General features: G+C 40.2%; 2 protein-coding genes across 5 annotated transcripts; one reads left to right on the forward strand and one right to left on the reverse strand.

Moving 5' to 3' along the window:
• Nucleotides 1-40,472: 40,472 nt before the first annotated feature.
• LOC146375805 (leucine-rich repeat transmembrane neuronal protein 4) lies at nucleotides 40,473-97,245 on the reverse strand. Of its 4 annotated transcripts, none has more exons than XR_014801795.1 (4): nucleotides 96,556-97,245; nucleotides 94,517-96,057; nucleotides 71,544-71,771; nucleotides 45,428-45,518 (listed from the first exon to the last, which is right to left on the reverse strand). XR_014801795.1 is itself a non-coding variant. In XM_084945656.1 (3 exons), the coding sequence occupies exons 1-3, from the start codon at nucleotides 96,605-96,607 to the stop codon at nucleotides 45,300-45,302; spliced, it is 1,812 nt and encodes a 603-aa protein (XP_084801782.1). In that variant the 5' UTR covers nucleotides 96,608-97,245; the 3' UTR covers nucleotides 40,473-45,299. The 4 variants fall into 4 exon arrangements, 2 of the variants coding, with proteins under 2 accessions (XP_084801782.1, XP_084801784.1); XR_014801796.1 differs by having other exon boundaries at nucleotides 94,468-96,057; XM_084945656.1 differs by lacking the exon at nucleotides 71,544-71,771 and having other exon boundaries at nucleotides 40,473-45,518.
• Nucleotides 97,246-105,202: 7,957 nt separating this feature from the next.
• On the forward strand, nucleotides 105,203-108,811 carry lrrtm4l2 (leucine rich repeat transmembrane neuronal 4 like 2). The gene is made up of 2 exons (XM_084947251.1): nucleotides 105,203-105,530; nucleotides 106,040-108,811. The coding sequence occupies exons 1-2, from the start codon at nucleotides 105,527-105,529 to the stop codon at nucleotides 107,641-107,643; spliced, it is 1,608 nt and encodes a 535-aa protein (XP_084803377.1). The 5' UTR covers nucleotides 105,203-105,526; the 3' UTR covers nucleotides 107,644-108,811.
• Nucleotides 108,812-127,092: the final 18,281 nt, after the last annotated feature.

Genomic DNA, 127,092 nt, shown 5'->3' on the forward strand with positions numbered 1-127,092 from the left:
CGGAGCACATTCAGCGTTGTTATAGAGTTCCTCAAATCTTTATGGCATGCTGACTATATTTAAAAGCCTTACATAACAGCAAGTGATTAAAATGTAGCAATACTAGACAGAGATTCAATTGGGGTGGAATCAACATGGCGTGGCTTTATTAACAAAAAATCCTGGAACTCAGACAGATTACATTACAGTTTTTCATTAGAATCTGGTTTATGTCACTAAACTGGTATGCAAATGTAATTTATAGAAGAATCTTGATGATCAGATAACTGTTCGTTTCATTTCATTGTATAAACCCTTATCAGAAGGGTGGGATGCTGGTGATTGCAGCTGTGTTTCTTCAGTCTTGCTGTGAGAGTGGTATTAAGGTTTCACAGTAAACAATCTTCCCAGAATGTCAAACTATACCACCAAAATCTTTATTTAACCTCATGAAAGAAAGCCATTAATCGACAGCCCGCCGTCAGTATTATAGACAAGCTCGGCAGCATGCAAAGCTAATCTGATGAAAAACTTGATATTAGCTCGCAAATACTATCAGACAAAAGATCTCTTTAATGTTACATGCAGCTATGCTCTGAGCCGTTCGTTGCCTTTATGTAGAAATTCTATGGCAGAAGCTATACTGAGAAGCTTTGAGTATAAAGTTAGTTTTATGCTATCTCTCGTGGCTGAAAAACATCATTTAAATCACAAGAATACAGAGCAGGATGTTACTTTGGCTGTCATTTTTTCCCCCTCTTCATTAATGCAAGTCATTTCTGATGACATGTCATCTATGACAGAGCCACTGCACTGTATTCCATTTTCACCTTCCTCCATTTTCCTCAGGATGCTAAAAAGAAAGTCACTAAGACTGCCGTGCCCCACGGGCAATCTGGTGCTAGCTTTGAACATGGCCTTAATTAACATATTGAACTGCTCTGTTTTCAAAAGGTCATATCGTGTCTGCTCTTCACCATTCAAGGATTTTGCATAACATATTCTCACATGAAGTTGCTCGTTGTCTCTGTTTTTTTTTTTTGTTTTTTTTTTTAATGATGGCATGCTGTGGCTTTTCCTCCTTGTAAGAACCTGTGTAACCTCGAGCCTTAGCAGGCTTTCATGCCATAACACCTTTAAATTGCTTTGCTATCAAAACAAGCCGCTGCTTTTGTGCAATTGGTAAGCGTGTGGAATAGATTAGCAAGCTAAACTTATTGTGCCTTGTGTGAGAAATGACAGACCTCTGTGTACACTGACCCTGACTCAGCTTCCTGCTGCTTACTCAGTGTCTCTAAATGGATTAAGTTGTCAGTTGGACAGCCCATCTGAGATTTTTAATATCCAGCCTGAGGTATATCAAGCAACCGTCTGCCAAATGGCATCAGAGGGATTTACTTCGATTTTATTGCAAGTTTTTCTCTCTCCCTTTTCTCATCTAAGACGTGGTCATGCCCTCTATGATTTCTTGAGGGTGTTTGACTTGTACATTAATAACACACTGAGGAGACTGAATAAAAATATATTCCACGAACACTCAGTGAATATTAGGTTTTATCACTTCTACTTATAGCATATGGGAAGCTCAGAAATTAAAACCATTGGTGTATCTATTACTTTCTTTCCTCATTTTTACACCTTTGCAGATTTCCTTTAGATTGTGTCATTTCCACACAAAAAAAATCTGATATGAATGAAAGAAAAAATATGGGAGAAACTTGATGGTTTAATGGATCTGGGAAGAGACACAAAACTTACCTGAATCTTACTGACCTACAGTGAGAGGGCACTCGGCTCACTGGACCGTAAGTGACACCCAGCTCTCCATGTATGCAATAACCACCTATTTCAGCCTCTTTGCAGGGATTTACTTTCTTTGAATGGACCTTGAGCGCTTCCTTGACTTCCTTTGTCCGTGGTACTAAAGTACTGTCCATAGTGCTGAAATATAGGCTTGAAAGGCAGAGTGAAGTCTGCAGCAGTGCATTTGGTCCTGTTTCATCACATCAGGTATCCACAGGGAGAGACATGTCAGTTGTTTGTGTGTGTTTGTGGATTTCCTTCTCCGGAAAATGTGTTTGGTTTTCTGAGCCTGTTTTGTTTGTCCTCGTTTGTGTATCTATGTGTGTTTGTGTGTGTGTGTGTGTGTGTGTGAGTGGGTGCTTTCATACCATGAAAATATCTTGTAACAGTTGCCACTGTTCGTGACTGAGCTATAAACTTAGATGGCTGACTGAAATCTACTGAAAGTTCAGACATTTTTAAGCAGGAAAAAAAAACTAATTGCTTTGCATTGACCAGTTAGTTGTGACTTGATTTTTTTTTCAGACCTTTCAAATCAAGATTAAACATCCACACATCGTTAAACCCTATTTGATCAGGACAGCGGGGTTCTGAGTATTGGCTTTTGAAGCATAAATATATAAACCTATTTACAGCTGGGATGCTCTCATTTTTACAGGGATTCTGTTGTGGTTTACTTAGAAGACTCAGTTGGATGAGCTGGAGAAAAGTTCAAAAAACGATTTCAGTGAAGATCTGCATGATTACACAACAGGTAAGTATTTGCAGTTAGTTCATGTATTCAGTTTAGGAAATGTTAAATTCAAAAATTCCAATAAAGTGAAGTCAAGATTTCTTCAAATCCACCTTCCTGTATGTTTGAATGCGACTTCCACAGGCTTGAGCACAAGTGAGCTTTCTTTAGCAAGCAGACACACTGAGAGGGAATTTGCATCAAATGAGGACAGAGGAGGTAAGTAGGCAGGTAAGGTTAGCAGACGTGCTGCAAACCATTTATGAGCTAAGAGGCTTGTGCAATACTACTGCACTGTGTAGTTCAACAGTCTAGCAATGAGTGGAGAGGAGAGCGAGGTTTAAATACTGCAGGTGAATGACAAATGAGACACAGGTGCGGCAGCAGGCATCCTGGACAGCTACGCCCACTTCTGGGAGCGCAGTCAACCACACTCATGATAGAGAGGGGAAAATAGAGCAAGTAGAGGAGAGAAACAGAGATAGTGGATTCACACTGGAAAGGACACGGGGGACTATGACAGATGCCTGATGACATGATGTCATTTTGTTTGTCACTGGTGTTCACTAAGTCTTTATAAATTCTATCAGTTTCTCACAGTTACCTTGAAAGAACAAAAAAGTGATTTTTGGCTCCTCCTTTATTCACATGGGGTTGCCACAGCAGGTAGCTCTGCATGTCTGATTTGGCAGATTTTTACACAGGGTGACACCCCAAAGGGATTTGTGTCTCCTCCTAGCATTGAACTGGGGATGTTTCACTTGTTAGGCAAACGTGTAAACCACAGCATATGCAATTTGGCACCGATTATACTGGAAAAATGACAGTTGATGAGGTTTTTCCTGTTTTCAACGCAATACTAGAAACTCTGATTGACAAAAATATAACACAAGGAATATGAACTGCAAATACTGTCTTTTCACATAGCATAAAATATACTAATTAAAGTTCTGTAAGTGCAAAACAAAAATAAATGAAAAGGAAATCTCACCCAGAGACACACTCCGGGGCCTGATCAACCCTGGCAGGGCCTCCTTGGTTGAGGGTGTCTAGTGATAATGGCCGAAACACCCGATGAATCCAAGGTCAACTACTGACGATGTGTCCCAAATTTTAATATGATAATCTAGATCAGATCTCTAATCCCTAAACCTGACCAGGGAAGGAAAAAAATGGCGCATTAGCTTGGGGAAAAGACCGAAAGTCTGGGCTGCCTTTCCTCATTACAGCCATCCCTCAAGACTTTCTAAATTTGAAGCAATGGTCTAAGGAGCTTGGAAAGAAAAGCGTCTGGACTTCTTTAAGTAGCTCAAAGACCAGGCTCCTACGATGACCTGGATGACTGAGAACCTTCACAGACATTTGAAGCAATGCATTATCAGGGATTGTAACATCTAGTTCTTTTACTGAATCACGTAGTTAGTTTATAACAAAGGTAGAACAGACACAACAAAGGTAAACAAGACCAAGAGGGTATTAATGATAAACATGAGCATATTATGGTAAATCATAATACATTAGGTAGGGTAAATAAATAGACATTTAAAATAGCCTTTTAACGACTTTCTATAAATTTACAGCCTGTATCATTTGTTTTACTTTCTTTCACCATTTACCATTTAACAAGTTACAAAGAAAAAAGAAAAAGTTTATCAAGGACGAGTTAAAAAGTGTGGTAGCTGGTTGATATGTAGTATGTAGAAACGAGAGAGTTATCCCTACCCATTAAAAATAATCAAAACCACAGTTTAAACCAGTTTGAGTTGAAATTCATGACTTGTCACAGTTGCCTACTATATACACGTGTGTGTGTGTGTGTGTGTGTTTTCTGAAGGTTACCAAGTAACTGGATTTAGATAAATGGACTAATGACCAGAGTGGGGACTGGGTAGGTGGGTAAAGACTGGGCATACTGGTGTAGTGTGGGGAAAAGAATAATTAAAAAGAATGAGCAGATGTTAGGCGAGATATACATTGGTGTGAAAAAGTGTTTGTGTACTACGGTACTGTTACTAGGTTACATCAAGGGTAGAAGACATCAATTTATATTCAGGGCTTCATTCATGCTGATTAGATTCACTCATATAAGTCTACATACAGTGGTGTGAAGAAGTGTTTGCCCCTTCCTGATTTTTTTTATTCTTTTGTATGTTTGTCACACTTAAATGTTTCAGATCATTAAACAAATTTTAAATATTAGACAAAGATAACACAAGTAAACAAAAATTCCGTTTCTAAATAAAGGTGTTTATTATTAAGGGGAAAAAAGTTGTAGCATAAATTAACTGTGTTGTATCACATCTTTGGAAAGCTGAGTTCAATTTCGCCCAGGCCTGATTACTGCCAAACACGTTCATCTGTGAGTGAATCTAATCAGCATCACCTTATAAATAAATCGACGTCTTCTACCCTTGATGTAACATAGTAACAGTCCCTAGATGTATTCAGTCAAGCACAGTGCGTCACTGTAAACTTTGCCACACTACTGCAAACTAAAGAAAACTAGAATTTGTTTTCAAGACTTGTCACTAAAATATAATCCAGCAATATATCATGAAGAGATCCAATATCTGATTTTAAAACTTTAAAATAAATGAGGATGTTGCACATGAAAGTTAAATTTCCTGTCTATAAAATTTCACTTGCTGAGCGCTCCTTGCCTCTAAAAATAACCTTTCTCCTTAATCTCCTGTCCTCTCTTTCTTACATTTTCCACCATTTATCTGTGTCACACATTAAAAATTTTTTCCTGGTAAATATAACGACTGTACATTTAGCTGACATACACATTTTGTGACAAATTGTACACATTTCCGGACATTTGTTAAATTCTTATTTAAATTGCATTTGAAATTTACATCTGCACCATGAACACATCACAGGTGTGAGGAAAAAAAGTATGTAATGATGGCGTAAGCAGGCTGCGGGGTGTCTTATTTTCTTATTTTTGAACAAGTATCTCAGTGTGGAGATACTGGAAGCAATACCAGGCTCAGCACAGGAAAAATTAACTCATTCAGCAGTAATATGCCTTAACGTGCTTATCAAATTTAATTACACATGAACTGAAAGTGCCAGATCACTGCTCCAGGAGGATTCTGGCCCTCTTTAATCCCCGATGATAACACATTTTTATCATAGCGCAAAGCCAAATATTTTCCAGGGACTTTCTTTCATAAAGTTCATAAAGTACGAAGATGTTGAGTTTTGATTGTTCTTAGCTTCTAATGATGGTTAAAGACCAAGGCAAGACCTTTTTCATATTTATCTGCTCTTTCAAAGGATAAAAGCCTACAAAACAGCCTATTTCTACATTTCAAGTATTCGTAGAAGTTTCTGGAAATGAGTCATGAGACAAAGTGCGGGAAAATCATTGGAAGCATAACTGCTATTTGGAGTAGTCTACTTTGTTTTAATTCACTGTGAATCTTTCTTCCATGAAATACCTCAAGGACACCTTTATCCAGCTCCCACCCACAGATCTGCTCTCTCCCTGTCTCACAATACTCAAGGTAATTTATATAATACATTGCAAAACCATTTATCATTTTTAAGAGGAGACAGGAACAAGGCAGTAACAACAAAGGGCTACAAGATGCTTCGTGGTAATAAAAGAACTTTGAGTCAGATTAGTATCTCCTGTCTTGCAATTTTAAAAGCAGTAGGAGAAGTAAACACGAGGCATTCTTATATGCAACCATAGCAGCTCAGGCACTGATGCTAATCTCTTTCAGGAATGTGAAAGTCAAGCGATTCGAGCTTTGTCAAGATTCTCACAGCTGGACTTCAGCTCAGTCTTTATTTTGATTTGAAATGACAGAATGACACTCATAGCATTCATGTACTTTGCTTTACATTTAAAATTGAAGCTTTTCTTCCTAAACAAGCATTTAACCAGATAAACACTGTACTCCACTGAAGCATCTAAAAAAACAGAAACAGGCAAATAAAAAACAGCCTACATTAGTAAATCATAAGAAACATATACAAAATGATGATCTTGAGTGGGCTTTTAATACAGTTAACTACAAAGCGACTTGTATTATTTGCAAGATACCTTTAATAAAATGCTCTAAAAAAAGAGCAACACCACATCTTGTTCAATTCATGGTTCAATTCAATTCACAAGGGGGCCTCTCTAACCAGTTCATCACCGTTATGTTATAAAAATATGATAAAAATTGCAAAATGTTTAATGGAAAAAAATTCTTCTTCTTTCTTTTTCACTCCCAAAAGGATAAAGCCTCATTATTTCAAAGTGTCTTTCCTTGTTTCCATTAGGTTTACTTAAACAGGATTGTGTTCACCCAATACACGGGAGCAAGTGGAGTCAGGTTGGGCCCCTTTAGGGAGATCAGGCCTCTTCTACTGTCACTGCAAACCTTGCCCATTTCCACTGCTGCTTTTTGAAGTCTGTCAACCCTCTGGGGCTACCCACTGGTCTGGGCCCCCAAGCAATTGCCTGGTGGCAAGTGGCACCTCTGGGTACAACACATCTTTGATAAAAAGTTTTTCTGTCAATAAGAAAACCATAAAAGGTAAGGCAGGGTTATATAAAGGGTAATAAAAAACATAAAAAGCTGTTTATCTATCTGTGTGTTTGTCTGTATGTGTGACTGGCAAGACAGTAGTTTATGTAAGGTCAGGCTGTCAGAAGAAAAATAAATAAACAAAAACACTGAGTAATGCTCTATGAAATTTCATAAGGATGATCTCCTTGCTGGTGAAAAAAACCATGATGGAAAAACTGTAGCTATCAACAATGTTTATCTCATCTTTATACACATTTTCACACATTACTGCCATCCTAGACTAACACTGTCTGATTTTGTAAGAATGCAGATGTCCACGCAGCTGAATCAAACATTAAATGATCTTCAAACTCTTCAAACTGCCAGCTTCCGAATGCAAGTTTTTGCTATGCTCAGCAGCACCCATGTATGAATAGCGTAGGTAATTTTTCAGTGAATTCACAGCGCGCGAACGGGCATTATTTGCGCTGCCACCTGCACACTCTACCCAGGCGGCACACTAAACCAAACAGATTATTTCCAGCGGTGAAAAGTGTCGTGTGCTACAGATAAAAACTTTGGAATATTTCCCAGCTTGAGTCTTCCGACATCATCGTGTTCATCTGTGAAATGACTTATGTCAAGATAACATACTGTCTCACCTGTCCAGTCTCCAGGATGACCCGCTGGATTTCATTAAGGATTGTCCAACAACCGTGAAAGTGTCAACGAATAATTGATGTCATGGGATGGGGGTTACTGAAGCCATATATCATCTGATCTCAACCAACTTCCCTTTTTATTACAGTGCATAATGGGCTGTTAAGCAGCAGCACACGAATTAAGACTGTCTGCAGAAATGCTTACTGTATTTGTAATCGATGTTCTTAAATACACTTAAAGATTAGGAGTCATTTTTAAATGGCATATTACCACACTTTTTATGAATTAAGAAGTAGATACATTGTCCTTTTAGATAATCACTATGGTTCAGTTTTTTCCTACATCAGTTTTTTCTGCGACTCCTTAGGTAAATTGCCTACTCAGTCACAACATATATGTAAAGCAGCTGTTTATACTTCGAAATGCCATCCACGGTTGCAGTCCTCTGGTGCAAGGTCTTTTTCTGCTGTGCCAGCATCCCTGAGACTGCCATTAAATGGAGCTGAGCTGCTGGAAATTATCTCCTCCTTCTGCTGATGAACTAATTGTACTCTTATTCTGTAATAACACCATTAAAATGTAATACACTTGGGATCATTACTTCACATTTGATATAGTTGGCTGTTGCAGGACAATGGAACAAAACAAGTGCTTCAGTTACAACAGTGTTTACGCTGCAGATGAAATCCACTTCTGAATTTAGGAAAACTGCCAGTGCTACGAGGGACTATAAAGGGAGCTGCGTTTTTCTTCCTTCATTGTTAAAAATTGTTCTCCATGGGCGCTCTAAATAATGAGATTAAATAAATGGAGAAAACTCAAGCATTTCAGTGTAGACCTGCAGATAAGCATTAGTCTGGGGTTCCTGCAGGGAAAAAAAGGCACACCCAGAAGTGAATGATACAGCGCTGTCATCTCAGGCTTTGATGAAAGATCTTTAATTTTCTTGTCTTCTAATGGGAATTCTCAGTGTCAGTGAAGCCCTCTTTTTAATTCCTGTTTTTTGATTCAACATTTCATCTGTTCAGGCCCAGAATAATGAAATGTTTCCCTTTTTATCTTAATTCAAATTTGCACTTATCGATTTAGCTTGTTCTGTATATATAACTGGCTATTTTGGCTAGCAGAGCCTATCATTGCACACCTACTCATCTCTCCAAGGACTTACGCTTATACAGCTAGAGACATGTAAATGTGTTAACGTGGCTAACTGGTAGCTATTCTGTAAAAGTTGAAAAATAAAAGAGGAACTCAGCAAAGTAACTGAGCAAACTTTATTTTCTTTCCAAAGCTGGCCAGATACCCTGCCATCAAGGGCATTCACTGACTTCCAAGGTCTTTGAACAAAGCTCAGCAAGACAAGACTACAGGGATTGTAGTTGTTATACAGTCCCGGAATTTTTATAGTGTCACTTTACCGACAATAGCAACGGGGAAGGGTCCTTGTCAACCCTAATGAATTCAGAAGTGAAAAGACTTTGGTTTTGACTTTACATAATTAGGCGAGATGCAATAACGCACCAACCTTGGAGCAGTGCACCTGGATAACAAGTGATCAAACAACCCGAGCCCTCCATCCTCACTTAAAGGGCCTCAGCTGCGACAGCTCGCCGTTGAAACAGGCAGCTACCTTAAAGCTCAAACTAATTAACTCTTTCAGACATTGTTATGTACTCCCTCTCTGACACTTTGCAAGAGTGTGCGTGCTGATTAATGCCGTGCATCAACGTGGATCTATTTTGTGAGATTGGAACCCCGTTCACATACGTAATGTTACTGTGAGGTGAGGTTTTCTAACATTTTGGATTTAAAGTGGATAGAATTACAGATTTTTAACAGAGCTCAGCTATCCTGAGCATTCAGCAATTTATTCATTATCAGTTTTTCAATACTTTTTTAGTTGTCTAAATCTTTATATATTTGTTTCAACTATTTATCTAGGGATTCTATTAATTTGACTATTTCACTAATTTATCCATTATCTTTGCTAGGATTTTTTTGTTTTGTTTTTTTACTAAATCATCTAGAGCCAAATATTTGTTCTTTAAAGCTTAGTGTTTCAACATTAGCACATTTTATTTTTGGGGTGGGGGATACTCGTCTGTATTTTGTAAGGTTTAGCGCTGTGTGGCCCCTTAGATTAACAGATGTGCTGGTACAAACAGTTATGTTAAAAATAAAGTTTCTACAAGACTCTCACATCATTGTGGAGGAATTTTGGCCCACTCTTCTTTACTTTTACGATGTTACTTAACTAGATTGAGATTTGCTGACATTTGTTTATGAACAACATTGCACGATGGACTCTGCAGGCCTGTCACATGACTGGCTGACAGACAAATCACATTTCATATTTGACTCAAATATCTTTTGCATGCAGAGCAGTTCATGGTCAACCCAGTGACTGCAAGGTGCTCAGGTCCCAAGTTGTCACCCCTCCATCACCGTGCTTGACAGTTGGTATGAGGTGTTTTTGTTGATATGCTTCTGACAAATAATGTGCACAGACTGTCCGAGAAGTCTGTGTTACAGTTTTGTTGAGCAAAGTTCTAGTATTTTCTTAGTCAGTTTCTTGATGCTAAGTAGTTGTCACAATCCTGGGTCATTTGACCCACCCAGCATTTTAAATTTTAATATATTTTGATGTTTATGGTTTATGTTGAAGTTCATTAGGTGATCTAAGTTCATTTTTATTATGCCTAGGTTGCCGTTATAGTTCATTGTTTGTTAGATTCCCTTCTGTCTTCAACCCCTGTGTTTAAGTCTCTCTCACCCTTCATGTGTTTCAAGTCTGCATGTCCTGTGTTGTCAAGCTTGTGGTGTTTCTGCATCTCATTATGTGTCCTGTTTTATTTTGAAAAGGTCTGGTGTCCAATGTTCATCCCAGTCAGCTGTTTCCCCATGTGTTTCCACTTGCCCTGATCACCTCCTGTGTCCATTTAGTCTGTGTGTTTTCATTCATTCCTCATCCGATCATCTGCTGTCCTGCCATGTCATGTTCTCAGGTGTTCGTGCCAACTTGTCACGTTTAATGTTTTTCATGCCAGATCTTTATGTTCGTGTTCAGAGTTTCTTATGTTTATCCTTAGTTCACCCAGTTTAGATTAGTTTTGCCTTTGCCCCTTGTTTGGCATGTTTAAAACCAGCCTTTAATAAACTGCTCGCTTTCAGTTAATATGAAGTTTGCTTCCACGCTTTGTTTGTCTGCACTTGGGTCCACCTCCTCACTCCACACAGTCTGCTTCAGCCAGACTGTGACAGTAGCAGGTTTCTGCGTCTGTGCATTTCAGCCAGAAAGGTTACAAATGCAGCTTGGTAAGCAGCTGGTAGTTTAGAAGGCTACCTTTAAGTTTAAATCTGGTCGCTTCTGGCTACTGAAAATCAAGATGGCAACAGCCAAAGAGGTAAAGTCACAAACCAATGGGTGATAGTGCTGTGGCAGCATACATGTTTTATGTACCGTCTGGTGAGTTTTAAAATTTTTCTAGTTAGATTAGAAGAACTTGCTCAGTATAGGTTAGATTTAAGTGATGCATAGCCTCTAAATCTGAAAATGCAGACATGCCAGTGGGGTTCTTAACTCCACTGATGACAAAAGGAAGTCAGATTGTGCAGAAGAAAATAACTCCACAGCTCATTTGATTTATGACTGAATAAATAGTTTCCTAAAGAGTTTATGGTGTGCTCGTTTCATACATATCAAATACTGTGTTGTGTTCATTTGGTAAAATTTGCTTCTATTTAGAATAAAATCAAGAATAAAAGAAGGGTTTTTTTTGTTTTTTTTAAACTGTGACTGGCAACATATAGCCACTACAGTATGAGTGTGCAGTGTCCATCTGTTTCTCAGTCAGTTCCAGCCTCACACTATACATCACATCTGGTTTCAATAAACTAAGACGGCAACAGACAAACTGTCGAAGCTTTAGAACAGGACTTCACAACCCACTGAGTGATGTTTCATGTACAGTCTGTGGATTTTGGCCTCAAGGGTATTTGTTCTGGAGCAAAATACCCCTTTTCAATAATTAGTGCTTCAAACAAAGTTAAGTGCTCTGCTCAGAGCTGTCTGTCGCTTGTGTATGTTCAAGTAATGTTGCAGCAAATCCCGAGGCTACTTGGAGTAATTGCAGCTCAAAATGTATAAATTTGCATGATTAATTTTAAAGAACATCTTTCTCTGAATTACTTTCTGCATACAATAAATAGAACGTTGCAAAGTTTAAAGGGACAAAACATAAAGACCCTTCTGATTCAAATATAATTTGGGTGCAATTTATTTAGAGGCCCTTATCAGTTAAATTATGCTGTTTTCTGTTTAGGGAATCCAGGTGCAATCACTGAAGGGGGTGGAAGTGAATCTGTTTCCTAATTTATTTATGTAAACTTGGCCTCCCTCCAGTTGCAGCAGATGATTTCATTTGTCTGAGCAGAGTGCCTGATATAATAGGATTACAATCTGGCTGTTGGAAAATTGTCTGTGGACCTCTATGTTTCTGAAGTTTTAAGCAAGTCTATTAGCCCATGATGGCATCCTCCTGTTTTTTTTTTTGTTTTTTTTTTATTTATTCATCAGCTTTATCTGGCATTAAAGAACACAATAAATCATGCAAGTTAAGCTATTAGTATGAGTCACGGGCGAGTGTAAGGTCAGGGATGATCCTGATCAGCGCCTGCTGTTTGGAGCCGGCCAGTTGGCATAGGTCAGAAAAAAGCAGCTGACTGCTGTGTCAGGAAATTAGACTAATGAAGCTAATAAAACTGAAAACAGTACATTTGCAGGACCATAAGCCCAAGTGGCGACCTTAAAAACTTTTCTTATTATACACAGCCTCATTCACATTCTGCACAGTCAACTGACAATCAATATCAATATCAAATAGTAAATACTGGATGTGTAAGAAAGTAAAGACTACTTTCAGAATTTTTTCCTTTTTAAATCAGTTGAACTCTAGTGTAACTGATGCCTGCAAGCACAAAACATGCTGGATCTTTAGCATAAATAAAAACAGAGAGTTATGAAGGAGATATTAATTCTTTCTCTGAAGCTAAGAAGGGTCAGGCTTGGTTAGTACTTGCACTGGAGACCATCTGGGAATACCAAGTGTTCCAAGTGTATGCCCCATCTTGATTTAAAGACCTCATAGTATCATATCACCCCAATAGACCACTTCAGTCTCAGACCACTGGCTTACCTGCGGTAGGTAGGTTACTTAAAAGTAGATGAGGGGACAGAGCCTTCAGCTTTCAGGCCCTCTCCTGTGGAACCAGCCTTCAGTTTGGATTCAGGAGTCAGACGCCATCTCTAATATTAAGATTAGGCTTAAAACTTTCCTTTTTGATCAAGCTTATAGTCAGGTCTTCTTCAGATCAGGTTGTTCTGCTGTAAGTTTCTTCCTGTAATAAGGGAGTTTTTCCTTCCCCTTGTCACTGAGCGCCTGACTGTCGTCTGATTGTTGGTGTTTTTGTTTGTATTACTCTAGGGTCTTTATCTTACAATATAAAGTGCCTTCAGGCGACTGTTGTGATTTTTATGTCTTATAAATAAAACTGAATTGAACTGCTGCTTTTAAAAGGAATGCAAGGAGTGGCAATTGTTTGTTTAATTTTTAAAGCCTTTCACTTGCTGATAATTTAGGGCAATGTTTCCTCCTTCACGTTCTCTACCTCGATGTACAATATTAGCACCATTTCTTCTTGTTACTGTTCACCATTACCAGCGAAGCCAACTTGAAATTAGGTTCAGCAGAGAAAGCCTAATCAGAGGCACGAACTCGGGTCTCTGAGGCCTATTCAGATGAAGTGTTCTCTGGGGATATTTGGCAGCTCCAGGAGGTGAGATTAAGTGAACACCAGAGACACACCTACACAAGACATCACACACTACAGAATTACTATAAGCCTCGGTCGCTAAATATATTATGTTCAAATGCATTCAACTGTTTCAGACACTGGATTTTAGTATATTGTGCATAGTGTATTGCTGCCAGGATAAAAAGCAGAGTGTGGCATATTCTAATTTTATACAGCCCTCACTCCCCCTAACTCTGTAAGATTTATGTGGAACATTTGATTTATTTATTTATTTTGTACTGTATTTATTTAGTATTGTACTGCTCTGACTGCATCACTGGGGTAAGACTGATGTTTAATGTGCTATGACTTATAATAACAATTGCATTTTATTCTTAAAGATTAACTTGCTTTTTGCTGTTTGTCAAGAAATTCTTGTCTGGATGCTTATTCATCTTGATTTCATTTTCAAGCATTAAAGAAAGAAAGAAAAGAAAGTAAGCAATTCTAAATAGAGTGTTTCAGCTATTCTGCCTCCAGTGCACACAGCAAAGCAGAATGCCAAAGAATCCTTGAACAAATACTCAAGTCAAAGAGTATCTGGAAGGATCTGGCATATACCTTTATGTTAAAATTAAGTACTCCTGTCGTCATGTGTCACACTGCACAAGCTGTGCATGACTGAGTGCCCAGAGTTCCAGAAGAGACAGGGATCTGCATTTTATTCCCCAGGCTACCGTATCTGAAACACAAGCTCAAATGCTCGAGCAGGGTAAGACCCGAGGAACAACAAAGGTGAAAACATCCTGCGGGCACGAGATATGACACGATAGATAGAACGCAAACAGAAATGAGGTGCAAACAGAGAAAACCAGCTTGTAAGCGCTCGTCTTTAAATAGACTAGAGGGCTTGTTTTCTATTTTCTGTTTTGATGCCATTTGAACAAACAACCAATCACGAAGGTTTGTGCTGCTTCATCGCAAGCACAGAGACAGATCCTGGATGACACGGCAAATCAATCCACCGGCAATTAGCGCCAGTGACGCAAAGAAGCTGCAATTTGTTCTTGGACTTTGGACCTGAACACCTACACACAGGCTAAGCGTGGCTCCTCTCCCTCGCGTGGTGTTTCTAAGAGCCCACTGAGAGCTCCCAAGCACTACTTCATCTAGGAGGATGTCAAACATAATGTTGACAGTTAATGTGGTCATTTGGTGCATGGCTGGCAGTGATGGCTTTTCAATTAATACAGCCCAAATGGCAAAAATGCTCAATTAGCTTTAATGCATTCTGCTTTCTGATGAATGCCGTGCAAGCCGATGAGACGGAAATAATTCATCAGCCGCATTTTACCTTTAATGACTTAAAGTTGCAATGTTCAGCAGTGCTGGAAGAACTTTAAAAAAAAGAGAGGGAGAGAATTATGAGTCAACCTAACCTTGGACGCAATATTGACTGCTTTCTGAACCACTTATTGCCCCTCTCTGGGCAACACCAAGCTAGATTGAACAACATGTGGGCAAAGGCGGTTAAATGAAAAGTGGGACTCAAGCTGCTCACACACACACAAACTTCTAATACCCACACAGACAAGAGGAACAGATGTAAACATACTGGTAAATATCAAACACTGACAGCCTTCAGAAGCCATGTGAGACTGCGAGCACCCAGAGTGTTGACTACAATTGGATGGCACATGTTGCTCGTGCTGTATGGAGTTGCTGCTATTCTTCGGTCTTTCATCATATCGGCGTTTAATGTGTGTGGCAAGCGCCACAAAGATTTTCGTTTGAGAATGTCACAGGCCCAGTTGTTTCGCTGTTGTGAACAGACTGACATGTTTTCCCTCTCTGAATATGAAATCCTCGGCCTTGGCCAAAACGCAGCAGCCAGGCAAGTGCGGTCCCTATAAGGCTCGAGCTGGGTAATCCTCAAACTGCTTTTGAGACCAGTCTGCACGTCTGCCAATCTTGAGTGGAGTTCGGCAGTGCTAACAGGATTGCTTTGGAAACACGATATTTATTTTAGCCCTCAAAAGCAGGACAGCTACACTTCATGTACTCCTGCTTCAGGGTGATGTATTGCAGATGCCGAGTTGACTCCCTTCTCTCCACCCCTCTCTAACATGTCTACCGAGTTCTTCTCGGAAGCAGAAATAATTCAATCAAATCAGAGAAACTATCCTTCAGCGTTAGTTCCAGATGTTTGTCTGGATTCACACTGACAGTTTGTGTGTATGCGTGAATGCCTAGATGTGTGGATTTTGTGCGCCAGTCCATGAGACTTATCTGCCAGTGCAGTTGAGCAAAGGCAAACAGCAGGTGTGAGATTATGGTTTGCTCTTATTTTGAGGTGAGCAGATGTGGCGCTATTAAAGCCTTACCAGATACAAAAGCTGCTCTTTTGTATCTTTCATATCATCCAGCATACATCGGACTCCTTCATGAAACCAGGCACCATGGGTGAGGGCTTTGGATAGTCTAACATGTAAGATGATATTTAAGGAATTTTTTTATAAAGCATCTTAAAGCATATCTAAAGGAAAGAGCAATGTCTAATTTAAACAACAGTCCATTAGCAAATGTGCTTAAAAGCATTAAGTCACTGGTAGACAGCACATAGATGTGCAAGACTGAATAAACTTGAATCCTCCATTTTTTCTTTTTAAAGCTAATGCAGTGCTTTCAGTGCCTTCAAAGTAAGTACAAAAGTTGTTTAGGTGCAGTACTAACACTGACAGTTTTTATTAGATTTTCTGATGTCTAAAAGGGAGAGAACTATCCACTGGGAATTTTGTATTATGAATTTACTTACTTTGGGTTTTTTCCCCCTGTACAGCAAGCTTTTATATAGCATCACAATAAAACTCAAGGTTTAAAATGTGAAGTGATATATAAAGCACTCTGCAAAGATCTCCAGTTGCACCCTGCTAGGAATTAATTGCAGAGATTTATTGAAACATGTGCAAATATACATGTAATTACAGTATTGGAGGTGAAAACAGAGTGTACACAGTTTTACAGAGCTTGCAAGTCAATATTTGGTATGACCACCTTTATTCTTCAGGACAGCCTGAACTCTCTTAGGCAGGAGTTCTTGTCATTTCTTTGAGTAGTCTTGAGGAGCAGTTCTCCAGGTTTTTTCGAGGACATTTCAAAGCTCTTCTTTGGATGTTGGCTGCCTTTTGTTCTGTTCTCTGTCAAGATGATCCCACACTGCCGATTCTTGATTGATAGTGTTTCACTGTGTATTTTTCTGTATAGGTATGCTTTTACAGCAATGACGGTGTTTTGGGGATCACTGTCATGATGAAAAATCTAGTTCATAATTCCACCAATGTTGACAAGATCCCCAACACCGTTCGCTGAAATGCACTCCCAAACCATGACAGAGCCTCTACCTACCAGAGCCTGTTTTACATATTTATTTCAATTCAAATTAGATGGCGCCAAATCAGATTTTCCTCAAGATGCTTTATATTGTTAGGTAAGGACCATGCTAAATTACAAACAAGACCCCTACAATCAGTCGCCTCATTATGAGTAAGCCACAGTGGGAAAGAAAAACTTTTACAAATCTGTTAACAACTTTTAGCAGGCAAAAAAACTCTCTGCTTTCTTTGTGCAGTATCTCTAAAATTAGAAATATCCTGTCTCAGAGTGACGCTGAAAAACTAGTTCATGCATTTATTACTTCTAGGCTGTAATTCATTAATATCAGGATGTCCTAAAAACTCCCTGAACAACCTTCAGTTAATTCAAAATGCTGCAGCAAGAGTGCTGACAGGGACTAGAAAGAGAGAGCAGATTTTTCCTATATTGGCTTCCCTTCATTGGCTTCCTGTTAAATCCAGAATTGAATTCAAAATCCTGCTTTTCACCCAGAAGATCTTGAATAATCAGGCCCCATCTTATCTTAATGACCTTATAGTACCGTATCACCCCATTAGAGCACTTCGCTCTCGTACTTACTTGTTGTTTGTAGAACATTTAAAAGTAGAATGGGAGGGAGAGTGCTTCAGTTTTCAGGCCCCTCTTCTATGGAACCAGCTTCCAGTTTGGATTTGGAAGACAGACACTATCTCTGCTTTTAAGATTAGGCTTAAAACTTTCTTTTCTGCTAAAGCAGAAAAGAAAGTCACCTTTCTCACTCAATATGTGTTAATAGACCTCTCTGTACTGAATCATATTGTTTTTAATCTTTTATTCTGTCTTCCTTCTCTCACACCAACTGGTCGCAGCAGATGGCCGCCCCTCCCTGAGCCTGGTTCTGCCAGAGGGTTTCTTCCTGTTAAGGAGTTTTTCCTTCCCACTGTTGCCCAAGTGCTTGCTCATAGGGGGTCATATGATTTGGGGTTTTTCTCTGTATGTATTATTGTAGGGTCAACCTTAGAATATAAAATGCCATGAGGCGACTATTGTTGGGATTTGGGGCTGTTTAAATAAAACTGAATTGAATTGAACTGTTTTACCTATCCATCCATCCATGCACCTGATAGATATATTGATAGATTATAGATTAGATTATTATAGATTAGCTAATGTGCGTTTAATTGTTTGTCCACTTGTCATCTAGTCGAAATCTGCATTTAAAAATTGTAAATTGTAATTAAATCTTAATTATGAGATATTGTGCCAGACTTATTAAAAAGCTTCTCATTAATATGATATAGTATCTCAAAATAGAGTCTAATTTTTAATTATGAGGCTGTAAGTCATTATTATAAGATGCACACATAATTGTTGGAAGACAGAGAACTATAATTTTGAGATTTAGTGTATGCTTAATGTTATTTATGTTGTTAACTGTGCAATAGTAACACTGATGAGACGCCAGGTCAGAATTATAAGAATCCAGTTATTATGACATATACTTCATTTTTTTAAATGGCGCCTACAGGCTTCCACATACGGCAAATATAGGTCCAATATTCACTTTGTCACTTTAGTCCTTAAGTCAGTGTGCGGCTCTTAGGTAGAAAATTCTCAATATGTTTCACCACCTGTTTCCTAACTTTGCCCATTAGGTCACATGTTAAAGTGTTTTGCAGAGCTGAGTGGGACTGCAGAGTCTTTATTCTCCTATGAGTAAAGGAAACATTTCACTTTATTTCTTTCTCTAAAAATTTCTAATCCATATACATGCCTAACCTTTTATAAAACAAATGATAAAAAAGAATGCGTCTTGATGATTAAAAATTTAACTGAGTCATTATTTTTCACTTTCTGTTGTTAGAGATGCTGCTAATGTGACCATACCTTTGCAGCCGTAAGCTGCAGAAAAGGCTCATTGGTGCTCCGAGACTGATATTCTCTGTGCCGCACAGGCAACGAGCAGCTCGCAGAGGTCTGTGCTCAATGTTCTGGTCATTAGTTCAAGACCATTGACTTGATAATCTCACCTGGGAAGGACAGGTAATGATTCCTATCGGTGCAATTATAGCTACCCCCACAAACAGCTATTCGTTGCTGTCATGTACATAACGGTTCAGTATCTCTGACCTCAGGAAGTAAGTGGTGATGCCCGACATCAGGCACAGACCTTTGTTAGGACTAAAAACAAACTGGCCACATAACATTGAATCATGTCATTTAAACTGATTGATTCAAACATGTATTTAAACAGCACTTATAGACACATCGTGTCCTGCTCTGTTTACTGTTTCTCATAACTGGGCTTACTGATCTTTTTAAATGTTACAACTTCTGTATTTCTGATTTCTGAACATTATAATAGGTCGGTTTGTGATGTTACAAAATCCATAAATGTAATTATGTTTTTATTCATTAGTGTAAATTCCCCTCTGTTCAGTGTCAAAGTATCTCATCATGACAACAAGAGTCTCATTTATATCCCATTGGCCACCTTATTAGGTACACCTGTTCAGCTGCTCATTAGTCCTAATATCTAATCAGCCAATCACATGGAAGCAACTCTGCCCATTTAGGCATTGAAGACAACCTGCTGAGGTTCAAACTGAGCATCAGAATGGGGAAGGAAGGTGATTTCAGTGACTCTGAATGTGGCATGGTTAATGGTGCCAGATGGGCTAGTCTGAGTATTTTAGAAACTGCTGGTGTACTTTCACAGAGGGACGTAAACAGACACGTACAGGCCCGCAGTACCAGAACTGAAAGTGCATTTTTGATGGTTTTTAAATGTTAGGAAATGTTTAACATGTAGATTTGACTAGAAGAGCAACATATCAAAGTGAATTTATATTTTGTTCTTCTGATTTTTTTTCAAAGCCCATTTTTTCTATTGATTTATGTAAATGGGCACAATTTTCACATTTCGTGTATCCCACATGGACAAAAATGGCTACAAACAGGTGTTAAAGTTGGCATGATCCAGCACTTTCAGTTATTGAGCAATTAAATCTGAATGTTTCTTGTCAAATGAGTACGATTTTTGTGTGTTGCAGCTTTCATGCCGTCACTGACATATCACAGCCCACTTACACCTTCAGCACATCCTTTTCTCCCTTCTCCTCTTTGTGATGTGTTCATGGTGCAGATCTAAATAAAGCTGCAGTCATAGTACTTAAGCATCTAGCTAGCACTACAGAAGAAGAGGGAGAGGTTTTTTTTTCCACACAGTAGTTTATATTTAAGGTAGTGATGCTGATTAGATTCAGTCACCTTTTAGACTTTTAGACACCTGCTTAGATCTTGTTGAATTCATCTTGCTAAATCCAGAAATAGCAGTGTATATTGAAGTAGCATCACAGGTCAGCTGATCACAGCCTGTACACAAAGAAAAATCTACTGGAGCTCAAAACGCAAGTTATTATATTACTTATCATTGTTTCCCCCAAACTGCACGAGACCTACTCCTTAAATATATTTACAATTATTTAAGCCAGAAATTTCTAAATTGGATTAATCCCCCCATAACTCCTGTTTCCACTGATTCAGTGCAATTGTGTAATTATGTGTAATTTAGCATATCTCGGCATTTTCTCCCTGTTTCCCCTCAGCCACACTTACACTGAGACCATTTCTGATGAAGCTTTGGCAAACAGTAAATGGGCTAACTTAGGGTTCAGAGTCTCCCAGGTCCTGTGTCAGGTCTTTGCTGGGTTTTTTCCCTCCTATTTCTTAAGAACATGATTTTCAGATAGTGTTCACCTGTTGTACATAATTTTTAGGCCTGTCACTTCTTCTTTTGCCATCCACTTCTCCACCTGTCAGACTATTTTTCTATCCATGTTTTTGATGACCAGCTGCTAGAATCAACGTACCTAAAGATACAGTTTAAAATTGGTTCGTTGCTAAGTTGTCTGTTATGTGTAGGCACAATATCGGTTCATGCTTTGAGTCAGGTACTGTGCCTTTTTTATGCTTGAGGTAAGATTCAATTTAAAGTGGCTTAACAAAGAAAAAACATTCCTCGGAAAAAGCAGCCGATTTCCAGAATTATTTTTTAAAGACCATTTAGAAAAAAATACTGAAAAGTCTGGCTCGTTGAAGCAAAAAAACAAAACAAAGAAATTAGGGTTCGCTCAAGTCTTTTGAACAGTGTGGTACGTGTGAACACGCATAACAAAACTTACTGCTACCCTGCAAGTTACTTCACTTCTGAGCTTACCATACTTTTACTTTTTTTTGTTTGTTTTCCTGCCTAAAATACAATTACAAAGACATCCAGGATAGTACTGTGACATTTCACAGGTAAGTGCTGGTGTTTTTCTCAACCCACTGAAAGGTCACGTCTAGTGATAAAGGAAATCAGCACAGTGTAAGGCAATATTCTGGGATGAAATGCATCAAAACAAACAGAAAAAAAGAAGAGGAGAAAAAGCAATCTGTTTTGGAGACTTCTGGGAGAAAAAAAATTACATTTCTATGTGTGGCAGTTTAACGACTGGTTGATTTACACTTAAACACATCTCCAAAACCCATTATAGTCCTAAAAATGCCTCGGTATCACATTAACACACAAACAAATATTTAATTTTGTTGAAGAATTCTCCTGGATACAACAAATGATACTGAACTTAACCTGTGACTTAAAATGTAACTTCCCTACCCTGCTAGACAAGGTGGCACACGCTTTCCCAACACGACTCAACCTTTAGAGTTTCAAAAATTGACTCTTGCTCACTTCAGTGCCCTACATTTCTCACCTTTCAAATGGAATGTTTCGGATTTGATTGATTTCCAACTTGATCTATCTTTGCACCTGCACTCAACCACCTCCATCAACTTGGCAGAAATGCAACTAGAGAGCTATTGATTTTTGTACCCCTGAAATCACTTAGAAGAGGATACTCACTTTGCTCTCACTGTACCAAAATAATTTTATCTCTCCAAAATGGTTTCCTATATTCGCAATTTCACCAACCCATTTAATTCAAGGGAACATTACTGCGAGAGGAAATTGAACATGGGCTTGCTGCGGCCAATTCAATGAAACCGTAAGATATAGAGGCTGCATTTACACTGTGTGAAGGTACTGTGCAACCCACTGAGATCAGTGACACATTTGAAGTATAGTTGGTATTACAGGTTTCACCAAGCATTCATAAAACAACTAAGTTTTAAGTGAGAACACTCCACAATTATGTAAAAACACTAGCTCGAACCAAATACATCAGCTAAGACTTAGAAGTGTATTTTTGAAGGAAAGCAGTCGAATAATCAACATATTTGCTCTTTAATAGCCACTTTTGCAGCGACTTAAAAGGAAAAAAAAAAGCCCTGCTCCTCCATGACACTCCATGAGTGTCATCCACAGCTCTGCTCTTTGTGTCAATGTCACCTTTCGTGTCACAGCTTCATGGAAAGCTGCCCGATGATGAGCTGCCAGGTATTAAGCATTTTTAATCTCACTTAATCTCCCCCGAGTTTCATCCAACCTTCCACTTTCAAGGAGTTAAAACTTTATGATTTGTGATTCACGTTTACGATTCCCCACTTTCCTTCCTTCTCTGTTCCCTCCTTGTCCCTAAGGTTACATCAAGTGTGCATTTTCCTTTATTTTATTTATGTCTGTTGTGGCGTAGAAGTGCATGACCTTATCTAAAGCATTCTCATTTACTGAAATTTGCATCTCGTGCATCACGTCATCAACGTGGATTAGCAGTAATTTAGATTGAGAATAATCCCATCTTGAAGAAAAACGCAATAATCTGTTTTTTCATTACTGGCTGTTTTCTGTGATGCACTGTGGCCAAATTTGTCACCCTAAGGCTTGAACGCAGAACTGTAGTCACAGTAGCCAAACGCATAAACTGCACAGTCCAAACGGATTTAATTTTACAGAGCTACGTTTAGTCTACACTAGGCTGATCCTGTTATCCCCTGCAGTAAAACAGAGCTGTGTATTCAAGGCCATGTGCAAAACACATGAAACATAAACACACTCAGCCCGACTGGGAAAACATAGGGCCCTTTAACCAGCTGAAGAGGGTGGCCTATGAAGCCTGTAAATCAAATCATTTGTTCATTTTCAGTCCAAATGGGCTGTAATTAAGTAAATGGATTCTAAAAGAAATGAAACTGTTCAGCAAACACAGACCGGAGCAGAGAGCGTGGCCTATTTTCTGCACAGCAATGCTGATTCTTCCTTTACTCTGCATCCGTCTTTCTCTTTATTCTGCTTTCCTTACTTCCAACCCCTATAACGTACACCCAGGGAGAGGCCACACAAGCCTGCGTGGCACCAGTTGGAGATTAATGTATATTGCCCATAGGTCAACTGAGTCTCGGATGCAATTGAGAAAGTGGATATGATGCTGGCAGGGAGGCACAGCTTGAAGCCGTTCTTTAGATGAGTGAAAAATGTCACAGAAAAGGTGACTTATTGCACACAGGTTATGACAGAAACATAGTGGAGATGGGTTTGCATGGTATCTGAATATAGGCTCCAAGTAATTCAAATTTCATTTTATTTTTACATTTGATGCTTGAGAAAATGGATAAAGGAACCGCGGGAAGCACAAATGCATTTTCTTTCATATTTTTCAAATTAACTAAAGCATTTCCAATAAACAAACATAACCAAAATAGATTTCCATGTCTTGTTTGTGCCGCATAAAGTAGAGGGAAATTGGTCCAGTGTTCCTCTGCTCTGAAGTAAGGCAAGCTATTTGAATTCCTGCTGTGCATAATTATGATGGATGTGCATAGGTCTGGTTGGCGGTGGAGGCGGAGGCAGTGAATCTGTGCGTGTTTGAGGAGTAGTAGTTGTCCTTGTATCCTGGTAGCTGATGAGCTGTTACTCAGGGTAGACCGACAAGCGCAGAGAATGTGTGGGTGATCTCTGGAGCTGACAGGTGTGAGAGGTTCTGTGGTGTGTAGGAACATTTTAATAGATGATACAATGTAACAGGACTTGAGAAGGACTGACAGCCTTGATTTTCTTCCTCTGATAGCAAAGAATGCAGGTTTCCATTGTTTAAAAAGAGTTCATTTCATATTTCAAATAAGAAAATATGTAGTGTTACCCAGTATACGTTTTTTTTTTAAGTGTATGCTTGTGAGAGGAACACATTGGTTTAACAGCCACCTGAGCAAACATAGCATTTCACAGTTACTGGGTTTGTTATGGACACACATTGGTAATCCTTGAGATTTTCTGACATCTTTGATGCTGATTCGTGCAGTGTTTATGAACTGCACATCCACAGATCCTTTCTTCTTCAGGCACTACAAAAGGCTCATGCTGACAATACATATACATGCACACATAATTTTGATTTAATTCTGTGTTATTTTTAATTGATCGCAAGTCTAACCCAAAACCCAGGAACAAGCTGTTTTCAAAACCAAATCTGAACCATGTGCTGAGTCTAAACAGGTTTTGAATAATTGAGAAGCCGCAACTTTAAATTTATAAACTGTCCAGCGTAGAAAACAAACAGAATTATTAGCCCACCTCATAAAAAAAGGTTTCTCAAGTGCTGCTAAAAAGAGCAAGGAATTGTTAACACAGCTTTCCCAAAAATCCTAGCTTTGTTTTGGATGCTTACATTATTTTACTTGCACAGAAAAATACATTTTTGTATAAAAAACGTTAACACAGCAAATTATTAGCACCCTTAATGCTGTGTTTTCTTTTTGCTGGACACTCTCTGAAGGTCTTCAGGCATGGATCTAGTTCTTCAGTTCACCCCACATATTTTCAATGAAAGTCTTCAATGGAAGCTTTGTGGAGGCCAGTCAGTAATGTTATAATGTAATGACAACACGATGAACCAGACTCAGTGTTGCTGCTGGCTGGTTTTTCTTTCGGTCTCCACATATCTTTTTTTCTTCATGGTTCCTTCCTCCTTGACAAGATTCCCAGTTTCTGATACACTGAAGCATCATCACATCTCTGCATAATACTCCCACCACCATGTTTCACAGTGGGGACTGTGTTCTTTGGGTTGTACGCCTCTCCCAGTCTTTCTCCAAACACAAGCAGCACCTGTGTGGCCAGCTTGTCCTTAGCATACTTCAGTCTGACTTGTAGGCGTCTCTTCTGCAGAAGTGGTGTTTTTCTTGGTCTGCACCCTTGCAGTCCATTCCTGTGCAGAATTCTAGTGATCGTCTTCTTTGAGACTACAATTCCCTGCTTTGCTAAGTGAATCACCAGAGTCTTGGCAAGTTGCTCTGGGTCTTTAGACACATCTCTAACTAATTTTCTTCACAGAAATGCTTGAAATGCTTCCTACCTCTGCCACACTTGTTCTGTTCTGTGTGGCTCTCTTTCTTGATGATACTTCTCCCTCCCATCATGACACTTGGACATGCTGGGATAACTTTGTTACTTTGTTTGTTATCACAGTCCATTTCTTGCTTTGTGAGCATCAACAATTCTTCTTCAGTCTAAACAATTCAATCAGTCTAAACTGATTTCTTTTGTTTTGGGCATGATGCTTTCTCAAGTGACAGTTCAAACCTTTGCTGAAGCGTTTATATGGTGTGTAAATTGGACGGTAACCCTCAGTTTAACTTGATTATACAAGCTTTGAGCATTATAAAGTTAAAGTGCATCCTTGCACAGCACTGGTTTGTGTTATGTCTCAATAAAAAGTCTGTTTTTTAGGGGGCTGATAATACTGATCCTGGTAAAAAAATAATAATAATAAAAATAATCATTATAATTCTGTTATTGTATGAATAGAAATAATATATCCAAACTAGTATATTTGGAAATGCTATGTTGAATGCTATGTCCCTTGCTCTGTTAACAAATCATTTCACACGGGGCTAAAAATGTTGCCCTAATCTGTAAATAAGTAAAAAGTGCCAGAATTTGGGACATTGTCCCAAAATTTAAATAAATGGAAGCAATAAAGGAGCTTCACAAAGTAGCTGGAAACAAGAAATCTTATTTGTAGTTATTCACTATAAAGTCCAGTGTTCAAATGCCCAACTTTAGAGCAGATATAAACATGTTTACTGCCTTATATCAGGGAGACCTGATCCGTTTAAACTGCATCACAGCTTAAAGTTATGACTTATTAAGGGAGTGGCCACTTTGAGTGTCAGGCCGGTGCTGATGAAGGTGGCTGTAGCTGCCAGCTGTCTGTTACCTGTCACCTCAGCTAATTTGAGTCACTAACTTGGAACTCAGACACACAAGATTACTTGCTATGTGGTAATTGTATCCATCCAGGCCGTCCAAGAAGTCTATACTTTTTTTATTTTAGTGAAATTCTATAAAATAGTTCTAATATGTAGACACTAATTAGCAGGTTCTGTAGTGAGAGTAGGGAGCAGGTGGAGTGAGCCTGGAGAGGTGGAGGTTTGCTCAGGAGAGAAGAGGAATGAGGTCAGTAGAAGCCAGACAGAATACAAGTGTGTGAATGAGAAGGGGGCAGGCATAACTGTGATGCTGCAAGTAGTAAGGGTTATGAAAGTGGATGAGTTTAAATACCTGGGGTCAACCATCCAAATCAACAGACAGTGCACAAGAGAGGTGAAAAAGAGAGTGCAGGTAAGGTGGAGACTAGTGTAGGGCAGCAGCAAGAGTGAAAGGGATTCTTTACATAGTAAAGATAGTGGAGGGATAGTGCATGTATTGGGCAAAGGATGCTGAAGATGGAAGACTACAGAGAAGACTGATTGAATGTAGTGAGGGAGAGTAGGAGTAGTTGGTTTGACAGAGGAGAAAGCTGGAGATTAGTTAGATAGTGGCAGATAATCCACTGTGGCGACCCCTAAAGGGAGCAGTTGAAACAAGAAGAAGAGACACTAATTAGCAGGTATGTGTCATCTATGAATACATCTTGCTCACCAAGTTAGCCGATTGTTGTGTATTTTGGGTTATAACAGGACCCGTAGCGGTCATGCCGAGATGCATTATGGGAAAGAAGCTTTAGGCTGTCGCTCGGGCTAGCTCCATGTAAAAGTTATGCCGTTATAATAAATACCTCAAGTTACGTCGTGATCCGAGTATCATTGTTATACTAGTAACCCGGAGTGAAGATATAACAAAAGTGGCGACGAGGACGTCTGGACCGACGCTGCAGTCCGCTTGGAGTTTTACACTTTTTTTTTCCTGCTGATGCCTCGTGCTGACTTTGTGTTAGACGGCGCCGGAGGGAGGACGACACACCCGGTGTGCGAAGGTTGATGCCGTTTTTTTTTTTTCTCAGCGAAACGGGGAGGAATGTACAGCGGACAGGACGACGAAGGCAGACTCCGTAAGTGACGTTAACCAAAACATAAACGGGTAAAAGAGACGTTACGAAAAGGAACAGTTGTGAGGGGAAGAGTGCCATTCAACCAGGAGCCGAGTAACGGCTGGAGTTACTGGCCCTATCGGTCCCTTCGACGAAAGCACGGAGCAATGGAGCTCATATACGGAGCGTTTTGGATATTTCGTTGCGGCTAACGACATACAGGATGCTAAACTGGTGCCCATTTTTTTGAGTGTGATAGGCCCAAAGACTTTTACCCTGCTAAGGAGCCTGCTACAGCCAGCAAAGCCAGGCAATAAAAGTTTCACAGAGATCGTGGACACACTGACCAAACACTTCTCGCCCAAGCCCCTCGTGATCGCTGAACGGTTCAGGTTTCACAAGCGAAACCAAGAAGAGGTTGAGTCTGTCACAATGTTCGTTGCATCGTTACGCAAATTAGCTGAACACTGTGAGTTTAAAGATGTTTTAAATGACACATTAAGAGACAGACTCGTGTGTGGTTTGAGAAATGAAGCTGCACAGAAGAAATTGCTCACGGAAAGTGACTTGACTCTTGAGAAGGCAATTACTATCAGTGTGACCATGGAAATGGCATCAAAAGAAGCCCATGCGCTACATGCTACAGACAGAGTACACAACCTAGACAATGGTAAAGCAAATGCACAGGGACCATGCTTCCGCTGTGGCAAGTTAGGACACCTTGCTAGTGATTGCTGGTGCAAGGAAATGGATTGCAACAACTGTGGAAAAAAAGGTCATGTAGCACGGGCATGCAGGAACAAAAGGTGCAAGGATAAGGACTCAAAGCCTGGAAATAAAAGATTCACTGCAAGATTCAAAAAAGAAAGACATGTTCACACAGTTAAGCTTCATGAGGATAGAGCAAATGACTCCTCAGATGAAGAAGTGTTGTCTGCAATAAATACTGTGTGAATACTGAAGGTGGATGAAACCTCAGACGGCTTTTGGGTCAAGCCCAAACTGGAGGGACATGTTGTAAAAATGCAGATTGACACTGGGTCAAAAGCATCACTAGTGTCATATCATGTCTATAGGACATGTCTGAAGCACCTTCCACTCAAACCCTCCGACACAGTATTTAAAGGATATACTGGACATCGAGTGCCTATGAAAGGAATGGCAGAGGTGACTGTTCAATACAATGGCCAAACTGCTAAGCTGCCTGTATATGTTACGCAGAAGAACTGCCCTGCTATAATGGGACGTGTGTGGCTCAAAACAATCAGACTCAACTGGCAAGGAGTGAGAAAGCTGTCGCATGGTTCCTCTCAGCTACAGGCCATACTGGGAAAACACCAGGAGGTTTTTCGTGAGGAACTGGGCAGCATGAAAAAAATTACAGTGAAGCTGCATCTCAAGCCTGACTCCAAGCCAGTCTTTATGAAGGCTAGACCTGTGCCGTACGCCATTCGGCCCAAGGTGGAGTCTAATTTAGACGCATTGGTCAAGAATGGTGTTCTGGAGCCGGTTACGACCAGTGAGTGGGTCACGCCCATCGTTCCAGTTCCTAAAAAGGACGGCGGAATCCAGATCTGCGGAGACTTCAAGGTATCCGTGAATCCTGTATTAACAGCAGAGCAGTATCCCCTTCCGCTGATTGATGACTTATTTGCTGGTCTGAGTGGAGGACAAAAGTTCAGCAAAATAGATCTCAACCAAGCTTACCTGCAAATGCATGTTGAAGAGCAGTCACGTGACATGTTGACTATTAACACACATAAGGGACTTTTCAGATTTTGCAGGTTGCCTTTTGGCATCACATCAGCTCCAGCATTGTTTCAACGAGCGATTGATCAAATCCTGAGCGGATTACCTGGTGTGCAATGCTATCTGGATGATATCCTGTGTACAGGAGCAGATGATGAAGAGCATCTGCGCAACTTGGATGCGACCCTTCAGAGGCTGAAGGAATACGGATTGAGAGTCCGTAAGGAGAAATGTGACTTTTTCCAGTCATCTGTGGAATATCTAGGGCACGTGATTGATGCAAATGGACTTCACACTGCACCTTCGAAGATCACAGCAATCGTGGATGCACCCCCACCACGAAATGTCAGTCAGTTAAAGTCTTTCTTAGGGCTGTTGAACTACTACGGACGGTTCATACCCAACTTGGCATCACTCCTGAAACCACTGCACAACCTGCTACGCAAGGAAGAAGCATGGGAGTGGACAGCAAGCTGCCAAGAGGCCTTTCAAAAGGCAAAGGATTCACTGACTGCATCTGAGGTGCTAACCCACTTCAATCCCAAGTTCCCAATTCAGCTTGCTTGTGATGCTTCTCCCTATGGGGTGGGGGCAGTGATTTCCCACATTCTCCCAAATGGCGAAGAAAGGCCAATTGCATTCGCATCAAGGACATTAAACACGGCAGAATCCAACTATGCTCAGCTGGAACGAGAGGCGCTGAGCATTGTATTCGGTGTTCGGAAATTCCACCAGTACCTGTACGGTAGGAAGTTTACACTGTTTACTGACCATAGGCCTCTCACAACCATCCTGGGACCCTATACAGGGATTCCATCTCTTGCTGCTTCACGTCTCCAGAGGTGGGCGTTGATATTGTCAGGACATTCTTATGACATCAAGTATCGCAAAACGGAGTCTCATTGCAATGCAGATGGGTTGTCCAGGTTACCCCTTCCTGTTAAAAAACCCGTCTCTGACACAGTTGAGATCCTCTACTTCAGGGAGGTACAGACAGCACCTGTTTCGGCTGTGCAGGTGAAAAAGGCGTCCAGAAATGACCCTGTGTTGGCAGCAGTGCTGGACTGGATCATTAAGGGTCTGCCTGCAAGTAAGGGTGTAGACCTGAAGGCTTTCCTGGGAAAGCGGGCGGAGCTTTCTGTTCAGGCGGGATGTTTGCTGTGGGGGAGGAGAGTCATCATTCCCATGTCATTGCGACCAAAACTGTTGAAGCAACTGCATGCAGGACATAGTGGAATAGTGAGAATGAAGGAAATAGCGAGAAGCTATTTTTGGTGGCCAAATATGGACAAACAGATTGAGGAGATTGCTAAGAACTGCTCTTCGTGTCAGATGGTCCGGAACAACCCACCACTTGCTCCTCTCCATCCCTGGGAGTTCCCACAGGAGCCATGGCATCGGGTACACATTGACTTTGCAGGTCCATACGAGGACAAAATGTTTCTTGTAGCTGTTGATGCACACAGTAAATGGCCTGAAGTGACCATCATGAAATCAGCCACCACTGAAAAGACCATAGAAGCTCTAGGAGAAATGTTCAGTAGGTTTGGATCTCCTACTCAGATAGTCTCTGACAATGGACCTCAACTGGTTTCACAGGAAATGGAGGCTTTCCTACAGGCTAATGGAGTGCAGCACATTACGTCAGCTCCATACAGTCCTGCAACGAATGGTCTTGCAGAAAGGTTTGTTCAGACAATGAAACATGCACTGAAAACATCACAAGGCCAAGGAACACTGCATCAGAGACTGCACAAGTTTCTGCTTAACTACCGGAATAGTCCACATGCTGCCACAAGGACATCTCCTGCCAACGCAATGTTCAAAAGAGATCTGCGCACTACCTTTGATCTTTTGAAACCCTCAACTGTGAAGGACACTGTACAAAAACAACAAGAGAAACAAATCATGTACAGGGGTCAAAAGGTCAAGGACAGAGTCTTCAGCACCGGCGAGTCAGTGCAGGCCAGGAACTACCGAGGAGTACACAAGTGGGTTCCTGCAACTGTCATTGCTCAAACTGGTCCAGTTTCATATACAGTTCAGGTGGCCGGTGGAGTGTGGAGAAGACACGTGGATCAGCTACTCCGGTCCGCACCAGTGTCTGCAGAAGGGTCTTGCGGAGATCTTGGAAATGCACTCATCGACTCGTCAGCCCCTTCACACACACAAGTAGAGAACTCCACCACATCAGGAACAGTGGTTCCACCTGTAAATGAGACTGTAAGAGAGACTGAGACATCTTCGGTGTCAGGAACAAAGGCTCCACAAGAGAGCACACAGACTGACGTTACCACAGACCGCCGATACCCCAACAGAGAACGGCGGCCTCCTGTTCGTCTGAGTTATTAGATGGCACCTGACCCAAATGAATGGGGCAGAATAATCCCCATGGGTCATGGGGGAGGTTGAGGTAGTCCACCCTCACTCCCCAAGATAGCAATTAAAAGAGTTGGTGTTGTAACCTTACAGTTAATAAGAGGTGAAATGTTTGTGAGGCTATTACTGTCATGTGCCAGTGAAGACTGAAGTTTGTGAGTAGATCACCTGTTTATTTCGTAGTACATCCTTTGTAACAGGGGAGGAGATGTTGTGTATTTTGGGTTATAACAGGACCCGTAGCGGTCATGCCGAGATGCATTATGGGAAAGAAGCTTTAGGCTGTCGCTCGGGCTAGCTCCATGTAAAAGTTATGCCGTTATAATAAATACCTCAAGTTACGTCGTGATCCGAGTATCATTGTTATACTAGTAACCCGGAGTGAAGATATAACACCGATAACTTTGCAATCCACCCCCTCCTCCTAGATGATCCCTTCTGGCACCAAGTAAACACCATGGCGACGGCCAAAATGCCAGACTCGAAGTTACTTCACCCACTTTTGTTAAGGAAATAATTATAAAGCACAGTGAATAAAAATCCTATAAATTTATGCTGGCTTTCTAAAGTTCGTTTGACATCTATCAATGCATGCAATGCACCATTTTCTGTTCATGTGAAATGAGCACGTTGATATTTTTTGTAAGCCAGCTACATAAACAGTCGACTAGCCGCAGTGTGGTAGCTGTGCTGTGTACACTGTACACAAAAACCATACACTATAGAACTAGGACACACTGACAGCATCCATATTTTCTGCATTTTACACACAGCAGCACAGAAACCTGTCAAGTAAAACGAACATGTTCTCTCCCTCCTTCTCACTAGAGAAGACCAACATATGGCTCCACCATAATTCTTCTCACCACATTGTTATAAAGCACTTTTTTTTTCAATTAAATGATACAGTCGCTTTATTAAAAAATAGATCATTAAATTTGCTCTTGTTAACTAAATCAATATCTTGCAATTAAAAAGTCAAATTAAAAGTGTTAGCTGATGCATTGACATCCTCTGTAATTTAACAGCTGTTACAGAAATACAAACACTGTTTCATGTCCTGCTTTAAAAAAATTGTTCCCAAGTAAAAGTGTGTATTGTTAGTAAAATGTACTAATTGTACAATAATCTGCATGTGTGGTGGATATACTACAATATGTATTAAGTAGTTTTTCTCTACCAGTGCATACTGGTGCTATAATAGTGCAAGTGAATAGTGGAGTGCACAAATGCAACATTTCCCTCTGTGTTGTAGTGAAATAGAAAAAAAGAACCTTACACTTTACTTACACATACACTGATTGCAACACCCAAAAAGAATTAGACAATATCAATAATAATGATCATCTCATTATGACATGTACCACCTGCCTAAAGATTGATGCACACTGACGCCCCCTCATGTCCCTCCCCTGTGGCAACAATACTCTCCCAAGGCAGTTGCCTCCGCTGGCAGGACAATATGGCCCACTATACTGCAAAAAAATAAAAATAAATAAAAACAACTGCTCAGTAGCAGACACCCCAGGACAGCTGCAGATTTCTTCTGGTAGCATCAGGAGAACTTGTGTTATATGAAACGATTACTTACAGAAAACAGACGACGTGTAAGATTTAATAGGCTGTCTTTGTGAAAATGTGAAATTTTCCCAGACATTTGTCAGATAATTTACATCTTCTGTTTGTGTGTGTGAGTGTCTGAGAGAGAGAGAGAGAGAGAGAGAGAGACAAAGAATCTCCTATATAGTCTACAGTAAGCACATGTGACAGGAATGACGGTTAAAAAGAACCATTCTCATGACACTTCCTGTCCCTTTATCATTTTTTTATCTCTTTCAACTGACAAGAAACTCTTTAAGCCCTCTATGTACGGTCATGCAGAATCAAAAGTGTCTGGGCTACTGTGTCGTGGAGGGGGGTGGGGCAGCTAGTGTGTATGTGTGAGGGATCTTTCTTGGCTGCTCTTGATGCAATTTATCATTTTGTGGCACCGATGCACCAGTCAACAGTCTCCAGCTCCCCTGTAATATGGGGGATATTTGTGGCTGCTCCGAGGCAAACAATTTAATAAATCAGTTCATTGCAGTACACACAATGCCCCTGGGCTTTACAAGCAAACAACATGCTCCGGCATCTAAAGATGGATGAGAAAACAACGTTTAAACAGTCTCTCTTTAAGGAGAGCTAATTTCTACTCAGCGATGCAACATTCGTGTTCTCGGGACGGCGCTGAAGACAAACCAATAGCTGGAACGGCCGGACTTAACAGCAATTAAAAGAATAATCTCCAGCCGCGCTGGCTCGTTGGCAGTTCTTTTTTATATATCCAGGCGGTTTTAGATTAATTGTGCAGCTCTCTTCAACATAATAAACAGGAGATAAGCTGTAGATTAATTTAATAAGTAAATGTAATAAGAACAGGAGAATGGCAGGCAACGGCCTCATATCCTGAAATAAATAAATGCTTTACACTGGAATTCTGGCTACAAATAAAGCGTGTCTCTTATTCGTTCGAGTCTAATGACACATTTATAAATGGATAATAGTACTGAGTAGCAGCTTCGGTTACTCTTTGTACTCCAAAAACAATATTGTAAATGTGTTGCATTTAATTTGCTCTATACATCTGCAACTTCTCTCTTCCAAAAGCTTTTATTCTGAACTGTGTTACAGAGCCAGTTAGATAATGTCAGCATGTGGCAATAAAGCCATATTAAAGTAGAAGGAAGTTCATATTCAATTGTTAAAAATTCATCATTCATTTCTAAATGAGTTGGAAAATGTGTTGTTAGCTTGTTGAATACACAAAGACATGGTTCTAGTTTCAAAGGGACAAAAGCTTAAATACAGAACAGCTTAAAACAATGCTGATCGCAGACACTTTCTGATGGATTTCCCTCCTGTCAGGTGGAAGAGATAAGTCATGAGTGAAATCCTGCCTGGTTACAAAGGCCTTCCAGTGCCAAATCTCATATGACCTAAAATTGTCAATACAGCTTTTACAGCAACAGATATTCCCTTTTACTTCTTCTTCTTCTTCCCTCCCTTAATTGTGATTAAATGCACAAATTTTCGATTGAACGTGATCAGAAGAGAACCTTCCATAACCGTTCTTGAAGTTCCTGATTAGATCTGCCATGATAGATTCCCAGTCATGTGGAAAAATGGGAGGAAAACACCGGATTTTCCACAAGTCATGAATTGCCTTCTGCCAGTGAGATGTAAATCAGTGTAGCAAGCTAAAATTGATGGAGCTTCCTCTGGTTTTATTCCCGGCTCCTCGAGATCACCCTGAATGCCCCGGCCCCTATGTATAGTCACTTAAAGATGGATTACAGGCAAAAAGGAGAGGTGTGAAACAAAGAAATTGTACATCAAAGCTATCAATCACACAGGTCCTGTGCCGCTTTCTTTCTTTTTTTTGGCTCCCAGTTTGTTACATAAACTGTAATTATGGATGCGGCTGAATACGAGGCCTGTATCTGTTTTGATCCCCATTGACAGTGCTTATGTTGAGTTAATTGAGCTCATATCCCAGGATACATGATGAGAGGCTGTAACATTAGCCATTTCCTGCATGCAGCTCATTGGGATGCAAGGCTAGTGCTGGCAGAGTAAACTGCGCCTTGGCAGAGATGCTGAGCAGTGGTGGTGGTGGTGCTGCTGCTGCAGGGACATGACAGCTACAGTCTTCCCAGCCATAAATCCCACCGTCCCCCACAGGGCACCCAGCTACACCTGTGTATTAAGTTGAAAGACAGGCTGAATTCAATCTGGCCCTTTTTGTGCCATGTCAGTGGGGCGAACTTGGTCAGGTGTAAGATTTTTGCACTGTTTCATCAACAGGCCATTATTTATTCTGGGTGTTTTTCAGATGCTTGGGAGATGGGGTGGGGTGGGGGATCTGGGAGTCAGCCAGTCTCCACAGAGTGTGAACCCAATTATGCCACTTCCTTCTCTTGTCTCACTCAAAAATCAAAGCTGTTTGCTCAAAGCTACATCCTAAGCCCTTTCTAACTATGTCCATCATGGAAGTAATCAGACCATATCCTGAAAGCGGTAAAAACTCTATTTTTTTTCCTAAATAAAGAAGACGGTCACTGATAGTCTTATGGAGTGTACTTAATTGCTCAGGTTACCTGATTATGTCAACCAGTTGCTGCTGTGCGCGAGGACAGGAGGTAAACAGCTTCATTCAGCGGCTTGCTCCTCTCATTCTGCTCCTGAGCTCAGTGTGATATGACTTTGATTGTCTACTTGCAATTTACCCAGCAACTGCCAGCTCTCTGTCTTCGCCACATCTCATACAGACCTTTTCTTAGATCTCAGTGGATTGCCTAGCAACCTTTTTCCTCTGTACAAATACCAATCTGTGCACCAAGCAGAGCATGGTGACCAGTGTAATTATTATGCAAGGGAGACTAATCAGAAATGCAACATATTAAGACACAATATGGTCACAAAGATGCACCATTAAAGCTCTAAATAATTAATACAAAATGCTTCATAATGGTTTCTTTCCATTTACTGTAGCTAAACGAATGCCTCCAACTTCCATCCAGTACTCTTGGGAATTCCTTCCACTAAACTGACGTCTTCCTTCATGAACGTTTTGTTCCCTTACACGAACTGTTCAGTCAGGTTCACTCTGCTCCCTGCAAAGATTAGTTTGGTAGCCTGCTGGTCTCTCTGTGCCTGACTGCGTGACACGGCAGTTGGACTGGGAGCTGAGACGTGCCACCGACAAGGAGTGAATGGGAATTAGTGAATGAGAGAGTGAAGGAGACAGTGAGCCTGGCCACTGCCTGGTTGTGGCAGATTGAGCGGTCCATACTCTGGTCACAAACCACCATTTCACTAACAGGAATATTATACGTTGACAGAATCATTTCATTTTCTGGTGACACAATCTGCCACACTTAAAGATATTGTAGCCATTTACAAAAATGTAGATTGAGAACAAAGAAGCTGCCTCACAGAAGTAGTTCAAGGTTAAGATTACAAGCAAAACTAACTTGGTTTATGTTTGATTTGTGCGGTCAAGTTGGATTTTCAAGTACTTCTACAAGCCACTTCATCAGTCCTTCCAGTAGGTAAAAGGCAGCAGCATGCAATGACATTAACCTGCTAAGGCAGGCTGTGTTCCCACATTATTTAGTACTTCTCTAGCAAAATGAGGCAGGCTTGTAGCACGCTGCCAATTCGTTAAAAGCCCTGATCAGCAAAAAGGGTAAGTGCAAGTTTAGGAATAAGAGTATAACTTTGTCCCAGTAGTCACTTGCCTGTATTGAACCGGTAATTTTGAGCGAGTGTAGATTTCACTAGTATGCAGAATGTAGAGAAAAAGCTGGCCTAATTGTCTTTCATCTGAACTACAGCTAAATGTGAAACTAGATTACACACATTTATGAACTTGATGGAGATTTCTCACATTCACATACTGCCAGTATAATCCTAAGGAGAGCATGTGTCTGGTAAAGTGAGTGGCAGTCAGCCTTTAATACAAAGCACACAGCACAATACCAGCTTAACTATGGGTCTATTTACCATAATTGATTCGTATTTTCACTGCTGAATGTGGCATTGAGGGAGACCTGAAACTAGTCTGAAACTATTTAAATAGGAGCAATTGACTATGTATTATCCTGGCTTTCAGTGACTAGAACAGCTGTGGCTACAGCTTGAGATTTTTAAATTTAATTTCATTGTTTACTGACATTTTTTAAGGAAGTTGTGCATTTCAATCACCAGTGTCACCAAATGCGCTTCCACTCAGGCGTCCTCCTGCATTAACCCCGTCTTTAGTGCATCAGTGTGTCTTTTTCCCACTTGGGCTTCGGCTGAAGCCCTGTTCTGTGCAGGAAATCTGTTGAATCAAGGAAAAGCCTATGTTGCATATTGGATTTAGATATTAAAGCCTCGACCAATAATGCCGACATCCTCAAGTGAATTGCGTAGCATTATTTCGAGTGATGAAAATGCATTTTTTATTAGGATTTGGTCTCTTCTCTCTGCATAACAAGGCCAGAGTGGGTAAGGGACAATGCAGAAAAGATTTGAGTGGGTGGAGGATTTAGGCTGGGGAGAACAGGAGGAAGGAGTTGTAGTTTCATCAAAAGTAGCAGAGGGTTGAAAGACACTGTGAAAAATTACTGCTGCTCACACAATATCTGTTTTATTATCATAGCCAATAGTTGTGCACATTACAAGCATACTAGATGGACAAAAATATTGGGTCGCATCTCTTAATCTTTAAATTCAGGAATTTTCTGGACCATTCTACAGATGTATAAAATCAAGTATGTATCCCCACGGTCTGTCTTTACAAACATTTTTGGAAAAATAACTCATTCTAAAGAGTTCACTGAATTTGACTGTGCTGCTTTCATAGGATGCTGCCATTGCAACAAGTAATTGGACTGTGCAAAGTGGAAGCATTTAGGAACCCAGCAAATCAGCCACTGAAGTATCAAGCCCTGTTATATCTCCAACGCTCTACTGTTTGAAACCTCCTCTGACATTAACATTGTACACCGGGAGCTTCATGGCATGGGTTTAAATGCATGTACAGGTACCTACATTGTGTAGGTAGCCCAATACCTTTGTCCATACAGTGTAGGTTTATTAGAAGTTCTGTTAAGTGTGGTTCGTACCATGGCCACTCACCAAGAAAATATCATATGTTATGTGCATATAAATTAAAATATGTTAATTTGCACATCTCATTTTGGTATAGTTTTCCTATTTATACATAATAATAGTATTTGTACATTACATTTAGCTAACAGAAGTGCTGGATCAGGAGTTTTACTATTTTGATACATACATACATCACTTTCATATTCCCATAAGCTGCCTCTGTCTTCATCTTTCTCTCACTTTTACATTTTGCAGTCTGGGCAGCTTTAGCTGCATTATATTGTGGTTTTCCTCTGATGTCCTTGCATTGATCCTCCACACTCAGGCCACCAGCCTATCACTAAATTCTATTTTGTCTGTTTTTTCCTATTCATTCAAAGACGATTCATATTTAAAATGACATCTGCAGTGTTCTCACTCATAAGCTATTTATCCCATCTTCTGGCTCTTGTTGTTTATACGCATAACCTGATACCTCCAAGCTCTTTAGCTGAGGCTCAGCTGTTGCTGTTTTCAACTCCCGTTTAACACTGGTGCATTCACTGAGAACAACAAACAAATACTTAGGTCGCAGGTGTCCAATTGAACTGTCCAGATGCTAAAAGCTAATAAAAACTTTGCATCCAATTTGATTCCAGAGTCATGACTTAGCAAGACTTAAACTAAAACAAATATGCTGTACTAGTTTAACACCTTATATTTGTGCAGTGGATAAAATGAGTTCAGGAGTAGCTAAGGTAAAAGGCAGCTACCTTTACAAGGCATAATTATGTCCAACTCAAAGATTTTTAATTAGTATTTAGGCAACTTAAACAAACAATGTGACAAACAATGCTGCTAGTTCTTGGAAGCATTAGTGGCTATGCCTTTTGACCATAAAATGTATCAGGAACGTAGTCAATTGCCTTGTGATTTGGCATTTTGTTAAAAAAAAATACCAGTGTCATATTGGGCTTCTGAAATGGTAAAGGTAACCTCAAACTGTGAGCGTAGCAGCAATGTAACTCCCCGGGGAAATCAAGAGCTTTCACAGCTGCATTGCCCGCCAGCAGTTGCAACACAATTCTTAAATGACGGGGCAACGTGCAAGCGGCTGAAGACAGACAGAAACTTCAGTTTGACCCCAAATCCTTCAACATATCCTAAACTGGTGGGTGAGACGAAGCCCTTTTGGAGGAGAAATACACCTGGAGAACAGCCACAAACACACATGTATACCTTTTGACTGTGCAACTTTGAGATGATCTGTGCATCTGTTACAGTTTGAAAAGGTAAATTTTTCTCTAATCTGTTGTGCTGCAGCAACCACTTGGAATCCACGAGAAGAATTTAGGTTAGAATATGCCAAAAGCAAAAACATCTGGCCCAATTTTATTTGATTTCAGAACATCTGAGTAAACAAGTCGACAGAGCTATTTGGGGCGATTTTAAAAACCAGTATAAAAAATAGATTGAATGAAGAAGCTATCGTAACTTTTTACACTCTCTCTACCCTTTACTTTAGTGTGTTTTTATGAGAATTGTAAATGTGGAAATCTCCCTCGATGCCATCCTGATACCCCGGAAATATGATCGCTGGATGAAATCAATGGAACAGGATGAGGGATGAAGGGATTTTAAGCCCATATACTATAAAGTGTTGCATTGTCTACCTCACTCTGACAGCTCAGAATGGGTGAGAAGATAGCTTGTGCCTGCTTTTCAAGAAAGTGCCAACAGATTGTCAGATGGACGCACGTGTTGTCCAATCCGATAAAAGTAAGTAACAAAAACAAAAATGTTATGATCGCCTTGGCACTTTTCATTTCCGAGAAATTAAGCCAGTCAGCATCTGCAAGGAGCGCGAGGTTGTTGTTCCTGTACAGTGAAAGCATCGGCATTGTCCTTTTAAAAAAGAATGATTTTATCTAGTGGCCTTCTGGCTTCGGTGTGCATGCACAAAATTGGGAACAGTTGAGTGTTTCTGTTTTCAGCCTATTTCAGTCAATACTTTATTATAAGTTTAATCATTTCAAGGTTTCAGATGACAACATTTCTATATTAGAAAAAGATTTTTGTTTTGGTTCTTTTTCCACATGCCTTAATCTTCTTGTGACCTGTAAAAATCATCTATCAACCCTCCTAGTTCTAAACACTCCAAACTTTAAAATATTGTGTATTGCTCTTTTCCCTTTCTGTGAGTCACACAGTTGATTTAAGATGTGATGTGTGTGATAATTATCTTCCTAGTTTGCGGGTAAAGTCGTAGAGACAGAGCTGCTCCAGAGGTGTTTGTCAGTGGTGGTTGAAGTATGATGAGTCATCAGCCTGTTAGTGTAAATCCATGCAAACGCTTAGGTCTGATGCTATTGTGTTGCATCTACTGCTCCTCAATGTCCTGATTCTCTCAACGCTCTTCTGAACACTTGAAGCGAGTGCAGTATATGCAGTCTATCAGCGTCATTAAACTGTTCCGTGTGCACGGCTACAGAGCAATAAATCCTCAAGCAGCATGAATCTGTCGTGTGTCAGAGCGTGTTGTCATAAGCAGATATATCTTCTGCACTGCCTGTTTTATTTTTCTTTCTTTCTTTCTGTCTTTAAACAGAGGAACACCAGGCAGAGCATGATCAAAATGTCTGTTATTGAGGAACTGTTGAAAATCGGACATACACATGTGCCGCTGTACACAATCAATGCGTCATTCATTTGTTCTTCATGATGCCAGATGACTTGTTTTATACAATCAGCGTTAAAATATTCAGAGTACAGCTAATGCATGACTGGAGATGGATACAGTATTGATAATGACAGAATATTGTACATCCCTGGACATTTCTATTCAAACACATAGAAAACAAAATGTATAATAAATATAATTTTCTCAGTACAATTTAATCTGTGATGTCACATGTTCAAAAACATTTTTTTTAAATCAATATTGCAAAAAGCCTCTCAACAATTGACCGTTTGCTAAGCCCTATCCCCATCCATTACTGTTGCATTAGAGTTTAGGGGCTAATCTACTGTTAAATCATCGCTGTTATTTTTCAATCACTGGGTTCTTAATTTCACATGGATGCACACAAGATGCCCCTGCAAGCAATGGCTTGGCCAGCTAAAATAAACAGATCTTCATAGCTGCTGCTAGCTAACTACTTTAGTAAAAATTTAATAGCTATATATTATTTTGATGAGTTTCTTAAAAGATAATTTAGATGCAGTTCAAACATAGTCAACATTATACTTTAAACTTAAGAATTTTTCTTTAACTCAAATAAAGGAAACCAAAATTTACATATACACTATGTGGACAAATGCACAGAGCTACCTTGTACACATAAACGTGAACAGCCATATCACGAAGCTCCTGGTACACAGCTTTTATGCTGATGTTAATGTCAGAGGAGGGTTGTAACTCTGGAGTAAGCATAGTGTTGGAGACCTTTACACAGTATGCAGCTCAGCACTTGGCAACCCCACTTTGTAACTCTGCAATAACACCACTTGTGAAATCTGTAGGAGGGAAAGAATTTCACACAAGTGACTTTTTGGTGGCTCCAGCGAAACTTGAAGCACTATGGAACAACTTTATTAGCTGACCAACGTGTTTCAGCTTGTGGCCTTTGTCAGGGTCATTACAAAATACAGTTTGTGTTTAAATAAATAAAGAAATCCAAGTGAACCAATCACACATAAACAAGCTGACCAACCAGCATTTAAGGGGGTGGTACTGGCTGACTCTGGACTGAAAATCACCCCACATATCCAAAAGTAGTTCATTCTCAAAGGTCCTAACTAGATCTCTCTTTTTCCTGATGAAGTTAATTTTATCACCTCTTTGACTGGGCTTCATGGCGTCAATGCCAATAAAAAATAAAGCTCACCATGAAGCATTCTGGATATTTTGTTTAAAGAGTTTATTTCCTACAGGTATGAATGCAGGTCTATTAATGAGTTTCTGCGAGTTACACTATTTTGCTTTATGTTCTTAATTAGATTTTCAAAGACCTTTAAAAAAAAAACATCCATCCATCCATCCATCCATTCGCTTCCCCTTATCCTTTCCAGGGTCGCGGGGGTGGGGGTGGGGTGGGGCCTATCCCAGCTGTCATAGGGCGAGAGGCGGGGTACACCCTGGACAGGTCGCCAGTCTGTCGCAGGGCTAACACACAAGGACAGACAACCATTCGCACTCACATTCACTCCAGCATTTACACCTATGAGCAATTTAGATTTTTCAATTAACCTATCCCCACTGAAAAACCAAAAAACCAAAAACCTTTTATTGTAATGATAATTGCTGTTAACTAGTTCAAATTTTTTATTATGGAGTTAATAAATTTTTTTAAATCATTTTTTGAAAGTTGAACCAGAGCCAACCAGTCAGCCAGTACAACACGTTCTTGTTCCCAAAGTGTAACATATTACGCTATGTGACAAATCATCGGTATGTTACCCGTTTGGTCACCCAACACATTCCTATGTTATGCGTTAGGAAACAGGAGGAAACATGAGAATCGTTTGGACTCAATCTACACATGTACATTTATTTTACTTTCTCATCATGAATCGCTTTGGAAAACACTATCTAACACGGGGCGATCGTGGCTCAAGAGTTGGGAGTTCGCCTTGTAATCGGCCCCGGCTCGGACAGTCTCGGTCGTTGTGTCCTTGGGCAAGACACATATCGCGCCATTGGCCAGAAGGGCCGATGGCAGAAGACTGACCGCTTCTGTCAGTCTGCCCCAGGGCAGCTGTGGCTACTATAGCTTGCCTCCACCAGCTTGCCTCCAGTGTGTGTGAATGGGTGGATGTGTAAAGCGCTTTGGGGTCTCTAGGCGGGACTAATAAAAGCGCTATACAAATACAGGTCATTTACCATATTTACCATTTAACACAATTATGGTTATGGTTAGGATTAAGGTTAGGTTTAGGGCTGGAATACACGGCTGGAAGCTTCATTCTATGGGATTTCATCCGCAATCCGCCGCGTATCATAGGGACGTGACAAATCGTCAGTATGTTATGTGTCGGTAATAAGAATACCTTGGCTAGTACCACCCCCTTAAATGCTGATTGGTCAGCTTGTTTCTGTGTGATTGGTTAACTTGGATTTCTTTATTTATTTAAACACAAACTGTTTGGTATTTTGTAATGACCCTGATGAAGGCCACAAGCCGAAACGCGTTGGTCAGCTAATAAAGTTGTTCCATAGTGCTTCAAGTGTCGCTGGAGTCTTCACGCCACCAGATCTTTGTCCTTCTCAATGCACCTTGGAAGCAGGTGAAGTTGTGCCAGAAATATTTGGACACTGACTTTTTGCAATGGCAGCACCCAATTACAGCTCCATGCTTGAGATCAGTGAGGATTTAAAAAAAAATCTATTGTTTCACAAATGATTTGCACCTAGCTATGATTTGCATAGCTAGGCGCTTGATTTTATACACCTGTATAAAATTCTGGAAACACCTGAATTAATAAATTGAAGCATGTCTCCCCAAAACCTTTGTCCATATACTGTTATAATATTATATTAAGCGCCCCCTCCTGTGTTTATTTAACTCTTTAGTCTTACTTCTTTTGCCTGTTGGCATAGCTAGCTATTTACGTAGATTTAATTAAATCAATCAGACGTGTAGCAGGACTGAGCTCCTAATATTACTCTACAATATGCTGAATCAGTATTCAGGACCAACTTCTGGGGACTTGTGTAGTGAGCTTGCCTAGTTGTGGGACGCTAAACCCCAAACAGTTTAGTTAACAAATTTTCATTGGCCTCAAAGGTAAAACTGTGTTACTATTACAACTGTATCATAACTGCTTATTGCCGTAAGCTGGGCAAGCTATCATTCACATCATATACTTAATAATCTCCTTAAATGGTGAGTGTTGATTTTGCTGGTTAGCAGTTGAAAATGTGCAGAAAACCAAAGCTCAGCAGGTCTGCTGCACATAGTTATTGTAGATAAACTATTATTTGACAATTGTTGTTTACTGGACAGGTTTAGCTAACGGTCAATTCCCAGCAGAAAAACAAATGTATACTTTTATGTCACAATAACCTTTTACCAATTTCATCGTAAACTGTGTCTATGTTAAGAACATAGAACTGCTGCGTTGAACAATATTCGGGATATTAATTGGGTGATCTGTACACGTTTTCCTTCCCTGAAAGTAATATAGCCTAGAAGTGTATGAGTTCAGCGAGTCGAGCTTACTGTATCACATCAGATACCACACAGTCACAGAAGAAGAAAAGCAAGAGAAGTTACCATCAGGGTCTTGATCAATAAGGCAAAAACCAAACACACATCATTATCAGACAGTCCTGCCTGTGCTGTGCACTGTGCTCTGCAGTTTAAACCACCTACACAGCTGGCAAAGTACAGCAGACAGTTGTTTGGGTTGATACCGCTGAACTTGATGAATGACACTGTTTCCGGTCATTTAGCACAGTTTATGTGCCATATATTATATTGTAGCATTTTGTAAAAAGCACACGTGTAGATATGCAAGTGTACAATCAGATAATTGGCTGAATAACACATTATAAAAACCAAAAACCATTAGCCACATAAGTGATTTAAATGAAGGATGAAAAGTAAACATCTGAACGTCCCAGTGCACCTAGCTCTGTACTTGGTGTTTATTTTTCCTCTGTTTATTTCTCAAATGAATAAGAACGTGATCAACATCACAAATCATTAAGCAATTCAAAAGTCACCATGTAAACTATACTGACTGCCAGCAAGATGTGTGGGCTGTACATTTTATAAAACAATTACTGTCCGCTATTTTCGGACTTGTTTCTCTTGTCTTGGGTAATTTCATTGGAGAGGCTCATTTCTCGAAATGAAAAAAGCTACAGGGACTTGAGCTTGAGAGAGACCTCTGGCTGACAGCATGATCAGAAAAAAGAAAAAAACAAAACAAAACAGTAGAAACCCTTTCAGCTTGGTCGAGCTTTCGTTTGTTCAGCTACTCAGTTGCTTATCATGCTGTTTCCCCCTGCTCTGTTTACAACGTTTTGCATTTTGATTACTTTACCTGCACAGCAGAGGGGTGTCCACGTTATGAGAAGTCAAGGAAATATGTTTAATAAGATTAACAAATCATGAAATTATTATCTTTAATACTCCTCAAGAGGCAAAGCAGAATGCAGAAAGTCATGCTGAAGTTCAGCCTCCTTTGCTAATTGAGGACATTAAGGGTCAGGTAGGTCAGAAGCTCACTAATCAAAACTGCTGCTCCCCTTTATTTCCACTGAGAAATATTTTCATTTTCATTACCCTGGTTCCAGGATGCTCTGCAGTAAATTAATTGTCTCCTTTGCTTCTTTACCAGTCCCAGCTTCCTCCCACACAGCCTTTCATTTCATATGAGCAGTTCTGTGATTATGTGCAGCTGACGTACAGTAGTTTGGAGACAGAGCCTCGTGGTGTGCACAGCTCAGTGGTGGTGGGAGTGGGTCTGGGGGCAAGGCAGCACAGGCTTTGAGGGGAGGGCAGCCATTAGGCTGGGTTGGTACAATGCTGGCCCTGGACCTCCCTGCGCCTGAGTGGAGGGCTCCATGCCCACATTGAGGTGCAGCGACAGGTGGGTATGGCAGTAATCCAGAACCGACTGCTCACACCTGTACAATGTCAGAGCACTCAGCTGCCGCGGTACCTAGACAGAAACAGAAAGTAGAGGGGAAGAAGAAGCACACGTAAGGGTAAGGCTTTTAAAACAGCAAGAAAAAAAATCCTTAGAATATTTGGAATTGGCTTAATTTACTTCATGGTGCCATGGCACAGCTCTGTCATTAATGCAGCCTTGGCCGGTAATACAGCATGCGCCCCAAGACCTGAAATCTGTGGCGCTCAAACACCCACTTTCAGGAGTGATTTATATGCAAGATGAAAGCCTTAAGCAAGAGTGCACACATATTTTCTGCCCTCTTTTAAATGGAGTCAAGGCTCCATTTAGAAGAGAGTGCTTATTACATTACAAGCACTTTGCTGATTCAAAGACCCCTCTTCGTTTTACGTGCTACCGCGGTCTGAATTCTGTCAATTAAACGAGATAAAGCTGCATCACAGCCTGTGCAATATTGATATTAATATCCTAATGTATATTCATATATATATATATATATATACACACACACACAGTGGGGAGGAATAATTATTTGATCCCCTGCTGAATTTGTAATTGTAAAAACGATCAAAAGAAATAATTTTTATGGTACTTTTATTTTAACGATCACGTCAATGAGTGAAATAAGTATTTGATTCCCAACAATCCAACCAAAACTCTCTGACAGATTGGCCCATATGACACTTCAATTACAATCAATCAATAAATTACAGATACTCTTGATCTCAAGTCATTATATTTACATCATTTATATACAGCATGGCTGTACACAGCGTCACCAACAGCTCCACCATTATGGGTAAAACCAAAGAGCTGTCAAGGATTATAGATTATAGACCTGCACAACACCATCAGCAAGAAGTTTCTTAAGAAGGTGACAACTGTTTGGTGCTATTATAATTCAGTATGTATTTATAATAATCAATAATTATTTCCCCCACTGTATGTGATTGTACAGTCTACAGAAACATTCACATAACAACAGAAAGAACACGTGCAGAACAACTTTTCAGCTTTAATACTTCCTCTAAACCTAGAGTCATGTAAACATACATAACACCATTTTTTTTTTCATTTACTTTCACAATATCCTCAGGAATAAAATCCCATTATCAATCATTACAATGTAATCTTTCCTCATGTGTAGGATAAAGAATGGAGAATATATTCAAAGTGCTTGTGAGAAAAATCCCAATTCGCTGTAATCTTAGTTGTGGGCAGTACATCTATTGTAAAATATGCTGTCTTGGATTATTTTATTGGATCACAAAAGGATTTGCTGAAAGCTGATTTGATGCAGAAATGGCTTTCAGATAGGTTCCTCTTTATCTCGTTGGGTCAAGATTCATAGTGCCGTCACCATTCAGACCCTTAAATTTCAAATAACGGCTTTCTAAAGGTTATGTTTTCCTTTTCGGAAACGATACGACTCGGTTTGTTCTCCACTCTAATGGGAAGATTAGTTGAAAACACTCCATTGTCTAATTCAACAGCTGAACTTTGCACACTACATGGAGGACTCGATAAAAAATTCATGAACAACAATGCTCTGAATGCAAAATGAGGTAAATGCGGGGGAACCGGATCTGTGAGTTCTCGGTACAGACTGCCAAAGGGGAAAGGCTACACCGTGAACTTGTTTCTCCAATTATTACAATAGTAAAAGTCAAACACATAAGCAGTGAAGTGGATATAAATTTTTCCTGGTTTGCTGGTCAAACCAATAGCCCTTTCCTTCTTTGCAGAAGTAATTGGCAGAGCACCCACAACCTTTGCCTCTACAACACTTTCTTGCCTCCTGTGTTTAACTTCACCAGTTAATTCCACATGAAATCCAAAGGTACCATAAAACAAACTGAGCTGCAGTTGCAGAGACTATAAAAGGCTTTCTTGGCCATTGCGCCTATCCACCAGGGACCTGTACAGATCTGTAATTACAAAATAAATACACCTTTAGAAAGGAATAGTGCTATAATCATATAGGTCTCATCATTGTTAACAGCATCAGTAGTTCAGACATCACAAAAAGACCTGAAAGAGAAATGGTAAATGGGCACCATTTACACAGTGCTTCTTCAGTCTTTCTCACTACGCGGTGCTTTACACTACAAGCCACACTCAGCCATTTCCACGCACATTCATGCACTGCTCTCTCACAGACACCTATGAGACTCTGAGGGCTGCTGAGTATCTTGCCCAATGACACTTCGACATACACACTGAGGACCTCGGGATCTTTCGATTAGCGGAGGGCCCGCTCTATCTCCTTCGAGATGCCACAGCCACCCCAAAAGCTTCTTATGACCTCTAAAACAGTATGGGGCTTGTGAAGGATTTGTGACATTCAATGGGAAATGCAAATAGTTAAAAGAAAAATGCAAACCTAAGCATTGAGAAAGACTCCTCTTTTGTCATACAGATAGAATTATTTATTCACTGTCTACAGTCTAATTTTTGGTATGTGTTTGCAAGTCAATCTTTATACAGAGTTTTAAAGTTGCATCTTTGTGGGCTGGATATAAAATGTACTGATTATTCAAATGGTGCCAAAGTCAGATTCATTTTTCTGCTTGACCAGAGGGTGCAGCATGGTACAGCAAGTGTGGAGATGCCTCAGTGAAAACCATAGACATAGGTAATTATATGCCACCCAACACATAGGCATATTACAATAAACACATACATTACAACAAACCCACAACAATTTCAAAACAACCACGCTGCATTTGAACCTTTCCCCTGTTATTTATTGCCACCTCCTCAAACACTTTAATCATTTGCAGCCTTTTCCAGCACTTCACTCACACTGTCACCTACTATAGCTTATATAAAGAGCACTCACTAAGTTTCTATTCGTGGGATGAAATGCCAAGAAATCCGGCTATGATTTCCATTTCACGGGCTCCATTTTTTTCTATTAAAGCCCTCCACAGTATTTTTTCAATGACCATCAGGAATAGCTACAGCTTTTGTCTTGCAAAAAGTAGAAATAAAGCCACACATTAACATGCTATACAGTTCATCTATGAATCCTTATAGTGGGTGTTCTACAGACACTGCACAGTTAAGCTCAGCAGAACCGTTTGTAACTGTTAAACACTCATCATTGAGAATAGTTTTCACTGAAACAGTGAGTGAAGTAGTGAGATGTGACACGTCAAGTAGTGGAGGCTTGGATTTTGCACTTACAGTATGAATCACCCTAATGATTTTTACTGAATATCTTTCACTCTACCCTATATTTTGGCACTCTCTCATATGAACTCTTCAACAAGACTAAGCGGCTGCACGAGCCCATAAAGCGCCATGTGTTAAAACAATGCAAAACATTAGGGCATATATTCTCTCAGGCAGCGGTGAAGCAAGAGAAATTCAATGCAGGATGTCCACTTTGAATAAAATCTGTGACACTGAAAGCTTATCACTAACCATTGTTAGTGATCAAAGTGAAAAATATCTAATCATTTGTGCTCATGGTTGTGAGCTAAAATGAAAAAATGCTACACTAATGCTACAAACCTGCTCGGCATATATGTATTTGATTACCCTCTCTGGGCTTTTGCAGGATTAAAACTCACTGTTTATCTGTTTAGTTTATCATGTTAGTTAACATGTATTAATTGGCAGTAAACACAGAGGTTATTGGAGTACTATTACATGTATCTGGCCATAAAGCAACGAAAACTGGTAATCTGACCTAATGGTGCAATTAAAGTTTAGAGCGGTCAACAAAGATTTTCCAATCTGTATTTTGGGAAAATTAATGTCTATACCACATATCATGACAAACTATCCAGTATCGTACAGACTGTTCAAAACCAGAAAGAAATCAGGAAATGCTCCTGAGATATTTCAGTCTGAACAAAACAGGTGAAATGACTAACCATGCTGTGAGCCACGCAAACAGCTGTCCTCTAACTCAAAGGTCACTATCTGTGTACAATGTACTGGCGTCTAAATGGGCAGTTTGGCTTTAACTTGTCGTTATGAAATAAATGTTGACTGCAGAGTGAATGGCTACAGCGTAATGCAATCTGGGTTTTAACAGGCTACAGAAGGCTTCAGTCACACAAGCCTGGAGACCATTTGGCAACTGCTTCAGAAACCACCATTTGCTAGGAAAATGTTAGTTTTCCCTGACTGTGAGTGGTTGTTGGAGGCTACTGGCAGGCACTGTGAAATCAGCTGTTAAAGCCACAGTGGTGCAGTGAAACCTTCATCAGCTGGTGAAATATGTATTCCCCAACTGATTGGCAAGCGGTTGCATTAAGTTGCTTACTGTAGTCCCAAAGAGTTATACCATGCAACACTAAAAGAAAAAAAGCCTGTCTGCAAATACTTACCTGCTTACAAAACTATAGTGAAACTGAAAAGCCTGTTGGTTTCAGCAGTAAGAGTTTTACTTTGGAAGAAAATATTTTCCTTTTTTGATTTTTGTTGCACTTTTAAGTTTTACTACTGCTCCATGGTTAATTAGCAAATGCTTGCAGTCAAGACAAAGTCATGCAAACTATGGGTGACTGTGGCAATCATGGTTCCAGGGGGACGTCAACCAGGCTCTAGGCTGGTGTAACTGAGGCCTAAACAGAATTTTCACTGAGGAATTGTCTCTGCTGCTTGGTAAAAAGTCTCCCAGAAACAAGAAGGTTTAATTGCTCTTCTGCCTAAGCAGAAGAGGTACTGCTTTGTTCCCCAGTAGCTAACAATAGCTTTCTCCATGTTGCTAAAATGGTAGGCATCAGACCAACTGCAGTAACATTTGAATTTAACATGCAACGAAAAAAGGAAGGCAAATAAGACAGAGAGGGAAAGTGGCAAAACCTGAAAATGTGAATCTCATACAGCCATTCATTCAATAGAGGAAGCTAGAAGACTTGATATTCAGTTGATATAACTTCTACTACATCAAAGGAAAAAAACCTGCCTCTGTTTTCAGTCACTTTATGACAGTGGCGCGTGGGGGAGCAGTGCGGGGGAAGTTGTCTAACGCTACTTTAAATTAACCAGCTGATTTTTTTTTCTCTTCCGCTGTTTTTGTTAAAGACAACAGCTTTTCTTTCACCCATTGTCAGCTTCTGTGGATAATAGCGTCCAATAATAACTAAAATACAAAATGTCAAAACAAAGTCACTTAACTTAATGTCATCTCCCTTCATAGGTCTGATGAAGCTGCTGCAGCTGGCGGTCATTAAGATTGGGATAAATGCTGTTTTGTGTTTAAACAGAACATTTCTGAGGTCAGCGGAACATCGGGCTCCATTTCCACAGAGCACAGAGCCCTCTCCCTGCTCTTCACTGGCGATCTTTAATATCTGCATCTCCGAAGCGCTGATCTAAAACAGGATCAGTTTCATGTCTTTACACAGAGGAAAAGAGTAAAACCCTTTTTGGCGATCTAAGCTGACTTAGCATTCAGGTTTAATCAGGAATATTGTGGAAACGCTGGCTGTTACAGTTGGAGCTCTTAGAGAGGTGAGTCATTGGCTACCTCTGCTTGGATATTTGCCAACAGGGCTGCATATAGCTGGATTTCGCCTGAGGAATGATCGTCACCTTTCCTAACTTTAATGGCTCCTAAAGTCCCTTCCAATCTAGCTGTGCGCTACAAAAGCAGAAAAATATAAAATGAATTCAAATCTCTTGATTACAATAGCCATCTAAGAATAGCTCTGTTTCCTCCTGACAAGTGTACGCCGTTATTCAGTGAGTCACTGGCTACCGGCCAAGGTAATAGAGCGGACATCTGGCATCAGCCTGATCTTGTCTTCACTTTATGTTAACTGTTTAAACTGCAGCTTGACCTATTTACCCCGAAGTGAATTTCAGGAGAAGCGAACATGACAAGTGTCCTCCGCAGAGGCCGTTACCTCAACTACACCTTTAATTCAGGTACTTTTTGCTGTTTATATTGTACGGAGGTACATTTATACCTCGGGTTATTACATCCCATATTTATTTTCAATTTTTTCCCCCCACATCTTCCTCTCAGCTATGATTCATTGTTTATCACTGAAAACCTCTAGAGTTTAAAGTGTTAAGAAATTATCTTCTCAACTGTTGTGGGAATTGCTCTGGGCTTGAAGTGGTGACAGCTATTAGAATAAACAATAATGCCTTTTTTTCTTAGGTTATTTTCTTTTCTTTCTGTTTAGTTGTGTGGCGTTGTGTACTGGGTATTGAGTGTTGATAACACAAAAAAGAGCAGTGGTTAACACTTCAGATAAGAGAGAAAATGAAATTGTTGGATGAGACGGAGACGACAAAAAACCTAAACGACAAAGTAACAAAACAAAACACGGAGAAATTACCTAAACAAAAAGTTGGGGAAAATAAATGACTACAGGGTGTGGTTTTTCCACAGTCTGTGTGTGCAAAACATGAGTACTAAAATCCTCACCTCAAGCAATATGAAAAATTATTCACTACCTGGGCCGTTTTCTCCCAAGACTGCTCTGTGTGTGGTATTAAGTTGTCTCTGTGACATCTAGTGCTTTTGTACAGTTAGCACTGTCTGGCTAATGAAATGTAGAGTGGATTACACAGATGCCACAATATTTGGAATAGCTACAGTTTTCAAAGAAACATCAGGAATATGGTTCTTGGAAATACAGTATTATGAATGTAGTTGATTTTAAAAAAGCCCTTTTTTCTTTCCTGCTTCAATTCAGATAGAAGACTTTCTGTTCCTTGCTATAATCCATAGTGTTTAAGGTCAAATCTACTATATGTTGGACAGCAAAATATACAATGATAATAATAATATTACTATGATAATCAGAGTGTGTGTATGTCTGTTCCACAACTCCTCCTACATGGTCGGTTTAATCTAGAGTACCAGAATTGTCAAAATCTAAAAAGCTTTTAGAATTTTTTTGGCATTCTAGTCCTTACAAATTAAATGTATTATGTATAGCAGCTGATCTCAAACATTATCAGTACATTTGCATGTGTCTGTGAATTGTCTTCTTACTAATTATATAAGTTTTGTGTAGTAATTGCTCTCAGAATGAACACTGAACTTGCGTTACACGTACATTGTTGCCATTACATGTCTATTGTTATGTTATATGGATGTTATTGTTTGTAACTAAATTGTGCTGATTGCTTGTTTTATGCCGTGATACTTACACTCCTGTAAATCTGTGCTCAAACAGTGAGACCAATAATGCCTGTAACTGCTTATTTTGTCTCGTGCAATGAATATGTGTCTTGCAAAGAAGAATAAATATATTTATCTAATATTCATTTCTTTGGTTATTTTTGCCCTCTGACTACTTTCGTGATATGATGAAAATAAATATAATAAATTGATAATGGTAATGAAAACTTTATCTATATAGCGCATTTCATTATAAGTCAACTCAATGTGCTCAAAAGAGAAAATAAAAACACAAAAACCTGTGTAGGTTTTACGATGCCTCGAGGAAGTGAAAACAGGAAAAATGAACAAAACAAAATTAACATACATGTCTGAGCTTTTAATACAGGCGTGAAGCAAACAAGTGCCACAAGATAGTAAAAATAATAATAATGATAATAATGATAATAAGAATAATAATAGCTAGTAAAAAAATTCAAACTAGTAAATGCAAAAAAAAAACTATTTAAGAAGATTCAGAGGATTTTGTCTACTAAATTTCTGATTAAAGTTAATCCCAAGACTGGAAACAGTGTGTAACATTTGATTTTTGTATGGACGAAACAAGCTATAACAGTGGGCTTTAAAGACTTCCCCCTTATACAAGTCTTCATGCTCATCTAAGCTAGCTGTAGCCAGGAGCTTCAATTTCTCAAAGCATTGTCCTGACTCTAAGCAGCCTCCTAGCATCATAAACTTTCAGTGTAACTTCAGACTTTCTCGTGATTTTGGTGCTGCATTACAAATGTCACAGTTCTCCAGTAGAGCGCTCCGCTGACCCACTCGAAAACACTTTGCAGCAGATGCTAAAGAGGCCAGTGATCTGAACAGTACACAGCAATTAATTCTAATTCCCGAGCGATTAGCTTTGTGATGCTAATGAAAACATTCACATAGGTGGTCCCCCTTTTGCACTGCTCTGAATGTAGGTCAAGCTGCAGCTAAATAATTCCCATTTGCGTGATAGGCAGCTGCACCATGCCAGCATGCCTCAGACTGGCACGGGAGGCATGAGCTCTCATTGGCATATTAACAACATCCGCCGCCCGAGCTGTGCTGCTGCTCTCTGTCAGCTGGATAATTCACTCAGTGGTCAACGCTGCGGTGAGAGAGCACAGACAAGCCTCTATTATCATTGCTGTCTATTAGGCTGCACACCCAAGGCTGCTGAATGGCATCCTAATGGCCATAAGACCCCCCTTCCCTGATTGTTGCGTACCGTGGATGAACTGAAAAATAATTTCAGGATGAGCATTGCCGACATGAAGCTGATAACAAGTAGTCAGTAAGCTTAATTAAGCGGGACATACGGTACAGCAGAGGAAATGCATTGTTATGAAGGTCAGAAATGTGCATACAAGAGACAGAAGCTAAATTGTCCTTGGAGAACGTTTCATTTCATAAATCATGTAACATATATTGAACAAGATAGCAGGCGGTTAGCATCCTCCATATAGGGGTTTAGTAGCAATAAGGAGACCAGACGTTGACCTCCATCTGAAAGGCAACTAATAGTTTTACAATTTGATACTGCGTGTGCTAGAATTCCAGAAAGATCATCTTCTGCTGACTTTAATATTGACCATGTAATTACATTTCTATTTGAAAAGCATTTTGCATTTGTCAAAATAACCATAATCCTTCAGATGTGGGGATTTATCTCCTCCTAATGCTGCTCATCCCATTTTCTGCTCATCAATGTTGGCAATGCCTGCTGAGATTTACTGTTATTTACTGGAGGGACAATTTATGAGTCACTACGTAGTCTTTTCTGATATATGTAGATATAAGTAACCTGAATATGGAAGCCAAGAAAATGTAGATGCATAGATGAATCCATATTCATCGAGAGGCATGCACTAAGCAGGGATGTGTGCTACACTGTTTGGTTCATTCTCCCCCGTTGACTGTTTTTCTCTCTCTTTACACTCCCACACACTTTCCTAAGTGCACATTCGCACACATCCACACACACACACACACACACACACACACACACACACACACACACACACACACACACACACACTCTTTCAAGCACACACATTCAGTATGTACTGATGCTGCTTGTCAAAACAGCCATTAAAAAAAAAACCCAGTTCTAAAATGATAATAATAAAAAAAAGAATCATTTCACTTCTAAGGTCACACCTCTTTACTTGAAACTGCGATGCATCATATAGTGTAATAAGATATTGCTAAAGATTCGTATTTAATTTATGTAGTTGATATCACACATGCAGTAAGGATAAACTCTGCTTTTATCCTGTAACATGTATTAAAGGCTATACACTGCTGTGAGAGGGAAAGAAAAATCACAGCAGAGGGTTTTCTCGCCATTTGAACAAAGGCCTAAAGTAAACCTTCTTGTTAGCATGCCAGACCCTCTAATGGATATCATTTGCAACAAGAAACTCCAACTGCTGTTTTTTTTTTTTTTTTTGCATGTATAATTGCCACAAGTCAGAGCTGGTATTATTTAAATTGAAAAAATAGAGACCACGTTGGATTTGCTGGGGTATATATACAAATTTCTTTTAATTGCTTTGGACTTAATTCAGCGAGATAGGTCTCTAAAATTTTAATGCAGTCTGGTGATAATTAAAGCAAATGCAATAGGCTTTCTCATCAATTAAAATGAACGTAAAACATCTATGATTACTTTCAATAATTATTTTTTCTTTTTTTTCTGGAGAATGGATGCATGGGGAAGTTGGTCTTGATGGTGGGAATTTGATTGATTTGGTCTACTTTCATATGTTTTTGTCGTAAATCTCTATAAGTTCTTCCCGACATCAAAGTGCAGACAGAGGAATTTAGCACCTACTGTAGCAGCATAGCTGGTTAACAAAGTAAAGCATCAGGATGCTGTGGTCATGTCCAGACTGGGTGAAAACAGAACCCCTGATTTATAGGAGCTGCTTTTCCTTCAGTTAGTGCAATCAAGAGTGCATGGTGGACACTGCTAACGTTACTCTGTATCAAAAAATAACATTTGCAAATATCCGCTTAAAACGTGATGGCAGTTTTCTAAAGAAAGTCCATCTTCATATATAAGATATATCTTGGAGAAATAACAAAACAAGCAAGGGAGGTAACTAAAATTAGAAAAAGCTCCATATCAACAAAAGAAAAAGAAGTTTGTCAGGAAATGCATACAGTCAGTAATTCTTAAAGAAAGAGGATTCAGTGCTGCACGGCCGAGCTATTTCATTGTCTGATGGATCTATAGTTTATCAGCCTTGCCTTGGCCAGGTGAAAAGCAGAGCTAATGCTGCAAAGCACAGATAATTTAGTAAGTTACAGAAAGATATAAAAGACTAGTGTATTCAATGGCAATATTACAGTCACCTTGGTTCAGACTGAATGCTCACTGACTGTGTGGATGGCTGCTGCAGAGAAGCTGGGCCAAATTTTGTTTGATTGAAAGATTGCACAGATACAGTGTGTACAGTTAAGTCCTGCCTTCCACTTATTTAAAACATCTTAACTCCATGGGAATCTGCTGATATGCAAGAACTGCAGGACATAAGAGATATGGTAATTTGCTCACATCTTATACCGATAGTCCAATTAAGCAACTGCATTTAGTAACAAGCCACAGAGCTCAGCCGTAACTTCTGTAAAAAGGATAAGTGAAGGTTTGGGCTTGAGGTTAATTTGGGGATTAGAGTTAAACGCATACAGAGAAGATAGGGGTTGGGGTTAAGGATTAAAAGGGGGATCGGTATAGACCTAAACTCAGCCTTGGTTTGGGGCCTACATCAGACTAACTAAAAGCAAAAAAATCATCACTTCTATAATCCTCCTGGTGGCTTTTTTCCCTCTGCAATGGTACTCTGTTCTTTCCAGTTTATGTTGGAATCGTCAGGGAGACACAACAGCATGAAGCAGACGAGCTAACAAGCTATCCGCTAATTATGGAAAATACTGACAAATACCATAAGGTAAGTAATTAGTCTCGAGCAAACTGTTCCTGTTACATTTTTCTCCTGGACTATATTTAGAAAATGAGCCGCACGCGGGAAGTTCTGCATTTGAAGATTCTGATTGTTTAAACAAATGACCGTAGGCACATTTTATATTTACCAGAAATCACTATATGATAGAGGGATCCTTTTTCAGGCTGGTTTTCAGATTGCCAGAATTTGGAAAATTATTGTGGGATATGTGAGGAATACAGCTACCACCATGGCTAAGCAGGAGGCATGAATGCCTGTCAATCAAGGAAACATGCTGCCAAATTCAATTACATGACATTTCCTGGCCAGGAGTCAGTGGAAACAGCAAAAAAAAGAAAGAAATGCTATGAAAACCCCATTAACTGCATACAAAAACTGTCAGCCGAACTTATCACAACATGAAACCGAGGTCCTAAATTTTAACAAGATGCCTCTAGCTAGCTAAAATGTTATATAAAATTGTATATTTATGTTAGCTAGCATCAACAGGCTAGTCTTCTAAATAATCCACATTTTACTATATTACAGGTGGCACACTTTAAAAGGCCTCAATCACAATGGCTGCTACCTCCAGTCTCTAGAGAAAAACATGTATTCTCAAAACAGTCTGTGTAGGTTCTTAGGCATCCAGGTCATGGTCTAAGGAGCTCGGAAGAACGCCAGTCAGGCTCCCGGAGGTTACTGGCTGTGTGTGCAATCAGTAGCAAAAAGGGTACTGCACCAAACACCTGCTTGTGATTGCTTTGATCGCTAGCAAGTTCCCCTGGATGCTTGAATTTTGCATGGAAGATAAAGGCCTTTCTGCAAAAACTTGCTAACTAACCACTCTGAAACTTGAAAAAGTGCATCGCAAACGAGAAGTGGAAATCGTTTTTCACCAGCGACTGGTATTAGCGGGGTGGATGGGTGGAGAGATGTCACTGACCAGTCTTTAGGCCTGCTTTAGCAATTGATTGCACAGCTAACTTCCAGTAACTAGTCGCAACCAGGTGGGGAATGCTCATTTTTCCCTAGCAACAGATGCTTGCCTGGCTGTCTCCTACCTGTGTCTAGGCCTCTGTGACGGAGGCTCTTGTAAACATAGCGTTATTACTCATAGGTTTCTAAATTATGCACATTCCACTATATTACTGGTGGCACGCTGTCAAAATGCTTTAGCTTCACTTAGAGCCTAAACTGTTATTTGGATGTTTGACAAAATGTTTGCTGCACACATACACTACCAAAGGTGGCAAAGTCAAGCTGAGGGCTGTAACCAAAACAATGGGCCTCCACAGTCATTTCATCCATTGCCAATCTAAATCCCTGTAGTGGCTTTAGTATGTGTTTTTTTTTTTTCGAAAGTACAGAAATGCAGAGGAAAAGAAGCTCCTAGATTTTGGGCAGCCAGTACAGTAGCACAAAATAGACAGCTGGTTTGATAAGACATGGACTTTTTTGTTAGTCAGTGGTTACCAAGAAAATGTTGCTGCGGCGATTTAAGCATATACTTTGAAAGCTGACTTTCTTGAAGCATTCAACCATGAGAGCTCAAAGTCTGAACAAGGTAATAATCATTAGCTTTTGATATATAGAGCTTAACAGGATTTCTGAAGAATCTTTTATGAATTTTTATTACTCTTACCGCTCTCACCCTTTTTAAATACCTGACTGACCCCTTCTGAGAGCTCAGGTTGATCTGCATAGACTCTGTAGTGCTGAGGTTGAAATAAAATAAAGGATGCTAAAGTGGAAAGATGGCCAGTGATTTGCATTTCTGAGAGGCTGGCAGATAAAGCTTTTCCATATTGTGTATGTCACAGAGTAGGGCCTAGGATGTTGTCATGCCATTGCTCCATCCACCGTAGTATAGGCTTTTCACTTCTGTCCAGTTTCCATGGTGATAACTCTACAGGATAGGCTGTATGTCTAACTCTTAATGCTGTGGAAGATTATGTGCCATTGCATGCGGGTCTCTGTATGCCACACATGATAGTTTATGTGCTGGGTCATTGTGTGAATATCCGCTTAAGTTTCACACTAATATCAAATCTTTAAGGAAGGATACACCAAAGGAGACACACAAAAACACACAGATTTCCACTGCTCTAAATACGCCTCATTCTTGGCCGGAGAACCAACTTGTGCACAGGGAAACAACTGATTGCAAAAAGAAAACTGCAGGAAAAAGATATTACATTTAGGTTTATCTCTGTCAGTCTTTTGTTTCTGCAGAAAAGGCCTAGAGGACTGCCATCTGTTTAAGTGCTACAGTCTGAAATCTCCTCTGAACTTGAACAGACTTGTTCAATAATGATGTGGCTGAAAAAGTGAAGTGACAAAAAATGAACTACAGCCAGCTGTTGGCCTCCTGTGATATTTCCACAGAGGAACAATCTGCACTACGACGATCGGGTTGAAGGCCCAGCAGAGATTCATCTGCGTCGATGAGAAGTGAAAATTGCTAAAGGATACAAGTGAAGCAAAGAGGCACGAGGCCAGCTCTGTGATAGAATAGCTGTTGCATGGAATCGCATTACAGCGTCTTTCTTCTTCCTGTCAAACAAACGGACTGTTCTGCCCCACTTTCAGAAGTCTCAAACTGTCTTTTCCACGGCAATGATCCCAAAGATTGGTTTTTGTTTTAATGCCGTGTCTCTGGTGCTGCTCATGCCACTCCCCTAAAAGCCTGGGATATTACAAATGCTGTCCATGCATGCAGCTGCACACAGCAGCGATAACTGCACTCTCATTAAACTGTCTTCACCTGATAAACATGTGATTGTTGACTGCGGTAGAGATAAAATAACATAATATATAGCGCTCCCTGTGATGAGCATCAGTCTTTATGGCTCTAGTGATGCATGGTGTTTGTAGTTTGTTTTATTTAACTCTTCTATTTCTGTATGGCAGATGAAAGTACCATAAGCTTGGAGGAGATAGCCGCTGATTTTACACATCAAAGTCTGGTTACAGGTCTTTGAAAGCACTACTGCATTATGTGGAAATAAAAACTTTCGAAAGCCCTTTGTGGCTCCAGAGGGAGCACTGCTGTCACTTAAGGGTGAAGACTGAAGAGTTTGAAAAATAAAAAATAAATAAATAAAAATAAATCTGTAAGTGCAGAGCAAGACAGAAGTGTGACCTCTGAAACCTGCATCTCATCTTAGCCAGCCGATGGGCTGACTATTATCTGTTTCAGATTTCAAAATGATAAATCCTCTGTAATAGAGTTGCTTTTATTCCACATATAAACAAGACAGTTTGTTTCTAAACAGGTTTCTGTTTGTTTGCTGTCTCTTTTTATAAGAATAAAGGTTTCATAAAATGATCAGGCAAGCTTCTCCACATAACTTCAACCCCCCTGAACCATCTTTTCTCTCCTTTTTCAATATTTCTTTTTGTTGGCATACTGCATGTATCATGCAAGATAGTAAACAACACGAACTGGCACATCTGGAATGTGGGTGTCATTTGAGTAAGGTTTCTCTACAGCTCTTCTGAAATCTGGATTTATTATGATTTTCTTTTTTGGTATCATGATTCATCCACTTCAGAGAACTTTGTGCCTGTTTTGTCCAAATTACAACAGAAACAGGAGCGACTACTGTTATACAGCTATAAACATTTGATATTTTTCCCCATGTGCCAGCTAAAGAATTTATGCATATGTTTACGCAAATGAATCATGACTCAGAAAAAATGGTAAAATTTAGGGTCTACCAAAAATATCCATCCATTCTTTCACTTCCCCAGCTACAAACTGTATTGAATGGTTATAAATGGTTTGTCCTATAAAGCGAGATCAATCAACAGCAGGGAACATGCAATCAGCCATCTGACTATGCAGCCTGAGGCTTAAGGTTCAAATAGCATCCTGTTCATTTACATTTGTTTTTTATATATCACCAAATCACAATGTAAGTCATGCTGTACAAGACACTTTGTATTGTAAAGATGTAAAGAGAAAACCCAAGACTGTGTAACCCAAGAGCTACATCTCAGACTCTATAGGCCTCAGTTAGCATGTTAAACATTAAAGCTAATGACAGTTAGACAATTATAAAAAGACTAAATAAGTACGGCTTACTTGGAACAAGCCTTTCCCTCTAAAAAGAACATGAGAGAGTACTTAGATTTGCAAAGTTGAAACTGAACAAAACCACAAGGCTTCTGGAACAATGTCCATGAAACAGAGATATGTATAAGTGAATCCCTGCAAACCTCAATGAACTGAACAAATACAGTAAAGAAGAATGCACCTGGATTTCTTCACACCAATGTGAGCTACTGATAAAGTCATACAGAAAATGATCAAGATATTGCTGCAAAACGTAGTTCTGCCAGATGATGCATAGGGTGTATTTGATAAATGATATTAAATAATGACACACTGTAATGTGTCATGCATTGTTGTTCATCTGAAGCTGTATTCCTTTTAGGACCTTGTAGGATTTACATACTTTTTTTTTTTTTATAAATGCCTGCATACTTAAGTCCTGTGTACTTTGTTTTTAACCATGACAGCAGAAGCACCAGATTTTATCATGAAGGCTGCATGAAATAAAAAAGATAATATCCTGCTGCCACCAAGTTTTTCTTTTTATTGTGTACAGTAAAGTGGTTCTAAAAATGTTAGTCACAGTCGGTGGGCTTCTCTTGTAAAGACAGTGTAACCTCATTAGTGACCTTTAAGTGTGTATTAGAAAATGCAATAAAACCTGTGTAAAAAATCCCAGCGTGAGACCAACTGTACTAACTCTACTTACCGTGACATGCATGCACAATGATTTTAACACAACCCCACGTGCACAAAGTAATATGCACAATATGAATGTTGTAGATCACCCATTTCCAAGCCAGACCCAAATGCTATTATTACAGTGTAAATAGAACACATTCAAAATGAAAGATGTCAAATTAAATTTTTTAATCTACTTCACACTCTTTTCTGCTGCACTGAACGCTGTGGTCCTTACTGCAGTAGTCTGGGCTCAAATGTAAATCACCCCCTCTCCCCACTTTCCCGTCTACTCTACATTGCCCCATCAAATAAAAGCCCCTAAAAAAGGACCATCAACCAAAATTAATTTGGTTTTAAATTGGTCATGTAGACACACAAGACAGCTTTTGGAATATTAGGCATAATCCTCTACGGGGCTAAACGACCAGATTTCTGTCAAAACACAAACAAGCCTACGAAAAAAGAGCCCGTCTACATGAAAATATAGAGATATTTGGAGCTTTTTTGTCAGCAGATCAGTCTTAAATATTGCAGGAGGGGGAAGCAGCTGGTTGCATGAAGAGGTAGGAGGTGATGCGGTACACTTTTCTCTGCATGCTATCACTCTTGTAAGGAAAACCACTCAAGCTGTCACTCTGCTTTTGTTTTTACAGGAGATTACTTGTCAATCAATAAGTGACGTCTTTGCCTTTCTATTTTATGATGAACTTGAGTGTAGCCGTAGCATCTGTAGGCGATGCAATTTTCCCAGTTTATTCCCTGCTTGAGATAAATACCCGGTATTTATTACAGCATGGCAGCATAAAATGCATCATTCCCTGTATGCCAGAAGATATCTTATGGGAAAGACCCCACAGACGTGGGTGTTTAAAACAGGAATGTAACAGCCTTTGTGATTCGACTCGTCTTTGAATCGCTGCTGTGCTACTGTATGTCAGCCACTGATGTGGAGTAGCAAAACACGTTTATTTTTATGAAAGTGTGACAGATTTTCACTTAAAAGAATAATTGTGCTACCAAGCATTTGGGGTGTCAAATTAAAATGTGCTTTGCAGCACTTCAGCAAAAACGAGCTTTTCTGCCAGTATGCTGCCAACAGGTAGGTACTGTTCTATTCAGGGGAATGATGCCGGGGAAAGAACATTGTGTTTACAGCTGGAAAGCCTTACCCATAGCCCTGTCTGCTTCTCTTCCCTCCTCTCTCTGTCTCCCTGCCTTTCTTCCCTTGTCTAACTAGGAGCTCTGCAGCCACATCACTTTGATGGTCCTCTTTATTAAGATGAATGAATCTCATCCGCGTGATGCCCTCCTTCATTTTACTGCAGCGCATTCCCTTTCTGCTCAGTGTGCTTCAAGTGCTCAGCTGTCACCTTGAGTAGCCCAACAGGATGTCCCTGGAGGTCACCTTGGGGATGTAAGTTCACAGTCCCAGTGCAAATGTTTTGTTACCCTGACAAAACTGCTGCAGCATGACTCAGTTACACTGTCTATCTGCTGAGCAGGATGCAATGTACCCAGCAGGACGGCCAGTAATAAATCACATAAGAAGAGCGAAGGGAGAGAATGAAGGGAGCGAGGGAGTAGAGGTCAGCAACCTCAATGTTTTCCGAACAACATACATTTAAATTCAGCGATAAGATGAAGGAAAGGTGGGTGTAAAGGATGCCAGCGGGGTCTGTCTGTATCCTGCAGTGATATAAAATGATTTTATGTTTTTTTGTTTTGCCCCACCCCCCTCCTTTAAGCCCAGCTGGATTGAAGACAGAAAATGTAATTGATTACAAGACCTAGTGGTTCAGTTTGGTCTCAGTCATTTGATTATTTACCTCTGCTCAAAATGGGGAATAAAAACTAAGCAGATTAAAGGTTGACCATTAATCCGCTGTGTTTAGCAATCAAATTAATTTCAAAACTTCCAATGGTACTTTAGTATAAAAAACCTTATATTCGGGCAAGCCAGTGGCTCGGCAGTGTGGATGGCAGACCTGTCGGTTCGGCCGAGAATTAAAGCCGCTGTGAACAATGTCTTATATTGAAGGTGATTCAAGTAAGTCTGTAAACTGAAAAAAGAAATTCTGTGTGGTAAATGGAACCATGAATTCTGCTGTCTACCAAAACAAAAAGGCGGTTCATGCTTGAAAACCCTCCAATGTGGCTGAATTAAAACAATTCTGCAAAGATGAGTGGGCCAAAATTCCTGCACAGTAAAAGACTCATTGCCAGTTATCACAAACACTTGTTTGCAGTTTTTGCTGCTAAGGGTGGCCCGACCAGTTATTAGGTTTAGGGGGCAATCACTTTTTTTAGACAGGGCCATATAGGTTTGGATTTCTTTTCCCTTAATCATAAACACCTTCATTTAGAAACTGCATTTTGTTTACTTGTGTTATCTTTGTCTAATATTGACAAACATACAAAGAAAAAAATAGGAATTCTGAAAGGGGGCAAACATTTTTTCACACCTCTGAAGATATTGTCCTAAAATAATCTTTCCAGTCTGTCTGACTAAAGCCTATATTTAGACTAATCTATTAAATTATTACATTCACTTCATTGTATTATTGAATGAACTGTTTAGATGGCCACTTCAGTTATATCCTTCAGCCAATATTTATAAACCAGATTTTAGCCGTTTCTGTTTGTCTAAATGCAAATGACATTTCAAGTAGAACAATCAAGTTCTACTGAAGTAGAACACACTAGAGAAACAGTGGTTGGAGGCTGCAGTGCAAACAAAATTTATTGCAGCTGTGTGCACTGAACCGGCCGGCTTGTTGGCTTTGAAATGGTTGCTTCAAAAATGGGCACCAGGTCTGCGCAACTTTGGTGTGATAAAACACCAATTAAATCCCGATAAAACAGAGTCAGGTTGCCACCAGTTTCTGACTGAATTAGGTCACATTGGTTTGCATGTAATCTGTTTATGATACAGTTCAGTTAACTTGCAAATCTGCTGCCATCTGTTGAAAATCCATTGCAAAGCCATTGCCATCTACATCACATTAAATGGAAATTCACCTTCAGATACAACTTCATCACGTAGCTGTTGACACAAGCGCTTTGCAGGCAGCCTTGCTTTTACAAAGGAAAATAACCAGAATGCAACCAGTTGGCTACGAGTTGAGTCAGTTCCTGTACTGCAAACAGACAAGTTGCCCCCATTGCAGCAAAATGACTCAGACTCATTGCAGTGAGTTGGCAGTCTATCTGCATTTATAAATTGGATGGCAAGCCTTTGCTAATCTGAGAGCGATTCCAATCAACCCATGTTGACCTGTGCAGTCGCCTTGTGATCAAAAGTGGTTGCCAAAGGCTGAGGGTTCAGCAGTTTCAAAGAAAGTAAATCATGATCTCACATTTGCTGTTTGGTCAGGTGCTTGCTGCTAAGTGTATCGTAGTTGAAGGTAATTTGCAATAACTCATATAAACACGCACTTGGCTTGTAGTTCATAGCTAGCAGTAGAATATCACAAAGGGGGGTGTTTCTTTTCTTTCTCTTGAACCAATAAGGCAAATGTGGGGTAGGTGTGGGTCACCTACATCTCCATATATATATATATACTCTCTGTCATCCATTAATACACTATGAAGACAACGTCTTCTGTTTTGCATTGACATCTAATGAAGTAATGTGGGCTGCTTTCATGTCTGCTTCATGCAACACGGCCATCAGGCCAATCTTTACATGTATCACCTAACAGTAGTAACACACGGAGAGTGGCACAATGTCTCCATTTAATATCCACAGATTTTGTTTCTCAGTGTGTACGTTCATTAAAGCTTCACAATGCTGCTAGTGTGGCTTTAGAGTTATTGAGATTTGCAGCGTGATAAAAACTGGCACTACAGAGAACTTGCATTAGGCCGGTGTCTAAATTCTCTATGCAGACTCTATTAATTACAGGATTACAATGCCTGTTCCAGTCTGTCGTAGCAAAGATCACGGGCATCTGAAAAGGATATAATCAGATAAAGATGTTAGACTAAATGAACACAGCCAAACAATACACCCTGCTGTTTACTGGACCTATAAATAACATGAAGGTCTTTTAAAAAGCAATTAAAACATCCATGAACCATCTTTCAAGCAGCCAACACGCCTAATATCGTGAATCAAGGTCAAGGAGAATCTATCCTGCTGAAAAACAGTTGTCTGTTTTTCTCCTTTGCCAAACTTTAAGGTTTTTTTCTTTCTCGCTGTCTATCTCTTTACCCACTGTCAGACACAGCTGACATTAGAATTCTGACACAGCCTCCTTCAAGCAGTGTTCAGTGCCAGCCACTTAATTTGTCATTTATTGCTCCATGACAACTGAAGTAATTGAACCTCTTGCCCATGGATGCGATCTGCCAGCCTTGTGGCGTTTTCCCTCCTCGTGGTGAGATTGTGCTGTGGGGCCTTGGTGCAAATAAGGGCACAGATCTCATTTTATAGGGCAGTGAGATTGTTAGTCCTTACCCTGGGCACAAAGGCCTCTCTGAAATGTTTTCTTTTCCCTGTGTACCTTAGAAAGGCTAACCAGATACACCAAATAAAATCAGAGAATCGGAGAGTATACAGTAAATAGCTAAGAAAAGGAAGGAGTACAGCCTAATGGGATAAGGTTAAATGTTTTATTGAAATAAAAGATTTTAGGATGTCCGATACTGGACAAAAAAATTACCTAAATACGTGCATGCAAACTAGTGATCATTTGCATGTTTATCTGATGCATTATCCGCGAGGGAAATGAAGGGAATTGTGAATCAGATAACGAAACAATGAATTAAAGATGAATCTTTGATCCACTGATTTACTGCTTTCACTGTGTGAACAAATGATCACCTCTGACCTTGTTATGAATATTCACATGGCTGACAGAAAGAAATCTATTGATCTGCTGACCCCTTGACCTTTCCCACTGTGCTATCAGCAAACCGTACATACCTGTAATTATCCTGTCATCTCCTCTGCACAGTGTCGACTGTGAAGCTTATATTGACCATACAGTACACTTGTTTGGTCATCGAGCCAGCTCAATACAGTCTGCGTGTATGTATGTATGTATGTTGGTGTAAACAAATGATATGTGCACAGTGATTAACACGGAGCAGAGCACATGTAAAGATGCTCAAGAAGCACTAAGAAGAGATTACTGGTTTGAGAAACAAGCTGCCCAGATGTTACACGAGTAGTAGTACAAGTGCTTATAGTAAGTCGCACATGAAAAGCTAGTATCTAAAGCAAGGGAGTATTTTACTACATGTAAGGAAATACTTTCCTTTTAAAATATTTCCAGTTGTAACTTTTGGAGTATTATATATGTACAGAGAAGCAAATCAGGTTCATGCAAGAGGCAGAGCATGGACCGAAACATTAAAGCTAGCTGCAAGCTTCAAATTCCCCAAAAGAACAGAGCGTAAAGACGATAAAATGCTCTACAGCACTGAGGAAAACTGCAGAATGGAGAGCGGACTAAGCTGAATGTTGTGTTTAAGTAATCACACAGAGGTGGCAAACCCTATAACTGGCTCCATTCAGACTCAGTGCTGGAATAAATATAGCAACAGAACAATGACAACTGAAGGAGACAGCTTCTAGAGAATTCCCAGCACAGCACTCTAACTACCTTGGCCAAACTTTGCTTTTGCATTGGAATTATTCACTTTAAGTGTCAAACTGCCTCATTGACAAGGAAATACAATATGTGTAAAAAAGTTCATACCCCAGCTTCTCCAGGTTACAACCTAAAACATTGTTAGGTGTAATTTCATGTTTTATTTATCTAGCATCAAATCACAGCAGCAGTTGCTTTAAGGTGCTTTATATCTTAAGATAAAGACCCAACAATCAGATGACCCCCTGTGAGCTAGCACTTGGCAACAGTGACAAGGAAAAACTCCCTTTTAATAGGAAGAAACATCTGGCAGAACCAGGGAGGGGCAGCCATCTGCCACTAGCGGTTGGATATGAGGAGAGGGAGATGTTGCTTTAGACCACAAGTTGCACTGGAGAAATTCTCGGACCTCAGAGACAAAAACCTTACCAGATGTATCTTTTAATGATTTCTCCACAATATCATCTGTATGTGCATTTAAGATGTCACAAATGGCTCCCAAACTAGTCCAGACATTAAACATGTACTTCTGTATCAGACCAACCCAACTTTCTTGTTGCCACGGCCACTGCTGATGAAAGCTGGATCTGTGGATACAAACCACGGACTAAACAGCAGGCTTTAGTTAAGAGTTTACCATGCCTAAGCCTGAAGGAGAAGGACCAGGTCAGCAGCACCAGCAGAAGCATGACTGTCGATCACTTCACACCCCACTTGCCAAATTTGTCTCCTAGCAGTTTTTTTCTTTTTTGCTGGAGACATGACACATTTGAGACTTCCAGTGATCAAGTGCAAATGTGCATGTCCAGGTGGTTACAACAGAAATTCCTAGTAGCAGGAGTGTTTGTAGCAGAGCAGCTACTGGTCGAAGATGACAGTGGCCAAATTTAACTCAAAAAGGTCTGAGTCCCGGATGTTTTTGCTACTGCTACATGCTATGTAAATTGCTATGTTAGACTTCATCTAAACCAAGATAATTTCACAATATCTGTTCATACTGATGTCTATAGCAGTCACTTTACCACTGACCAGCTCATTAAACCAATAACACTCAATGGTCAATGAAGGCTTATTAAACTAAATTTCATCTTAAAATCATTTGTTATATTTAATACCAGACTGCACAGAAAACTGTTATATAATCCACAGTACTGTTGTCAAGTTCATCCCCCCTTCATTTCTTTATATTTGGCTTCCGAGGAGTCAGACTGTCTTATAATTTTTTTAAAGTGGTCCTGAGGAGTAGTTCTCCAGGTTTTCTGAATGTCTCTCAAAGTTTTTCTTTGAAAATTAATCAAAAGCTTGGAATATATCAGCATGGTGTGGAGTGTGCCCTTTAAAAAATGTTGAGGAAACTGGACACTTGGTAGATAAAAGTAAAAGTGACAGGCAAACTATCTAGAGCAGATGAAAAATATTTGACAGTCCTGTCCTTAGAAATTGGAAAAAATCCAGAAGAAACATGATACGGGATCTGAGAGATGCATCTGGCTGATCTACAGTTCACTTGAGACCAGAAATGGTCAAGCTGAGGTACGCCGCATCACACGAGAACTGGACTAAAAATAAATATCAACAGGTCGGATGTAGTTGAAATTGTCATCAGTGTGTACAGAGGTGGTCAGGACAGGTATCATGGTTTGGGGCTGCATTGTTGGGAATCTTGTCAAAACTGATGGAATTCTGAATGCTGTCATGGATTGGTCTCCCCGGAGCCCAGTCCTCAACATCATTGAGGCAGTGTGGGATAATCTTGGCAGAGAATGAAACAGAAGGCAGTCAAAAATCTAAAGAAAAGCTTTGAATGTCCTTCAGGTAGCCAGCAGAACTATTCCTGAAGACTGCTTAAAGAAATTACAAGTAACCTTGTCTAAGAGAGGTTGAAAAATAAAGGTGGTCATACCAAACATTGACTTCCAAGCTCATTAGAATTGAACAAACTCTGTTTTTCCATGTATGTTTGCATATTTCAGTAAATCACTGCGCCTATTTCCTTTTTTGTATGAAAATTTTCACACAGTACTGTAAAAAATGTCATTACAAAGTTTGACATTTTAATTTTTCAAGGTCGATTTTGTATTTAGTGCCATCTTGCAGAGGGCACACAGGTCTGCAAAATGAATTTATTCATTTATATGTGAAAAATAACAGAATGCAACTGGCTTTATTTCTGGGCTAACTTGCCTTAATATGATAAATGCATAGATATTTTTATTTAACAAACTCCCCCAGACTGTCTTAAGGGAGAATCACTATATACATATATATATAAAATTCCACACTCTGTTTATCTCTGCATGAGCCATCATAATGAAGTAAGCCCTGCATGCCATCAAGGACTCTGTGAAGTCAAAAACAGTTTGTTTGAGTATCTCACATCTTTGTACTGTGCAACAATGCATAAAACTTAAAGGCAAAATCCAAGCTCATGAGTCATCCTAGGCTTTACTCATTTGGCATGTGTCCACAACCTTCATATCAATCATTTCAAAAAGACTAATTAGCCCAGCGCTCTTGGCTCTCCATGAGCTCCAGTATGTTTAGCAAAGGTGAAAAATACAAAAGAAGTGGACTGACTCATCTTTTCTCGAGTCCTGTTGTATAAAAGCCAAGCCTAAAGCTTTATCACCATCAGTTGAATCTCTGATGAATATTTTGGTGTCCGCAACAGATTCCTTTCTCCTCAGCTGTGCAGACAGAAGTACCCCATTTACACCTGACATTGTCATCAACCTTTTATGTGGCTTATATATTATTCAAATGGAACTTAAGGCTATATCCTCAGATACACCATTCCGACGATCTCACGCTTGCTTGCAATAAGTAAATTCTGCTAGCTCAGTTCAAAGAAAAGCCCCATTACCAAAGAGGTACAGTTTCTTTTTTTCTGCTGGCCGCGCTTCACTTTCATGACTGAGCTGTGTGAAGAAGCGTGGGCACGGCAGGAGATGATGGACACAGTACACAAATGTTTTCATCTTCGCTTTCTCAGACAGAGCAGACATTTGGCTACCATTTCGGTTTCTATTCATCTTCAGATCGATCACCACCAACCTTATAAAGCCAATTTCATGTACAAAGCACTGAGCAGCACACAGTGGTGCACACTAAAATCTCTTTTTACGTATTTCAACCATTTAGTGAATCTGCCCAGTTACCTTTTTAGCTGCATTCCACCGGGCATCAATCAAGGTTATACTCAGTGATTTATCAACATTAATTTATATCTGTGCCACACTGCTCTCCCCTGTCCACGTTTTACTCCTCAACATTGCATTGTACAGCTTGGACATCACTACCATTTCACAGCGACAGTAAACATCTGTTTTCATTGTGCTGCATTGTAAGTCTCATCCGTGTCCAGTGGCTGGAGCCTGTCCCAGTGTGCTTTGGGCGGAAGGCTGAAAAAAAGTGTGGACAAACACCAGCCCACTGCAGACACACACTTAGTCATGCTCGCTCACACCTACAGTGTGAGAGTCATCAATGTGTCTAACCTGGGTTCTGTGTATATGTGACAAAGATGTGTATGCAATGACATTCATGTGTGTAGCGTAGGAAGCATATAATTTCAGCCAAGCATTTACATGTATGTGTACGTGCACTAAGTTTATTGTTGCAAAGAAAAGACACTATTAGTGACCGTGGAAACAATTTACATAATGAGGCATGCCACATGTTGCGCTGTTAAACAGCACGAAGTCAGAGGTTAAAGGCAAAAAGAATAGTGCTAGCAATGTGAATGTACTGTAGATGTGTTGTTTATTCCATACAATGCTCTTAAAGATCAGACACTGAGGCAAATGTAGGTGCGGATGATTAATACTGTACCCACACAAACCCTGTTAATGTCAATTATGATGCGTACAGTGGTTAGCAAGACATTAAATTCCCAATGTTCCTTCATTGTGCTAAAATTATGTTATTAATAATCGAATATAAAAATATATATTTCAACAAAATACATATTGGTATGAATATATTTATTGCAGAGCTGCTAACTGAAAAATTGCTTTCTGAATATGTTGAATAGTGGATTATCTATGAATAGATTAGTAACAAAACTGACTCGTAAGCATTTTTTGGGTTCAAGTCATTTTAAGGTACCTCTGTCGTCTCTGGCAACCTGTCGCTAATGACCTGACCTGTATTGGATTAAAATGTTGGCAGCACTTCCTATTATAGCCTAGGAATAATGTAGTAATAATATGGAAACAAGGAGATAACAATAATTTCAATTAAATCTTATTTATATGGCACCAAATCACAACAGCAGTCACCTCAATGGACTATATTGTAAGCTAAAGACCCTACAGTAACACAGAGAAAAACCCCAACAATCAGACAACCCCCTATGAGCAAGCACTGTCACAAACAAGGATGCAGAGGACTCAAGAGCAGACTCAATTGCTCGAACTATGTACAATTTATTGAAAGGAAAAGGAACTTAAACAAGACTGGGTCTAACAGAAATTATTCGCAGGAACTGAGGGAGGCCCGAGGGCGGCGAAACGGACGTTGAACACAAAGAGAACACGGGCGGGAACTTCTGCAAACACAGGGGAAAGGTTTTACTGAATAGGAAACAATTAAAGGACAGAGGTGAGTGGTACTAGTGGAGAGTCTTGTGCTTACTTGAAAACACCGGCTATTAGGCGGGGAAGGGGTTGCCGTGGGAGTGTCCCAGGGATGGTTGAGAGTGTGGGGAAGCTGGTCCAGGTTCCAAGGTGTCAGGGGAGTTGAAGTACGGGCTAGAGAGCAGGCTGAGGAGAAGGTGAGTGTGTAGTCCTAGGGTTCTAGGCAGACTGGAGAACGGGATGGAAACAGAACCAGCGCTGCTGATGAGCACAACGGGTGATGAATCTGGAGAACACAGGAGACGGAGAACACATTAACCCACGATCCAGGCACACAGAGTCCGAGCACAGAGGAGGCCAAGTTTGCCACGGGTGGTAGCAGGACAAACTGGCGAGGAGTGGCAGGCAGCCCTGGCTTAAAAACCCTCTAGATGGAGGCCTGGAAATTGGAAGCAGGTGATGAGCTGGCCAACTCCACCCCAGGGGATGGACAACAGGAACCTGGACCACACCCGGCCAGACACTCCCACGGCATATGACAAGCACTTGGTGACAGTGGGAATGAAAAACTCCCTTTTACCAGGAAGAAACCTCAAGCAGAACAAGGCTCAGTGAGGGGTGGCCATCTGCCATGACCAGTTCAAGGTTAGGGGAGGAAGACGGGACAAAAGACAGCGCTCCATGTTACTCTGTGAATATTCCAACTATTTCTGTATGGAAATAGCAAGTTATCATCTCTTAATTACACGTCTTATAATTGAGTTTGCTTTAATATGTCAATGATATGGAATTAGACAGAAACAGGGATTTTTGTATGTTGCAGCCCTGATTCCTGGTATGAAACTACCACATGTTCAGGTGGTTCCAGGAAATAAGTCACACATTACATATAATGTTTACCCAGTTACCTTCAAACAAAGACGAATGCTAAGGACATAATGCAGGAATCACTCCAGTATTATAATATGATAACAGTATCCTAATATGTCAAAGCATCAATCAATGAAGCTTCTTTTGGCTGCTCCCTTATTCACATGGGGTCACCACAGCAGATGGCTCATTATATGTGATTTGTCAGAGTTTTACACCAGATGCCTTTCCTGACGCAGCCCCCAATGGGATCTAAGTCTCCTTCCAGCATCAAACTGGGGAGCTTTCATGTGTAAGGCAACAGTGTAAACCACTCTACTATGGAGCCACGGTTAAAGCAAACAACATTAACTTATAATTATGAGGTTACTACCACAAGTTTGTATATTCAAATGCACAGATATTACAATTTAATGGTCAGGAGGTTAATATTATTACTATAATATTTTGATACTATTAGTAATTGTTTTACCTCACAGACATATATTTGTTTCTGCATTATTATCCCCTGTTATCACGTAATTACATATATTTCAATGTAATATTACTCAGAAGATCATTATTTGGACATTCGTCTGTGAAAGTTCTCAGTCATCATCTATTTTTAGAAATTACTTTGCTAATCAGGTGATAATAAATTGCTATTTGCATATTATTACCTTCTTGTTTCATCTTATTACACCTATTACAGCATCATTACAAGCTACTAAAATCTTCATTCAGTTATTGGAAATGACAGTTATCACCTAACAGTTGTGACGATGTGTCAGCCACCTGGTCAAGTTGTAGTGTGCTTCCATGTCTCTCCAGACTAATTATATAGTTAGAGTTGCCTGGTGAAGTAAATGAATAAAAGGAATAACAGTCTGTGTAAAGCTCTAGTGTGTTCTGATTTTATCACTATATAGACAAAATGTACTAGAATCTATCCATCCATCTATACAGGCACAGTGGTTAAGTAATTAGCACCATCACCTCACAGTAGGAACCCGCTGGGGCTTTTCTGTGTGAAGGCTGCATGTTCTCCCTGTGCCTACGTGCAGTATCGCAGGGTACTCGAGCTTCTTTATTCACTCCAAAGACATGAATGTTAAGGTAGCAGGTGAATCTAAAAAAAATCTAACTGGTTCACTGGTGTGAACCAGTGCTAACACAGGTCTATCTCTCTGTGTTAGCCCTGCGATGGACTGGTGATCTCTCCAGGGTTTGGCCTGTGAGAGCTGACAGCTGGATAAACATACATTAACTTTACAAAATGTGAACATTTGCAGTAGTTTATTCTCTGCTCTGATAGGGTATGTCCACTGAGGTCATTGATGGACACATATGATAACATTCCAAACAGATTGCATTAAGTAGGCAAATGAAGATGGGTGTCACGGTACTTGGTCTGCGACCCACTATTTGTGTTTCAGCTTCTGGAATTAGATTCTTTGAATATTTTTTTCATGTGTTTGGGTTTCTTTAGTTCTCGGTAATCTTAGTCCTCTCTCCCTTAGTGTTTAGCCTATGTTTAGTCTGTTCCCATGTTTTCGTTTGCTTTTGTATTTCCTCTGTCCCAGAGTCTGTCGTGTTTCCGTGTCAAGTCTGCATCTACATGATGTCATGCCTCCTGTTTTATTTTGATAGTCGTTGACTTATGTCAGTGTATTCTGCTTTGCTTCCTTTGTCTCGTTATGTCAGATTTGTCCCAGCGGTGTTCCCACCTGTTCCCCATCCTCTCGTTGTCTTGCCTGTGCATTTAAGCCCTGTGTTTTCCTTTGCCCTTTGTTGTGTCGTACCACTCCATGTGCTGTGTGTTTCCAAATTACTTGGCGCCTAGTTTTCTAGTTTCCCTAGTGTTTAAGTTCTTAGTTTCTAGTTCATGAGTTTATGTTTCAAGTGTCAACAGCGCAATAATGCTGCCTTTTTGAATCCATCTTCTCCATGTTTAAGAGTCCTGCTTTTGATTCCTCGTCCAGCTCCTCATCCAGCACCAAATTGTGACACTGGGTTAGTTTTACCAAAACCACAAAGATACACAGTGTTTTCTACCCCCTTCATAGAGCCCTATTAAAAATCTATCCAACAATGTGTCTAGAAGGTTCAGTAATTCTGTCATTACACACTCAAGCAAAAGCACAACTGGACGAGGGGAAAAGGTGCCCTAATTGGATTCTCATGCAGCCTCATTTCTGCTAAATGTGTGAGTAGGCATGTGTTTAGGCACAACAACTGTGCTATAATATGAAACAGCAAATTAAATGCAAACAAGTTGCTCCGCTAAGCAAATTAAAGATGTGTAATTGCATAAACCAGCATGGTGAGCCCAGCTGACCTCGAAGAGCGCCTTGTTTTTTTTTTGTTTTACAAAAGAAATAACACACTTCACCTCACCAGCAGAAATGTTTCTGGAGGAGGATCGAGGCATGAGAGTGAAAAATGCGTCTTGTCTTTTTTTGTATCTTTTGTTCTATTTATTGCTAATAACTTATTGATCCACGAAGAACTGGAGCTCATTCACCAAGAGTATAAAAAGCCAAAAAAATAAATAAAATAAATCCACATTTTAGTTCCTCTTTGAAACGAGTCCTCTAAATGTCTGGTAATATTATCATCATTAAGAGCAGCTGGTTAGGTTAATGACTGTGGTCAAAAACTGTTGAGTCACCGCTGACTTAAAGAAATTGCAGAGCTACAAATAAAGCTCAAGCCTCACTCTCAGCTATCAGGGACTTAAACCTCGCCATTACCAATGGCATTCCTTTGCAGAACGGCTCAGCCTGCTTTGCATAATAGGGTGAGAAGTTCAATGATGTGAGCAGAGCTCAGTGTTCTGCTCCTGCTCCACCATGTTGCATGGACCAGCTGAGGTTTTTTAAAGACCTTATAAACTGCACCATTGATTCTTGTAAATAGAGCCCATGGTTGTTGGCTTATGATTAATGGAAGTAATTTTGAAATATCAGGAAGTTCAACTTCAGGATATTCTTTTCTGCAGTTTCTCACTCAAACCACTACAGTCAGAGTGTTCTTGTCTGTACAATTGCTCAAAAATTCAGGACGCTATTAAGTAGTCCACTTTAAATAATGTAATATTAGAACCATCACCACAAAATGTACACTAAGCCAAGTCCTGAGACAGCAGAACGGCTGAAAGATAATTTGTATGTATGGGTTTTAAAGTGGCCCTTGCTGCAGCTGTACAGTACTATACAAAAGTCTTGAGCCAGCCCTCACTTCTTTACGTTTTACCAGAAAAATGGGAAGCAGACATAGCAATTTAATGAAATATTGCACACACTGCAATATATAAAATCCGAGTTTGTACAATTTTAAAGAGCTTGGAAGTCAATATTTGGTATGACCACGTGTATTCTTTAACACAGCCTGAATTCTCTTTGGCAGCTTGTGCCTAAAAAATGACACATCTTCAGGACATTGCAAAGCTCTTCTTTAGATGTCGACTTCTTTTTGTTCCGTTCTCCATCAAGATGATCCCACACTGCTTCAATAATGCTGAGATCCAGGATCTGAAGAGGCTGATCAATCACTGACAGTATTCCACTGTATGTTTTTCTATCCAGATTTGCTTTTACTGCATTGGTAGTGTTTGAAATAATTGTCATGCTGACAAATGAAGCTGTTGCCAATTAGATGCTTTCCAAGTGGTATTGCATGGTGGATCAAAATCTGATGGTACTTTTCTGGGTAATATTCCATTAGCTTTGACAAGATCTCCCACACCACCAGTTGAAATGCAGACCCAAACCATGACAGAGCCTCCACCGTGTTTTACAGATGGCTTTAGATACTCACTGGAAAGTAACAAAATGCTTAAAGATTTGATTTAAACTTGGCTCCTAAAGTTATCTGCTTGCGTTTGGTGTCTTTAGTATGCCTAAATGACTAATAGGAGAGTGGCTTAACAAACAGTAGAAAACAAAGTAAACATTCATGTGAAAATGTTCAGGTGCAAGAAATTGACTGAAAATGATTGAAAAAGGAGAAAATATCCAAAGTAAAACTTTGAAAGACCTTCAAAAAGCCTGGAAAACTGTTGCTCAAGGCTATTTTAGAGAATAAGAAGAAAATCTGGGTGCTTGGAAGCAAAATATGAAGAAATGAGGAGTAGCTCAAGACTTTTGCTCAGCATTTTAACGTTACCAGGTAATTCATAACTGGTTGATGAAGCCTTTCCTTGAGTGCAGCCAGTTATAAAAATGAAATACATTTTAAACAAGAGAGAAATTCAAGGGCCTGGAAAAATCTTTCCATTTAGCAAACAAACCTAACTTGATGGGTTGTCATTTTGCCCTTCTGCCAACAAACAAGCTTTAGGGGCTGCTCCACGGACCTTGGGTTTGCACTAAATGTTTTTGTTCTTTAAAAAAAACACACCAGTCGCCTGACTCGGAAACTGCTGACAGACAGCACATAATATAGGGTTTGTTCAGAATTTCCACAATGAAATGAAAAAATAAAAACGTTTCTTGACTTTGCAGTCAGATGTGACTGCTGCCATCTCCGCAGCTCTTGATGAGTTATACATTGTCAGTGGGTGTGTGGGTGTGGGTGTGTGTGTGAAGGCAGCATGAATGCGAATTGTGCATCTCTCTGACATGTGGGTCGACGTGAAGCAGATTGGACTAAATGCTGCCGCTCATAACGATTCATATCAGCAGCCTTGTTTTCGGCTCACTCGAGACATCTAAATTCATGGAGTCTATTTCTCAACTTTTTCAAGCATGTTGTGGCACTGAAATGTCAAGTTAGAACATAAAGAGCTATTTTACAAAACGTAGTGCTGTATGGGCAAACTGGAGAAAAGAAAAAAAAACATTACCACTAAATTGTACTAAGAAAAATGCTATGCAGGAAAATAGTTTCCATCACTCCACGATATCCTTAGCAAAACATTTGAGATTGAATTAAGCCGCTTTAATATGGAGGGCTACATTTGTCATTTAAATGTGGTCATTTTTGTTTCATTACATTTTGGCCGTACACCGTCAAATCAGGCTTGGGCAAAAAGGGAAAAATGAAAAATGCTGGAAATCCACTGTAATTGAGGGCAGTGTCTGTGCAATACAGTCAGACTATTACAGAGGAGAAAAGCTGTTTGACAGGTGGGTGGAAAGAAAGGGGGGGGGAACGAAAAGCCTCAGGAGCAAGAGAAGCGCATGACCTCTCCATTCTGCCACAGCTGTGAGCTCGCACCTCTGTGCTTTATGAAAATAGGGATTGACTAAGATACAAGAGTCACCAAAAACAGGGAGTCTTCAGTAATGTCAAGCATGTACGGGCATGCAGGATCAATAAGTCCTGATCTCATATTGATAAAAACGCCCCTCCTCCGGGGTTAAACTCTACAGATCTATCTGTACAAAGGATGCTCTGCAGAACACATAGCCCTGCGCTTTGTTCTTTACTCTGGAGTTTGAATCTATTTGCTACATGAGGAGGAGTAAATCTGTCGGAAGCAACGACTGCCCAAAATCTACTTTTAACTACAGTGGGCCTCATTTTAGCCTTGATGGAGAAGCTTCTGTTTTCTTATGGTGAACCCAAACAACGATCTTTCTCTAACTGGAGGACATGTACAATGCTGGACATGAGACAGCAGCTGCTACTGAATGGAGAATCCAAACAAAGTGTAGCCACAAACATGTTTGGGGTTCACTCTGGTACAATAGCCTAGAAATCGGAGTGCTTTCCAGTGCTGGTATTTTCCAGAGAACAAAGAACGCTGGCTCCAGCAGGGGAGAGAGGCCAGCAAAATATTTCCAAGGCGTTCAGAAACATTTCAAAATCACATTATAACCATCATAACATTATAACAGCTGCTGTAATGCTGACCGGTAATAAAATGGTTTGAAAGCGGATCATGCAGCACTGGAAGGCTCTAATTTGTGTTCCATGGTGACACTAGGAGCTCATGAGTAACTCATTGTGAGCAACAATTGAACTGATAAAACTAAATAAATAGAAGAAAATGAGGTGAGCACATAGAGGATTTCCATGCACAGAGGATCTCCATGCGGCTGCTTTGCTGACTGGAGCTGATGAAGTATCAAAGTGAACAGAGTAGGATGCACGCTCACGACCATTTTAACAACCTTTGACTGTCTTGATTGATCTGAGTGAATCCACGTGCTCACATGCTGACAGCCATATGTGTTACCATGGTCACTGAATGATTTGTATTAATATATGTATCATTTATAAAAGAGGTTAAGGACACTTCCTGAGCAGTTTATAATCAGCAGCTATTGAATTTATGGTAATGCTGCATAAAATCATGTCGATGGCCTGCGTGATATCGGATCAGAAACAAACCTCAGTAGGACAGGACTTTCACACATTTAGAATTTTAGACATAGCTGTGTCTTATGTTGCTGTTTACTTCTGTTATTATTCATTCTTTTGCTAGAATGTATAGCCAATTACATGCAATGACTTTATTCACAATCGAGCATTGAAAACATATCAAATGGGAACATGTACTGTTTCAAGGAAAATAGTAGCTTAGTTTGAATTTGATGGAAGCAACAGATCTCTAAAAAGAAATGGGCCAGTGCAAAAAGAGTAAGTAGTACTAAAAAGAATCAGCTGGAGGGACGTTTTGAACTAATTAGGATAATTGGCAACAGGTCAGTAATGTGATTAGAGAATTTAGAGAGTTAGAGTCAAAAATAAAGATGAGCAGATGTTCATCAATTCCCCCAAAATTGTGTCTACAAAATTGTGAAGATTTTGAATATCTCATCATTTACAGCGCATAATATCATGAAAAATCCAGGGAATCTGGAGAAAACTCTGTGCAAGAGACAAGGCTAAAATTCAATATTGGATGCCTGTGATCTTCGAGCCCTCGGGGGCACTGCATTAAAAACAGCATGATCCTGGCATGGAAATCACTGCATGGGCTCAGGAACACTTCCAGAGATCACAGTCTGTGAACATAGTTCACCGTGTCATCTACAAGGCGGCAGGTTAAAGCTCTTTCGTGCAAAGAAGAAGTCGTGTGTGAACATGATCCAGAAATGTCTTCTCTGGGCCAAAGCTCATTTAAAGTGGACTGAGGTAAAGTGGAAACGTGTCCTGTGGTCAGACAAATAGAAATTTGATTCTCTTTTTTTTTCTTTTTTTTTTTTGCATAAGATGAACACCACTTCCCCTGCATTAAAGAGGAGAGGGAGCATCCGACTTTTTATCAGCCCTCACTACAAATGCCTGCATTGCTAAAGGTATGAAAGTGCACTAGTGCCTATGGAGCTTTAGAGCAACAGATTTACAAACCAGATGGCGTCTTTTTCAGGGAAGACCTTGCATATTTCACCAAGACAATGCTAAAGCTCATACTGCAGCTATTACAGCAGCGTGGCTTTGTAGGAGAAGAGTCCAGGAACTCACCTACCTGCAGTCCAGACATTTCACCAACTGTAAACATTTAGCACATGATGAAATAAGAAAAACAGCAAGCAGCATCCAGGACTGTTGAGTACCTAAAGTCCTACATCAGACAACATGTACGGGATGCTACATGATGGCCTCAACTATTTTCCATTCTTGTCACTTTAAACTTGTATTTAGGAAAGGATTGTGGTTTGGGCTTAAAACACACTCCGTCAAAGGCACAAACAATGGACATCTGGCGATCTTTCAACCTATTTTGTCATAATACAACATTTTTAGCCGTCTACCAAAGTAGATGAGTTTAAATGAACTAGCAAATAGGTTTTCTGTGCATGGACACAAACTGGCTGTACAAAATCAGCTCAACATTTTCAGAAAGTGGACAAGGAGATAACATTGTTCAGCTCTCCTTCTTTAAATTGGCTCATTTGACAAAACTGAATTAGTTCCATTAATTGCATTCAGTTCGTTGGCTGATTGGCATAAATGATGGCTTCACTTTAGAAACCAAGTTCCACTGGCTCTAAATATTCTTCTCATAATCTCTCCCATCTACCTACGTTACAACAGAATTGAATTTTTATGTCAATGTGTCGTTCACAAGTTAATTTGATTGCTGAATTTATTGGCATGGAAAAACTGGCTCATCTCCAAGGAAACTGGCTAATTACGCTTTTTCCCAGTTTATTGCCTTTATTTTGTTTTCCAGCACATGGCCATGCAGTTTCACCCTATATAATTTTTATAAAAGTATAAGTTCTTTCTGTCAGTTTGTCTTCCTACTTTAAGTTTGGCTTGTTTACTTTTCGCTGTATGGAGAAACATAGCTGGGAAAGGATGTTGGTAAAAAAAACACGGTACTAAAACATGGAGTAAGGTACCTGGGGAATGTCGAATTGAAAGAAAAGAGATCCAGAAATCAGCTGAGGTATGTTTAAATTCTGTTCACTCGGAGCACACGTAACCCCAACAGGAATATCTGCCCCACATCCTGCATTGTGTAGACAGCGTTGTTTTTCGTTTCTGTGAATGACCAAAATTAACTATAATTTTGCCCAGCATGGAGTAAATTTTTATTTTTTGGTTAATGTTTGACTGCTGTCTGCCTACACAAATCCAGAAAGCGTTTTAAATTTAGAGTGCTGAAACAGCCCGCTGATCAGAGTGTATTATATCCCTTTTAGATAAGGCAAGTAAAAATATTCTGCCGGAACAAAGGGCTGACCCATTTGTTTGATTTGAAAAGAAGCATTGGCAGCCAGAGTGAAAACGGAGAGATGAATCCCTCCGCTCCCTCCACCTGTTCACAATACATGTCAAAGCAGATTATACGGCAGCAAATATTTAAACATCTCCATAGCATTTAACATCAATATTACACCGAAATGAAATCTGACACATTTCATTCCTTGAGTCAATTTGTTCCATGTGCTCCAACAGCTGTGCGCTTCGGCAAAATTTCATATGAGTTTGATCAAAAGTTTGATTTGTTTAATAAGGCTGGTTCTTGCTCCCCTGCTCTATACAGACATGCTACGCCCACTCTAGCAGCACACTGCTAGAGTGGGCATACACCTTATATAAGAGATGTATCTGTGTGTGTTTATATACGTTTGTGTCTGAAAAGTGAAGCAAAGCAGAGGTGCTTTAAACTAGCATTCTTTCCCATGGCCAGCAGGAGGTAGCAGTCTATGAGAAAATCGTTCCATTTCATTCATGACCTCAGTAAACACTTTTTCAATGGGTTTTAAAGTCTTACTGAATCTAGTGTGATGTTACTTTTGTTTCTTCCATTTGGACAGAAATAGATAATAAATGAGACTGTTCTTTAGTCTGTGGCTAACCTGTGATTAACAAGTTAGCTTGCTCTGTCTTTTTATCCTTGGGTAGGTCCACCCCTTGCTTGGGAAGTCACGTTTCAAAGAACCAAAACAACCAATGGTTAAAAGTGCTTAATTTCCATCTTTAGAAGGGCCCCTAATAGGTCAAATGACATTCCTGTTTTTTTAGTGAAACTTTTATGTTGGGTTGCAATTAAAATATAAATAAAATGCAGATATCCCTCCTCATGATGGCTTGCATTAAGTCCAGATACCATAACTTTTCTTATGTTTGAACACCACTCTGCATTTAATCAATACTTATTATTAATCTCTGGTTCACCTCCACAGTGTGTCTTTTACCCTGCTGTCCTTCCCTCATCCACAGCCGGTGGCAGCAGATAGCTACTCCTCCCTGAGCCTGGTTCTGCCAGAGGTTTCTTCCTGTTAAAAGGACATTTTTCCTTCCCACTGTTACCAAGTGCCTGCTCAAACTGGGTTCTTTAATTTACAATATAAAGCACCTTGAGGCAACTGCTGTTGTGATTTGGCGCTTCAGCATAAATTTATTTGAATTATTTTGTTTATCTTTTGGACCTACAGGTTGTATGATCTTATTGTAGTCCTAATTATTTAACAATTTCTATCTAATAGAATCTATCTTACTTATTTGTACTTAGATATTACTTAGTATGTAGTGTGTGGCAGCTCATGCTTTGCACAGCACACTGAAATGTGTTGTATAAATAAAGTTTGACTTGCTTGCTAGGGAGCGTGTCTTCATTCCTTAACCCTGCTAATTAATTTTAATGACTCTTGGATCTTGTTCTTTTTTTTGTTTTCACTAACTAGCTTTGGCTAAAAACTGCGTACATATATGCATTAAACGCAACAGTAACTCAAGCGGTAAACACGACAAACCTACCTGCTGAACATCAGCACAGCCACTGTGAGTGTTCTGATATTTATATTTCACTATAAGTGAGGAAGATGGCAGAAGTGTGGCATCATTTTCAGTTTGTGCTGACTGACACACCGTGTCCCATCAGACAGAGTGAGAACATACTGGTATGCTGTAGCTACACGATGAAGAGGTTTTAGTTTCTGGGAAAACACTATTTTTGAGGTAGACGTGAACATTACATCAAAATTCTTCTGAGCAGAAATGATGAAAGAAACTGTAGTGTCACTCTACAGAGAAGCGTGGAGATACAAATTGCAGTCCAACAACTTACAAGGGCAAGCACTAATGTGCCTAGTCAACATTTCATCATTTCATTCTCTTTTAAATATCACTTTCAAATTCTTTTCAAGGGAATCAAAGTGACACAGAAGGCAGAACTACAGCGTCTCCGTCAAACTGTCTTAATAGCTCTAATTAAATGAATCATAATAAAATGAAGGGCTAAACACGCAGTAACTGCTTCAAGCTGCGATGAAAAATTAACGTGGCTGCTGTGACCATAAAACGGCATAAAATGTTATGTCTAATATTTTCATGTTATATTATTCATTCTCTCTGCGGTGCCCGACTTTTCATAAAGTGCTAGATAAGCTGTCAAATCCTATTAAAGCAGAAGTGTCGCTGACTGAGTGAGGAGAAGCTTAAACTGAGGGAATCCAGGGCGTGTGATTGCTGATTGATAGATACGCCATGATAATAGGACACTCGATATGGGATTCAGATTTTTTGAGAAGTTATTAGAAGTTTACTGATATGTGCAAATACTTTTTTTTTTCTTTGAAAAGAGACATTGATCTGGACTCCTTGGGAATTCAAGTAGTTCTTTTGTTCCTCAACTCTGACTCAGACTGAAGACTTGATGGAAAAATCCACCCTTGGATAGACTTACACTGATATGTATCATCAATCTGTAATGTTTTGTGGATGCCAGAAGCGCAGATCTGATGTAAATTGTCTTTCGGGTACTGAACTTCCCTCAAATTGCCACATCTGCTTTGACATCAGCTAGTGATTTCCTGCATTTCCCTGTATGCCTTTTGACGAGCGCCAGGGAGTTGAGGGTCAGGTTGCTTGATTCAGCTGCAGTAGGTAGGTGGAGAGTAAAAATAAAATAATAAAAAACAAGACATGACTTGTCATGACGCTGCATTGCATTGTGGTCTATTGAGGCGGCTGTCAACTGGAGAAATTGGTTTCTCTGCTTCTTCTAAAATGAATTTCTCTTTTATGATGGATTGTTGAATGCCTGTGTAAAATTGTGGGCCAATCTTTCACAGTGTCTGACACCAAAACTAGATGTACCCCCCTGGAGTTATAGCAATGTGGAAACGTTGAAGCACATGAAAGAGTTCAAACAAAATGAGTCCTGAAAAGAAAAGTACATTCCTCAATACCAGAGTATTACACCTACTTTAGGAAGTAAATCCTTCAAGGCGTTTGTATTAATTGCTCAGATAAGGCTGAAAAGAGACACAGCCTTCGGTTTATTAGGCTGGCCTTGCCAGAAAAATGATTGTCCTCTGATGAAACACCGGAGCATGACTACAGCCGAGGCACCAAAACAACATTGTGCTACTGATCGGTGCTGTTAATAGACACAGGATTACAACTGGTTTACACTGAGAGCAAATGTGTAAATGGTGTGCGAAGAGGTTTGCTGGATCATGAAGCATGTAAGCAGCTAGTGGATGGGACTGATAACACTGGAAGAAACGAATACTAGGTAAATTACAGAAATGCTTTAGCTTCGTTTTGCTAGCAAAAGCTGACAGCTAACAAGCTAAGCTAAGATGACGAGCATAGTAAACACTTTCACGCACAGTTAGACTCAATTGACTAAGAAATCAATTTTAACTAAAGCAGCTAATGCTACACCTCATAATAAACCCAGCTAGCTGAACTATGTTGATCACATCCAGATGAAATTGACCGTGTCAGAACAAAAACACTCGGACAGAGCGCCTGATTAAGTAATTTTTCAGACACAGAGATGTTTTTGAGGAGGATTTATCTGCCACACCTGTACTGAATATGAATCAACAGACAGCAGCCAGTTAGCACTCTTACAATGATAGAACTGCACAGTGTGAATCCTTCTTGGTAAATGGACTGGTTGTTATAAAGCACTTTTTTACTCCAACTGAGCACTCAAAGTGCTTTTCTACAACTTGCCTCATTCACCCATTCATACTAGCACTTTTTTTTCTATGTAAGTGCTTTCTATGTAACATTCACACCATTGGAGAGAGCAACTTGAGGTTAGTGTCTTGCCCAATTAGTAGGTGACCTGCTCTACCTCCTGAGCCACAGCCTCCCCAGGATGAAAGTCTGCTGTACAGTGAGGCAAGCAGTCTAATCCAGAGCTGTGCCATTTTATTCAACATCATAATATCACGGCAAAGGTGACCTTTGATCTTGTGGACAGGAAATGCCTTTTTTTAAATTCTGTTAGATATTTGATGAAAAATGAGTTCACAATTAGCATATTTTGTAGACAAAAACATTGTTTTGTTGGGTCACAGTTACCTTTCACCACCCAATTCTAAACAGATCACCCTCGAGTCCAAAAGAAACCCTCAAGGTGTTCAAGAGAATGACACAGACGGATGAGCCACAAATGCAATGCCTCAGCTGTAGCCAGCAAGAAAGCGTAAAGGCTAACCCAGTACACAACACTCAACGACAGAAGGACACAGCTCCGGCTTATGCGTGGGGTACAAGTGAAGTACAAAGAAAGCAACAACAACAAAAAAAAGAAATGACAAATTATGTTATTCTGTCAGTAAGACTTTAGCTGAGAAAGAGCTTTGCTCACAAGAAATTGACTCTGCAGTTATTTTATTACAGGAATTTGTTATTTTGGGTGGGTGAGGTAGCAACACAGTGGCGTACAAGATACTGTATCTTAGAGAAACACACACAAAAACACACAGTAGGCTGTATATTAGAACATGTATAGCAGCATCCACTATGTAACAGCATGAATTTAACACAAAAATCGTGAATAATTAAAAAAAAGAATGTGAAATTGTTTATTTGAAACATTCATTTGGTCAACAACAGCGTGAGCATTAAAAAAAGACAAAGTACATTAAATTGATATAAGAGGCGCGGCCTTAGGGAGCATCAACAGGAGCCTGTTTCCTCCTCCGCCACCCACCAACTCTTCACACAGACTGATCTTTCACCTTTTTCCTGCCCTGCAGGTTTTGCTGTTGAAGAATTTTAATCAGAGTTGCAATAATGGATTTTTTCTTTCCAGAGAAGAGAGGGGAAATATGTTAGAAATAATGTTAAGATTTAGTAATATTCTTTTTCCAACCAATTACTCGTTTATATTTTGGGCTCCCCCATGAATCTCAAAAGCAGAGGAGGAGGCGCAAGATCCTCTGCCTCCATGGAAAGAGACTCCTCTGATCAAAACATACTTCTAATTAATCACTACTGAATGAAAAAAATGGTCTTGAACAAAAAAAAAAAAAAAGAAGTTTAATATCGCATTAAATATTCATCATGGTTTGTGTGTGGCTCCAGGAGGGGAGGACCACTGGAGATTGTGTGATGGGGAGGGATGAATTAGTCTGACTTATCTCTGTGGTCTTTTCATTTACTCCCAAATTAGTTTGTGCAAAAAAAGGGGGGCTTCTAATTCCATTTCAAAACTTCCCATTCTTTGTTTCATTACAACATACGGCTCAGTCATGCCAAAGTAGTACCAAATCAACCGATTTGCTCACACAAGACATTTGATCTTAGGGTTAAATGAAGGACTAGGTTATCATGTAATATCAAGTGCATATCACAATTAATGATGTTGTCAATCAGCGCTGGCCTCAATTAAAAATGAAGGTGTGAAGGTCAACAAAACGATGGCTTTCATTTAGTTTTCCTCGGCAGAACGATGCCGGGCTCAGAGGAGACTCCCACTTCTCTGGCTTTAAAGCTTTTGCAGGGATCTTTAATGATTAGCCAGAGACACAAACAGCAGTTCGTCGCATGTGTTCTGTAAATAAGTACATCTAACCCAGAGTGAAATTCAATATTGTCTGTGTTGGAGCGTGGAGGAGGAACATCATATTTTCCGCTTGTGCCAGATTAAGCTATTAGCTGGCTGAGACATGTGCTATTAGCACATCATAATGAGAGTAATAAAATCACGAAAACATCAATCGGATGAAAGAAGAGATGCTAAGATTAATTATGAAACAACACAACTGCCGTATTCATTTTAACAGTCCATGTTAGACTGCAAGCTATTATTACACAGATCTCACGTTGCCTCGACTTGCTGCTAAGTATTCTTCTTTTTTTTTTGTAATGTATTCCACCTCCTCACCCGAGCAGACATCACACCTCCAAGAGGAACATCTGTCAAAAGTCTGAATCATACATATCGCAGAGTATGTTTATTTGGAGGAGATCTCACCCCACACACACAGCAGCCTGAGAGGTGCTTTACTAAAGATAAGTCTGATTATGTGCATTTTTGCTAATGAATCCCACTGCAACATGGCTTGAAATCACAACCTTGACTGGAACGAGGTGGGATACGCTGCATATTTGAGGCTGGTATGAAGTCTCTAAGTAAATGCAGAATGAGGTACGTTTGCAGCTAACAGTGAAGTAAGAACGGGTTCGTTTGAGAAATGCTTTTAACGTTTTAGGCAGACATTTGTTTTGATGATGGCTTGGTTTAGCATAAACACTGAGTATTATTTGTTGGGACTCTACGTTTGTCAAGCATCCAGAGTTTGGAAATATATATATATGTAAATATGTAGTCTGGTATAGTCTTTTTAGCAAAAGAAAAATTAAAAATGATCTGTATTTACTTTGTTTCATTTATAGATATCTGACACCTTACCTTCTTTGCTATAATGATTGTAGTGTATCTATATAAGTCTGTATGTCTCTCCTTAACAGGTGGGCCAATCTGAACAAAAGTTTGCACAAACATTGCCATACATAGATTATTTACCATTATTAACATCTATATTTTCATCTATATTATAAATTCTTGGGTTTTTTTTTATATCTACATTGTAGAAACAAACAGAAAACATCAAATATATGGAAGCAAGATATATGGAATTATGTCACAAAGAAACAATTGATAAATAACTCTAAATATTTTTATATTGTAGATTCACAGCTGTGCCTTGTCAGGGTTCATTTGTGGATTTTCTTACCTTCTTAATGGTTGGGACCATTAGTTGTGTTGTGCAGAAGTCAGGCTGGTACACAGCTGACAGCCCTATTTGACAACTGTTAGATTTCCTATTATGGCAAGAACCAATCAGCTAAGTAAAGAGAAACGAGAGTCCATCATTACTTTAAGGACTGAAGGTCAGTCAGTCTAAAACTTTGAATGTGTTCCCAAGTGCAGTTGCAAAAACCATCAAGCACTACGACGAAACTGTCTCACATGAGAACCGCCCCAGGAAAGGAAGACCAAGAGTCACCTCTGCTGCCGAGGATAAATTCATCCGAGTCACCAGCCTCAGAAATCACAAGTTAACAGCACCTCAGATTAGAGGCCAGATAAATGCCACACAGAATTCCAGTAGCAGACACATCTCTACTGTTCATAGGAGACTGCGCAAATCAAATAGCTGCTAAGAAACCACAACTAAGGAAAAGCAACAAGCAGAAGAGATTTGTTTGGGCCAAGAAACACCCAATCGAGATGGTTTGGGATGAGATGGACCGCAGAGTGAAGGCAAAAGGGCCAACAAGTGCTCAGCATCTCTGAGAACTCCTTCAACACTGTTGGAAAACCATTTCAAGTGACTACCTCATGAAGCTCATAGAGAGAATGGCAAGTATGAGCAAACCGTAATCAAAGCAAAGGGTGGCTATTTTAAAGAATAAAAATATGAAACGTGTTTTCAGTTAGTTCACACTTTTTTGTTTCCAATATAATTCCATATGTGCTCATTCATAGTTGTAATGCCTTCAGTGAGAATCTACAATGTAAATAGTCACGAAAATAAAGAAAAAACATTAAATGAGAACGTTTGGTTGATCTGGAATAGCTCTGACTAGTACTTTATATTACTGTAACTTTTATTGTTTACTGATTACTGTTACTGTAATCACATTATATTTTTCGTAACACAGTAATGTCATGCATTGCACAGCAGCCAGAGCCTGACCTTCAGCAGGTAACAAAGGCAGTGAGGGGCAGTCAAGCTTGTAGGATTGAAGCCTCCGTTTCTACCTGTGCGTGTTCCTAAGGTAGAATGTCAGTGGAGCTTTCTTTAAAGTCTCTCTTTGAGCTGGTTTTCAACTTTTCTTTGTGTTGTCGGCTTTGTGTTCAAATGCTGAAACATTAAAAGAAAGGTCGTATGTATGTCCTCATTAGGAAAGAGATTTGTGTCAGTGTGTGGGACTGTAGCCTAAGGGTTATATTGTTAACTAGTGATTATGTGACAGTGTATTTCAGACCATCTTATGGAGTAACATGAAAGTAAAGTAATGAGAAGTGTAACACATTTTTTTTCGCCGGGGAGTAATTAAGTAAGGTAAAGCATTACTTTTTAAGAAAAAACACTGGTGTTCAGTTCCAGCTTGATTTTAGGAGACTATTAAATGTAACAAAGATTAAAAGCCACTGTACCCTTTTTCATCCTGAGCTCACGCTGCACAGTCCTAACAGCCTTCAATAATAAAGTAGGGCTGCCTGTACGCAGCCTGAAAGAGTAGAAGCATGATAGAGAAAGTCTACATCTGCTTGCTAACCTTATTGCTTTAAGCACAGCAAAACTACAAGTGACTCAGACTATGACAGAAACAATGTTCAGAGATCATTCTGAAATATGAAAATGAAAGTGTATGCAGCGGTACCATCCATATTATGAAGCTCCCTGATGTCAAGCATCCTTTAAACATGAAAATATTTGTATTCTGTTGTGTTTCAATGCAATTAATTTGTCTTATCTTAGCAATAAAAATATTTTTTTTAAAAAGTAAAAACCCTATGTATTTTTATAGAATTATATGTAATTATATTCCTTATATGCACACGAGATAAACATGCAATGTGTATATGTATACAGTATTAAAATGTAACACCTCAAATCTGCTTAATATTCTTGATCATACACAGAAGTCTTTCTTTCTTTTTTTAACATCACCACAGGCCACTGAAAAATGATGTTGTATAATAGCCATTACAGCCAATTCACTTAATAGTCTGTTTCTTCCTGCATTTTGCTGCAGTTGAGTTTTAATGGAGCTGACTGGAGTCCATTTTTCACAAAATCATCAGGTATGATAAAAGCAAAGTAGTGTACTTCTGTGTGTCCGTGGATCATTGCCACCCAGTCTTGCAGGTACAGTAATTTTCAATTCTACCAAAGAAGAAGACAACTGAGCAAAATAAAAATTAATGGCATAAAGAGACTTTTTTTTAAGGAAAAGACACCCCCCCCCCCCAAAAGACATTTCATTTGCTATACTGCACGTGCCTTATTTTTCATAGTGTTGTATTGTGTTGTCTATTGTGTGAGAGGTTTAGATCAGTGTGCACAGTCGGGTGTGCACTCACTGATGTAAACCCTCAAAGTTCTTTATCCCTTAGGATTATAATAATGTATGCATTGATTACTCACTAAATATGGCCTGATCTTCATCTAAATCACAATTATAAACAAACACAATTTGACTAAACTAATAACGCACAAAATCAAAGTCTTTAAGGAACACATTCGGGAATAATTCACTGGAAACAATAAGTAACCTCGTTATTAATGACTCCTCCACTTCCATTAAGGAGATTGGATTTGAAGTGTGGGTTGTGGAGGTTCCTATCTCTAAAAACATGGCCATTCTAAGACTGCTTACTGACAAAGTCTGCACTGAAGACAGACTGGTTGGTGTGAGCTGTTCCTCGATCACAACAACTTTCAGCGGATCTTAGAAGAAGCATTATAAAGATGCACGAAGCCGTTAAAAGGTTACAAAACCAATTCTAAAGACCTGGGTGGTCATCAATCCACAGACAGACAAATTGTCTAGATAATGGAGGAAAGTCAGGACTTTTTTGGCTCTCGCTAAGGGTCCTGCAAAGATCACAGCAAGAGCACAACATGCAATCCTGAAAGATGTGAAAAGAGATCTAAGGTTAAAAGAAAAGCACCTGCAGAATTGTTTACAAGTGGCAAGGTCTTTATTCATGTGTCCACTATAGGAAAAACACTGAATAAGAATGAAACACACCACAGAATGAAACCACTGATCTACAAAGCTGTAGTTTGTTACACACTTTTTGTTGTCTGGACAAATAACACAAAAGTTGAAACTTTTTTTGGCTGCATGTGTGATTGTATGAACTGTGAAGCATGGTGGAGGGAGCACCATGGTTTGGGGCTATTAAATCATTAAAGGATCAACAAAATTAAGGATTTTTAAAGAAGACGCTGTAAAATTAAGACACTGTGTCCCCAAGTACGCATGACTTGAATAGGGCCGTGTAATCAGATGAACTGAAACAGTTTTTAAAACAGGTGGAATCACCCAACGTCATCCTCACTGTGGAGCAACTCTCATCAGCATCAATCACAAAGGTCTGATGGAACTTGTTATTGCTAAATGAACCTCTGCACGCTCACTTTTTCACCCAACACTGTAGAGGATTTTTCTGTGTGTTCAATAAAGACAGGAAAAGCGTTCCAGTCATATTAGTTAAGTAGTCAAATTTCATTTGTCTGTAACTGTGACTTAGATGAAGTGAACACCTTATTTCATGACTAATCAATGCAGGAATCCAAAGGATTTCTTGCACCTGTAGTTTGCTAAGTGATGTGTTAAAAAAATGACACACACTTTTTTTTTTTACTGGTCCATTTTACTGATGTCTGTAGCCTTTATTTGGAAACAAATACCAAAGACTGTCAAAACTCTCTTCACTTGACGGCAGCCAGCCTTCTGTGCATTTACGCAGAGATGAAGTGCAAGCTGCCATCTTGGCAAGTAGAGACAGTGTATGTTTATCATCCATCATGCTTGATACTTATTTCTGACATTTCGAAGGCCAGGCTCGTATTATGGTGCCCACAAATTAAACAAATGTTTGCTGAACAAAATGCGCCCCCAGATACAGAGTTGGTCCCAGGAAAACACTGATTAGGTCCACAGGAGCCATTAGTTTTTAATATAACCAGGAGGGGGACACTAACTGCAAATGCGAGGAAAGGAAAAAAGAACAACTTCATGCATGAATGAAGCTTGTGCTGGCCTCGAACGCATCAGAATGTTGACAAACCCTGCCAGCTGGAAAATTTGTTGATTTTTAAAAGTAATTATTTAGGCTTGTCTTTTGGACAACAGCGGTGTCAGTCCGTCGCACCGGCAAGTTCTTTCTCCTCACTTCACTCGCCTTTTTCACAGGCCACATTAATTATCTCTGAGCAGGATCTCCTCACCTTATTAATGCTTGCAGATTCCACCCTAGTACAAGAATTGCCTTTGGCTGAGACGGTGGGATTCTCACCATAATATTTTCTGAAATAACTTTGCAGGGGATTATCTGTGGGTGGACAGCTACCACTGCAGCTGCTCTATGAGCTCAGAAGTGGATAGCATACAAGGAAGAGAGAGGGTTTTTATTTTTTTTTTTAATTTTTAAATAGTGTGCCACAGGAAGACCACAGAATCGCACGGTTCAAAGTGTTCATCAAAATTCACAGCCTGCGAGTTCAGTTCGCAGTGTCGAAGCCAACCTGCTGAGCTGTGCTGGAGTAAATCTATAGAAACAAATTAACTCCACGTCTGTTGGTCTGGGCATGTGCAGAAGATAACAGGCTTCAATTACAAAGCTCTTTCTCCTAATTGAAAATGCAGCTAATAGCTTAAGTGCTTGCTATCTGGAATAGCTAAAATAATGTGCGGGGAGTGCAGCAGATTCTGGCGTTTACAATACACTCCTGAGAAGAAGGTTTGAGCCCTCGGGCAGCCTTTTACAGCATCTCTCCCACCTTCATCTCGCTTGCCACTCTGCACTCTGTGGCTCTCAATAAAAACTGAAAAATGAATTCTCGTGTGTCAGAAGAGACTTTGCCTGCATTGTGATGCAAATAGCCCAAGACACTATTGATGAGCACGATGGCAGCAACGTTCATAGCTAACGCACACGACGATCTAGTGGGCACAAACCTGCAGGTGGTTTCACAGGTGTCCGGCTCTAGCATGTGTGCTTACATTGCATTGCAGTGTTTGGCATGAAATGTAACACGCACAGAGGAAACAAAAAAATGGAAAAGAAAAAAAATCCCATTACATTTTTAACAAACTCATGCTGCTCCCTTGAGCTGTAGAGGGCAAGGAATAACAAAGCTGAGGGAAGTCTCGGCTCCTTACCTCTGATGGGCTATTAGTTATTCCAGCTAGCAGAAGCCCCATTAGGTCTGCCATTTAATGCTCCCACGCCACATTCACACATGAAAGCTACAAGATTGATAAGCCGACCATCTCACCTCCAGCTTCCCTTGTGCTTGAGAAATGCTCTGCCACAGATAATCTGACAAAGAGCTGATTTAGCTACCCGCGCACCTTGTACCAAGTGACATTTCTGAAAACAATGAAACATATGTGTGCGGGCCTTTTTACAGTGACTTGAGTAAAGGGCACAGCAAGAACCTAACTGGTGCTACAGCACAATCCACTGACATGAAACATCTTATAAAATGCTTTACATGGTGCATGTAGAGTATAGAAAATGAGCTGTGCTGCAGCGAGATAAAACTTTGTCTCTGAGCTGCGCTGACACAGACAACGGAGAAGAAAGATGTCTCCCATACTAAACAGCATGTCTGGTTATTCTGACAAAAAGGTGCTCACAAAGATTCCAGCGACTCCACATCTGTCCCAGCACAACATGTTCTGTTAATCACACTTAACCACACTGCCAAATGAAAAAGAAGAAAAAAGAAAAAAGAAAAGCTGCTGGACAAAAGAAGACAGATACAGAGCATTCGGAGAGAAAACAAAGAATACATGGGCAAAAAAGTGCCTAATTAAACACGAGCAAATTGATTAGCCTTTCTGTCTTGATCCCTTAGTGCCACGCAGGGGGCTCACAATCTGTCACGTGGAGGAAGTCTGGTTTTAGTGCAAGGATTTTAAAGCCAATTCCATGAGTAAAAGTTTCACAGGAGTAAACAGTTTCTTTATAGTGCTGAGATTAAACAAAAGTAGCATAATGCAGTCCCCTCCTGCAGCGTTACACAAAAACCGGGAAAAATGCAAGCCCAAATGCATAATTTATCTTTTATTTGGCTGCAGGCCTTCATAGTGTTCCCCAGCCTGTGGTGACTGTTTGAACTTTGTAAGTTAAACTAATGAGGAAAAAAACCTAAGCACACAATTGCTAAAGGCTAGGGGGGGGGGGAAAGCAAAGAAAATGAGATTTACAATCAGCTGGTGTGATTGTAAATATTGGCACACTTCAGACAGTCGCAAACAAACATCAAGACTCACATGATTTGCACGTTTGCCGCTACAGCTGTGGCAGCAAGCACACAGGATAGGAGAGGACCATCTGCACAGTGACTTGATCCAATCGGTTTACACCGGTTCGTTCAGGACGGCAAGCCGTTTTGGAAAAATAAAAAGTCTGAGAATACACAGATTCATCAATGAGATGTTTTGTGTCAGGAGTGAAAGATGGAGCCACTTTGCGTGTAATGCATCTTACTGTAAGTTACCCATGAGGAGGAGCTGCCGCTGCACTCGCAGCTAATGGGTATCATATTTTAGCAATAATATTGCATGACTCAAAACAACAGCTGGGTAATCGAATGGAACTGAACAAACCCAGCATAATGCAAAACAAGTCACCATGCACTGCCCTTTGCGTCCTTATCCTATTACAGACAGAAGCAGAGGAGAAAACAATTTTTTTTCACCCTGCAGATCATTAGAAAATTTACCTCTTATGCCTCGCAGTGGAAATGGATTTTTGGAGGGCAACGGTCATACCTCACATTCCCTGGAGCCTGAGATGGTGTATGTGTAAGGTCCTGTCCCATTAACCAGCACATCCATAGTCTCTGAGTGTGAAGGCTTGTAGTCCACATAGTACTCTTGCAGTGGTGAATTAAAGGAGCGCTCGGTCTCCCGTGCCTTTTTCTGGCGCTTCTTAACCCCCGAGCGCTGCTGAAGCTGTTTGATGCTGCTGGGATAGCGCTTCCACGACACATAGATAACCAGCAGAATTATAGCCACAGATAAGAAGAGGGCCACGCTACCGGCTATGATCTTGTGGAAGGACACATACTCGGTGTCTGGTAATGGGATAGTGGGGGAGGCCTCGGAAGGAGTTGGAGAGGCTGTCCTGTTCCAGGTTAGCTTTTTATCCACCGCAGACTGCGTGGGGAGAGGTTTCAGCTCAGGCTGAAACGCCGTTGTGAGGGGCAATGTCGTTGAGGGGATAGGGGTCGGAGTTGCAGTACAGATGTTGTAGGTCTCCACCACATCTGTAACTTTCTCTCCTTGTGCCTCCTTAGGGCTGGTACATATCATTGTAAACTCCTTGTTACCCTTGAAGGCTTTGAGCCAGGACACCAGAGGGCAAACGTTGGGGTTACAGTACCACAAATTACCGGCCAAACTGATGGTTGTGAGGGAGATCCAAGCATCCACTGTCTGCTGAGAGACATTAGTGAGCTTGTTGGAGTCCAGGTTGAGAGTCTGAAGGTTAGGCAGGCATTGAAATGTGCTCGGATCCAACACTTGGAGCTCATTTCCTGAGAGGTCCAACTTCTGCAAGGAAGTCCACATCCATGGCAGGCCCTGCGTTAGCAGTTTGATGCGGTTCCACTGCAGATAGAGAGCCCGCAGGTTAGTCAGGCGAGGGAAATGAGCGAAATTTATCTTAGAAAACTGGTTGTGCTCCAAATGGAGCTCAATGAGCTTCAGGAGTCCCGCAAAGGCATTACGTGTGAGGCTTCTCAACCTGTTGTAGCCAATATCGAGGAACTCCAGGTTACGGCAGTCGAGGAAAACGCGCATCGGGACTGTTTTTAGGGAGTTTGACCTCAAGTGTAAACTGAGTAGCTTCCGTAAACCCCAGAACTGATTAGGCTGGAGGACCTGCAGTTTGTTGTAGGAAAGGTCTAGGTTACGCAAATTCGGGACATCGTGGAAAGTGTTGTTTTTCAGCTGCGTGATCTTATTGGAGCTGAGAATCAGTTCTTTGAGCCTCCTTATCCCGTGGAAAGCCTGGCCATCCACGGCATTGATGTAGTTGTGGTCAAGATAGAGCCAAACTAGTTGACTGAGGCCTGCAAACTGGTGGGCTCTAAGGCTCACCAGGCTGTTATAACGCAAAGACAGGCCCTGTGTGCCGACAGACACGTTGTTTGGCACGTCACGGAAGGCATTGGACTCGCAGTATATTATTTTCCCATCACATCGACAGCTCTGGGGGCAGGGACGCTCACGGATGCCGCTTGGAACAGCAAGTAGCCAGGAGGGCACCACCACAGTGAACACAAGCCATCTGAAAAGCACAAAAAGTCCTGCAGACACACAGGAAAGTGAGAGTTTTATGAGCACAGAACATGTATCACACAGAACCATGTAGACTACACGGACTAGAAGGGAATAAAAGAGATGAAAATAGAATGTGCAAAATTTTTGAGTCGAGCAACTGAATATTATCACTATGTCCTGAGACATTTGCAGGGGGGGATTTTCCTGCCTACTTAATTTGCACTGGAGCATTCATGGCGCACACACACACACACACACACACACACACACTTATTTTCAGCCAAAGTCATGCTCTTGGAAAGGTGATTGATAAACCACACGCATGATGCACAATGTGACAGTTGCTGAGAGAAAAGCCTCCTTTCGGATTCCCCTGCCTGCAGTCATCAGTCATAAACCGCAGGGGGGGCACAGACGCCAGCGACACCAGCTCTAAGTGAATTGTAGTTAGGCAAAAGACAAAAAAGACTGCGCAGAAATGAACCCTTTAAGCACCCCGCGGAACAGATTTTGGCTATACATACCCATATTTGCTCGGTGTCGGCTCTTCCTCTTGCTCAGGGATCTCTGTTGCATGCGTCTCCGGTGCACATGTTTAGACGCACTCGGCGTTTTGCCCAAATAGTTGGACACTTAACCAGGACGCCCGTCTGCGCGGATAAAACGGACACTTTGCGCCGAAGCCGGATCCGCTCTGCTTGCAATCGCACACCTGTCGGAGATGAGAGCAGCTCCAAAAGGTGTGCATCAGCCTCCCTGTCTGTAGTTTCCTACATTACCGCACAACATCAGCTCGATAACGCGTATTTTTTTTCTCCCGAAAGCCCTCGGATGGATGCGCTCAAGCTCGTATCCTCATGAGAGTGACAGTTTAGCGCCTGTCGTGGGAGGCTATTAAAAAAACAGTCTAAACACCGAGTCGCCAATTGTTGAATCTAGGTTAAGTGGCAGAGCGAGAGAGACAGGGAGAAAAAACACTGGAAAACGACCAAGTGAAGAAATCTGAGAGGGATAAACTGTGGTCCAAAGCCGATAAGTTGGTTATATCCCGCTTCAGGCGTGGACAGTGGAGAGAGAGTGGGGGGAAAGAAGCAGGCTGCTGTGGATTAGAGCCGTTAACCGTCGCATTAAAAATAAATCAATTGTACAGCAACAGGAATGATGTTGGTGTTAGATTATTACGGAGCTCGCCGGTGCTCGGTTTCAGGACTTGAGATGCCCTCTTCTGGTCGCAGAGTGGCACTCCGCAACCGGAAAAACCTAAAGTAGACTTCATTGTTATCACAAACGCAGCCTGCATATCAATTATAGGCGAGGGAATGGGAAGCCTGTTAGCTTTTTGTGTGGATATTTGTGAAGATGTGCCGCAAGATGTGCGTTCATTAGAATTAAACCCCACCAAATTTAAGATTATAATGAGCGAAGAAATATTATGTAACTTTAATGCCCTGATTTTCTTTCTCTTTTTTTTCAGGCACATATGAATCTTAAGAGTCACAGGCAGAGGCAGTCATTATACAGCACAGTCCTGTTTAATATTCCATTATCTTTTGCTTGAATATTATTGCTATTTAAGAACCATTTGGCCGCTGGAGGTAGTTAATTTCCGCCTTTATACTACTTAGTTTTCTTTGTAAGTCTGCACATATTTTGAGGTTCGCCACGTGTGTTTCTTTCAAGTAGATGATTAAGAAACAGAGGACGGAGGAGCAGGAGGGGTTCTGGGATAAATATCCAAGGAGAATGCGAGGACCTCAAACGCAAACTTCATTATTTTGGCGAAGTTCACGCACAGATTGTTTTCCTCACCGGTAATTAAGTGGAATTATGCAGTGAGTTTTACTCTATCTGAGCCTGCATCGAAGGGTCTATTGGCAAAATCTGTTAATGTGGGTTTTTAATTAGGACTTCGGCAGGTGGGCCTGTAACAAAAAGGTCAGCTTGTTAAGAAGTTGTTAAGGAGTTGGTGGTAAAATAAATCACACATGCAGCCTGCAGTCTGGCTTGTACAGGTAGGATGCAGGTTTTAGACCATATCTGTTAAACATTTCTCAATCTCCATATCACTTTTGTTATTTATTTTCTGAATTAATGTATTTTGCAATGAAGGTTTTGTTGACATTTGCTACATTAGCATTCCAAATGCTCTCTTTTGGTCTTATGATACATTTATGAGCAAGAAAAAGTGTAAAAATTAAGTAGGAGCTCACTAGGAACTCTTTATTGATAGTGATACTGAAATACATCATGCGTAAACAAAGGATGCTCTAAAGGCTTCATAATGGGACTTTGAGTCCGGGTCAAAGTCATCATTTCTAATGGGTCCCTCTGCCCCTGCACTTAATGAGCAGCGTAATTACCAGTAATGGACATTAATGAATATTTGAGCTCAAATCACAAATAGTTTGTGACAAAGAAATTGCTTAAACTAAAATAAAACGGATGCATGTAGCACTTCGCTATCAGTCACTGATTTAATTTCCAGTGTTAGATCGATAAGCTAACTGGAGGTGAAGGGCAGGGCATTAATCTAAAGACACACACACACACATACACAATCACTTTCTCTGGCATGGGCACATATGTAACTGAAGGAGTGGCAGTGACGGTAGCACAGCTTTTACTCTTCAGTGTGCTGTGCAGTCACCTCACAATCATCTGTGTGTTTAGAACCATCTGATGGTGCTTCCAAACTTTCATTTCTGAAATGTTTATGTATTCTTAAACAGACGTGTGACACCGTGTGGTGCAAAACAGTAATATAAGCAGACAGCTCTCGAACGTGTACACGTGTAAAGCAGGGTTATACGTGGGGTTTGTTATCTGGGGAATGATTTGTGACAGCAGTGGTTCTATTTATTTGATTAGTGCAGCAGCACTGACCCAGTTTTGCAGTAATTTGAATTTAAAAGGATGGAAATAAACTTAAATCAAAAACTTTTGTGTGTATGTATTTTTTACACACCAGTAATGTTCAGACCTGGTGCTTTTTTTTTATTATTATGGATTACCAACTTTTTCTGTTATCTACTTTTTATGCTCTTGGATTTACTTAAATGTATTTATCTTGAATATATATTGTGCATATTAAGAGCAAATATATCCTTTCAGCTTATATGAAGTCTGCTTCTTGGAGGTTTTAGACGTACTCTAACTGGTCACTGTATTAGTTATATCTTTTTTACAGTTGCAATCTTTTACCTTCAGAACTGCTTTAAGTCTTCATGGCATAGATTCAATAAGGTGCTGCTTCTGAGATTTTAGTCCATATTGACATGACAGCATCACACAGTTGCTGCAGATTTGTCAGCTGCACATACATGATGTGAATCTCCTGTTGCACCACATCTCAAATGTTCTCTGTTGGATTGAGATCTGGTGACTATGGAGGCCATTTGAGTACAGTGTTCAAAATACCAGTTTGAGATGATCTGAGCTTTGTGACATGTTGTTCTGCTGGAAGCAACCATCAGAAGATGACTGTGGTTATAAAGGGATGGACACGGGCAACAATACTCAGACAGGCTGTATGTTTTAACAATGCATATTTGGCACCAAAGTATGCCAGAAAAATATCCCAAACAGTATTACACCACCACTAGCAGCCAGAACAGTTGATATAAGGCAGGACGGATGCATGTTTTTATGTTGTTTATGCCTAATTCTGACCCTACCATCCAAATGTCACAGCAGAAATTGAGACATTTTGTGTGTTCAGAGATTCTCTTCTGCATCTGTTGGTTGTAACAAGTGGTTATTTGAGTTACTGTTGCCTTCCTATCAGCTCGAAGCAGTCATTCTCCTCTGACCTCAGTCATCAACGAGACATTTTTTCCCAGAGAACTGCCGCTCACTGGATATCTTCTCTTCTCAGACCATCCTCTGTAAACTCTAGGGGTGGTTGTGAGGGAAAATCCCAACATATCAGCACTTTCTGGAAAACTCCAACCAGCCAACAGCCAGGCACCAACAACCATCATCATCCCATTCAGTTTGCAGTTAGCAGGTCATCTTCCCCATGTCTGCATGCCTAAATGCATCAAGTTGTTGCCATGCAATTGGTTTATTAGATATTTGTATTAACAAGCAGTTGTTAGCTAACAAAGTGGCCAATGAGTGTACAGTAACTTTAAGATTAGGAACATTGTTTTGTTAGCAGACTGCAGTGCATGAATAAGAATGTGGAACTACGTCTATCCCTTGAGATTGGCCATGAAAGTCTGCTAAGAGAAGCAGTAAGGACATGAAAAGAGTGATTCCCTGTCATCCATTTATTCACTTCTATACATTATAAAGACAAAATTAAAAGACACATTTATTTTTAATATCTATTTTATGGTGGATGGAAATAAAATGGAGAAGAGTAATATTAGCAATATAATATCACAGGATCTCTCCCCATTGTTGGTGGCCCACTTTTGTGTCAAGTAATTTAAATCCAGAGTAAAACTGCACGTGTCTGAGGTGAAACGTACTGCACCGTTCTAGTTGGTCTGTGAGGTCGATCCCCTTGGGGTCTCTTTTGTCCTCATACACAAACATCTCAAAAGTTTTTTCCACATATGGATGTATGGAATAGGAAGAAATTTTGATGTTTATGGTGGAAAAAGCTGTTATATCCTGTATTCCTATCCCTATTTTTTTTTTTTTTTTTTTTAAATCACAGCACGTCCCTGCTGTACAATCATCCCAAGCCGGGTTCCTTTAAATCCCCTGTGGTCTGTGCATCACTTCTTATTTATGTTGTTGAACAAATCTAACATGACCCACTTTCACATTTCATTCAGCTTTTTCTGGAATCTGCGAGAACTGGCATATGCAAGGAATAATTGAGTTTCACAGTACATTTATAGGCAACTTTTACACTGAAAGGAACGTGTCTACCTCAACTCCTTTAAGCCTTTCTCACTTGCATGTTTGCTTTGTGCTTATTCTTGCTTTCAAGCTGAAATCCATCTGCTTGCCAAACTGAGACAATCACGTGGGTTTCTCTGCTGCTTGATAATGGCACCTCAGGAGTCATCGGGAACAAGTTAACGCCATAAGAGACCAGAAGAATGGCTTTCTTTTGACTTTAAACAGCACAGAGAGCAGGGGCATAAACAACAAAAAGGTATATGCACTCACCTCACTTTGCAAATACCTCAGCCACCAAACTGCTTACTATGAAACTTTAATGACTGTCTGTGACTGACTGAACCCTGAATAATAGAGCATGGGTGGAACTGCTTTTTTGCAGCATAATGAATCCCACTGAAACGGGATTTAGAAATGTATAGTAAAATAATTAGCACAAAGCAGATTCAAACAGATTTAATTTGCGCTGACCCTGACTTCTAAATTTGAAGTTTTAATTACCTCCTGAACATTAAAAAAACATCCTAGCAGCAAGTAAATATTTCTGAGAAAGAAGCCTGGTCCCAAAACATCTGCCACTCTACCCCCTGCTGCTCCTGTGACTCAAACAGCATGCTTGTTTCTGCCATTTAATACACCAGAGAGAGCGTGTGCCGACTGATTGCTGTATACGAAAGCTGATTCCTCCAAAACCGATCCTCATCCTAACACAGCTCACTGGTCGCACCATCGTGCAGCCACTTTTCATTAACAGTTTTGAAGTTACGTGCTGATTTGAAGTTGCAAAGTCATTCATCTCACCTGGGCTTATACTCACTTTTACATCTTTCTCAAGCTGAAATGTCAGCAGCTGTAACACTGATGCATTTAACGAGGGGGGGGGAGCTGGTTAAACAGTCGTTAAAATGCTTAAAACAAAACTCTCTGGCTTCGTTTCTCCAGCAAAAGATCATTAAAGCATCTCTCTATATTCTAAGTCTACCTTCTCAAACTCTGCTCTCATGCATAAGATAAACTTCTCCTTCTGCGAGGAGGCCTGTGAGGATCGGTTGGTAATGCATTATAGAGATGATGGTAATGGGCTTGTGTATTCGAATCCTGAGTCAAACAACCATAATGTTCCAAATGAGCCTTTCCTTGCACCGCAAATATCAAGGTGCTGCTTTTAAAAATGGTTTATGTTGCTTTCATTTGTGTATTTCCTCATACATAATGCAGCGTACATAGAAAAGCTCTGCACACACGAGACAGCTGGGCAACAAGGATTCCCTATCATCGACAACCACAACAAAAAAAGCCGACAATGTAACGGTCCTACTTCCAATTGGGGACTGAAAAGACAACTTGAGTAGACAACAGGCTTCGCTGTTTTATAAAGTATTGATATAAATATAAAAGAAAACAAAGGGCTGTGCTCTAGCTCACAAATGATTTGTGTTATTGTAGGTGATGCGACAAAGCAAATCCAGTCAGTGAGGAGAAACAGTGACTCTGTTCCTGTTTATCATCCTATCAGGGACCTGTAGAGGCCAGCCGAACAGCTGATCTCCCTACAACAGCAATTCTTCCTCATATACTTAATAATAGAGTAAAACCAGGGTGACCATTTTAAAACAAGATATTTCAGTAAAAGAAGCTTAGTATTTCAATATGTGGTCTATATTTGGCAATATGACTGGTATGAATGGTGGAGACGGGTTGCAAAGAAGCTTGCATACGTGGACAGGCTAAAGCAGTTTAAATTTTCTGGCTGGATGTGCTGAAGGGCATCAGCTGAGCCATCACCAGATATGGCCAAGCATCGAGGTTAGCTGATTTGGCGGGACTGCGGCTGAGCTTTACTTTCAGGCATGTCTCAAATGACAATATGCTCAATATCCGTATTTGTCAGGGTTGGCAGGACCACATTCTATTTCGAGTATGTATTCTCTAAACAAATAAAAAAGATAAAATGAGAAAATGTCTGTAAATAATGAGCAGTTGAGGATCTCAGTCACTTAGATGTTTGTTTTTCCACTGTGTACTGTTTACCTTTTTCATTTTGTTCCCAATTGCGATAAAAGTGCTATATAGTTGTTTAAACCTTACGTGCAAATAAAATTTTAGTGAACCTGCTGCTTTAGAGTGACTGAGAGTCATTTGTTTGCATGAGCAATGAGACGTTGTGGCCAACCTCTTCGCGCAACCAAATTCATTTCAATGCAGTTTGAGATATAGCAGTAAAAAGCTGTCAAATACTAAAAGAAGGCCTGAAAAGTGCAACAGAAACTCAGTTTCTTTCTGCAGTTTCCCTCCTGTGGATTTCAATATGTGCAGCAGCAGTCACGTAAAGGCAAATTAGCCATCAAGTTATCTCTGTGATGCATGTGATGCTGTAACAGAAGGCAACTACATTCAAACATCTACCCATCTTCTTCTGCTTATCCAGTTCCAGGTCTTGGGGGGGGGGGGGAATTCCTCCCATCTGTCATAGGACAAGTTATGATGGGCGCACCCTGGACAGGTCGTCAATCTGCAGAAGGGCACAAAATTACCATGAGAGGCAATTTTGAGAATATAAGCATGGTTGATAATTTGTGGCCTAGTGAGAAGAGTAAAATGTCAGAGAAAGTTGACTGAGTGGGTGATTAAATCCATCCACCTGTGAGCACCAGATGTGCGTTATATTGACAACAATATGTGACTGCATGCAACTCGCTGTGCAGTCCACATGTGGCACAGTGCAGGCTCTTAACAAGTCATTTCAGACACAAACTTATGCCTGTAAAGCCCAACTTTTCTTCATCTTCCACGCTGTAACATCCTGTTTATTAGCATCGTTTTGAAAAGGCGGGCTCGCATTTTTGATCTCTGAGAATGGGTTTGAAAATGGCCCAGAGGAGGATTCGTCTGCTGTCACTGGCAGTTAAGAGATAGCGGTTGTCACATCTGATGACATCCACAATTATACTGTCAATACAGAAGATGGAGTCAGCGTGCATACGGAGTCATTTGCCATATACAAAGTGAGTTCCGGCTGATAACCTGTTTGTGGAAGCTGACACCATCACTGACAAACAGCACAGCTCACACCCTTAGCTGAGAGCAGGTTTCATTTTCTCTATAGTATTTATGTAGAAACTGGCACTTCTTCCACCTTAATGTTACAAATTGTCAAGCAAGCACTTTGCCCCCTAAATGAAAAGTAATCTATGAGTTGAATAAATGCATTTTAAATGACATTTAATTACAAAGTGTGCCACTATAGACATAATCAACCCTCTCTTTAAAGAGCAGAAATACATTTCTCTTTAATGCGCTCCACAGGGATGGCAGGAAATATTGCTTTCCCAGTAATATTACTAATATGAATATGAATTCATCAGCTTGCTCTCGTTACCCACAAGTGATCTGGTTGGTTACCTATCTCTCTCCAGTCTTCGCTGAACTGGTGAATTTCCAGGTCTCTGCAAGCCATACGCTTCCCTCCGCGTGCACAAGGGGTTGCTGTTACCACACCTTACAACTCAAGACTCTCTGACTGCTGTGCATTTTCCATGCTGTTGTGTCCAATGAGGTGAGTGCGTGCTCTAAGCAGATTTAGCAGAGTATGAAAGATGAGCGTGAAACAACCACAAAATTAGAGGTACCCTCATCCCCTCCCACTTCCAGTATGTTTTGTTTCCCCTTTTGTTCCTCTGCCGTCTGTTGAGTGCACACTTCATAAAGGCCATTTATAATCCCGCTGTCTGGAACATTTCTAGCCAGCAAGAGGTGCTGACTGTTTATCTGCGTTAAAGTGTCAACATCACACTTAAGCTGTTAGAATAATTAGCATTTTTGACAAGCTACTCATCACACGTTTTCTGTCACTACTTGGGGTTTTTTCTGTTTTCCTGAATGAATGATTGCAAGTGCTGAATGAATGGTGGATGTAGATCACAGCCCCCCACCTCCACCACCAGCCCACAGTTTGTTGTTTTGATTACCCGCACCCCCGCCCCCGTTTGTTGTCTCTGTCATCATCATGTTCGGCACTCATCAGGACACCGGTGCAAGTAAACGAGGTGAAATCTTACTATAAATAAATACAAATAAAATACATAAAATAAAAAAAATGCAAAGCTTGGTTTCAAAGCTAATTTTTAGAATTAATTTTAGGTAGCTTTTAATTCAACCCAGGTTAAAAAAAAATACGAGCAATTAATAGATAAAAAAATACTAATACTTTGCTTTAATTAATTCATTAATTAATAGCTGGTTTAGGCATGCGTGGCTGGAGGTGAGCTTATATACTGTATGTGTGTTTGGAGACGCCTACGCCTCTGAGGGGAGAGAGAGGGGGGGGGGGGAGAGAGAGAGCACAGAGTGGAGGATTGTGCATCAGTCTGTTGGCGCTCAAATGGGTAATTGCGCACACAGCCGACTGGACTATAGTGGCGACTCCAAGTACGACCCAGGTGTGAAGGCGTCCTATTTCGGAGCGGCATGCAGGGATCAGGGGGTTTGGACCGCTGCGGAAAACTTGCTTCTGCTGCTCAAGTCATGCTCAATATGCAACTCTGAAGCCGCATAAACTGCGACTGAGAGCAGTTTAACGCGTCTCTTATCGTTCTTTTTTTTAACCCCCCTAGAGGATTACTCCTTCCCTCGGTAACCATGGGTAAGTCATTATGTTCCTCACAATTTAGTGACACAGTTTCTCCCTCCTGAGGCTCCTCGTAGCCAAGACGACGGCAGTGATCAGTTTTTAATGGCAGATCATTATTATTAATTATTATTATTTCTGTTTAGTTCCTAAACTGAATTTTGCTTTTATTTATTTATTTATTTATTTATTTATTACCTAAGGATAAGCAAGGAGGATTTTCAGCAGGATTTTACGTGTCTGGTCTTTGAAAAGCTAATAATAATTACTGTTATTTGCTTTTCTCTTTATGTGAATATGATCACATATGCATACCTTAAAAATAGCTGACGTCAGACTGTTATCAATTCTTCATGAAGCAGGTCTGGAGTCTGAGACATCAGACCTCAAGCTGCTCCTCTCTCCATGATCTCCTGTTTGAAGGATGAATTCTTTGCCTTTACTTATTTGAGCGTCCTTGAGCAGGCATTTTCTTAAACCATGTCATCTCTTTGATTGCTTGTGCTCCACTCTACCCCCAACAGGTTCTGTGATGTTGGACTGGCGGTTATCATGTCTTCTTCTGCAGGCAGCTGTTTTGCTGCTGCTCAGCAAGGGGGAGAGGATGTGCCCCGTGAGTTGTCGCTGCGAGGGAAAGATCGTTTATTGTGAGTCGGGCATCTTCCACGACGTTCCAGAAAACATCACCACGGGATGCCAAGGTCTGTCTCTGCGTTACAACAACCTGCAGGTTCTGCTGCCGTACCACTTCGCTCATCTTGGTCAGCTTGTGTGGCTTTACTTGGACCACAACTCAATCAATGCCATAGATGCTTTAGCTTTCCACGGGGTGCGCAGGCTGAAAGAACTGATCCTGAGCTCAAACAAAATATCCCATCTGCACAACAACACATTCAGTGCCATACCAAACCTGAGGAATCTGGACTTATCCTATAATCAGCTGCAGTCTCTCCATCCCGGACATTTCTACGGGCTGCGCAAGCTACAGAATCTCCACTTCAGGTCCAATGGACTGAAACAGATCCTCGTTCGTACTTTTTTGGAATGCCGCAGCCTGGAGTTCCTCGACCTGGGTTATAACCGCTTGCGGAGCCTCACCCGCACCGCGTTTTTGGGGCTGTTCAAGTTGAGGGAACTTCATTTAGAGCACAATCAATTTACCAGGATTAATTTCTTTATTTTCCCACGCCTCAGCAACCTCCAGGCTCTTTATTTGCAATGGAACCGCATACGATTCATCAATCAAGGTGTGCCGTGGACTTGGCAGAAACTTCAGAAACTGGACCTCTCGGGGAATGAAATCCAAATCTTGGATCCCGCTGTTTTCCAGTGCATGCCAAACTTACAGATACTGAACCTCGAATCAAACAAGCTGAGTAGCGTGCCTGTGGAGGCTGTGGCAGCATGGACTTCGCTGACCACCATCAGCCTGGCAGGTAATGCCTGGGACTGCAGCCCCAGCATCTGCCCTCTTATGACATGGCTGAGAACCTTCAAAGACTCCAAAGACATCAGCATGATATGCAGCAGTCCCAAGTCTGTGCAGGGCGAAAGAGTGGTGGACGTAGTGAGAAACCACTCAGTATGCATAGACATGTTAAATGTGTTCTCGACCACTTTCATCATTAGGGGTTCAGCTGAAATTGTGAACATCACAGCTCCCCCGTCTCCCTCTGATGTTACAGACCTGGCTGCACAGACGTCCACCGCTTCACCTGACCAGCCTGGTAGGACAGACAGAGAGACAACAGAGTCCACAACTATGAGCTCTACAGCCCACAACTCCCCCGAAACCCCTACATCATTTATCCCTGAGCTACAGTTTGAACATATGGCTTTCCATAAAATCATTGCGGGCAGCGTAGCCCTGTTCTTGTCAGTGTCATTGATTCTGCTGGTTATTTATGTCTCGTGGAGGCGCTACCCCAACACCATGAGGCAGCTGCAGCAGCACTCAGTCAACCATAAGCGCAGAAAAAAGGCCCGCAAGCAGGAACAGGACCTTAACTCTCAGTTGCAAGAGTACTATCTGAGCTACCACTCAAACTCTGAGACAATGGACTCCTTGGTGAACGAGCCAAGGCCGTGCACGTGCACTATATCAGGATCAATAGAATGCGAGGTCTGAGCTGCCCACTAAAACATGAGATATAAAGTGCAATTGCTAAGCAGAGGTAGATAGGGTTTGTTTCCCCTCCAAAAAAAAAGATTAAGTGGTTTTTATCTCTAATATGAGATGATAGATTCTGCAGCAGTGAATAAAATACTGGGGGGCATAGTACAATATAATTATATGCAGAGAAAAGAAGATTGGAATGGAGAAATATATTTGGAGAGCTAATTATCGCCCTGACTGACACAAGAACAGTGGCAGGGTCAGTCGGGTTAGCTGTGTCTGACCTTACAAAAAGACTGGATCTTTGCTAACGCGAAAGTCAGCTCCACAGAGAGACTGACCTTATTCTTAGTCAGAGTATATTGCCATAGAACATACGAGCCAACAAAGCCACTTTTTACTTGCAACTGTTTTGTTTTTTTTATTTTATTTATTACTATTATATAGCTTGTAAAGCATTTTGGATAAATGTCAGTACCTTTGAGTGTATGTGTGTATATGAGTGTGCTATGGGGATGAACTAATAGGACTGCACCTTATTCTCACAGATAGTTTTTGTCCAGTTAAATTATTTTTGCATTGGGCCCCACAGTATAGCAGTAGCACTACCATAAAAATGGACGAGGGTGGGGGGCAATCACAGAGAACAATCTTGTCCTGAGATCATATGCATGAGGCCGTTCTCTTTACTTTAGATGCTTCTTTCTCCTGTAAAAGGATCCGTCCTGACTACAGAAAAAAAGAGAAAAAATATGTGTGCAATTTGATTTGCTGTCAGAAAAGCCACACAGATGAACAGTATTTAAATACCCATGAGTCTGAATCTCAGGACTGACGTTTTCCAAGCTGTACAAATCTGTCAGGTCCAACAGAAGGCCTTGTGTGTGTGTTAAGAAGTAACAATGTTGACTTTCAACATATTTTGTATTGATTACCGCTGTCATTGTATGGACTGTTTGTGTAAAGACGTAATAATGTGGATACTAGGAATTCTATGTGACTGTATAATTAAAAGAAACACTGACAACTGATGAAAAAAAAGAGAGAAGAAAATGTGTGTGTGATGAGAACGCTGACATCTGATGCGGCGCATGGCGAAAAAAATATCTCTTGAAATCCATGCATTGTGATGTGGATGTTTCACATCTCATTGGATTTGCAGCTGCACGCGAGGGGGAGCTGACATATTTCCACGTGTCTCGTTTTCCTGCTGTCTTCTCTTACACCCTCTCCCGGCACTACAGTATTGATTGTATCTGGGTTACACACCTCAAACAGAGGGTAGGGGGACCGTGTCAGTCCCTGGGATATAGCTGATCTTGTTTAAAAAATTAAAAAAAAAAGAGAAGAGGAGTATTATACTCTGTTTTACTGCGGAAAGGTTTGGTTTAAGTGGAGCCCAAGTAGGCGATGCCATTCTTTGAGACAAAGAGACATTTTTGGTCCCTGAAACCAGAAAGAGATTAAGAATCTCTGCTTTATATAACCATGTATTCACTGTCAGTTTGAAAATACAGCTCTGGTGCAGTGAAAGGAAGGACAGAATAGAGGCAGGCCACTGAGGGACAGTGGGTGTTACAGGTCAAGGCAGTTATGCTATTATGAAGCTATCAGCTGCACTGGTCTGCTTTTTTTCCCCATCTCCTCCCTTACGTATTCTCTTTGTGTGTGTGTGTGTGTGTGTGTGTGTGTGTGTGTGTGTGTGTGTGTGTGTGTGTGTGTGTGTGTGTGTGTGGTTTGTTTACTGTGTTGACAGAAAAATGAACCCGTGCCAGGAGACATGCAAATGTTCACACGTTGAGCAAGACACACAGGCAGCACTAGTGTTAGCATATATGAGCAATAAAAAGGGGTATTCGTCCCAACGCGAGAGATTCCGCTGAAAAACGGCATCCTACAGTCTCTCCCTCGCAGCTGTCACATTTTTTTTGCTGTCTGCTTTTTTTCTCTCCACCTGTTGTGTTTTGAAGTAAATGCACGCTTGAATCCCTCTTATTATCTGCTATTAGCCCGTTCGCATGTGTCGTGTGCTATACGTGGAAACTTTCTGACAGGTCAAAGGTTGTTTAGATGTGGATTTATGATCACTCAAAATCCACTTTCCTTATCCTCCAGGCAGGCGTCGAGGCACGCTGCCAACAGAATTTATATCCATAAATCTGGTTTCTAGCTTGCATATATGATGAATTTCTTCTTGTGGGCCTGTGGGAAAAATGTGAGGCCGTACAAAGAAAAAATACATAATATGAACAGGACAAACGATTTGTTGATCTAATTTCCGCAGCTATTGTAATTAGTGTTTGATTTGTCGTGTGGTGATTGATGAAAAGCAATTCCTTGTGTTTTGAAATGTTTTGGTGTTGTGCGGCTAAGAAAGGAATACTGATTAGAGAGCTGCGGCCTGCATCCTTCAGATCGCTATTGGAGGATATCTGTGCGGATGAAAGATGCTAGGAATGCGCTGCTTCGGCTTCAAGCAACATTGCACAAGTAGAATCACATTTCGCTGGTGAACTCTGTAAAAAGCTAAACCTTCGCATACTAAAGTATCTAATACCTCTGTGAAGTTCAGCTCAACAAGGCCAGAAATGCTCACTTGCTCGCCCCTCCCTGGTGGTCATGAAGTTTTGATTTACAGCAGTCACTGGGGATTTTTCCAAGGTAATGCATGTAACTCTTTGCACAAGGTGTATGCTGGTTATTTGAAAGGTAAGCACACTAATCCTAAGGCAGCAGTGATGGTATTTTATCCCCTCAAACACATAATTTTCTTTTTATCTGGCTGCCTGATTTCTATTTTCGAGGGAGGTAATTTAAAGTAATCACTCAAAATTTGGGCAATAGCATATTAGCATTCGTGCCAAGAGTTTGATGAGAAAATTGATAACACTCCTGTGTTTGTCTGGTAAATATAAGGCAACAGCCAGCAGCCAGTTAGCTCAACTTTGCATGAAGAATGAAAATGAGGAAACTAGCCTTGGTTTGTCCAAAGGTAACAATCGCCACCCAACGTCGTCGCTAAAGCTCGGTAGTTAACATCCCATTTGTTTAATCCTTAAACAAGCCAAAGGATTAAGACTGTCATATGTAGTGGGTTACATCGCTGATGTAACTTCCTGAAGGATCAGGTGGTTAGCTGACACCTCGTATAGTTAAGGCTTTATCTCATTGTTTTTACTTGTTGTTGTTTTGTACATATCTAAGATACATGGTGTGTGTTTTTACTGATCGTGGCTACATTATCAACCTGTGTACCGTTAGCTACATGGTGTAGAGGTTGCCGAACATATAAAAACTCCCTGGTTAGAGACCAGAAGGAAATACCAACCCGGTCTCAGAGAAGTCACAAGCTAGTGTACTCCCAGTGCTGGTCCAAAGCCTAGATAAATGGTGTTGTTGTGTCAGGAAGGGAATCCAGTGTAAAATTACAGTGCAGCCCTCCTGAGCCAGGTTCTGCCAGAGGTTTGTTCTTGTTAAAGGGATTTTTTCCTTCCCACTGCTGCCAAGGGCTTGCTCATAGGGGGTCGTCTCTGTATTACTGCAGGGTCTTTACCTTACAATACAAAGCACCATATGATGGCTGTGGTCATGATTATGTTGTGCTATATAAACTGAAATGAACTGAAATTGAAAATTTGTGCTAAACCAAAGGTGTGGAATCATCTGCTGTGGCAACCTCTTATAGGAAGTAAAGGAGTGTCTGAAAGTACTGATAGTAATATTTGCTGGTTTGTCGACTTTGTTTTCCTTTTGACAAAGCAGTGGGAGGTTTTTACGTTGGGCCCACAGTATTGCAGTTGCACTACCATAAAAATGGATGCAGGTGGGAAATTCCAGTATTTAAAAACAGGCATGATCTTGATATTGAGGGTACAGGCAGAAAAAAAGTGACATCTTTTAATCCACCTCTCGGCAACCAAGTGAATTTCTCAATTAAATCAAAGACATGAAAAAATAACTACAAGTTATTTATATATGCAAATGACTGATAAATTCTTCCTCTTTTCCTTAAGCATATTTACCAGCTTTAATAGCATGGCTGTTTCTGCTTTCACCTTGTGTATTTGTGTGTGTCGTGGTGACTGTCTAATGGGAACAACCACAAATGCATTTTGGATTTCTGCAGACATATTTTGTCAGCTGAATGCAGTTGTGAGGCTTCAAATGTGTGTATTTGACTTCAAAATCAAGGTCAAGTCCAGAGGATGAGTGCGGTGAAACTATTGGCTACTCATATGATAATGCAGTAATGACTGCTGAGTGCGCGCAGTTTAGAATATTAACATGTCAATGGGTGCCACAGCTGTAGGGTCCCATTGCAAAAGGGTCTTTCATTCAATATTGTGTTTTCTATTGCATTTGTGCCAGGCTTCCATCCAGTGGAAAGGATTTCTTCAAGGATGATTGAATCATCCAAGTCTTTTATTGGACAAATGTGCTCAGCAGACAGGGAATTTCCTTTCTTTCTTTCTCCCTTAAAACAGCGAGCATCACATCCACTCCTACATGCAATTTAGGACCAAGGCTCAGGACCTTTAAGCTAGCATGTCGAGACTTTTACGCTAATATATTCAAATGATTACAATCAGTCAAAAATAGAGTCACTGAAGTATGAAAGGCTTCAAAGGCAGTTGTCACACTCTGGGGAGACAGAATTGCCCTGTCTCTAGTGTGCCACAACTAGATTTCTTTGTTACTTCACCTTTTGTGCACTGTATGTCACCTGTAAAATTAATTTCAATACTAATGCCTAACAGCTTTTGTCACATGTCCCAGTAGGCGCTTTGAGCCCCCCCCCAAAAAAAATTCTCTCGCTGCTGCTTTTTATTTTTTATGTGATCATGTGAAAGTGGTGATAGTCAGAGAGACCTTTCAGTGTTCAGTAAAAGCACGCTGTTTTTTGTTCAAACAAGACGACATTACTGAGCGAAATGCTGCAAAGAATTTTAAGATAACTTCAGAGAAAATTACTTTTTGCCATAATCGATTCCCTCACTTTCATCTTTCCGCTTCATCACTCAGTGGAAACTTAAACATATACTGGAAGTTTAATGAAAAAAATCACAAAATTTTGATTTTCTCTGCCGTTTGTCCTGAAGCAGTAGGACGTAGAAACTTTCTTCGCAGATATTGACACAGATATATTCATTGTGTGATCTTCTCTGGACAGTGTAGACTAACGGCCTCTTTATTAAGTACAGATTATAAATATCTCATCAGTCAGTCACATGGAAGCAACTCAACTCATTTAGGCATGTAGACATGGTCAGTACAACCTGCTGAAGTTCAAACCGAGCATCTGAATGGAGAAGGAAGGTGATTTAAGTGACATTAAATGTGGGATGGTTCTTGTTGGTAGATGGGCTGGTCTGAGTAATTCACAAACTGCTGATCTAACAGGATTTCCTCACACAACTATCTCTAGCGTGGTCTAAAAAAAGAGCAAATATCCAGTCAGTGGCAGTTCTCTTGAGGAAAATACCTTGTTGATGTTAGAGTTCAGAGAAGAATGGGCAGACTGCTTTAAGCTGATAGGAAGGCGACAGTAACTCAGACCGCTATTTGTTACAACCAGGTCTAAAGAAGCAGTAGCAGAAGACCACGCTGCAAGCAGCTCAACAAAATCAGATGAAAGAAGACCGGAAAAATGTTCCCTGATGCGATGGTGGTGTCTTGATTTCTGACGTTACATTCAGATTGTGAGCTAACAATTTGGTGTAAACGACCTGAAAAAATAGTCCCATCCTGCCTCGTATCAACAGCTCGGGCTGCTGGGGGATTTTTTCCTGGAAGTCTCTTTGACCCAACTGGGCATTGTTTAAACATTACATCCGACCGGAGTATAAAGAATTAACCCAGTACTAGCAAAGGGTACCTAATAAAGTGACTGGTAAGTGTACTTGTATATGAGTACTGATCTGTGCTCCTAATCATTCCCATGTATACTAAACAGTTTGTCAGTACAGTAAAATCTTTCCAGCTGTGAGTTTTGATATTAGAGACGCTTGAAGTGAAAATGTTGTTCCAGGCACAGAGTATAGTATATTAAGTTTTACGAGTTACTTTCTTATCCATGGAAAGTGATCCCAGAGCAGCTTTAGTTTACATAACATTAGGAAATCATTTCAGGCAGAAACCCAATTAACAGCCTGACCTTTATAGCTGCATTTCCACTTCCCTTTGACAACACGTCTGCTTCATTTAGAGTCTGAAGCAGTATTTATACATCTTGTAGCCACATACTTAGAACTCAGATTCAATTATTTTGTATCTAACATGCTGTACATACAGACTGTATGATGTAACAGTAATATAGTGCATTCTTTTGAGGTGTCACCTCATTGTTTCACTGATTTATTTCCCCTGATTCTCCACCAGTTCTTCCTCCCACACCGGGGGAAATCAACCAAAAGCCAACAACAATTAAATGTATAAGATTTATAAGCGCCGGGCCTAGTCATATTATTGTTTCCTGAGAAATCCAACATCACCATGGAAACTCTAATAAAGAAGCAGTGGCCACAGAGGATTCATTTTGGGGCTAAAAAAATGTCATTTAGAATTGTGAAAGAAATTTTCACTTTCAGGTAGCCTTGCATGGGAGCACACACACACACACACACACACACACACACACACACACACACACACACCGTACGCATGATTCAAACCCTCCTTTTCAAGACAGTGGTGATACGGCAGCTGCTTGTGTGACTGACAGACAAGCTGACTTAACAAAACTCAAACAAAAACAAAAAATGACAATCATAAATAAAATATGTGACATACGTACACATCCTGTCCATCTTCCCTTCACTGTCATTGCTACTGTTACTGGAAAGGAGAGGAGCTGAAAGTAAATGCAGTCTGACTGGTTATGTGGAAGCAGGTTAGGTATTAAACTGTGTGAAAACAGGTCATATTCAAATTTCCAAGTTCACTGAATCCAGCATACTGACTATGACAGCAGAGCTGCAAACAATGCCTGGCAGCTGTAAAATTTTGCTTCTAATAAAAAATATTTTCTGTGCAGGAAGTAATTTTAGCCAAAGTCCCTGAAGAATTCCAAATACCAAATGCACATTTTCAACAAATGCAGTGACTAGTTAAGCTGACAGGTCTATGTAAAAAGGCCAGCCCCTAACTCGTTATTTATTATATATTTTTTTTAAATGATAAAGTCCTGTCCAGGGGGTACCCTGCCCCTCACCCTATGGCAGCTGAGATAGGCTCCAGGTCCTGCAAGACCCTGAATTGGATAAGTACAAGACAATAGATGGATGGATGGATGATAAAGTCCTCACAGTATAGAGTCGTACAGTACTGCCTTATCGTTGGCACAACCTCAGTATCGTCAGTCTTCTCTTTTAGGGGAAAAACATAATCAGAGTCATGTTTGTGCATGTTACAGACAGAACTAGGCTGAGCTTTATGGCCTCCTGCATATGTACGGTGTAAGCTGTACCCCAGCGCTGTAGTACAGTGCAATTTAGTGTGGGGAACATTGTCTCATGAGGATAATCTAGAGCACAGAATGCTTAATACAGACGCAGGGATACGGAAAAGTGAGGCCTGACCTTCGGCCTACACCTATACACCTGTCGACTAAATTAGTCTGTGTGTTTGATGGAAAGGTTCGTATTTAGCTCTTACCCTCAAGCTCAGTGCCGTGGGCTTCTCTGCTACTGCATGAATGATGGCAGCATTAGTGCAGCAGAGGCATACTACAGTGCCATGACACTTTAAAACATCCTAATAAAGATAAAAAAGTAGCTACCGAGCCCATCTTTATCTCCACAGAGGCTTAACAGTGAAGGCTGTTAAAGGGAGGAAAGAAACAAGTTACATAGAAACGAATGGGCAGCGGATTGTCCTTATGAAGTTTGACTGCCTTTAACAACTTGAACTTTAAAGCTACAGTAGGCAGAAATAACTCCCCCCACCTTCCCCTTTTGTACTAGGCCCCTCCCACCAGACCTGCTGAGGCTTCTATACAGTCCCCTTATTAAACCACTGAACCGCCACTAACCTATGTGGAGTTTTGTGCTTTCCTTACTACTTTATACACTCAACTAATTAGGTTTTAAAGGAGCTAAAGCCTGAAAACCAAACCCAGAGATAACTAGTTCTTCTGGTCAGGTCACTCTTAATAAAATGTTATGAAAGGTTATTATTATAAAACAGCAGCACTTTTGCACTTCGCTCATGTGTAGCACAGACATATAAGGTTAATTTATCTTGTTATTCTTAAGATTTTTTTGCCACTGTGTGTAGCCAGAAAAAAAAAACATCCTTGTTTATAAATTCTTAAATATATACACTTATATGTGTCTTTAACTTGTTATTTTAAGAGCGACATTAATGGGACATAGTACATGCGCTGATTTCTAAGGTCATTAATTTAAGATCTTAATTGTAATACAGATTGTATCCTACTATATTTTCATCTTCGTTGCCTAAATTTAAATTAAATTAAATTAAATTAATCGCTCAATCTATATATCTGTATACACTGTATATAATATAGAAATGATGAACAACACTCAAAAACTAATTTAATTTGTAAAAAGTTTTCTAAAGTTTTTATATAAAAGTTTTGGGCGTCCTAACAGTCGATAAAAAGCGTCTTAAGCTTTCAGCTTCACCAGAATTAATTGTTAAGCTACAATGTCTCTGATATTTAAGGACTGTAGTTCTGATTCTTCATTCTATATTTAGTGGTGAGTTGAACAAAATTCCTTCGCAATTATAGACCGGTAATATAATATACTAAAATCAAAAGAACTGGGATGTATAATAAATGGGGGGGGGGGGGGGGGGGGGGGGGTTTGTTGTTGTTGTTTTTAAATATAGAGATGTTAATAATTGCTGTATGTGTCAGGATGTTCATGGAAAGTTGCACTGGGATTGGTCCACTTCTTATGAAGGAGATATATAAATACATACATAAGCTACAATCATCCAAAATGACTTTCAAATTACAGCGTTTACTTTTGATCTAGTTTAACCATTTCATATTTGATATCTGTGTCATTGATCAAAGCTGACAAGCTATATACCTTGAAATATGTGCACAGCAGCTCTTAAGACTCTGGATGGTGTCTTCCGTATTATCTTCTATGAGGTTTGAACATTTCCTATTTGCTGTCTATGTGGGTCTTTTTTTTCTTAGGTGATTTTTATTTATTTATTTATTTATTGTGTATTCTTTGGAGACCTCAAAGTGAGCTAATTTCCTAGGCAAACAAGGGCAAACAATTCAAGTGTTTTGTGGTGAAAATCCTCGTGAGCGCTGGAAAGTGAACAAAATGTTTGCTTGCTGCAAATAAAGGATTGTCTTTGGTGGGTATAAAAAGTATATTTTTGTTTCAGTATGCAGTTTTGTTTGAATATAAAACTGTGTTATTAGCCTAGCCCAGGTCTTTCTTACTGAAGCTAGAATAATGCTAATGTTAGCTGGCATGTTATAGCATTCTTTGGCTATTTGTCTCAGGCTGCCTGCTTGCTTTTGTAGCTATATATTAAATAAACAGTTATTAAATGCTAACTTAAATAACATATCTTCCTGTTTAAGGTATCTAGTAGATATAAAATGTTCACAATATTAACTTTGTAGTATATACTGTTAGATAGTTTCATGCTTATCGTATAAATCTACCTGTGTTTATTGTCTACAAGTAAAGTTAATTTTTGTATGTGTGTGTCAAAGTGGAAATGGGCAGTATCATGACAGCCTTTCATTGATTTCTCAGCTCTTATGGTGCATTTATGAATAGAGCACTTCTTTATGGAGCATCAGTTTAAAAGTTGGCCATCTTTCTAGCTGAGGATGCTACAATTATAGATTTTTGTCCAATGAGACAAAAATATGTTGCCTACCCCAGCTTTAAATCAACTGAGTTCTTTACTCAGAGGTCCCTCCTTGTTTTCACTGCGGCAGATTCTTCTTCACTTGTTTATAAAGTGTCATTAAGTAATCTGTGGCAACTATTGACCTCTCTTGGCAGCCACAGAGCTGTGACAACATCAGCATCGGCCTGGCACAGCTCACATTGTGGCATAAATAATAAAGCCACATTTGCAGCAGAGCTTGTTGACTAATTAGAGCAAAGATCCATCAGCAGAAGTGGATGTGTATTACAATATGTACAATAGAAAGAAGTACCATCATAATCCTGCATTTTATGTGACATTTTTTTGGCTTATGAATCAAACCTCTGGGTTGTAAACAGCGTCTTCCAATTATCCATCTGTTAAGGTATTGCTGATTTTGGCCAAAAATACATCTCAGCCTTCCACAGAATGAAAATTGACTGTCACTGAACACAACAATAAGAATTTTTGTACTCTTTACTTGTAGACAGCATATGTTTTGGCTAATATAGAGATTTGTTTTACATAATAAGCCAGGTAGCACACGAGTATGTCTGTTTAAATCAAGCTTTTATCCTAATTTAAGATTAAATTAGGAGCCAACCTCTGGGGCAAATAACGGCAGTTTCTTTAATTGTCCCTTGAGACCACCCATTAGAAAGTCCTTAAAGACTCCCATGTCGTATTATCCACAATTAATGATCAAACTACCTGGTAGCAGTTGCAAAAAAATGCAGTTTTCATTTCTAAAGCTAATTTCCAGTTTCACAACAAACAAGTAAAGACACGAATAAATATGGTTATCCCAGTTGGACATTTGTCAAAGCTGGGAAGGCACCTAAAGAAAGCTCCAGCCGATCCAGGAGAGAAGGACAACTGCTGCCTAAGCGAAAACCCGTAGTGATCCCGTATGTGTCAGGAGTATCGGAACAGTTGAGACTCATTTTTTTCTAAATACCGCGTCTCTGTGGCTTTTAAACCCCAGAACACGCTGTGCCAAAAATTGGTCCACCCCAAGCATCAGGTCCGCTGACACAAACAGAGTAATATAGTGTAATAATAATAATAATAATAATGGATTGCATTTATATAGCGCTTTTCAAGGCCCTCAAAGCACTTTACAATTCCACTATTCATTCACTCTCACATTCACACACTGGTGGAGGCAAGCTGTTAAGTGCCAGGAGGATTGCCATGATTTTTACATCGGGGAAACCAAACAACCTCTGGCAAAGTGGATGGCACAACACAGAAGAGCTAACTCGTCAGGACTCTGCAGTCTATTTACACTTACAGGCCAGTGGACACTCTTTCAATGATGAGGATGTACACATCCTGGACAGGGAGGAACGCTGGTTTGAGTCAAGGGGGTCATTTATGTGAAAAGGGAAAGACCATCTCTGAATCAAGGAGGGTACATCTTTTGCCATCGTACGATGCTGTGACTGCAGCCATTCCCCAACTCTATGTGACTGGTCTTCATGGCCATTGATCAGTGGGCTTTGATCAGTGGTTGTTGATCAATGGTCATGAGAATTTGCATATTAATGATCAAGGAACTGACCTCACAGCCCATTGTTCATTCAGTGGGCTGGTTTCAGTTATTGTGCAAATGTACTATAAGGTTGGGGAAAACTTCAATCAGCTGAGACTGAAGAAGTCACTTGGATGAGTGATGAAACATTTCTCCCACTGAAAACACTTCGTCCAGATGAACAGAATCAACTTTTTGGGGTTATGGCTTAAAGTTAGGAGTATGTTGCGATTGGGCAGCTGTAGCTTGGAGTAAAATTCTAGTTCTTTTTTTTTAAACTTACTTAGAACTGACAATCTATCTACTGACAAACTATGTGTGTCAGGTAATTGCACCGATTTATTCTATGGATGGATCCTGCTAACCAAGCTTGCTAGCATTGTTAGATAACACTCTGACCCAAATATGGTAACTCCTGGCTCCAAGAAAAGCAGCATGGCAGTTTCCAAAACACCAAAGTTGAAGCTTCAAAATGCCAGAAACAAATGGATTGCCATTTTTTATCTTTTATAGCCTGAAACTTGTAACTTAACCATTAACTTAGAATGAGGCTAATTAAATCCATGCTGCCCGCTAAGAAACACCTGAACTTGCCAACATATTCCCACATAGGCCCCTTCATATTTGTCGTTGTAGGATGAGATGTGAACTCTTTCTCACTGATTTTACAATTAGTTTTTCCTGAACTTCAAAATGTCGTCTTTACTTTAGCCCGGTTCACATTAATGCTGCTGTTCCTGCATGACACCCCCACGCCACTACAGCTGAGAATGTGAAATGACCCGCATCAAAGTGGCAGCCATGATAAGAACAGGCTGGCCCCTCTAAACACTAAGGAAAGGTGCCTGAGTATGTCATTTCTTACTTTTTTACTCCTCAGCTGTAAAAGGCTGATGGGGTATTGTCGTCAACCCACCGGGCAGGTGCGCGGTTGGCGGGGACACCAAGGTTTGTGAATGCAATAAGTTGAGAACGAGGCAAATTCACACCAAAGGTGGATCTACAAAAGATCTCAGATGAGTTCAAATCCCGGTGGTCTTGACGTCAAGAGGTCAAGTTCTCTGATAATCTTGTGAATGTGATAACGTGAGAACGAGGTGACACAGGATTTTGAAATTGATGCCATGGATGTGATATGAATGATTGCATTTCTCATCTTACGCTATAACTTGCTAATATGCTGATACATTTTGGACTTTCAACAATGAATCAATCACACTGGGAAATCCTGCTGCATAATGTGCAAGTTATAAAGCTACAAGCGACCCTGAAATGATCAAAGTCAACAGGACTGTAGCTTAAGTCAGTTTGTACTGGTTATGTTCTCGCATATTATAACCCTTTAGGATCATCACTAATTAACTTTACTTCAGTCCAAGCAGTAATCAAAGCAAGAGTTAAACTCAGCAGGAGCAGAAAATAAGAATGAATATGAATGAAACCATTTTATTTTACATTCCAGCCACATGGTAAAAGAGCACGGGTCATTGAATTCTCCCTAGCATCTTTTCTCTTATCTCAGGGATCTGATGTTTTCTATTAAGGTCAGAGAAAAGCATTTCACAGAAGACATGAGATGATGGGTTTTTTTTGTTTTGGTTTGTTTTTTCACCATTTGTCCACAACCTGAATCTACATAGCACATTACCCACAAGTCTATGTTAATACATCCTCCGAATGCAGTCTCGATTGAAACCGTTGGCGTGACAGTCCAATCAAACACTCCCAGTCATCATGCATCACAGGCATTGTTGTCAAAGACCCACCCTCTTGGAGCTGATTTAAATTACCTGCTGCTGTTTTTAGATTCTCTCGTTAAGGGCAGAACATGCTTCAAATATTGATCTTTTTTGGTTCGGGTACATGTAAAGAGCTCCAGTCATCAGTTGACAACACAGATTTTGTTCTGGTCTGTTTCAAAATGTCACACGCACAAAAAGAGATGTCACCGTATGTCATCCGTAGAGTACAATGACTTCTTTTCACTTCAGTAGTTTATTTGCATCCAGTCTGGTAGCAATAATGATCGGAAGTAATGCTTCTGCGTTTCTGCAGTCTAGTCTACAGCTTGTGAGTGACATTGTGCTCCTGTGTCACAGAAGCGAACCTCTGCAGATCGCCACGTGTAGTGATTACTGCAGCTTCAATTCATTAGCGGCTAGCTGATGAGAATATATTTTTGTTGGCCTCAGAGCCATGATTGCTCTTGAAATAATATAATTCTTCAGTGTTAAAGAATTATTATTTTTTTGGTAGGGTGCAATTATCATGATTTCCATTTTAATATCTTGTGAAATATGTAAATATCTTTAATAAAATACATGACTGTAATATTCATGCACCCTATTCTCAGTGCAGTCAGCTCTGTGATGTTATGATAATTTATGTAGCCATGTACAACGGGTGTTGTCATAGCAAATAGCTTTGCCTGGTTGACCAGGAGGAAATTTTTAACATTTTAAACAGACTTTATTTATTTATTTATTTATTTTAATCCGTGCTTGGAAAAATGCATGCATGCATGCCGGAAGAGAAGTAGACTGAGCTCACTTAGAGATTGTAGCTGGAAATGTGTGTTTCACATGTCAGTGGCACCAAAAGAAGACTATGGTGTCTCTGAGTTTTGTGGAATTGTGGAAACATCTATATGACGTGTGCAGTGTGCATTTGAATTTCAAAACCAACATGCTACCACCTAAAACACACTCATGTAATAATCCACTGCAAGCAAACTAATCTGCATGTTTACAGAAGTGTCTTATTAATAATTAGAATTTTTTGCCCCAGAGTTTAATAGATGTTTTTTGGCTGGTGATACTTACATTTTTGTTGTGTCCAAAGCTGAGGTTAGCAGAGTTGACTCTTTTTTTTTTCATGAAGGTAAACAAAATACCTGACAAAATTCAATCTGCATCTGATGACGGACCAGATGAAAAGATCTGTACTCAATTTTATGGCAAATCATGTTAAGACATTTTACCGAAAAGCAGAAATAACCAGGCACAAGAAGAAAAATCACAAAACTCGTTAACATTGATCCCCTATTTCCTGTAATTTATTCACTTGCTGTCTGACAAATTGACCAAGAGACACTGCTATACAGCCATGCCTGTAGCATAGCTAAAAAGGCCAAATAATTACCTTAATCTGCTTGGCACTGTCAATTTTCTATTAAATGTTACTTCTTATTGGAAACTATTTTTTGCTGCAGATTCAGAGCTCTGTGCCAAGAAGATTGTGTATGTATGACTGACTCAAAATAAACCACAGCACCCATGTTTCACTGAAGGAACATGCCAACCAGTGCAACAGTGTGACTCACTGATATCGTTAAAGAAGAAAACACAGCTGGCACCGGTTCAAAACATCCTGAATGATTAATTTTTGGTCTTTATAACAGATGCATTGACAGATGAAAAATATAGAATATCACATGACTGTTTAACCCTCTATGAAAGAGTGTGGCTCCAGTAATACAGATACATGAAATAAGATAGCGTGGGTTGATTAGGAAGAAGATTTAATAAGTGGCACTTGTTACAGTTATACAGTTATTTAAAGCCTAGTTAAAGTGGGCTTTAAATAAGTTAAGGGGGGTTTCACAAAAATGAACCATTATACAGGAATTATACAGGTATTTTTGTACGTAATTTCCCATTTTCAGAGCCTCAAAAGTAATTGGACAATTGACTGCTAATGTGACGGAGGACTGATGTAAGAGGATGAACTGTGAAGTGTACGTGGCCGTACTCTCTGCTCAGATTCAGCTACACGCTGAAAAATCAGACATTGCTTCACCATCCAAATGGATAATGAGCCAAAAGAGCCCAAGAGTTACTTAAGGCAAAAAAAATAGGATATTCTTCAATGGCCAAGTCAGTCACCTGAACTCAGCCCAGTAGAGCGTGCTTTTCATTTAGTAAATACAAAACTGGAGGCAGAAAGATCCACAGACAAGCAGCAAATGATGGCTGGAGTAAAGGCCTAGAAGAGGATCTCAAGGGAGGAAACACAGCATTTGGTGATGTCCATGTATTCTTGACTTCAGGTAGTCACTGACTGCAAAGGATTTACATCGGAGTATTAAAAGCAATCCTTACATTTAAAATAATGTTTATTTTTTCTGATTACCTTCGCGCCTCTGAAACTGGGGGACGATGTATAAAAACGTCTTTAATTCCTAAACAGTTGTTGCAAAATGAATGCTAAACTCCTTGAATTAAAGCTGAAAGTCAGCACTTCAATCGCATCCTGATTGTTTGATTTAAATTCCACTGTGGTAGTATGGAGCCGAAATTAAAAATGTAAAAAAAAAAAAATACTCCATATACTTATAAGCTGAAAGGTACCTGGGGTCCTAAAGTATGTAACTTCTTGCTCAGATTAAAATTTGAGCATCGTTTATCAAGTCTATATTAGCAAAATTTGAAGGATCAAAGATTTTTCAGTGGGATAAACACTGTGACATTCAACAGGACGTCTCTATAGTCGATAACCTTATCACATCCTCTCAGCTCATTTTGTGCCGTGAATCATTAAAACGCTCATTAAAACTCTTGATGAGGACCGACCCATGCAAATGCGAGTGTACAGTACTTTATCACACCACCACAGTGGATATTGAACTTCATTGCAACAATGTTTATAGAGCCAGATAATAAATAAGAGCTCGTATTTTTACCGGAACCTGCTTTATTTGAAGCAAGACACAGCCAGACTATTAATTGTGGTGCAGATGATGTCTATAGTCTGATATTAATGACAAAGAGCACAGCTATTAGAAAGGGGGGATTTTTTGTGTGTGTATGTGTCTGCATATTTCTCTTCAGGCATTGTTGTTGATTTTGTAACTTTGGAGAACAAGCTAACATCTTGAGAAACTTCTTGCCATATTTTTTTGTGTCTCTTATTGTTAGCCCGCATTGTTGTTTCTAATTTATCAGAACAGCACAGAGAAACTGCTCAGACCAGATGGTGCAGCTCACTTAATCTTTATCGAATTGTGTGCAATTCGGCATCTGTGTGTCTTAAAAAGCAATAGCTGGTGTCAAAACACTTTTTTTCTCTCCTTTCTCTCTTTTCTGCGGAAATGAGCTGCTCAGTTCCGAGTGGGCAATCTCACTCATCACACTTTCATCTGGAAAGCCCTGTGGGGGAGTGTACATGTATGTGAGAGAGTCCTGATCTTCACACAAGCGTAATGTGAGGTCATTCTATATATGTCATTTCTTCTTAACAAGCTCGTTTATAGATCATCAGTTAGAGCCAGGGTTAGGCTTGGTTCAGATTAAGGGCCATGGCGGACAAATGGATAGGCTTCTGATCAATATTTTATAATAGCAACGGATGAAATCATTATGTGTAATGGCAAAGGTTACTTTCTGTGTAACAAACTAAACAAACACAGAATTATCACCGGACTTGGCTTCTCTCCAGGCTTCCATTGTTAGCATCTTTAAGGTCACTGCTTTCATTTTACAAAGTGCAACTTCACCGTTTTGGGTCATTCCCACCATAATTATCAAAACAGCCACAGCTACTCTGACAACAGCTCCAAAAACCTGTACCTGCATCAATCCAGGATTCTTCAGACATTTAAATCAGTTGTGTGGTTGCAGGCTAGATTTTCGGTATTAATAGCATTTATTTGTATAGGGATAAGATAACATGAACCACACCACACGCCACAGCTTTTATAGGTTAGACTCATTTGCAATGCCAATCCCTAGATGAGCTTTTAAAATGCATACAACTGAGCAGCACTTACACTAGCGCTAGTAGGATTCACAAGTTATACACTAAACAAAAAACTGTATTCAGACAACTGCACAATGTGCAAACTGCAATGTAATACAGCACCAGAAGACAGGAAACAGTCGATCATTCATGATATCATTTAAATCGGTTTTAGTTTAAAACAATTCAATTCAGGAAGCCAAACCCAACATCTGACTGGTAATGGATCAACATTTACATAGTCACATTTTAACTGCACATTCAGACAGTGCATTGTGTACCTCCTCACATACAGGAAGAAGCAGGAGCACAACCATGCCGGCACAGAGAGGGTTCGAGCCAGGAACCTTCTTGCTGTGAGGTGACAGTGCTAACAACTGTATCACTGGTGGTTTTAATGAAGTCGGAGAACACATGCAGAGCTTAATGCGCTGATGTCTTGTGATAACCCAGTCATAGTGGGTCCCACAAGCCAGTGTGCTCCTGGTGCTGGTCCCAAGCTTGGTTAAATGAGGAGGGCTGTGTCAGGAACCATATCCCCTTTATTGTCATTGTACATTTACAATGAAATTGTGGAAATTTCTTGCTATCCATAATGAACACTGAACACTTCTGGTGGTGTTGGCCAACAGAGTACCAGTGGAAACTGTGCTACTGTTGGCCAAATGCAAATGGAGAGGAGCTGAGGTGTATCCTCTAGACAGAGGCAAGCAGATAAGGAGACTTGGTGGAATTACAAAGTACGGGAAAGTTTTCAAAGGAAGAGGTCAGCAAAGAAAAGTGGGATAATCGGGTAGATGAAGAAAGTAGAAAGACGTGCTGGGAGGCTAGGCATACAGCAAAGAGAGATGTGGCAAACGCTAATGAAAGGGCATATAGTGAGTTGTATGTTAGACTGGACACTAAGGAAGGAGAAATGGACCTGTATTAATTGGCTGCACAGAGAGATCGAGCTGGAAGGGATGTGCAGCAGATTATGGTGATTAAGGGTAGAGATGGAAATGTACTAAAGAGTGAAGAGAGTTCATTGAGTAGGATGTAGGAGTAGGTTGAGAACGGGTCATTGGAATCTGCTCTGAGCCCTTTCTTGTTTGCAGTGGTGGTGGACAGATACCACAGGCAGATGAGGCCAGGCAGAATTGTCCGTGGACTGTGACGTTTGCAGACGACATGCTGTGATCTGTAGTGAAAGTAGGGAGCAAGTAGAAGAGAGCCTCGAGAGTTGGAGGTATACATTGCTGAGAAGAGGAATGACAGTCAGTGAAAGAGAGAGAGAGAGAAGTGGAAAGGTGAAGGAGTAAAAGTAGTGAAAATAGATGAGTTTAAATACCTGTGGCCAGACAAAGTAAAGAAAAGAGAGTGGGCGGAAACGAGAGTCTGGGTGATTTGTGACAGACTGAAAGGGAAGGTTTACAAGATGGTAGCACTAACAAGAAGACAGGTGGCAAAGCTGAAGATGTTTCAATTTTAACTGGCAGTGACCAGAATGAACACTGGTAGAAAGGAGTACATCAGAGGAGACAGAGTTGGAGAGGCAAGACTGAGATGGTTTGAACGTGTGCAGAGGAGTGATAGTGGATGAACTAAACATACAATGCTGGATATGAAGCTGCCAAGCAGGGAAAAAAGAGGAAGACTACAGAGAAGATTCATGGATTGAATGAAAGAGGACACACAGAGGGCTGGTGTGACAGAGGACGGTGATAGCGATAGTGAGGAATTTGCATTTTGCTGGTGAGCATTAGATGACAGGATTATGGTAATACCTATTTCATGTCTGTGGTAAAGTAGGTAGGTAAGTAATTTCCTGTCTCATAAATATCAAACCAAAGCCAGCAGTCAGTTAGCTCAGCTATGCACAAAGACTGACACCTCCAAAAAAAAATCACCAATAAACACTTCATATCTTATTAGATCTGAAATCAAAGCGTAGGAGAAGAATTTGTGGATTTATGAGGGATTACTTTTGTTTTAGACTCTGAAGGCATGTAAGTTAATAGAGGGTGGCTGTCTGGTTAGCAGTTAGAGCAGGTTGTTCATTAATCACAGAGTTGGGGGTTTAATCTGCAGCTCCTCCTTTCCACATGTCAAAGTGTCCTTGGGCGAGAGACCGAACCCCAAATTGCTCCTGATGGTCAGGTCTTGCATGGTTCGTTGCCACTGATGGCATGTCTGTGTGTGGATGTGTGTGTGTGTGTCTGTGTGTGTGTGTGTGTGTGTGTGTTAAGCTGTTATTATGTCTAAGGCCAAACTTGTTTTAGATCAAGTCTAAGATTGAATTTGTAATACGGAAGGTTAAGTTGCACAGAAGCAGTTTG

The sequence above is a fragment of the Perissodus microlepis genome, chromosome 12 (genome assembly GCF_051167445.1).
Source record: "Perissodus microlepis isolate ML-2025 ecotype Zambia chromosome 12, ASM5116744v1, whole genome shotgun sequence".
Taxonomy (NCBI): domain Eukaryota; kingdom Metazoa; phylum Chordata; class Actinopteri; order Cichliformes; family Cichlidae; genus Perissodus; species Perissodus microlepis.

Excerpts from the sequence above, each read along its gene's own strand:
- LOC146375805 (XM_084945656.1), bottom strand. The coding sequence starts at position 96,607 with ATGCAACAGAGATCCCTGAGCAAGAGGAAGAGCCGACACCGAGCAAAT. Across the intron at positions 96,058-96,555 it reads CCGACACCGAGCAAATATGG|GACTTTTTGTGCTTTTCAGA; the intron begins GTATGTATAGCC and ends GTGTGTCTGCAG. Across the intron at positions 45,519-94,516 it reads CAGGCTCCAGGGAATGTGAG|GTACCGCGGCAGCTGAGTGC; the intron begins GTATGACCGTTG and ends GTTTCTGTCTAG.